Source organism: Megalops cyprinoides, chromosome 2, assembly GCF_013368585.1.
Source record: "Megalops cyprinoides isolate fMegCyp1 chromosome 2, fMegCyp1.pri, whole genome shotgun sequence".
In the NCBI taxonomy this organism is placed as follows: domain Eukaryota; kingdom Metazoa; phylum Chordata; class Actinopteri; order Elopiformes; family Megalopidae; genus Megalops; species Megalops cyprinoides.
The window spans coordinates 41640141-41762036 of NC_050584.1; the positions used below are offsets into that span (position 1 = coordinate 41640141).

General features: G+C 41.5%; 5 protein-coding genes and 1 long non-coding RNA gene across 9 annotated transcripts in view; 1 reads left to right on the forward strand and 5 right to left on the reverse strand.

Annotated features, from left to right (window-relative positions):
* Positions 1-1666, reverse strand: part of cilp2 (cartilage intermediate layer protein 2) — a 14512-nt gene extending 12846 nt beyond the window's left edge. The window contains exon 1 of the mRNA XM_036521629.1: positions 1443-1666. Within this exon, the coding sequence (XP_036377522.1) occupies positions 1443-1506 (64 nt within the window). The 5' untranslated portion in view covers positions 1507-1666. The remainder of the gene's footprint in view (positions 1-1442) is intronic.
* A 4412-nt stretch (positions 1667-6078) lies between these two features.
* Positions 6079-45570, reverse strand: yjefn3 (YjeF N-terminal domain containing 3). The gene is made up of 6 exons (XM_036521879.1): positions 45294-45570; positions 16482-16590; positions 11250-11360; positions 8766-8879; positions 8372-8522; positions 6079-7289 (listed from the first exon to the last, which is right to left on the reverse strand). Exons 1-6 carry the CDS (start codon positions 45350-45352, stop codon positions 7093-7095), a joined length of 741 nt encoding a protein of 246 aa, XP_036377772.1. The 5' UTR covers positions 45353-45570; the 3' UTR covers positions 6079-7092.
* A 13283-nt stretch (positions 45571-58853) lies between these two features.
* On the reverse strand, positions 58854-94733 carry gatad2ab (GATA zinc finger domain containing 2Ab). 3 transcript variants are annotated; one of them, XM_036521915.1, is made up of 11 exons: positions 94603-94733; positions 69407-69680; positions 65669-65798; positions 65087-65218; positions 64901-64981; positions 64557-64685; positions 63944-64123; positions 63428-63704; positions 62695-63131; positions 62388-62598; positions 58854-61428 (listed from the first exon to the last, which is right to left on the reverse strand). In XM_036521915.1, the coding sequence occupies exons 2-11, from the start codon at positions 69670-69672 to the stop codon at positions 61295-61297; spliced, it is 1977 nt and encodes a 658-aa protein (XP_036377808.1). In that variant the 5' UTR covers positions 69673-69680; positions 94603-94733; the 3' UTR covers positions 58854-61294. The 3 variants fall into 3 exon arrangements, with proteins under 3 accessions (XP_036377808.1, XP_036377810.1, XP_036377807.1); XM_036521917.1 differs by having other exon boundaries at positions 62478-62598; positions 63944-64144; XM_036521914.1 differs by having other exon boundaries at positions 63944-64144.
* A 4190-nt stretch (positions 94734-98923) lies between these two features.
* On the reverse strand, positions 98924-100697 carry LOC118768874. Its single transcript, XR_005004462.1, has 3 exons — positions 100388-100697; positions 99322-99409; positions 98924-98984 (listed from the first exon to the last, which is right to left on the reverse strand). It is a non-coding gene; the product is annotated as an uncharacterized LOC118768874 (long non-coding RNA).
* A 1888-nt stretch (positions 100698-102585) lies between these two features.
* On the reverse strand, positions 102586-111325 carry LOC118772772 (MAU2 chromatid cohesion factor homolog). Its single transcript, XM_036521371.1, has 19 exons — positions 111067-111325; positions 110503-110520; positions 110156-110221; positions 109675-109770; positions 109248-109342; positions 109027-109054; positions 108453-108608; positions 108161-108307; positions 107907-107997; positions 107685-107788; positions 107405-107482; positions 107149-107214; positions 106987-107070; positions 106626-106675; positions 105926-106003; positions 105278-105389; positions 104166-104256; positions 103624-103751; positions 102586-103369 (listed from the first exon to the last, which is right to left on the reverse strand). The coding sequence occupies exons 1-19, from the start codon at positions 111298-111300 to the stop codon at positions 103295-103297; spliced, it is 1797 nt and encodes a 598-aa protein (XP_036377264.1). The 5' UTR covers positions 111301-111325; the 3' UTR covers positions 102586-103294.
* Positions 111326-112064: 739 nt separating this feature from the next.
* On the forward strand, positions 112065-121085 carry LOC118772748 (mitochondrial coenzyme A transporter SLC25A42-like). 2 transcript variants are annotated; one of them, XM_036521327.1, is made up of 9 exons: positions 112065-112462; positions 115831-115903; positions 116119-116264; positions 116923-117040; positions 117775-117800; positions 117972-118138; positions 118879-118995; positions 119274-119425; positions 119576-121085. In XM_036521327.1, exons 3-9 carry the CDS (start codon positions 116184-116186, stop codon positions 119899-119901), a joined length of 987 nt encoding a protein of 328 aa, XP_036377220.1. In that variant the 5' UTR covers positions 112065-112462; positions 115831-115903; positions 116119-116183; the 3' UTR covers positions 119902-121085. The 2 variants fall into 2 exon arrangements, with proteins under 2 accessions (XP_036377220.1, XP_036377218.1); XM_036521325.1 differs by lacking the exon at positions 112065-112462 and adding an exon at positions 112977-113041 and having other exon boundaries at positions 119576-119901.
* The last annotated feature ends 811 nt before the right edge of the window (positions 121086-121896 follow it).

The following is a 121896-nucleotide window of genomic DNA, read 5'->3' on the forward strand; positions in this document are numbered from 1 at the left end:
GAGAAAGAGTGGTGGCATGTGCTTTGTCTTATTTCTGTCACTCTGTGGCATGTCCTCTTAAATTCTCGCCTCTGTACCTTCTGTTGACTTTAATAAGCCTCCATTAGAATAGCATTTTGGGTACAGAATGTTAACACACTTCCTCTCAGGCAGGCAACATAGCAAACAGTCTTTCAACAATGAATGACAGTTCAAATGTCATAGCTGTTGAGACATATCAATGTGAAGTCAGAGTGAACACTTAGATTGTTGCCTGCCTTTTCACTTGTTATGACTTCAGTTGGAGGATTTGAGAAAGAAAGGAACGGAAGGCTTTTAAAAACGAGGCATATAGCCCCCTATAGTGTACTGGTTTGTGGGATTTGTTCAGTGTTAATAACAAGCAGGGAAATATTTCATGAGTGGCATAATTCATTGCCTGTAAGACTTGGACAGACAGTCACAAATGGTAAAACAATAACTCAGTGGGAACCCTCCCACATAATTATAAGTAGACATTAGCACTTAAAGTAATAAAGCAGAGGACTGTCTGCTTAACCAAAATAATTCATCTGGTATCCGAGAATGCAGGAGTTGTCTTATACCATCCTTCTGCTCTCTCTCTCTCTCTCTCTCTCTCTCTCTCTCTCTCTTTCTCTTGCTCTCAACACACACACACACACACACACACACACACACACACACACACACACACACACACACAGGACTATAATGACTCTGGTGTGACAGTGAGCTGTGATGATAACTTGTCAACAGTGCTTAACACCACTCATGGAATCCCCTGTCAGCTGGATGTGCTCACTGATCTCACTGGCTGTCTGATGATTTACCTACTACTCCAACAGCGACTTGCTCTGAGACAAATATTCACTGTGGAGATGGCTCATTACATAACTGCATGTCACTGAGTCATAAAAACGTAACGATGTTGCATGTTATTTAATAATACTTTTTAGAGGAAATACAGATTTCATATGTGGATGCTAGAAATTCAAAATTTTGAGAACATAAAGATGCACATGCAAAAACAATAGCTTCAAGACTGGATGAGTTGTGACAGTGTAATGACAGCATGTGATTAAATAATAATTTCTTTGATCACATACCTGAGGAACAAGAATCTCGTATTGTGATGATACTTTTGAAATGACAGTCACATGAAATATATATATATTCACTATGATGAATACTTAATTAACCATTAAAAATTCTCTTAAGCTGGCAATGTCAATAGATATTGCTCCTCCAGGGCTTCAAGCTTGAGAAATAGTTCAATATTTCAAGATCTGTCTTCTATGTACTTTGAAACAGATAAAAAAAAAAAACAATTGGCAAATGTATATCAACGGGTAAAGTAAAGAATAAGTCTGCTACTAATTTTTTGACAAGGAGAAATATTTAAACTGTAAAATTTTTGATAGAAAAAAATTCACACAACATACCTTGTGCCAGTGCCGCTGCAAGCAGGATAGGCAGACAGAATGTCACCTTCTTTACGTCCCACATGGTGCCACTCTCAGTGTCTCCCTGCGGCAGTTTATTTGTGTGAATCTCTCTCTGAAGAAAGGTAAAAAAACACCCCTTTTCCAACTTTCTTTATATAAACATAAAAAACCTTGAGGGATATCAGCTATAGGACGTCAGTGTTGGCTGAACAGCTTGCCCTGTCCTTTAACACTGGGTAATGAGAACTGTGAGTTGCACTGAAGTCAGAGGTTTAAAAGAAGGGACATCATGAGCACAGTCCAATCCAGCCCCCCTCTGCTTGTCATTGGCCAGCGTGCAATAACATCTGTGTTCTACTGATCACTCCCCCAAAAAAAAGAAATGGAAAAAAGGAGTGAAAATAACTCCAAACAAAAAAGTGGGTGTCTCGGTTATTGATTGTGGGAGTCTTGTTTCCAAATGTTCAAGGTCGGGCTGTTCTTGTTATACCTTTTAAGCTTCCTTTAACCAACTTCTCCATCTGCTCTCAGGAGAGCATTTCTGCCAGGTATTTCCTAAACACATGTGCAAATAAGGAGAGGATTCCTTAAATTGATTTACAATCAAGAGGGAAAATTAATAACATCACACTGCCATATACAGTATGCTCAGTTCAATTATTTTGTCTTTCTTTTGTAAATACAGAAAAAGTGTAACTAATTACAGGTTTCATAAATAAACCCAGTAGTATATTTGACCTGCATGTCTGTGGATTTGTTATGACGTTGCCCTCTTAATGAGTCTCTTTTTTATGACATTTTTATGTCACTTTTCCTCCACATTTCAAAGGGACAAAAACTGAATGCTGGCTTTATGATGATTCAGATTTAGCACTAGTTATCATAAAGACATATACATATATTTAGATCACTATAGCTAATGTTTGATCATGCTCAAATCCTGTAGACTGCACCACAGTGGTGTTTTCATTTTGCTGACATGTAAGAACAGTTCTGTGCACTCCTCCGTCTATGACTTTGACTGAGAACAGACCCCTGTACCTTCTGTGTAGTGTCAGGCATCATGGCAATAGCAGATGGTCGACTTCTGCTAAGGCTTTGTAACTTTAACAACTGCTGATTGCGCTGTGCTCTGCTGCCCGGGGAGGAAGTGGCGTCATATGGCATGCCATTCAATAAACACTACAAAACATTGTTAGACATGCTTATGAAATGGAGTAAACGGATTAGCTAGAAAGACATCATTAGCAATTGTAATGAAGCTCAAGACAGTCTTTTGCACTTGTAGTTTAGTCTCAAACAAAATGACCTCCCTGTTTTTAAAATGTATTTGTTATTTTTAGGTGTATTTATTTTTAATGCACATTGATAAATTCAGAATTTTTGTAGTAGATACCTTTTTCATACTGTGCATTTCTCATTACATTGTACATATATACAGCTGGATATTTCAGATAGCTGAATTTGGGTTAAGCACCTTGCTCAAGGTTATATTGAAAGTGGTACACCTTGCAACTGTGGGAATCAAACCAACAACCTCCACAAAAGCCCAATCCAACTCTACAAGACCAACACTTTTGGTCACAGTAAACCACACTGAGGACTCGGATGGTAAAAGGATTTTTTAGGTAATGGTTAGTATGTCTGGCATGATGTTTGTGATGAATTTAAATAATCAAGATTTCAGAGATGTATGCCTTTTGTTAATCATGCAATTGGATCCTTATGATTGTGATTACTCTTGTATATAGTAATTTTACTTTGATCATCTTTTCATGCATTTCTCAGCTAATTACACAGATTACAGGGGGATTTTTTCTATTAAAACCACCACTGAACTTTAGGTTCTGAGAATAAAACATGGACGTTTCTTGGCATTAAATATGTGGAGGTACAAACTGTGCAATCCCTCAAAATATGGCTGCTTGCTGCACTACAATTAGCATGCATGGATTCACTGATGAGTGAAGATCAAAAAGCATCCCTCTTCCTGCTACATAAGCACTTTCATGAATATGCAGGCCTACTACGATTTTCTGCTTTTTCTCATCACCTGATCCCAGCACTGTGAAGACAAGACAAGAAATTAGTTCAGTTTCATGAGTTATCATTACTGTTTTCTTTGTTCACATCTACACTTCTCTGTAATGGCCCATGCTTTCATACCCTGAAGGGCTCTTGAAATCATATGGTAATTCCACTGCAAAATTTTGGCTTGCAGTTCCAAAGTATTCAAAGGAACTGTTTCAGTCTACCTCACTTGCCCTAGATACCCAGCCATTTGACAGCTGTAACACCAATGTACCCTAACGAATCAACATTCCATCACAATGACCTGGAATCCCACCCACAATGTTAGTCTTTAGCAGGCTCTCTCAGCCTTTCTCAGGCCTAAGCATACTACCTCATACATAATCTATACCATACTCTTCTCAAATGTATACATTTCGGCTTCTCTTCTCATGTTGTGACTATCACTGCAGTTATGACAAACATTGGTTTATCAAATAATTCCATTCCAGAAGGTCTTTGCACCTCAAAAAACATTTCTTAAAAGGCCTGTCTCCTTGTGTGTTGCAATTCACCCTAGTTCATCAATAATTTATGCATATGGAGGCTTTAAAAATGCTTCATTTTGGAAGTGTTATGGTATTTTTAATGACCACCTTTGTCCTTAACTTTCACTAATAAATTTCCGCAAGTATTATGTTTTCCATTCCTTAAGCTGCGGATACACACTCCCACTGCTTGGGTAAAAAACACTGGTGGCTGAACATCATCTGTGGTCACCGTGGTGTGTCTCAGATGTAGTCTGTACTCATCCTCCATTGATGGTGGTTATACCTGATTCAACATGTAGAATCAGTGTCAGCAACTGGCAAAATTATTTATCAAAGGCTGTCAGCAGGCCCTGACTGACTATACCATCAGAGCACCTCGACCAACCATCCCCAAATCTACACAACATTTTACATTAATCTCAGCATCTGCCAGTCTAAGTAAACACATTCACAAGAATTTTACAAAAGCAATCTGCATGATTTTTATGTCCATGCTTTGAAAGACAGAGCATTGTGCTTAGACTGAATCTTCTGTTCTCCATTGTAAAACAAATGCTGACATAGGCCCACAGCTTCAAAGGGAAAAAGAAATGTGATCCACCCATGTGGACACCTTGCCTGAGGCATCCACTGGCATTTCATATCAGCACCTCAAGATCACTTCTGTCTCCAGGTGCTCATGACACTCACAGTGACTTACAGGAGGTCAATCCAGAGAACAGACTTCCAAAGCAAACAATAAAGTTACATTTATTACCATGTTTCAGCAACCATATGCTTTCACCTTGACCTTGAGCCTTTCTCTTTTACGATAATGACGTAATGTGGAAGACCTATGGGGGGAATTTCCATCTACTGTAACTCCATATGCATGTAGCCACTCCTTGCTGTTTTGAGACAACAGTTGTGAATCCTTCATGTTTATTTTTAGTGAATACTTGATAGGACAGTTTTTTTAACCTGACCTTTTTTTATTTTAATGAAGATGTAATGGAAGTGATTTGGGAAACATGCTCCAATAATACATTATCATAATATCACTTCTTTTGTGGGTGACTCTCTAATACTGTTATTATTAATGTTATTATACAATACAACTATGAATAATGACTAACAATAACAATGATACAAAATATTGATGCGCAATGACTTGGGGCACAAAATGGCCACTCCTAGTGATGAATGGTGTCATAAATGTAATGAGTAAAACATGTTCTCCAAGTCTTCTGATCTGAATGTACAGGATATAGCTTACTGGACACAATATTATAGTAAATTATATAAAGAACAATATTCCATCTGTCTTGTGTGGCCAATAACAACAAATTGTGGAACAGTAAAACATCCCATAGACCTGTGTAAATGTGTCAAGGTTTATGACATTTTCACATTGTTTAATTGTACATCCACATTGAAGTCAATGCCTTATATTTATTGGCCCATGGTGGCCATTTTTTTGCATGCATCAACTTTCCCAAAATCATGTCTTTTTAAGTCAAATTTACGCAATTTTGCAAATTGATTGATGTATGACTTTCATGTCATTTGACTTTTCCTTCTTAATTGAGACAGGTATTGAAAGCAGCTACACACAAGGTCATGCATACCCAATTTCATGTCTGAGATATGCTTCATAAAAAGAAAACATTTACTTATTATTTAGCAGGATTAAACATGTTAAAACAAATTTTCAAGGTATTTCAGTTGAAATCACATGCAGGTTTTGTTCCTGTTTTGAATGTCAGTTTGGTGAACTGCATATGAAAATGCTGTCTTTGAAATATGAAATATGACTAATGAAATATGATTACCAATACCATGCATGATATCAAACACTGTGATTTTTCAGAACATTAACTAAATAGACAATGTCCACTGGCACTGCTCAGGCTCAGAGGAAGGAACAGAGAAGCACAAATATTTCTAGAGCATCTTCCTGTAGTTACAGCCAAAGACTGTTTGATAGAAAGATATTCTGTGTGTGTACATGTCAAGTTGTTGTTGTGACAGTAAGGTGACATTAGTAATATTGTACAAGGCATTTCCATTTTTGGGTAGTATTAACTGGTGTATCATATTGCAATTGTAAAAAAAGGACCATGCAATGTTTATTTTAATTGAATCAAGTAATGCCCCAGCACTGTAGGTCTGCAGTATTTTAACCTCTTGAAATAACAGTTGGTATGGTCAGTCCCTATTCCTAGCTTCCTACCTGGCCATCGGTAGGTAGGACTGTAGCTCATGTGGCATCCTCCAGAACCACTTTAGCCCTCCAGTGTCCTGAGATATCCTTACATCTTCTGTGTGCACTCTTTTTGTGTTCTCCCCACTCTGTCACATATTGATTCAAATGTGCTGTATGGTGTCAAGAAAAATTTAAGCGTTTGTGTTGTTTTATGGCTTTCATACAATACCCCCCAAAACCTCCCTCACTACGACTGTGATGCTCAGTGTCTCAAAATTCATCACTGTAATGTTGATAAATAACCTTTAAGCATTCACAAACACACAGAAAAAGTTTGATGACTTACTAAGACCTTTTAATTCAACTAAGAGTAAACCCTACAACTGCTTAAGACAAGAGTTTAGTGTTTGGATAGAGGAAATATAGTACTGGAGAACAGAGAATATAAATACAACCAGAGAAAGTCTTCTATGGCTGAGGACTAGAGCTGTTTTACAGGTGCTGTGGACATCAAAAACTTCAATCATAATAATAAATAAATAAAAATCAATGACTAACGGTGTAAAGTATCTATGCAGCAGAACATTGAAAACATTTCGCAGTTGAGAAAATGAACTTGTTTACTTGCAAAGGAAATTAAAAAAAGAAAATGCTGCAGTCAACATGAACAACCTTCAAACTATTTGCAAATTTACTTCATATAACTCAGACCACTCACAGATTCTAAATATAGTCTCTCTATTGTTTTTAGCATATAAAGCAAACTCTGGCCAGGCCACAATATGCTCCAGACTCATATGATAGAGCACAGTAACAATATAGCACGGTAACAAACTGTAGGATAAAAAAAGGTGTTTACATTTTAGCGTTACTTAAGGAGAGAACAGCTCAGGGGCGTTTGCTACAGTTCTATAAAACAGTCTGTGCTGGGAAATTCTGGCAGATTGAGCTCGTATTTCTTCTGGATGTCATAGGGCAGGAAGCGTCCGGCAAGGAAGTGCTTCCCCGGGAAACTCGCAGCACACTTCTTTGGTGCTGTGAGGGAGATGAGGACTTCTGGGTTTATTCCATCTGTGCTGGCCTCATCTGGATCCCAACCTTGATTCATCCGAGAAAGACAGTCATCTTAAACCATGGTCCGTGTACACTGACAAACCATGAAGATGATGTGTCAAAAAAGAATTTACACATTATTTGAAATGAAAAACAGTAATATGGTTAGTAATGAAGACAATGCAAAAATTTCTATGTAGTGAATTTTGCTTGTGGAAAAGAATGACTTTAACATCAAGGATACACAGTTTTGACAAATGTACAATTCGTTATCAAATTTAGTGCAAATGCATGCAGATTGACAGCAATGTTTACATCTTTTGACATGTCCTTTAGCAACAATGTAGCGATAAATTAAAATGGAAAAATATTGACTTTAGAAAATGAGTGCAGTAACATGCCTGCACTAGCATATAAAAAGTAAATATGCAAAGAAAAAAAAAAAAAGTTATTCAAAGCAGGACCACATGACATAAACAAAGGGGCAAATAAATGTCCTGGATACGGTTTAGTGAAAGCCCAGTGTTGTCAAATTTGTGGTTATATTTAATCATTGTCACTTGGTTTACAGTCTTTTTCTCATGAATTTATGACTGTGAGAAAACCTGCACATATGAACACACAGTTCTCTTCCCATTGGTATAAGTCGTAATGGACAAGTATTGTTTAGCCCTCTCATTTAGGTGAGACTGTGAAATATTGTTTCAAATTTATCTCGGAATTCATCCAAAAATACACCATTGCTGTTTTCTTTTGCATACGGTTTCTTGCCTAATTGTCCATGTTGATGACGTTCAGATATGAAGTAATTTACAGCCTAAACTGTGTTCTGAGACTGGAGTGCCTACTAGAACACCTGGAGGGTAACCATTGAAACGCAGGGTGAAAGTTCCACATGTCACATGGTGGAGTAAAACTCTGGGCCTTAATTACATGTTATATATCATAGCTACTCAATTGAACCCGAAGGGAGGGTTCTTAGTCTTTAGAGAGAGCTGAAACATGTGCTTAATTATGGCCCCTCAGAACTAGGGTTAAGTCTATACACCATGATATATAGGGGTGATCAGGGTCTGTGCCTTGATGTAGATGTCTTTGGAGAAATGATGATGGCTGATTAACTTTACCTGAGGGTACGTCCACGCTAACAATCGGGATTTTGACCTGCTTAAGGGTGACCAGGATGCCCGTGTAGGGCTCCCTCACGTCCGTGTGGTCCATCTCTGGGCCGAAGATGGCATCGATCACCAGGTTATAGGCGTCATTTATCAACTGCACCTGAATACACCACAAGTGCAAGTCACAACCTCATCAGCCTGAACATGCCATAGCAGAACAGACCACACCATAACAGATGACAAAAAATTACTTTTTATGGCTTTTATGCAGCATCTATAATAGAAATTATAGAATAATTAATGTATTTTTCATCGAAAATGAATGTGGCAAAAGAACCAATTTGTGTGATCGTTATGCTTTGACAGGAACATTATGAATGTGTCAGTACTGGCTGTCAGTCACCTCTGTTGGAAGGTAGGAGAGGAAGGGGATGTCCATCTTCTCACATTGTATTGTGAAGTCCTGATGCAGGCTGTGAGTGGAGCGCTTAGGGTAGAAGATGGTGGGCTCGTACTCCTAAGAGAGTGAACAAAATACAGAGAGAGAATAGTGTGACCTTTAAAAAAAACATTTGCTGGGACTGCACCAAGGTGGCCAAGGTGTTGAGATGATTTAAGAAAGGGTGTGAGTGTTTGTGTGTCCTCTAGATCTCTGTGATCTAAATCATGTGTGGAGAGTTCTCGCTGTCTGTGTCATGCTCCTGTGGCTCTCATGAGCCATGGGATTGGACTCATCCTCCTCAAGCAATGAAAGGTCAAAGTGAATGAAAAGATGAAATGATGAGACTTGTGCATGCCGATGGCTGGGGACTGTCTCCCACGATAATGACCATGGATCTATAGATAGACAATAAACATACATAGGCAGCGTCTGTTTTGGGTCTAGGCATGTTTTTGTTGTCACGCTAGGCAACAAGTAACAACCCGCCATGGTCCTTTTTTTTTTCTCTGCGGTTGAGTCCACGTAAGGCCGTGTCCCAGGAGAATGATTTCTCTTTCTGCAGGGCTGGCTCCTGGGGCTCTAAATCAGCGGGGCTTTAACACAAGCAGCTGTCGCCTGGGCATCCAACGCCGCGTCTGACCGGGATTTCTGCGCTCGCCAAAGAGCATGGCGGCAGCTGCCTGCGCTGAGCGTTAGGGACACCTCTGCACTCCTGCAGGGATCGTTCATGCCTCCGTCCGCCCCGGGATTACCACGGCCCCTCGGTTCAGCCTCAGGCACGGCACAGGAATAGATACGGCACCGCTGGGACGGTTTTGTTCCCGAAGAAAAGCAAAACAGGGTCACATCCTGTCGCTCGGGTCACAGGTTTGCTCTTGTTCTTCTCGGCTTCGGTACACCCTCACCTGAACTTCCTTTCCATCAAGGCAGGGTTCTTACAGGCAAACTTACACAGCGTGACTTCCTCCTGGTCACGGTATATGAGTAGGCACAGCAGTGGCTTTTGAGGTGAAACGCAGGCTACTTCCAGAGGGCAGAAGCAAGCATTTGATGGTTTTATCTAGTGAAGATTTTGATTCTTTACAGCAAGCAAACCAACCTGTTCCTTTATCCAAAACATTGACTTTTAAAATCATGTTACAGGCAAAGGCTCAAGTAATTTATATCTTCCCAGATATAACAGATGTGTACAGATATGAATATACACAATGCCATTGCATGCAATGCCTCTAGCCTTTAGCTTCGAGCAAAGATATTTACTCTAACAATACACAGTGTTTTGTTTGTTAAGTTAATAAAAGGATATTCAGTAACATTTAAAGAATACACTGTAACAGAGCATTGGACCATGTCATGCATGCATGTCGAGAACACAAAAGCAGATGCCGACACTGTAGCACAGATGAGTAAAACCAATGTTAACATCAGCCATTCTCAACTGCTGGAGGGCAGATGAGATCTACAGGCAATTCAATCTCAATTCCAGCCACTCCTCTGTTGCAATAACTCCCAGAATAACAGCTGAAGAGAGTGCTCTATTTATCTCCAGGACACAATCTGTGCAGATGTGCATTGCCATTTTAAGAACCAAGGGACAGGGATTTCAGCCCACAAGCGTCATGCATTGATCCTGGTTTTCATATCTCAGTAATGATCTTTTATTGGATCAAAATGTACGGAAAAGCTCTATGCATTCCAGCAGCTCTACAATGTCATAAATATCACACTATGACATCCCAGCCCAATACGTACAGTATTTCAACAATTGTACAGATCAAAACAACAATATTTCATCAATATTTTTTCAGCAGAAGATCTGAATGTTCCATGAATTCTGACATATGAAGTACATCCAGCGAACTACTGGATCCACTACTGCTGACAGTGTAGATCAGTGTAGATCAGTAGCTTCCACAGGCCCCTATTCATTCCTTACCCAGTAGGTGTTCAGAGTCGGCACAATGAACTACAACACACCCATTATTTTGGATGCCCTGTGATATGCTGTCGCAGCCCTCTCTATCCCCAGTGCTGCTCCTCAGAACACCCCTCTTATCGAGTCCATCTGCTCCCATGCAGGCTGTGTGGAGAATCTTCGGGAGGACCCGGGGAGAATCGGCTCGAATGCGCTTTTTTTGTGTCCTCGGTCAGACGAATCACAGACGCGGGTGGCGGCTCCACGTGCTGCCAAAAGCGCAGAGGATGCACATGCACAGATTTCTGTGCCTCATGACAGCACCTCTGAGGCTGATCGTACTCCGCCTCTGCCAGTGTCAGGGACTAGACGTACTTTTCGTCCAAGTTGATTAACTGAAGCCAGTATGGCAATGTGACTCATCAGTCCTAACAGAGCCTCACAGCATCTGCTTCAAGTTACGTGAGCTGTGCGCATGGATGTGTCCCTCAGCTGTGCCATGCTGTGGCCATTCTGTGGGAATTACTTACAAATATGCGCAGGTGTCTGGCACACACCAGGCCAATGGAGCCGTTCTGTTCAGGGCCGCAGACCACCAGCACTGTGGGCTGCTTCTTATTCAGAGAACTCAAGGGGAAAGCCTGTGAGGGTAGACAGACAGCAAGGGAGAGAATTTTGTCATGCTTAAAATAAAAAATAACACATTGCCTGCAAATGTAATGAATTCTACATGCAGTGAAAAATGAGCTGTTATACTAGGTGACGGAAACTCCCACTGACTGCAGGAGAGTCTGCCTGTTTGAAGGGCACTAACAGGCTACTTTTTACTACACTGGCACATAAGGCAGATGTGAAAATGTTAAGGACATTTGGGAACTATTAAAGAACTAATTAATTAACTGTTGTAAATGATTAGCACTTCAGCTTTAAGCATTTTTTTACTAGCATGTTATATCCCACAATAATTTATGTAATTTACAGCGAAAAAATAATGTGAATTAGTTTGGCAACACAATATTATGTTATACCAATGCAGCACCCTTGAAATGAATGGAATAAATAGAAAGAGAGAGAAGGATAGAGAAAGAAAGTTAGAGATGACCACTTGCCTTGCAGCCTTCTCCAGCTGCATGCAGGGACACAAAGCCTGTCAGAGAGCCTAGCTCTCCATCACTGTCAACTGCTCTATCCATAGCAGGCACATACTGCCAAAGGGGTTGGCATCCCTGTCTTTTTTTAAAAGCCCAAACTTATTAAAATAACCCTGACAGGATCGGAAAAATACCAGAGTATACGCCACAGGATGTTGACTTTAAATAATGCACTTTCCATGGCGCCCCTAAGCGGACCTGGCTGTGCAGCCCATCTAGCCCAGACTTCCCCAGCCAGGCCTGCAATCTCACAATCTCCGCTTCCCAGGGTTCACATGTACCACGCAACTCATTGACACTTTTCAGGTTTCATTCATTTCAATGTCTCACTATTTCACACACACACACAGACACACACAGTATGTGCCAAATGACTGTTGGATTCAAGGTTTTTCACTTTTTTTGTGCAGGTTTTAACTAAAGCAGCCAAGATGTCAGTCATGAAATATTGAACAGAAAAAAACCCTCAGTGAGGTCAATGGTTTCATTTTTTAGCATCTTACCTTGTGTTTAAGGACCTTGTCAGCAAAAAAGAATCGGTGACATAACACCTTGACTTTCATTGGACTTTGGGAACTATTTGGTTCCTTCCATAAGGGTCCTTTTTAAAAAAATTTTTTTTTTTCCTGAAAAATGTTAAATTAATATCAAGTTCTTAGAAAGATCTACTGCTAAACTTCATAAGGCTTCCACTGCCATGCTGAACTGCAGGATATGGTGGCTGACAAAGTGGCTGGCAAAATTATTTTAAAGACTTTACATATAATTGAACTGTGTCACATTTCAAGATATAGGCCTAGATTCAATTCCGTTCCGTTCCATTGCATTGTCTGATCTTGCCAGATCTTGTATCTTGTATTTTCTTTCCCTTTTTTTCCCTACACTATCAATTACTGATTTAACATCTCAAATCTCATATCATTGAAATACCTTTCTGCACAAGTAGATTTTTCTATTCTATTATTGTTTTTCTTCTTGGAGCCCTCTGTCTTCAGGAAGGAAGTAAAACAAACTGTTCCCCAAAAAATGAAAATCAAGTTCCAGTTATTTATGCATTAAATGCTAACTGTAAGGTACACGGCCAACAACACGCCTGAGACATAGGTCTTATTGCCTTTTGAGTGCTGTTTTTATGTATGGTGAGCATTACCACAGCAACTGCCTCAGCACAGAGAAGCAGCATCCGGTTTCTGTTTAAAGACAGCCCAGACGGGAACTGTATGTCATGAAAGGTATGAAACACTGGTATTTTAAGGCTCTCAGAGAGCTGAATTGACATACCCTTGGTAGCCCCCCCGGGTGGAAACAGCTCATGATAATGGGAACAGAGTGGCTCTAATTAACACATAGGTGCACAGAACGCCCATTCAGTGGAAAAGAACACCCAATTCTGGATTTCTCTCACATTAGAAAACAACAGTGGACAGATGCCTTTATTATGCAGTCTGAGCATGTTCTGCTGTGCGGGTTTACAAGCCGTCCGCTGCTCTGCGCCCCCAGTGATGGAATGCCGCTTCCTCGGCTCCTGCCAGCGCTCTCGGCGCACAGCTCTGGTCCTGTCCGGACACAGGAGAGTGATCGCTGTGTTTACTCAGGGTGACAACGGGCCACTAATAAGATCCCCGAAGACAGTCCTCCCTGGTGGCTCTGCTAATTAGCAATATATCTCCTGTTCCCATCCATCTGACACCTCCACACCCTCACCTGATTAATGTAGGAGCCTCAGGGCACATATACCATGCACACCCCTGCAGCCCGAGCCAAACACTACTGGATGAAGATAAATATGGGGATCCAGAGTCAAGCCCCAAATGCAGGAATCTCACAACAGGAAAAGACGAGTCTTAGTGACAGGAGTGGAGAGATCTTTTTTCAACCCAACTGTTGAAAGCCTTTGCCTATTCTCTAGAATTACAAATGATAACAGGCACCTGTCCAGCTTTGAATAAATCAGTGTGGTTGGGTTTTGGCATCTACCAATGAGGGACCTGAACCATTTGTAGGGCGCTGGTATTGCATTCCTCTGACTGGCAGTGATAATGTTTGTGTGACGTACAATATGGCTCCTGCATTGTGTATTAGGTACTTGGACATGAAGGCTATAATATAAAAAATAGCTGCAAGCAGAGATCAGATTGGCAAGCACAGGCAAATAAGTAAGTTTCAATAAAAACACTGTAGATTTACTGTATTTCATGGATAAAGTTTAAAGTTTGTCACACTTGAAGACATTCATATTCAAAAAGGTGACTGTTGAGATTACAAAGTTTCATCCACTGCAGGTGAACATGTGTTGAGGACATAATATCCAACCAAACTGACTATTTAGATAGAAACTGAGAACAAAGTATACAGTGATCTGCTTCTGCACATGCAATATCCGATACATGCGCATGATGTAATGATCAAATATCACTGATGGAGCCCATGTCCCCAGGAGCTAGTTGAACCTGTACCTTCGTGTTTGTGTGCCACTGTTTGAGCACACCAGAGAGAGAGGGAACTGTGGTCATCCAGCGCTAAAGAGGGCTGAGGGACTGATGACCAGACAGACCTTTCCCGTGTTTTCTTAGACTTAGAAACAACTGAACAGCATGTATAGGACTCCTGTATACATAATGCACTGAAAATTCACGGAAAGCCAAATAGGTCAAGTAAAAATGGGATGAGGTCAAATGCCGTATTAAATACTATTAGATAGTCATGCCTAGAGATCACTTTCTTTTGAACTGAAAAATACCAGCCGTATGAATGATTTTATGCTAGTTCACAGAAAATGCAAATTTATTTGTTTTATGACAGCCATATTGTTTCATGCCATCATAAACCTGTAGTTTTCCTTTTGATACTTAGATTGAGATTGGAACACAGATTAAAATGGTTTTACAGTGGACTGGGAGGCAAGTCTTACAAAATCCAAAGTGACCACCAAATCATGTTTCTCTGGTAAACATCACAAAATAACTTCATAAGTAATCACAAAGTAACTTGATATTAAAAGCATTATATATATATATAATATATATATATATTCTGGCAAGTGTATCAGTTTGATGACCATATCACTTACAAAAGCACAGTTATTTCAGAATAGGGAAATAAACCCATTACCGTGGCCACACCATGTGACCTATTATGGCCATTCTCATTTTATAGATGGTTTTCATATACCTACTCATGTCAGGCACATCACTGAATATGTCATTATAAAATTTTGTAATGGTGTTTGGATGTGTGGTGAAGTGCATATGTTCCAAATTTCACACCCATATGTCCAACCATTATCATATTTAGACCTCATCAGCATAAAGCCCCGTAATGATTGGCTTATGGCAGCCATTTCATTTGACACAGACAAATGGGTTAAAGTTGTTTATAATAAATCATCTCAGAGGAAATCCCATTTAGGAAATCCCATCCCAAACAATTTTGCAAAAAGTCCAAAATATGGAAAATCTAATTAGGGGAGCGTCATATGTGTCAATTGCAAAAAAAAGCTAAGCATAAGGAGATACAGATGTGAAGCAAGTTTCATGTGTCGTCTGTACACAGTATGTTTGTTGGAAATGCTTAGATATTGTATAAAAAACATCTGTTGTAGCACCATCATAAGCACAACTTGATGATATACTGGGTGTGTGTGCTACGAATTTTTGATAAACTGTCTGGATTTTATAGTCTTTTTTCAAAATTGGCATAAAAAAGAAACAGAAATTCATTGCCCTGGATTTATTGCCTCGCGGTGATTATTTTGTTTAACAAAGCAACTATATAAAATTATTGGAAATTACCGAATTATTTAATGACGTATGTAATGCGTGTCCTAAAGTGACACGTCATATCATCAGTGGCACACAAATGTTGTTGTTTTTTGGGTTATTTTTCTGTGGTAGCGTGAATTCCTTGTTGCATCTCCAAAAATCAGAAAATACATGTGTGATAACTGTGGTGTGCTCATGCAGTTAAATTACTCAACGTGTGGTGTAAGGAGGAAAAACAGAAAAGCAGGAAAGCATTTCAGAATGCCTGACTACAGCATTCATCATTATTCTGTGAAAGCCCATCAAGAAAGCTTTTAAGGTCAAACAAGCTTTCAGGTTAGCTAAATAATGGACTGTTATAAACTCTATACTCATCATCCTGGACTTAAAGTGCACCAGACAGCTTCGGTGACAGCATCGGTCTGGCTGGGCTGATTTCAGTGCTCTTGCTCCACGTGTTCAGGGTGATGTAAGGCTTTCATTTGCCAGACTGAATTCCACCAGTGAACCATTTCACTCTCTGAGCACTTTGCTGCTTTGCCACCAAATGTTGTTCAAATGTGCCACAGATTTTATGATCCATTCCCCAGAGCTGCTGGGACGGTCTTTTTAATGAGAGAAGAAGCACACTTGTGTCTTCATTCTGCCCCTGTTAAAGACATAACTCTTTCCCTCTTTGACAACTGGTTTAAAATACCATAATACAGACCATTAACAGAGTAGTCAAAATGCAATGGAGCATGGGAGGAAAAAGTCAGAGCACAGGAAGAAGCAGAACGAACTGAGGAAGAAGAGGGACATGATGAAGGAATAAAAGCTTTGGGGTTTTATATGAAGGGGACACACAGACCTTGGTGATGGCAACAGCACAGGCGTGGCCCCAGATCTCGATGAGCTGCTGCTGTCCGAACCGGTAGTCCTTCAGCAGCTCTGTCTCTATGGCTGCTGCCTCCCCTTTACTGCAGGAGAGATTAACAGTGCGCATGTTAAAGATGCATCCACCTGCCCATTTTTCGCTGGTACAATTGCAAAATGTGTTACACTCAATTCGTTGGCTGTAAATTAAGTTGTGACGCTGTGAAGGGCCACTTTTGTAACAACATTCTTTTGAGTGTGCCGGCGCCCCACTTCAGATTCTAGAATTGTTTTTCGTGACTGTCACTCCATGGTGCATAAGTTACATAGCGGCCAAGCACATGTATTTTGAGCACATTGTTTCAGAGCTAGTTTTCATTCTTCACGTGGTGGCAGGCTTACTCCTCTTGTCTTATTTGAGCTTGGCCTCTTTTTTTAGCTCCCTGAATCTCTTGGGCTAAGGGGGCAGAACTGTGTATGTGACAGAGACACAGCCTGAGAATTGGAACCTTTGATTCTCGTGCTCACACAGTGGGATGACTTTTGGTGAGTGATGACTTCGGAACGTAAAATAACAGGGGCACCTGCACAGCAATACCTAGGTGACTGATTATTTTACATCAGGTTTGAATTGGAATTGCAAGCAGTGGAAATGGAGGTGAACTGCAAGTGATGGAGAAGGAATTGTAAGTTTAAATTACTTCCAAGTGATGCTGCCAACAGCAGCATGTTTTGTAGCTTTGCTGCATCTCAGTACATATTTGATTCCCCTTCTCATAATTCCACTCATCAATTAGCGTCATAAAGTTTTGTATTTTAGGTAGAACGGGAGCAAGGTAGATTTTCTTGAGAGCATTTGGATTGAAAATACAGAATTGGATTTGGATTTGATGACAACTGAATTTGAAGGAACCGATCAAGTCCAGGAGCAATTGGACCGGAATATATGATGTCATTGAGTCAGTATCTTTCTTCTGAAACTTTTTGCAGAATCATAAGGCATGAAAAATGTCATGGCTAAAGGTAGCTGCTCCAAATGTATTCACTCAAAAAGAAGTCAAATCTCACAAAGTATCAGTAATTACACTAGGGACACCTTGTGGAATATTTATGCACTGCTACTTTCAGTCCTTAAAGCCCTCATTATTTTTCAGACATAAAATAAAGGAAAACCATACTGACATAGTTGTACTGATCAGAAGCAAATCAGCAAGTAATCAGAGCAATCAAACAGCTGATTATTTAATATATTTGATATATATCAAAATACAGGTTACACATTTCATTTGTAAACTAGAGAGCTAAAGAAGCCTGTCATTTGAGACAGCATGACAGTCATACATGGTATAATCTTAAAGAAAACAGGTGTTAGTCAAATGGCAGATTAAATCAACCATGATGGATGAGCACATTGATATCCACAACACTGTTTAACACACAGTGTCAGCTCTGTTGACCCTGAGCAAACATTTTAAACAGAACATTAAAGGGACATGCATTGGCTACATCCAGTAAACCAAAGGAAAAGTAATCTGTTCTAGTTGTATCAAAGATCTCTCTACAACACCAGCCCTACCTGTGTGTGTCTGAGAAATGTTAGCACTTCGTTTGATACCATTTGGATATTTATTCAAAGTGACATCTGGAGGTTTTTAGCTAGAAGGAAAAGCACTAGTGACAAAGCAACTGCATGACCTTTAGCTGTGGCATAACGCTCTTTAAGAGGTCAACGCATGCTGATTCCTCTGCTCTGCAGTGTACCGTCATCATTTCCATGCTATGTTGTCAAGACAACAAAGAAAATTCATTAAGGGTGAGTGGGTTAGTGTACTTCTCGGAGTGCTTAGTCCCTAACGCGCATTGGTCCAGGATAAACTTATACTCAGCCACAACACTTCGTGAAAGACACAAACAAATCCCCCTTCATTGCTCTGGGGCTCTGTCTATCTGCAATGACTGCACTTGGTGGTAGACAATTCTCACCAAAACAAACGTGGGAGATAACAGCTCCCTTATTGGGATGATTCAAAGCTTGTTGGTGGCACTCAAGTTGTCAAAGCAGCTTACAGGCTGAATAATGAGAGTTCATTCACACTGACAAGTGGTATTGTGGCTATTGCCTGGGAGGGTCTGATGGTGACAGCACAACAAAATAAAGTACTGTATCTATTTGCTTTTATTTTTATCATTACTACTATATAAGTTTTTACAGCCTATAGCTTTTACTAGCACTAAAATAGTTACCAATGCTGCTATTGGGCCACACTGCCTCTGCCTGAACAAGCAGTAATGGAAAGGTCATACCACCATTAGTATGATATACTAGCTCATTCCTGAATTGTGTGCATTTGGTCTTGAGGGGCATGGCTCACCATGCTCTAAAATTAGGGTAGATAGCTAACTTTAATGTATCAGCCTATATTATTGCATTCATCCTTGTAGCACATGGTTGAATAGAAAGTTATGCACCTAAAATAAATGATCATTGCTGATTCATGGGGGGGAGTATTGACGCATAAGCTTTAAATTTTATTGTGAACCTCACAAGTGTATTCACTGGCTGTAGCCTGTTAAACAACCAAGTTCAGGCAGTGAAAAATGAAGAGCCTCCTTCCAAAGTTGTCAGTGTGCTAATCACCATTTGGTATTGGGAGAGAACAATGACAAAGTACCTACTGTCACCCAAAGTCTATTACATACCAGATTTATTCCATTAGCTAATCCAGGGCACTTTGCATAATTTACGAATAATCCTTTGTAATGTTTTCTCCTGGGAAATATTTCACAGTTTAACAAAGGCTTTTAAGCAAAACAAGAATACTACAATACCATAACGTGATAAATGCCCTCTCCTCTTTGGATGGGGGGAGGGGACTTTAGTCACTCCAAGTGCTCCATTTCCTTGTGTGCATTCTATTGTGTAGTGTTAGAAATGGACTTGAGTCATTGCTTTGATTTCATTATACTGGTTTGCGCATATACGCCGCAAGCAGTCAGTGTGAGTAAATGTGCTAAAACGGGACCTGTCACAATGTAGTGTTCACATTATGCATTCACCAGCACGCAAGTGAAGGTTAACACAGCAGTCGCTTAAAGGAATTAAAAGTTGCTAAAATGTGCTTGAAAGTGTAGCTCCATTCTTTGTTATAGGTCAAGGTCTAGTAGTGCCCAAGTTGTAGTCATCCATCTTATGAAAAAAGGTTCTTTTAGCATGATCCCTTGTGGAAAGTACATGGCTTTGTTAATTTTACTAGCTTCCCACTGTCAGGTTGACACTATATATGCATAGAGTGGTGGGGGATGTATTGATGGCTTGTATATTATGTTGATGGTTTAAATTAATACATAGCATGAGTAGTCAAGAATTCAAAGAAGCGACTTTTATACCATTAACATTGTTCTAGGCATTTTGTTACCTACCTACTAAGGCTACAGATCATTTTTAGCAATATACAACATCTGGAAAGCTGACAACATTACTAGAATAGGCCAACATCTCGTTATGTAGCATAGAGTGAACTGAAATTTCCTAATGAAGAGTGAATATTAGTTATCAGATGTCAGGGATATTATGATTATTAATGTAGGAAAATAGTGAGACTGGCCCAACTCTCTGCTGTACAGGTATGAGGTTCAACCATCAAACCCATGACTTCATGTACAACATACTGTACCTCTGCTCACACAAGTTCAAACAGTTGTAGACATCATTAATATGATTAGGGATTCTTGGCATTGTCTTATGAGGCCTCCAAGCGTTTATTTAATGCTTATTACAAATAATAAGATCTCATTGGAGGTTCTCATCCCTCCAATGAGAGTGAGAGTGAAAGTCAACCACACACTGCTTTTCAGGTTAACATTCATAAACTAACATTTTGCACTACAGGTTAACACTCAGAAGCACACACACATTCTGGAATTCAGAAGAAGATTCTTTTCTTTTTGAGCTAACCTTAAGCACTCATGTTGTGGGAGCCCAAACAAGAATATATCTTAATCTCTTTCTTCACAGCAGACCAAAGCCACACAGTATTCATACCGCAGCATTCAGCATCATCTCTTTATGTCTTTGATCCTAGATTAAAAGTGCTGAGACAGATAAAACACAAAGAAGAAAGTGTGTTCCATATTTGACAGCTTTTGGGAATCAGATGATAAGGATTTATTCAAAATTGTTAACACAAACTTTATCCAGGTAAAATCAGATTTTTTGATTTCAAGATCCTCCTGTAATTTTATGTTTTATATCTTCATTGAATGAAAACGTAGCCTTTTTAAATGATGAAACCAGACTACTTTAGTTTAGCATCATGTCAATTTCCCATTTGGGAAACTTTGCCAAGTGCAAGACCACTAAATAGCAAACATTAAGAAAAAATATGCATTGCCATACTAAATATTTATAAAGCAACAAATCATCGCGTTTTAGCAAAATACTTTCACCTTAACCAGTTGAATAATAGCAGCTGTCTGAAATGTTCTCAGCTTTATGTTATTTTCAGGTCACTGTGCTTCACCACAGTATCAAGCAAGCCTTTTGGCATTTATCAGCAGGCAGAAGTGACTGTACAGCTTTCTCGCAGATGTTACAGAGGACAGTTACTATTACAGGATGATATTTGTAAAGCTCATCCTAGTTCACTGCTTTTCATTTCAAATTTTCCACTAATTTAGTCAAACAGTTATAGAAAATTATGCCTTGGGACATGTTCATACACTTAAAGTTAAGCATTGACATATCACAGACAGTCAAATTCCATGGTTTCAGATGGGCCCCAGCTTCACACCATCAGCACATTATGTAACATGAATTCAACTGATTGTTGCTTTTGTTTTATGTCCATTTCTGTCCATTGTCTTTCCATGGGTGAATAATACATTAATACATATTATGTGTAAGAACTGTGGTAGTGTAGTACTCTCACCACCAGGAAGCAGTATGGTGCTTACAAGCTGTCACATGGCATCTTGCCCAGGAGAGCTCAAACAATGCCAAATACACACCCGCGTTTAGATACAGGCCTTTATTGGGCCTACTGTGTAATTCAGAGGCAACATTCTTTCAGGTTCAGCTATGATGGACTGCAAGCATTCGTCTCTGTTGGAAAGAAGAAAGCTGAAAATGTACAAGACTCATGTGGACTGGGCACCATGCAGTAGAGGGAGGCCATGCAGATGAACCTTGAAATGTTGGAGAGACCCTTTCCTATCACCTGGAATTTTGCATTAATTTCCCCATAAGACTCCTTAGGTCCCAACAGACGCCACTCAGCGCTCTTAATGAGTATGTTTACCATGACAGCTCATTGCACATGGCTACACATCTGTTACCAAAGCCTAATGGGATCCCCATCAATCTCCCGTGTGACATTCACACAAACCACTCAATTCTCAAACATGACTTTCAAAGAGATGATTATGGAATGGAGAGTGGTGTACTGCATATCCATGTCAGGCAACCATACATTGAGCCCAGATTTTGGTACAATATTTAAGTACTTGAACAAGTATTTTCCTACAATGATTTCTGAATTAAAAGAAAATGTAAAAATTCACTTTTTTGCAACTGTTAATAAACTCCATAAAACAATGTCTCTAGGAGCTGACTGCCCTAATTTCAAGGAGTAAGGTAAAACAAAAACTGCTACATCAAATCCTCCCTCCCACAAGTGATATGTAATTAACTAAACAGCTGCTAAATTTGGATCATCATGGCAACCATTTTTCTTGTAAGTCCGCTGTAATTACTCAGCTCTCAAGACAGCTAAATAACTGCGTTTCCAGCACTTGTCCTTCTGCTGCTCATGCAAGCCTGGAGTCCAATACCCTGATGTGTCAAGCACCATTGCTGCCCCAGTAAAGTCAAGCACTGTCCAGTGTCACATACTTATTAAGTGTAGAAGAAAAAAGAGAGAAGGATGAGGGAGAAAGCTTGCTCTAAAGACAATGAGCTCTCAACCCAGCCCCCTACAATTCTCCCCTTCTTTTTCCCTGATTAAGCTCCAATCATAATAATTCTGTTTAATGAGCAAATCCCTCAAGAGAGCAGCCTTGAGATAATTCAATTGAGTTTATTTTATCTGACATTGGGTATTCTTTCTGCCATTTCCATTTTTAATCCGTTAGGTAGGGTAGTTTTTAATTAATTTTGACAGTGGGCTAAACAACAGGGAAACAGAGCTTGTTGCTGTGGGTTTTAATTAGCTGGTGCTTTGAGCGTTGTTTTTATTCAAAGGTCCTCCACAAAATTCAGCAGTGAGGACATTACAAATACAGATATATACCTTAACACAGGAGACTTAAGTATTGTCAGTCATAAGATTGTTTTATAGCCCTCAAATGACATACAGTACATAGCTTAACCACTTTTAAAATTGCACCAACTACATAGGGAGTTAATAAAATCAGTAAGCTCACATTAATGTACATTTGCCCTGGTCTGTAAGAGATATGCATGCAATATCGTCTTGGAACGCCCCAACAAGTTAAAGAGTGTCTGCATAGCTCCAATAGGTTGTACTCCCACGGGTTTCCACGTGCGAAGCAGTTCAGAATTGCAATGCAGAATGCCTCTAGAAAGCTGATGAGGAGAGGAGGGTTGGACTGTGGATGAGAACTGAGTACTTGTACACGCTGTACTTGCTAAGAGAGATGAGCGTGTGAAGCAGAACATTTCCTATCCAATCGCTTCTTCCTGGGTTTTCACTTTTTCATGTGTGGATAAAACGAGGGATTTCCCCACTCTGTAAATGTATGCCATTGCACAACGCTGCATTGTGGTCTCTTGGCGCCCATTCCACATGCAAATGCTACAGACACATTATGGCCAATGCACAAGTTTGTAAATATGCCCGTTTAAAGGTTAAGGGTCAACAGCAGTAGGGGCAAAGAGCTGAGTAAGAGGAGATCTGTAATCAGCAGTAATCAGGTCGATTGAGGACAGTGCTGGGAGATCGTTACTCTAGATAAGATGGAGGAACGAGGACGAACACCGCTTGCAGACATCAGAAACAGAGCACAGGAGAGCAGAAATATTAGTATCAGTTTCTATGTGAGCAGAGTGACAGAGACAGGCAATTGCCTATGAAGGCTGCTGTTGATTTAATGTATTAGGCCAGAGAGAAGCAATGAGCAGGCTGGCATGGACTGTGCAGGTGGAAATATTTCATGAGAACTGTGGCAGCACAGTGATTGCTTTGACCACAGTTGTGTAGTTTGTGAAGGATATCAGTTACTTTCAAACCTGCTCTTCCTTAACATCTCAGAGTAATATTAAAAGGAATAATTGCTATAAGATAAAAAATAGTAAGGGATTTAGATTAGATTAGATTGAAAGCTTTCTGTGCCACGTGCTACAAAGGACTTAAAACATTCATATTTTCTTTACTGTTTACTCCATTCACCATATGTACAGGTAACAACACTTTCAGAAAGTAATTTATGATTGAGAATTGGTCTTCATAACAGTGGCAACTATTCAATAGAAAAGTTTTGTATTCCTGTATCTCTAAATCATCACAAGGGTTGAATGTGATATCAGACCGGAAAGAAAACAAATCCACAGCAGCAAGCTATTAAAATCAAATGTTAATGAACCCACAAGTACAATATCACGGGAGACATTATTTCTATAACCACAACACCAAGCACACTGATGAAGACATAACAGAATTAATAATAGAATGCATAATAAACACTGAGATGGCATCTTAAATTTTCCCATCACCAGTGAAAATCCATACTCTGTTCCCTCTTCTTCTACCAAATGAGTTTATTCAAAGAAAGCAGTCCATCTTTAACTGACAGGTGGAGGAGATCTGCAGCAAGCTTATGGCCCTTTCCATTATTTTGGAGACAGTGATCTGATGAATAATGTTCACTCAGGTCCACCTTAGGCTCTGAGGTGGGGAGACATGTCCGCAGCAGGAAATTGCATTAAGGCCCTTACACAGCTGGCTAACTTTGTAAAACCTTCTCCGTCCCGCCATATGATGACTGCAAGATCACTGGCTGCAGTATCAACCACATTAATCTTTTTTTTTTCCTCTTTCTTCCCAAGGTGTTGCCAGTGCTTTGAGTAAAACCTCCATCAGGGCTATTTTTAAACTCTAAAAATGGAAATTGATAAATGGATTATAGATCTTGTCACTTTCACTCAAATATCCCTCAAACATCTTTATGTCACCAGTGAACAAGAGCGAGAGTAACCCAATTTGGTAAACCCGTTAGCCTGGTTTATTGAAAAATGATGACCCTTCTCCAGCTCTCCCTGACCTGAAACATAACAATAAAATGCCGCCTGTGTCTTTCAGAGAGAGGGGTAGCTCTTTGTGCTTGTGTGTTTGATTGCCCCTGACTGTGAGCGTGGCCCTGGGTGCTCAGCTCCAGAGCCAGTCCATGCCAGGCCATCTGCCCATCTCCACGGCGCTGTTGGCGAGGCATTCCAGAAGCACACAGAGCCTCATTGGCTTCAACACTTCATCCCAACCCACCCTGAGTCTGACCTCAGCCACGGGTCTGCCAAAAGAGCTTATTTCAAGAACTGACCCTGCTGGTTTACTGCAGCAAAGCACACCAATGCAGGCTTGCATGTCCTTGCTGTGGTAAAACAATGACTTTACATTTATCGTCAGCCCTGAGGGGTCCCATATCAATCTTTCTTGGACAGGCCTGTGAAAGGGCAACAAATGCAACCGTTCTGTGCCAAATGGTCACGCAGATAGAAAAGCAGAGCATTAGCGCAGTGGTCAGGAATGCTTGTGCTAATATCTCTTCAATAAAACAGAAAAAAAAAATACGCTGAAGTCAAGAAGGAACAGCAGGTGCTGGAAACCATGGAAACGGAGACGGTCCGTTCTAGGAGCTGCCTAAGCTTGCACATTTGAGGGAAGAAGGGGGAAAAAAAAGAAAAATTCCTTCAGGCCCAATTAAGACTGCTGCTTGGCTGAACTTGAGATTCTGAGACAAAAGAAATAAATCAGCTGAAAGATTATTCTCTCAGACACTTATTTTAAAACGTCTCAGCTGTTAACCAACTGTTTACAATTTGCATAAGTACAGTCTCCTAAATCACAAATGTAATGCACATATATATCTCCCCTTAAACAAGTGAAAAAAGACTACATTAATAATATTGCATACTTCTGCTATTGTCATTAAAGAGCCGCTATTGTGTCTAAGATGTGCACTGCAGCCCTCACTGTGGGGATTTCAGACTTGAATAGAAAATGTGAAATTGTTTGAAATTGGCTGAAATGTCTGGGCACTAACTGAGTATTCCTAAAGCAATCAAGCAGGGTTGTCACATGTGTGTCCTGCAGTCAAATCATGACCACCAGTTCATGCTGCCAGCCCACCTGTGGTTTTCCTCAGAGAAATTAACCTATATCTAATCAAATATTCTGAGAACCAGCAACAGAGGAGAGCAGTGAGAGAGTAACAAGAGTGGGAGTGAGAAAGAGGGTGAGAGAGAAAAAGAGAGCACAGCCAAATTAAGAATCAAGAAATGAAATCCAGGCGATTCCATGATAAGAAAGTACCTCATTTATTGTGGAACATAGGGGATTATGGCATTTTACTGTGAATTCTCCAGGGCACAGTAAATGCAGGAGCTATACAGTGAAAGTGGAAATATTGCATGTGGATAGCAATACTGTGAAGTGATTATTTGTTGTTAAATTTTGCAATAATAATGGAATTCATCCCAGTTGCATTTGCCAGCCTTGGGGTTTTCAAGAAGAGAATGATACAAAACAACACTTCAGGTGAACACTTGATTTGGTGGACGATCTATAGAATGGTCCCAAATGAGCAGGGAGGTCAGCAAGACTGAAAATCAAAACTGGGTTAGTGATCCTTCTCAGAAGGAACATCTGGCCAGCTCTGTGGCGTCAACAATCAATCCCTACGGGTACGTCATCTGACCATTGATGAATGAGCATCTTGAGAAAAATCATTTACTGATCATGCACCTGGGCTGGTTTGTGAGCACTTCGAGCCTCTACAGGGACACAATACATTATCTTCAAAGCTAATCAATTTTGTACATTTATTCTAAGTCTTCATTGATTATTGGAATAGATCAATAAAATGTGCATGGCTCATCCTGATTTATAGTTTACAGATGAACAAATTCACACCCTTCTTGGACACATTGTGTATTCAAATGGCAATCATTATTGTTACTGCAAATTCTTCTGCACCCTAAAACCAACAGATTCATAAATCCTATGATCAAGAACCATGTATCATGAGCTGTCTCCAAAAATGCCAAAAAAGAATATAAGATATAGAACTGCTTTCGTCTTTGAGGCTATGCACAGCATTTAAAGGTCAGCTGTAGATATGTCACCTCCCTAGACAGCTGGCCATATGCACAAGGCTACAGTCACATCTGACAAGCACGCTGCTTCTGTGAGACCCCTGTAATGTATTGAAGAGTTTCCATTGTGTTAGCACATGTCTTCCCAAGAAGACTGTGAATTTGTTCATATTTCAACATTTTCATTTTTATTTGTATGACATACAGATTGTTGTTTTATTCTGTGTAAAAATAACAGCAAATGTTTATTGATGTACCTTTACCTGCATATACTCAGAGTATTTTTCAACATATACAGGGAATATACTTTCCACCATCTGACAAAAAACTAAAAAAAAAATGGCTACAGGAACAAATTAACTTTCATTACTATAATATATTTTAATAAGGAATGTAGTATTAATGTGATAAAAATGGTATACTTGAGGAACAGGTAATTCACACAGCCAGCAACCTGAAATATTTCAGGGATGCTCTCCTGGCTTTACCAACATAAAATCCCAATTTCTAAAGTATCAGTTAGTGTGGTCAATTTATGTGAAAAAAGTGAGTACAGCCATTAGCTGGCAAGCTAGCAACTTATGGACAGCCTGGGGCAAGCTTAACCTGTTTTAGTTGCTTGTTTTGCTTCTTTCATGTTGTTTAGATTAACTGCTATATGATATACACAGTGATCTGCCAAATTATACCTAATGGCTTGACAGTAATGACTACATAATTGATTTGAGTTAGAGCAAGTGAATATTTGAGCCAGATATTAGCTACTGCAATAACACATATCTCCACTGCATCATTTAACAGGAACAAAACGCTTCATATATAACAAGTGGCTGTATAAGTGGATGAGTGTATTCCAAAGCTGTCTTTCACTGTAAATGTATTAGATCAGCTAAAGAAAACAGTGATACAGGGGCCCTAGGTAGCTTACTAGTACAGGACACACTAAGTAGTCAGCGATAACTTACTTTATGTTGCACCATTTAATTTCACTTCTACTTCATGTGGACCGAATGAAGATACTGTATTTTTCTTGAAAACTCAAAAAATAGAAAAATAGCAAAGCTGCCTTCAGGCTATGTATTTCCCATTAATGTACATTGCTGATCTGACAAAGCATGTCCAACATAGCAACAGTAACCATGGCAGGCATGACCCCACGGTTTGGTCAACTACATGCAGATGTGGGATCCTTGAGGGAGAGTACACTCACAGACATTGGTCTGCATTAGCATTATAAATAAACACAATAACAGCAAGGAATTGGGTGTCATATCAAAAATATCTGTTAATATATCTGTTGGTGAGCTACTGGGTTGTGTTCACACAAAGATGATGTTCTAGAATAATGTGTCACACATCATACCGCCTGCATTTGAATGGAACAACAGATGTAACATGTGCCATAGAACAGAATAAGCTTAGAATTTACAGTTTGGTGTTATTGCCTGCATCTGTGGACACGTGCTGATTTTCATGTGAGCACAGATACCCTCTGTGGCATAACATATTATTTCAGCCTACCTTATGTTTCAGGGCTACTGCATTGCTTAAACTCATGAATGCACAAGGGTTTTGCTCCTACCAGGTCTGTATGGACTGCATGACCTGCCTCAGTTTGCAAGTGACATATTATACACAGCAAAGTGAACTCGTACAGCAAACAGCACATTTGGATGTCTCCTGCACAGCCCTAATTCTCTGCTCTCTCTGGCATCCTCCTAGTTTTCTGCACCAGGGAATGAGGGGGTGTGTATCTGGTCTGACGCATCACAGTCCAGCGGTAGTCAGAGGCAACGAGCCCATGCTGCAGGGATATGAAATGTACTGACTTTTCCATGAGTGAAAGGCTTCTGCCAGCTGAGCACAGAAGAAAATATCACCGTGGCAGCCGCAGCAGGGGATTGGCGTGCTTTAATGGGAGGAGGGGACATGAGGGCCAGGTCTGTTGACATAATCGCCATTACAGCAGACACACCGTACGCCACTGACTTGATCTCTGTCGCTCAGGCATAAACTGTGACATTGTAGTCACCCCTGCTGGCTCCGTAAAGGAAACTACGATAACATTGGGTAATGTTATCGTAAAACCCTACTTAAAAAATAATTGTTGCCTGCTGAGGCTCGCTACCCTGTGAGGAAAGTGTATCTGTGTCTGTGTGTGTGTGGGTATGTGTGTGTGTGTGTGTGAGTGTGTCAGAGAGATGTAAAGTAAACCCTTGACTCTTACGGGAGTGCTGCAGGGTGTTTGACGCCAGTTATCTGCTATGCCATTTTCTCATACATATCCATAAAAAGAGACTACATGAGCTTGCCTTGCCAGGAGGCCCTAACAGCACAGAACCAGACTCAGACTATCCTTCAGGTGGAAAAACTTGAACAAACAAAGATCAGAGGCTTTAATGGTTTATTTGGTAATGAATTAAGGAGAAGGGTAATTAATGAAACCCCTCTAGGAAAGCACATGAAGCAAAAGTAGCAAGCTGGGAAGGACGATGAAGCATGCAGATTGACCAGCTGAACCCTGAGACAGGAGAATTAAAAACACATACCTTTAAATGACTAAACCCAAAGAAGTGCTTCAGTTGAAGGTTTACCAAACTAATTCCTTTTGACGAATTTGTGTCTAATGTGCTAATACCTTTGTGGCCTTCACATGAAAATTATACACTCCCTGCACCAGCCTCTACATGAAATGTCTTGCCCTAAGAAATGGCATTATATGATTGAGGGGTCAACCCATGGACTACGCCATATAGGGGATCTTGTTTGTGTTCCAATACCATGAAGAACATGAACTTATAGTCTAAATAGGGGTATAGTTCTTTTTCAAACACACATTAAACATGATGCAAAAGCAGACCCAAAACCTTTGGTATACAGTTATGGAAGAATAATCCTGTCCAAATTCAATAAATAAATAAAAAATTAGGGAAATGAACAAATATATAGATAACAGAACCACGAAATTCATATAGAAACAACAGCTTACATGAAAAAATATTTAAATGAACAGCCAACAACCAGACAGCATTCATCCCTACGAGTCTTTTTTTATGAAGTTGCTTTGACAAATTCAGGTATAAGTCAAGTTATTTAAACAATGTGTGAATTCTCGTCAGGTTTATTACATTTACTACGTATGTTTAAGATTAATATGATGAAGCTAAAACACACTTGGCTTGCCAAACGGACTATGCAGTGCACATGCAGGTCAATTGCTATCACTGGCTGAAAGTAAGGTTAAAGGGAAGAAAAGGAATTATACATTGACATCACCATAAAATCTGAGATCCAAGGGAGGATTTGATGCACATTTCATCATGCATGCAGGGGAGCAGACTATCAGGGGTTAGAGAACTACACATCAGAAATCACAAGAAAATGCATTATTGATTACTGTGGATAGTATTATCACAACAGAAAGTGACTTATCTTGGGCACCAAAGGAGAGGCATGTATCAATTGCAATACCGTAGACATTGTGGGTAATTATTACATAACCCTTTACTGATTTTAAAAACAATAAATGTTGGATTTTTTTATGTCCAATAATGTGTGTAGCACACTAATTAACAAGTTCAGTCAAAACAGTACGGACATCTCTAAATAATATCCCTTGTGTGACACCTTTTATTTGTTTTTTTCTTTCTTAAAAATATTTTCCACGTGAAGGTTCAGCAAGAGACAGCAGGACTGGCAAACTCAGAGATAAAAATGTAAAACATTAAGCTGCCCTATGGCAGAGGTTCGAGCCCAACTGTATCATCAACCAACACTAACCGGGAGCCTGCTGTGGCAGAATAAACTGACTTTGCTCCCTCAGGGGGGGTTTGATGGCAGGGTTTAGGTATTTCACCACCCTCAGGCACCCTACAACTAATCAGGTGCCCGTGAGCCACTGAGATGTCAGTGGATTATCCTCAAATCGATGTTCACTTTACTGAGGAAACTTTGGGACTCATAGTGTGAGGAGCACTAGCTGCCAGGATGTGAGTATCAAAGGATTGCATTCACCTGTGTCTCTCAATTGCTAGCACTCCTTCATGAGTGAGGAGGTCACTGCAGTCAGAGGAGCCTAATATGCAGCTAGCAATTCCAAAATGACGGTGTAAAAGGGGAGAGAAGTGGGAAAAAAAAGAAATTAAGTCAAGCTTTCAACACCTCTCAAGCTGGGGATGAAAAGCTGGAGATTCCAAGTTTTGACTTCCATTACACATAAAATCAGTGTGTATATATGTTTTGATAACAACATAATATGTCATATTTACAACAAACATAATTACAACAAAAAATCATTTTGCTACATTTTTATGGTCTTTGTCTGCATTGTACATGTGTCTGTTTATTATGTGTATCTGTTCAATGCATTTTAAGTAGCTGGGTGAACATAATTGGATGTATTGTCCAGTTTAGTGTGTCTCTTGAACAGTTTACCCAGTTATATTCTCTGCGATCAGTCTAGTCAAATGAGCACACCGGCCAGTAAGATAAACCTCAGTTTAGCTTACTTCCTGGTTGCTGGGCACCCACCCAGATAACTCAAATAACTCAGGTGTGCTCTGATCAAATGGCTACATGCAGAACTGAATATACTGTTCAGTGCATGGCTAACTCTGAGATGCTCATTACATTACAACAAATTAAATTACATAATTTCAGTGAGCCCCACTCTCTAAGCAAGCCTCACTCTATTTTTTGGCTGGCCTGCCTCCTTCAAGATTCATTTCTTTTTATTTCATTTGCCCATAATATTGTTTACACTCTTCTAAAAAGTTAGTTATTGTAGGGATAAGACATCAGTCTACAATTTTATTGGGTAAAGCTGACATCTTTCAAGGTAATGATTTCCCCAAGCATCAGACAGCCTTTCAGCCCTGAAATTAGAACACATATTACATGTTCTGTGATGGAAACTGATGGACATTATGAGTGGGCCATTGCAGAGCCAAGGGAGTTGGGGCTGACAGACCTCTGAAATCAGGGAATTGTAACACATGTCACCACTTCAGGACTTTGAAATGATTTCAGATCCACAGTGCTATGCTGGTCTCTAATGCTGCCCCATAAGCTTTTACAGAGCATTACTGTAACTCCAGCCAACACACAGTCACCAAATGTTTTCTTTTTTCTTTTTATCAGACTGCCCCGCTATTTATTCCCATTAATCATTGGTATGTTATTTGTAGTGGTAGCAGTTTGTGAACAGACAGCCCAAATAAACTGTCATGCCCTTGCCACAGTTCAATAAATGCCTCATCTTCCGGGTTGTTCCAGCATGTATTTTGGCTTGAAATTGCAAATTTTTTTTTTTGCAATTTCTGTTTTGTTTTAGTACAGTAGAATTGTATAGTTGACATTCATTTACAGTTTTGCTGTACTGATGACCTCACACTGAGCATACTTACGGTGATAAAATAAAAGTGCACAATATAACACATGCATAATGTAAGTAATATAAATAAAATTGTGTGGACAGTTATTGCTCCATTACAGACACAAATGTTCATGCATTTTCATGTAAATGTTCCTTCATCCCTATAATCAAAATTGCAATCCTCTTTTTCTCTTTTTCATGATTAAAATTATTTTTTATCATGAACACATACATGCTACATTGAGTACATATTTAATCCTCCACTCCTAAAGTGCTTTGTTTTAAAAAGAATATGGTGTAGTGCCTGGCAGAAAGAGGGTAAAGACAGGATCAGAGATATAAGAAGCCTAGCAGACAGCATTATCTTCTCCAGTGCTATGTGGAGAAAGGGGAAGAGAAGACTGGATGAGCCAGCGATCTGCTGCCAAAGAGAGGTTTGTACCTTTCTATTCATATGCACAGGCACAGTTTCAGTGAGATGTGTTATTGGACATCCAGCAGTTCCGGAGCCCATGCAGGGTGTCAGTTTTAATTTTGAAGCACAAAGAGAAAGTGGGAGGGGCGAGCCATTTTATTTTCACACCATGGGATCTCACTTAGAAAGCCACAGTGTAGACCTGTAATGCACAGACAGGAGCTAGGAGATGTCCTGCTTTTATTTCCCAGTAAAGCTGATACAGCTCTGCCTCTAAAACTGCATCAGAGTAATTGCAATAAATCTAATCTTCCTCTCTTAACAGCAAACAAAGCAAGCAAAATATGCTAAACCCAGAGTTTTTTTTTTTTTTTTTTTGCAGAATAGGCTGCCTTTTGGGCTATTATTCCTGGAATGTGATAAATTTATTTTACCACTCAGTTCATTCTTCATGGCACCATTTTGTAGAATTTACATATAAAAGGCCAAACAGATGGCCTGAAAAAGTACTGCACAGAACTCAAAGGGAGACATCAGAGACCACGGCTCCTGCAGTGGTTAATGTGCCCACAAGAAGCACAGTCAGATAGCAGGGCCTCACCCTACTCAGCAACCCTTGGCACCACACCATTATGTTTACACCCATGGATAAGTATACAATTGAATCCATTTTATTGCTTAGAAGAATTTAATAAATAGTACATGAATCCCAGCAGAATATGAAACCTAACAAATTATTTCACTCAATGAACTATAAGTAACATTATTCTGTTCTTCAACAATGTCGTATAGATAGGTTCTTTATATTGTCATGGGTCATTGTCTCTCCCTCTCCAAATAGCTTACATACTGACTCTCATCACTGTTTCCAATCGAGATTTTTTTCAGTGTCTTATTTTTAGTACTAGAAGGGGAGCCATTGTGGAAATAAAAATAAGAATATGCCACTTTTAGCATGTGAAAAATGGAAAACATAATATTATTTACATTTAACATGAAGGTTTTAGGATGTTCATGTCATGAAAAGTAATCAAGTTTTCCGATTGATTAAAAAAATTCTGGCAAGGAAACCCCGGCGCCCATGGGGCATTATACAGTCACAGGCCTATACTCCAGGAGGCGGCCCTGTCAGACAGGAGGCAAACACTACATTCCCAATGTCTGCTTTTCCAACTTACATTCTCCTTAATGAATGTGTCTTTCACTGGAGAATCCTTGAGGGATACTCCACATCGTGAAAATATCAATAGGACCGCAGTAGTAAGGGAATAGACAGGCCAGGTGTGGCACTGCCTCCAAGTTCCTCTGTAATTAATGAGGGCAGCTAGAGGAGTGCAGGCAGCATGGCATCCACAAGCACCCTGGGATTCAGAGCAGGCACCCTGCTGACATTTTACAGCTGCTGGTGGCTGGTAACGAGAGGCAGGGGGGCCCAATCAGTACAGAATGAAAGTACCAGTACAGAAGTGGTGGGGGTTCATTCTATTCAACACGTTTAAGATCTAATGAATTCCCCATTTGCTTCATCACATGTAAATACAACATAGCAAATCTAGTTAAACTTTATTTGAAGTAGGACCTTTTCTTTTCTCCTCTCTGTAATAATGAGTTTTGGGGATGGTAGTTATTGAAGGTTGTTCAGTGAGAGGCGGTGCTTCCAGGCCTGGCTCTGACATGCCAGACTGTTGATTACAGGCCTGCCTGTTCATTGCTGGCTCACACTACCAAGTTACACCACACAATACATTCTGAGTCATGACTGCTTCAACAGCAAGGAAGGAAAACAGCAGTCAATACCTTGCAAACAGATACCTTCCTCATGACACACAATGACAAACAAATGAGATCACAGAGGGACGTGAGGCCATCTGTAGAACAAGGCCCATTGGGGTGATGTGCAAATGCCCGACTACTGACGCCCCACTGAGTTGAGTCCCAGGTTACTTGTCTGAAGCTTTTTAGCTGACGGATGATGTACAATGTCAGAATGCTAAAACCCCATCAGGAAGGTACAATCTGTTACAGCACCTAGTACAATCAAGGGAGCAGGCTGTCAGGGGGTTGCACAATGGCAAAAAATCCATTGTGTTTTTCTACTGTGCAGGCCAACATTAATAAAAGGAGATAACATTCATACCAGGAAGGAGTATGGTCACTTATACTCAATGATAGACAGAGACATTAAGGCATGATACAGCTGAAGAACATACGTATGTTTTTGGAGAAACAGAACACATATGGGAATTCATATTGCCAGAAACTGTCTGAGAATTTATACTGGCCGGTGATGCCAGGGCGATGAATGCCAAAGAGGACAGCAACAAATCTGATGTAATTAACTGGGTGTGCCAGGGAGGACGGACAATGCTGAGGCCTTATTATGGTGCAAGGGGCTCTACATAAGCTGCCACAAAAGAGCTGTGAAGCTGCCAAAGTCGGCACTGAACCAACAGTGCCATGCCAGGTCAAGTTGCTTAGCTCTCAACATCAATCATGTGTAGAGCAGCCGACCAAGCAAAGATCCCCTGTGACTCTTCAACCAGTCCAAGATCTCAGCTCACTGCAGTACCTCACATCACTGTTCCTACTAAAAAACAGCAACATATACTTTTCCTCTTCAAATCTGATGTTTGAAGGGACAGCAACAATAGGTCATTTCCTATAACAATGATGCAGAAATAAAATTAGGGATAAAATGGAAAAGCCTTTGCTCTGGGAGTGAAAGTAGTGCATGGAAAGTGTGGTCATGGGATGCAAGTTTACACATTTTTACACAAAACATACTGATCAAGCACAAAAACTGTAGACATGTAGGTCAGACAATATTAATGTTGTGTGAGGTGCACAGTTGCAGTAAAGGAGGGGTGAAAGCTAAAATCGGCACCTAGCTGTGGCTCAAGTGCTGCTGGAAAAGCCTTGGGTGCACTTTGAAAGACAAATGGTGCACATTGAAACCATTCTTCAGCAAAATACCTTAGATTGTGCCACGTGTCTGGTGCCTCTGAGCCATAACTTCTGCTTCTGCAAATGCCTTATGTGCCCTTACAAGCTGTGAGTGGATTTTAAGCAGGATTTAAAATTTCACTGATACTTGTTAAGGGTCAGGTTTCACAAGCCATAAGGGAACCACAAATGAAAAATAACCATTCAACAGCATAATGTGCCAACAAGAAATGTGCCCTGAGATGGTGATACACAGTACAATTCTATGATTTCACAGCTCATGAGGAATGACAGCCATTTCCCCTAATTCTGCAGAATCCCTCATGTAATAAATACACGGTTCACTGACAATGCACCAGCCTGCAATTTTCAAGACCCATAAAATGGATTAGGAGTTCAACAGTCTTTAAAATTAATGAACTATGTTATGACAAAGAATACTGTAGCTACACTGCATCTGGGCTTGCAGTTGTAATTATATTTATCTTGCCTCCCTTCTTATCCTTGTTAAGATTATAATGTGAAGGACAGACTGGTATTGTTCCTGTTTGAGTCTCATCAGCATGATTGTATTCATTTGATTTGATAAAAACCCACACTAATTCGTGAGAAGACATTTCAGACATCAAGATCAGATTGTGCTTCAGGCTTGTCCTGAACAACATGCATTGTTCTGTCTCTTGCTGTTACATCAGCTGCCACCATCAAAATCAATGTACAGTTTAAATAGCCAGTGTGGATCCTTCATGTCAAAGCTACCTATTATAAATCTCCAGAAGCACTGTCATATGCTGCATGCTTTGCCCCCCCCCCCCCCCCCCCCCCACCCCTTGCAACAAAGACAACAAAAACATTTTAGGCACAATAATTTTAGAATCATAGCGAAATAACTTCCTGAGTGATGCTGATACACTGTAAATTCAAAACAGTCCAAATCAGTTCTGAAAAAGATGCAGATATAAGTAGATGTGTATTAACACAGTATGAACCCGAGTAGACCTTGCTATTTTGTGTCTCTAACAGTAGCTATTCTTACACACACAAGTCATTTGTGAAAAACAGGGTCAACAATTTACATAATCTGCATTCCCAGACAATATTTCTAGTGCTTTAACAGGAACAAAATGGCTGGACAATAAATGCCCAGCAGAGCGCAACAGTGGATCCAATTAGGGTTGAAATCCTCCTTTGCTGCCTCCATACACAAGAGAGCCAGTCAGGCTGTTGTGACTCAGGAAAGCTGAGTAGCATGTTATGTCCTTATGTTAATAGCGCTGAAGGGAGAGAGAGGTTTAGAAAATAATCTTTTCCTCGATGACAAGGTATTATTGAGAAAGTGCTGCATTCAGTCACGTTCCATTATAAAGTAATTGGAAACATTTTCAGTGAATTCTGAGCTCTAACTCTGATGTTGTTGAATGCCATATTTTTAGCATCTGAACCGCTTTGTCATCAGTCAATGTCACATACCACTTTGTGAATAAATTGTACATTTTTAAATTATTTGTTCATTTATAAAGCCTGAAGAACAAGTTTATCCTTACTCAAATAGTTTTTAAGGGCCATTTTTCAGAAATCTTCTCATGGGGTGGGCAACATAGATGAGCAAGACATATACATTCTCATTCAACATCGTCATTAGCATCCCACCACTCCTATCCACCGGGGAGGTTCACCAAAGATGACGAGCCAATAGAGAGGCAAAAGCCATGACCATATTTCCCAAAGTCCCAAAGGACGCTATAACCGGAGTAGGTTCAATAATAACACATGGGAAATGGAAGAGGGTCTCAGATATTGACTTCCACCATATAATTCACCTTGGACAGGACCAAAAGATGTGATCCAGTGAAGCTGCAGTTTTATCCCTGCATTGTTCTCAGCACTAATGTCCAACACTTTTATATATGAACATTTTGGCAGATACTACATCAGATTTAGAAAGGCCAGTATCACCATTCTCATTTTTCCACTCTCAATCTGTAAGTAAAGACAGATTCATTTACGTTACAAAAATCAGTGCGAAAGGAATGAGAAAAGGATTCAGATTCTATCCAGCTAAAAACAGTGAAAAATTAGTTTTAAGAAATATTTAATGGTCTATAAATGATTTATAACCAACAGAGGGATAGAAAGAGATTCTATCACAAAAATACCAATGAAGTGCCCTACACACATTTGAGCTCACTCCCACAGTACTCAGACAATCACTTTGTTGCATTGTTTTTTTTTAAAACCTTGTTCTTCTCTTATTCTCTTCTCTAAATTCATATTGTTATTTTTCAATCATCCTCAAGGACATAAATCGGCCTGAATTTCAAATTGCTTTTGGCATTATTCTATTCATTTTATCTAACCACCACATACACATATGCATACATACATTACCCTCCCCGATAGAATGTATTGCACTGGTTTCTATGGTGATTCTTCTGAACACAAGGCACATGAGTGACAAGTGTTAATAGCTGATAAAACAGCAACATCTGTGTATATGCCTAGAATCTTCTTTCACCTATCCCGATGGCAGCTGACAGGTTAACACATCCCCAATGCTCTCTCTTGTTCAAACATAATGATAAGTCTGTGAGAGCAATAAAAAGGGTGGCAGCCAGCTACACAGTGACTGAGGCTAGTGTGTAGCCATCACAAGACTTAATTCAGTGACTGTTTAAATTGACTATATCAATCACTGTTTATCTGTTTTTTTCTTCTGAAGCAGCGAAGAAAATAAATTTAACCTAGATTTAAACCCAGCTCTATTTTTGTTACTGACTGCTGATGTTAGCCAACCCAGCCTTCTCTTATTATAACTGCATCTTTACAATCATTTAACATATACTATAAATAGAATGTGTGTTACATTCAAAGAATCAGTATGTGGACCATGTAACATATCACAATATAATACGGAATTTAAAAAGAGATGACAAACGTGTACTATACATAGGCTTTAACAATCACTTGTCCCCATGTATCTACATCAGCCCTGCAGGAATTTGGCTTTTGTCCGTGTAGGGTTGGCTCAGAACTCCAGGTCCTGCTGTTGTCATGGAGATGGGAGAGTGCAGGAGGGCCAGCTTTTCAATAGCTCCCCACCAGATCCTCCCCATACCCCCCACGCACACACACTCCAACCCCGCCCACCATCACTCACACCCTCTTTGTCCTGTGTCTCCCTTACAGCCTCCAAGAGGCAATGCCTCTGTCAAAACAAGCAGCACAGCGGACCTCCACTGAAGGCCCTCATACCTAGCTTTATAGTTGTCATACACTCATTTAGCTACATAAAAATTGTTATGTATAGGTGATGTCTCCCTAAATTGTCTGGGTGGCAAATCAGCTGACTGTAAAGATCCCTGCTGATTCAGGCAGGGTAAAACAAAGACATGCATATTGCAGATTTCCCTTCCATTGATTCCCCTGATGGAAATTTAAGGCAAAGCAGGAGACACCTGGGGCAGAAACATGAAGCACCAATTCCCACAAACATGGAGCAGCTGGCAGGGGTCTTGCATGCTAGATGCTCCTGTCATCATCTGCCAAACTGTCCACCTCTTTCACTATGTGTCTATCGATTGCGTGCTAGCAGGGGTTCGTACTGTATACATCTCTCCCTTCAGCCACACAATGTAATGCTGCTGTTTGTTTAGGGACAGCCTGAAAAAAGTCTATCAATGATATATTTCCATGCTCTCTTCTGTTTCCAAGTACTGATTAGATCTCAAGGAAATGGTTTGAAAACATTCAAAAATCCCCACTACACCCTCCAGCACAGAAAATGTGCTTTTCAGAGAAGTAGGGTGGTGAAAGCTGTGGCTTTCTGTCTGCTTGTCTCTGTCTTTCTGTCTGCCTCTGTGTCTCCCCCTCTCACATCTCTTGTAAGTATATCAGTACATAAGTGTGATTTTTGTGACACTGAGGATGACATCTTCCACTTGATTGGTGTCTGCTTATGAATAGTAAATTTACTCTTTCTAAGTTTATAAGACCTAGTACTATCTTTATAAGTGGTTCTAGTTTTGAGTTTTGAAAATGTCGGTTTGCCCATTGATTCTTTTATTTTTTGAATTTTTTAAAATAAAAGCTAGAACAGCCTGTCATACATACATAATGTATATATATATATACATACACACACACACACACACATACTACATTTAGGAAACACCATAAAATCCTCAGCAGCACCATATCAGCCACTAAGTTTTTTTTATTATTATTTGGAGGTGAGTCTACTGAATTGAAAAGTATGAGTAGCTCTTTGCAAAAATAGAAAAGGGGAAACAACAATGGAGAGAAAGGGTAATAAGGCAAGGACATTTCCTGAAGGGCATTGCAATCACAGCCAATTTTCAGGTGCATGGAAAGCCTCTGCCTTTCCTAGCATGAGGCGTTACTTCTCTGAACAAACCCACCTCCAGCACAACCTCCCCCAACATCTCCTTCACAGTCACACTTCATCATCCAGCCTTCTGCCAGTGCTGAGGCTCATTAAAGAGATCTGAAGAAGCAGGGAAACTGTCCGTCTTACTTACCAACCCCTCGTACGCCCGCCCCCCCCCCCCCCCCCCACCTGCTTCCCCAGCAGCCATTGCCTGCTTTCGCTGCACAGCACAGACAAAAAAAAAATTCAGAGAAAAGCAGCGCTGAATTATGGATGGAGAGCGTAGCATTGCTTGGTTCTAATTCATGCTGCAAATGATCACCCACTGTATCTGTGAGAACAAAGCCAAGGGAAAGGACTCACGGAAGGAGCAGGCAGCTGGGAGCACAGGTCTGTCATGCAAACTGGCCAAACAGCAGAGACAGAGGAGAACAGGAGGATGACCTATTTTTGCATAACCGTCCTACATGTTCTTATGGATCTGATACACAGTACTAAGCTATCATTTGTGGGAATTTGATATGGGAGATTTAATTTTTACATTATTGAGGATGTAATGGTAATATTCACAGTTTAGATTCTGATTCTGGGGTCCAGCACAGCTTATTTTCCTGATTCCAAAGGGAGCCAGCTCAGTCTTTCAGCCAATCAACAACTCATTGAATAATCAACACATGAAAACATCCCTCTAGGATTATCTAAGGCATGTCATTGTAGTTATCATAGCTACTATTTGGAAGGGCAAAAAGGGTATTACCTTCTGAACCACAAAGGCTAAATCATTACTAATAAAGTAATTATTAATTATTAAAATCATTTATTTTAAAATGTCTTTTAAATTTAATATTATAATAAATAAATTATAATGTGGTTTCAATTATTCTTACTTATATTATTTTTAATATTAATATTTTCTCTCATCTAAAATGTCACAACCAACATTGATCAATGGGCACACAGAAAATTCCATCATTCTGTATTTTCCTGTTGAAAAGCCTGTCCTGCTGTTAACTGTTGACAGTGAGTACTGAGTGAGGGGATGAAAACTCCTTTTCTACAGTGAGCTGCTGAGGGTCAATACTGAGTGAGTGGATGGATGTAGAATTCCCAGCTCTCACGTACAGTCGACTCAGCAGAACTCAGCACAATAAAAAATGCACAAATAAAGAATTGATCATAGCTCAGCAAGCAGTTCATAGCTGCATGCTGCATTTTCCCAGGTGTTAATCCTCACCAGTTTGATCTGCTACCTGGATGCCTATCAAAGTGGTGTGAGGGTTAATCTCTGGATACTTTTAGAAGAGTCAGTGTATTTTAATAATCTGTCTCATTTGCTCTACTTTCTATGTAGAGTATTTTATAGGAACATTGGTGAGATTTTAAATCTACAACCCAATAAAACCTGTTAGATTTCAGACCTGGTTCAGTATTCTCCGTCACCTTATGGGAGAGTTTACTGCCAGAGATTCAACTTAACACCTCTATTTGTTAGGTGGTAGAAACAGCAGAGAAACAGCAAAGAGTGAAGGGTCACATGTGACAACTAATATTACACCAGACAACATGGAGAGAAAGGGTTTTTTCTCATATATCAGCTCTTACATGTGCACATGCTGACCAAGCATTTGTTAAGCATTTATGTGACCAGCTCTGAGCTCCAATTCAATGGATGGATACCAGATACATTTCAGTGGTAGGTGGAAATGGGCAGTTGTCATAAGCTTGTTTTTGTATGAACACTGTATGAATCACAAGTAATGCATGACCCCACCAGAAAGCATTCATCAGCTGACTTTTCCCATGCGCACAAACAGCAAATGCACCAAGCCTTCGCTGAGCACAAGAGTGGATACATAACAGCCTACCTAAAAAAAAAAAAAAAAAAAGAAGTTCAGCAAAAAATTCTCCTTGCATTTTTTTTCTTGAGCACATCAGTTTGCTTTCAAAGTTAGGAAAAAACTTATTTTTTAAAGATGGGAAAGGACCTTGGTGCATGCCTGTTGATGATGATCCTGGGGTTATTAATCCCAGCGTGATTGTATACAGCGGGTTGATAGTGTCTATACGTTTCTGCACCTGCTACCTGAATTACACAAAGCGCTGAGACTGTGCGCTGCACCAGGCTGTGATTATTAATCATAGCTGGACAGCTCTTCAGGGCTCCCCCTCTGGCAGCTCAAATGCCATTTCTATCTCCCTGCCCTAATACTTGTGCAAAGGTTCAATAAACAACAGCCAATATGAAGAAGGATCAGCAGGACGCCTTTTTATTTTTTATTCTCATGATTCAATTGATTGGGCATAGCCTTGTCCGCCCACATCCCCCAATCACACACCTCGCTCCAAACAGAGTAAATCGAGAGCTCTTAGGCCTAATTTGACGCTAATGGCTGCAGCCATTAGAGACCATACATTGCCTTATAACAAATCATCTCTCAGCCTTTTCCCCCTTCGCCTTTGCCATGATTATTACATTTGGAATCAGGGCCTATAAATAAACTCAAAGCAGACAGAAAGGAAATGGAGCTTATCTGAGCTACGAATGTGGGATCAGAGGGAAGGCCGCCGTAACGACAATCAAGTTTCCACGGCAGACGGCCACGGAGGTGTGACAGAAGGTCTCTGGGTGTAACAGGTGTGAGAGGTGTAAGATGTGCTATTAGGAGCGACACGATCCTGCTGCAGAGTCCAGGATGAATTGTACTATAAGTGGGTAATGTGCAGCTCGCCCCCTGTGGCAGTGTTGTGCGTGTTCATATTTCACTGTGCCTTGTAGAGTTTTCAGGGGAAGGAATAAAAGCCCTGACATCACTGTATCGTGTACAAAATGTTTACTTATGTAAGGAGGGAAAATCAGATCAGAGACAGCTGAGTGATACTTGGTGGGTATCACTGATAATTATGAGTTGTGTCCATCTGATTTTCACATTTTTAAACATATTTGTCAAGATGCCATTTTGACTGCCAATTTTCACACTGTTCCCCTTCTACCTCTGCACTGCAGTTGCTCTCCCAACCAAATGGCAATAATGCAGGTAAATATACATCTATTCAGAACTGAGCCTAGAACGTGACAGCTACAGTAATGATTTTGTTCTGTAATGGGCCTTTGGTCAGGTGAGTGACATCCTATTGGATCATGAAAGCCCCAAAGTAATCCCTTTGTGATCTGGTTTCATTCACAACTGCTCACTGCAGGATATGAAGCTAAGTCTTAATTAGCAGCAGGGTTTCAAAAGGCCATCCCACACACCCAGTATGGAGATTAGAAAGCCCAGAGCTCCTCTTCATGAGCCTGTGTCACTCCAAGATGTCTCTCATCTCAGGGAGCAATGGTAGGAGCTTAATTAACTCAAAACAACACAGATAGACTAACTAATGTCTACTGCTGGAGGGCATGAGTACAAGGGTAAAATGGTTTTCATTCATTCAAAAAAGAAAAAAGAATTAGTGAATATCAGTGAATATCAGTAAGACAGTCGGGTATAACACTGAGGTGACTGGCAGCCATTCATTGCTTTTGAAGGGACAGAATTACACAAACCCGGAAACAGGTGATACTGTGTGCACAAGCCAAGTGAACTGTAAGTAAAACAGGAAACATGAAAGCTAGGAAGCAGGAGAAAAGGAGGTGGATATTAAGGTACTGGCAGAAGACAAGCAAGGGATTTGATGGGAAGGGCGGAAATTTCCTTGACAGACTTACATTAAAGCTCTAATCCGTTCATTATGTTCTCTCATACCCTGTAAATTGCCTTGTCCGTCACAGACATGCCATGACAAACGCAAGCAGGTATACGTCAGTCATCAAAATGTCACTGCTTACACTGCTGTCATCTATTTGCACAGTCTGCGTCCCCAGTGTTTCTGTGACTGTGTTCGGAATTGCATTTTTTGGCTTGAGTTTGCATCATCGAGAAATTCTCTTCATGTGAACTCTTGTTTCAGCTGTGTTATTGTCACTGTGTAAATAAAGGCAAAATAAAATAACCACCTAAAGTAATTACTCTAAATGCCTCTCATCAGCAATTAAGTTTGATTAAGAAATTGAGTTTCTTTTCAGCCAGCAGTAAAGGTTCCATCAATTCCTCATACTACTACAGCGCTTAGTAAAAAGCAACTCAGTTTATTTCATCTACTTCATATTTCATTTAATTACTAGTTCCCTTATTCTTAGTGTAGACTTTTATGCATTCACTTTCTACATATTTTCTATTTGATAACAACAGAAAATAACCTACTTTTTCATTGACAGGGGTTTAACACTGCATGACACCTTCCTTGCAAGTAGTACGACCCAATGCTCACAATATCACTTGCATTTACATCAGCATGAATCACAAATGTTCACAGCTATAATGGTATATGAAACAACTTCAAGTGACAAGTTAACAGTATCCACAGAATCAATGCACAAGTGAACCCTACAGGTTGTCAAAAACAAAGAGAATAAATGGGGGAAAAAAGCCTAAAACATTTGGAATAAATTCAATCCCTCCAATTTCACAGTGTTTTTCACAATGTTGATGCTGCCTTCACAGTGAAACACCTTTCTAAAATCTATCAGTTGTCTCATCCCTATCCATTCAGTCAATCATCCTGACACAAACTCAAGTCACATCCAGCATAACTGAGCAGACACTTGCTCTTCCTCCTCCAGCTAACTGTGGCCTGAGTGAGACTGTCAGGTGAATGAGCCATATCTCTGTCACTCCCTGACAGCACACTCCAGTGTTTTCTGAGGGTATGAGTCTGTGTATGCAGACCGACACTGTCTCCTGAGCACTCTCAGCAGAGAAATATACATACACACATACACATACACACACACACACACACACACACGCACACACACAACACACACACACACACACACATACGTGCACAAGCACATTTGCTTGTGAGGTGGACACTACAGGTGGATGAGTCAGGGCCAGGAAGTGTTACCCACTCTCCAACAGGTTCTGGGTTTTTTTTTTGAGGGGGGGGGGGGGTGTCTCTGAGTGCCTACAAACAGTTTCTAGCATAGCACAGACTCTGCAAAAATTTGCATGCACCCCTCCCCACCCCTTACATACACCACTCTGAATGAAACCCCAGGGACACAGTCTGAAACTTTGTGCCCTCACACTTACATACAGGAGAGCAGTTTTGATACATTAGCATCATACATTTTGTTCAAGTATCCGATCAAATTCAAACAGCCAACCATCTTTTTCATGTGATAACCAGGATTCAAATGATTGGGATTTTCCAGACAACACGGAGAGAGAAAAAACAAGGCTGCTGGAAATCCCCAGTGATAAAGGATCCCCAAACATAAACGTACAGTCTTCCCCCTGCATGCATGCACTCCCTACTTACCTGAGGTACCGGATCGGCTCAATAGGCTCGGGGTCTGGTTCGGTGGAGCTGTGGTTCATGTTGTTGGACTGTGATGTGCAAATTCAGATGGCGGCTGAGGCTCTCAGGCGAGGGGAGGGGATAACAGCACTGGCTTCTTAGAGCACTGTCAACCTCCTCTTGTTCTTTCTGTGCCTGTTTCCCACTCAAAGGCTAGCCTCTTTCTCTTTCCTCTCTCCCTCTCTCCCTCTCTCTCTCTCTCTCTCTCTAATGCTCGCTGGCCCGCTGTCTGATAAAAGTAGCTCTGTGTGTTTATATCAGCTGCCCTAGCTGACAGAGTCAGCCAATTAACAGGCAAGGAGACCCTCTGGGAACAAAATGATTGGCCAAGGCTTCAGTGCGCGCAGCTCAGTCAACCATAAGCTACAGCCCTCAGAAGTAGCATCCAGTCGGCATCCAGACGCTGGCATGAGAGGGAAAGGGTCCAGAACACTGAAATCAACCTGAGAAAAACTGATCTGCATCTGCATAACTGCAGACCAATGCACTGATAATTTATTCAAATAAAAATAACCAGATTTGATATGATCAATAACAGATTAAAAGCAGACTAGGCAAATCAGCTCTTCAGTCAATCATTTAACACAATGAAAATATTTCACCTGTCTGACGGAGCTGAAACATTGCTGAACTGTTCCCATTGTTTCAAGCAGAGCATGCCATGTCAGGCTGAAAAGAGAGCTGAAAAAGAAAACCCTTTTCTCTCATTTATTTCAGTTTGAATGGGTAAAAGGAGCCCATACTTTCACTCACCTTCACTGGTCAAAGGGACTGAGAAGAGTTGGATGTAGCCTGCAAGGACTTAGACAATCCAACTGTCATGCTGGGGTCCACAAAATTGTGAGGTTCTTGATGGTAGGGGAGCTGGCATATGTGTCAAAAAGCCACCAAGGTCTGGCACTACCAACTGGAGAAGTCATAAAAGGGTACATTATTCCTAATTTCTGCTAGTGTCCAAATTTCTTGGATTTACAACATCTAGCATTGTAATGTAATGTAAATACTAACCACAGACAAGCAGAACAAAACTGCAATTTAAATGAACCAGAAACCAGAAGTGACTAAAAGTCTCTGACCGAAAAAACTGAATTGTCCTGATTGCTTGTGGGCTCATTGAAACTTGGATGACAGACATGCTATAGATAAATTTTATCTTCATACAGTAGAGCTGCCGGGTGTTGTCAATCACTGACCCCTTTGAAAGAAATTTGCCCTAAAGCTCACTGCCACCTTGAGGTCACCTCATGTCACTGCAACATGGTGGGAGTAATGGCTTGAAGATTTATTGTCTACAATTCCAAGATAAAGCAGTGATAATTCAAATGTAAAAGAGAGCACTGATAAATAAAACACCGGTCTTCACCAGTGATGAACACATCTGTTCATATTTACATGCCACATTATATTATGAAATAATTTGCCACAAGGGCAGAGCTTACATGACCTTCACAGAAATGTCACTGTAAAAGGACAAAGCCTGGGGTGTGTGCTTTTATTCTTCTATTTTAGAAGCTGTATAAAATCATGCCCCCAGAAAACAGACATTCTTTGGTCTTCAGGACTATTAGCAAGCATGTATTATGACATAGTATAACCACAAAAATATCTATATAAGTCTACCTGGACACATAGGCATGCATACGTGTACACATACACCTACATAGCATAAAAACCATAAATGCTTCACTCAAGAAGCCTGCTCTTACCTATGTAAAAATGTACTCCCAATAATGCCACAGCACCCCAATTGCAGCAGACAATTAGGCTGGGGGCTAACTGCAATTCCTTCAATTGTAACTGAAGTGAATTACAATTATTCTTGAGGAGAGAAAATGTGTTTCATGCCATACATTTACAATGTATGTTAATCACAGACTTCAGTTGTTTGTCTGGGGCCCCTCTGTCTACATACACCACTGTAAACCGGAGCTGTTGTGCTTCAGCTCCCCTTATGGTCGGAGGTTGAACAGTTCCTCCCAAAGTGGGGTCACCCAGCAGTCAGTTCTGTTAGTAGGATGCTGTCACCTCACCGCGAGACAGTGCAAACACAGGAATAGCACTTTCACAGAGACAGAACCAAACTGGCTCAATGAGTTCATGTTCAGTGTGGTGTTATATTCTTTTTTGTTATACTGACTAGTGTCAGCTCAGCCCTCTAGCATAATGGTGCTGGCCTACTTACAAGAGAGTTGTGGGCAAAGTTGTACAACCTCCCTGGCTCCATCTGTGGCTGAGCTAAAACTGAGGAAATAAAAACACAAGAGGGAACATGCAGCCATGACTGATCACGGCAAACAGCCAGAGGTATGGCAGACAGAAGTAATATTGATTCTAAAGTTTATGGGAGCACCTCAGCCTTGGATTTCAGATCAGCTTCAAGTAGTTGTCTCAATCTGAGCTACCACCAGCATTTAGTGTGATGTCAAGAGCTACACCTCTGGTTATTGTAGTACCTGTGACATATTTGCTAATTTGGATGACAGTACCCAATGTAGACACATATCCTGCATAATCAATGTATTTCCCTCATTAGTTGTTTTTACTTCCTTCATTTTTTTCACCTTTTTCACTCACCTTTAGCACTTGCCAGTTACGCATTTAAGCCGCTCACCAGCACAACAACAGTCACCAAACCCAGACAGGAGCGCTGGGCAAGGCAAGTGCAATCCTCTGATTCACATGTATGTCTGCCGTGTCTATTTTTCACATTACAAATCCCACATTGTGCAAGGAGGCAAGCTCTGTCCGAGGACAGGCACATCCTCCTGATACTATGTGAGTTACTCATAAGCACCCCCATGAGTTTACGGTCTGAGCCACTCGGGAGTCTTGCCTCATTAGTTTATGTGCAGTGGATCTAGAAAGTCTACACATCCTTTTAAAATTTCTTGTTTATATTGCCTTGAGGCCTGAAATGAAAACCCATTAAATCTGATTTTTTTCCGCTTTAATTTAGACATGGTAACCCACAACTTCAAAGTAAGTCAACACATTTATGAATATGAATTTATAAATAAAAAAACTAAAACATCTTGCCGCGTAAGTTTAGATTCCCTTTACAATGGGAGTTAATTGTGCCCAAGCCATTCACCATTCACCAAATTATGCCCAAAGCTAACTGACTTCACCTGTTATGAACTGAAGTGATTCTGATTAAGTTCGGGATAAAATCGGCTGCTCCTGTAGGTTTTATCAGCAGGTTTCATTGTTTCTTAGTGCAAGCCAATGTAACAAAACTATGGGTAACAAGGAACTACCAAAACATCTCTGGGATAGAATTGCTGAAAGGTACAGATCAGGAGAGGATTATAAAAAGATATCAAGATATTAAATATGTATGGAACACAGTAAAAATAATCAAGAAATGGATTAAATATAGCACCGCAAGGACCTTGCCTAGAGCAGGCCATCCCTCCAAGATGGATGACTGAGCAAGGAGGGAACTCATCAGGGAGGCCAACAAGAGGCCAACAGCAATAATAAAAGAGCTGCAAGACTTCACGGCAAGGAATGGCCACCATATGCACATAGCAAGTATTTCATGTGTTCTCCACAATTCTGAGCTGTAGGGTAGGGTGGCAAGACAGAGGCCTCTTCTCACAAAGAACATCCAGCCTCATCAGATTTATACAAAAAGGCACTCTGGAGCTCGCTGTTGTCCTTTGGAAAAAGGTCCCATGGACTCATGAGACTAAGGTAGAACTTTTTGGCCTTAAATTCCAAGCGATATATTTGGCACAAAGCCAACACAGCCCATCAGCCTAAGAACACAGGCCCTATTGTCAAGCATGGTGGGGGCAGCATCATGACTTATGCAACCAAGGTATTCAAAGCTTTTCATTCTGAATTCTTTTTTGAAGAACTGAAGCATTTGATATTCACGTAGATACTATTGGTTACAATGTGTAAACAAAGGAAAAATAAACTGAGTTCACTTGTCATGATTTCAGCCTTTAAGACACCAAAAGCAAGAAATCTTGAGAAGGTGTGTAAACTTTCTAGATCCACCGTACAATATCTCCCTATCTGGCTGTCACCAAAGGGTGTGTGTGTGTGTGTGTGTGTGCGTGTGTGTTTGTACCATGTGAAAATGCCTGACCATCTCACATCAATGAAGACTGTGTGGGAGGAATCAAACTTCTGCCTTTGATCTTTTCCTTAAAACCTCTGATTAACCTTTTCTCCTGCTGCCAGCACTGTCTCTGACAGCCCAAAAATATCACTGTCAGCCCAGAGAAGGTCTGCAAAACAGTGCTGCCTGTCCAAGTTCACGAAAGAAAGCTGCAAACAGTATCCTCTTCCAGATTCGCTCACGAAAGATATAGCTACTTTATCTAACAGACAGGCAGCTACAGTAGTAACAGGCAGTAACAGAGAGACTTATACACACTGCATAGATATAACTTATGGCTGAAATAATATGACAAATACAAAACTTATTATACCTGTTGAGCAGCACCTGTTCTGTAAATGTATTTGGAGTCTTTTGAAATATCCTACTTCATTTTCTTATATAAATAAAATATTTATAGAAATATGTATATATTTAAAATATCTTATATAAATAAAATATAAATAAAATTGACTATGCAATATTTCACCAACGATTTCCACTCTCACACATTTGTTTAATTTTGTTCCGATTTAAATAACCATGACGAAAGTATGTTGATGCAGTATATGATGTGTTAAAATGCACTTCCCTGTCAGACAGAGCCTGTGTGGTAAAAAGGAGCATGAGTGTGATGCTGCTGCTGCTGCCTGTCTCTCTGCTCTCACCCTCAGCTGCCATGCTTTCCAGTAACCGTCTATCAACACTTAACTGTGCGTAAGTGCACTTTTTAAAAATCAGCACCTGACAGCATAACTTTTTGCCATGCCTCTTACTGTACACTGACACATGCTGAGAATAAGATTGTGAATTCAATGATAAATTTGATCTTTCTGTGTTGTAAAAAATAGCCAGGTTTTATAGTAATATTGTGTTTTATTTCGATAAATGTGTTATTTGGATGTCATTATAGCAAAGGACAACAGGAAAAAAATGCATAATTGATCATGAAGAGTGTCATCTTACACATTACTTATACATATATATATATATATGTATTACATATATATATATGGTGGCCTCTGTCTGGAATATGTGTTGCAGTTGAATTGAAAAACGTTGAGTTGTGGGAGCTGGTTATTTATTAGCATATCATTATCACATCTTACCTAACATTAACATAAGCTATCATTCATTTTACATGCCAAAGAGCATTTTCTAATACCAGAGGACTCTGATACCAGAGGAGCTGACTGCAGTGGTAAAAACAGCCTCTCTAGTAATACCAAAAAAGCAGTGAAATATGCATCACTGTGGAGTGATAGCTAACACAACAAGTTAAACAATTTAAGTTGGGCATATTACTGGAGCACCATGGTAAATTTATCTCAGTGCTTTGCTTTTCTTTTGACAGTCAGGGAGGAGAATCTAATTCTCAAGGGTATCTGGTGCAGTCATATCCACTTGATCATCTGAGCACTGATGCATCTTTCACAGCTCATAAAATTAAAGCATACTTTTCTGGCATATTCATCAAAACTAACAAAACTCAAAATTGCTTTTTTTATCTTTGACTGCTCACATCTTTTTTGGAGGTTTACTTTTTTAAAGCTAACTCACAAAAGAAATAACTTGTCCTTGACATGCACCCATCAACAAGCATCTGCTAGCAGCTAAGAAACCCAGAATGGAAGAGATAGTGTTGATGGGCTTTCTCCCAGGTGAAGATAGCAGCTGCAGTTTAAACCACAGGCGGGGGGGGGGGGGGGGGACTTGACTCCTGTCACTCTCTGCCTGAAGTGGCCGGGGGAAAAGTGCTATCCAAGCCTCTGGCTCCTCAATCTACAGCAGTTCCATGCGGCACCCACACAGAGCTCAATGCCCCGGCTAGGGACAACAGCAAGTGCCTCTGTTGTTGGTGACACTCTGACTGCAGCACCAACAGCCACATTAGAAAAGTTACCAAATGACTGAATCATAACCCAGAGTAGAAACAATATTTACAATATGAATGTGGCTATACAAGATGGTACTCGTGACAGCACAGTTTATCCTAAGCACTAAAAGCACAATGATATACTTACTGGTCACCATTTTGAACATCCATCTTTCACAAGACTACAGTTGATGACACAGAACATCAATGTGCTTGTTTATACACTTAAACAGGAAAATCAATCTTATATTATCTTCACTGAAACATTACATAACATTCGACAGCCTAATTATGCAATTCTTTGTGTCCCTAAAATTTCCCTAAAAAGCTTTCTCCTCTTCCTCTCCCTGTTCTTTCTGCCTCTAGTATCCAAATAACTGGACCGCAATACCTTAACCAAACATAATATATCCGGAACAGATAGATAGATCCATAGATAGATAGACAGGGACAGGATATGGGTCATACATGACTATACATTTTGACAGTGTAACATCAAGAAACCTGCTGCCCACATCGTGTACTCAATTTCCTGCTTTACATCATAAATCTGTCAGATGGCTTTTAGTTGCATCCAGTTCAGTGCTGTGACCCCAGTCCACCATTGCCTTCAGTCTCAGTGGTCAGTACATGCCTCCTATCTCCCTCTGTCCCTGTTCTCGCTTTACAGTACCCATCCCCACATCCGCAGTATCATGTCAAAGGCAGTCATTCTCATCTTGAGTTCCTTGGTGGGATGAGATAAACCTCCCATTTCTATCATACTTCATCATTTTCTGCTGCCTCTTTAGACTGTACCTGGAAGCACCTGACTGTAATCGCTAATAGCTCACACATTCCGATAAGCACATCCTTATTCTCTGACTAGATACTTTTGCATCAGCTACTGTATATTTAAGGATATTTATTTCACTACCACCTTATTTCTCTTCCTTGTCAGCCAGGTATTTTGCCAGTTATTTGGACTTAATATTGTATTGTTCCCTGAACTTTTATCTTGTACTTGCCTCTTAGACATAGACAATGCAATGCATAGGTAACTAGGTAGCTGTAAAGCACAATTATTGCCAATTACAAAGAATCACACACATGAACATGCAAATGCTAATTAAGTCAAATTAACTGATTGAATCCAAAATTACTCCAGAAGTATATATGAACTGATTATCAATAAAATAATTTCATTAATTTCCCTTTCCATCTGGATGAACAATTAACCAAACTTAATTAAAGTCAATAACTTCCATATTGTTACCACACCATGTATGTTAAAATGGTTTTCAGACATGTAAACATGGACAGGATTTTTAGCTCCGTTTTTCATGTTTTTCTGAAGCTGTCACATTGGTACAAAAAGCTAGGGAAAACGAGCTGTAATTATGACTGAAATAAATGCCATGTGTGTCACAAGGTAGAAAGGGAAAGGCCATTGGGATGCTGAAGACAGGAATGTCAGCACCCAGGCTCACCAGACACTACTGCTCAAAAATATCATGTTCGCAAGCTGCTTTATATTCAAATGTGTTAAGCTCATGACTGACAAAGAAGCTCCCAAGTGACTCAGATGAAAAAACAGCCCACAGTAGTGAAAAAAAAGGCATTATTCTGTGGGTTGGGTAGGTCGGCCATGGTCATCCCACTGCTCACCAGTAATTCCTGCCAATCAATTGGGTGCCAGAGGTCTGCCTGTATAAAGCTGTGTGTAAACTGTCTTCCAAATTCTTTATTTATAAATAAAGAAATTATGAATGACAACAGCTAGGGGCATCTAGATGACCCCCGGGTGTCACTGTATCCTGATCAGCTCTAGTAAAGGAAGATGGTGGCTGGTATGAAGGCTTCAGAGCCTAAGGCAAACAGGGCATTTCCACATGACTGGACACATACATGTTTTAAAATAAACTAAAAATATATTCAGTGAGAAATCAGACTGTTCTGCCATGACAGCAGGCAGAAAATGCACTGCCCATGCCAGGACAAGTACCATCCACAATATATTACGTGCATGGACTGCTTCAGAGGTGATGGTGTGATTATAAGGTCAGCAATACAGTGTGGATGGAGATTACAGTTATTGTTTATTGATGGATCCTCCATGATAGCAAAACACTATGGAGACAATATTGTCCAAAACATGTACTCCTATCATTTGGCATGACACACTTCTTGTGGGGTTGCCTGGTTATTTGCCTTCATTGTTATGACCACTTGATGTTTGGTGAGACAGTGACTACATGTTTGTTAAGCATAGCATATCATGGTGACACACTCAAATGTGACTGGGCTGGTCTAGTAGTCTCAAGGTTTGCTTGTAATCCAAACAGGGATTATTCCATTCCATCGGAAAGTCATCCTTCCAGTATAATGGCTACATACCTTGGATCCAATGAGCGTCTTGAATTGATAAGACTTGACAACTAGGTATTACTAAATTTGTAATTATTATGATGCACTTATTTTCCCAATATCCCACCCCAGTTTGTCTGTGACGTTTAATTGGATCAATATTCTGACAACCAGCAATTTTAGTCATGTTACAAATTGATCTGTGATCAGGTTGAGTGATTAACCACAGCTGAAACACTCAACCACTGACTGCAACTCAGTAGAACCATGCTGCAAAAACACACCATTGATATTGATCATGAAAACTGCTTTTAGCCAGGAGTTGGAAACACAGCCTTAATCCACAGCCAGTCCAATAAAGTACAGCCTGCACTGATTGTAATGGCTATCTTATTATTACTATTACTATATTAGCTATCATCATAATAATGTCTATACTTTACTGTACATCACATTTTCTCTCAGTGAGAAAAAAATGGAAACGTGAAAGACTACGTGGAATTGTAAGCAGAGAATAATTTCTAATGGATTTTAAATGCCTGCAATAAAAATATTTGTATTTTTCATAAACAATATTTGTTTTTGTTTTTATCAACTCTCCAAGAAGGCCTTAGGACAATCAGATACATGTCAAAGTTGTGTACAAAACATTTTGTTCTATTTATTCCTTCACTATGTTTACAAAAATGAATGAAAAAATGTTTTTAAATAGCTCTTAACATGAATTTATTTTAGGGTGGATGTTTTGGTTTTCTTCTAGATTGAATTATTGTGAATAAACTCATGATGCTATTAGCTTCAAGGCAGCTGTAACATTATGTGATAATAACCCGAATAATAATTATACTATGTCAGACTTTTCCCAGTGCCAGCCAGTTTTCTCTTCTTGAACGCAACCTAACAAGCAGGGAGGACTTGATTTAGTGAATGATAGTGGGAATGACTGTGTAAATTTGAGGAATGTGTGTATTTTCTTGAACACAATAATAGTAACATTCACAATAAAACTGCAAATTTGATTTTGCAATTAGCATATAAGCATGCATTATTATTCATGAAATATTTTCTACAACGATCAAGTGCAATTAGACAGCAAATACACATATTATGCTTTACAAGAAAACAGTAAAGCATCTGTAAAGCGCCCCCTGCTTCATACATTAAAAACAGCTGAGGACGTTGGCTGAGTTGAATATCAAGGCACATCGCCACCTTGTGGATTTTGTATGAAACTGGGCTAACAGGAACAAATTAAAAATCTAAAATGAATTTAACTCACAGCATGATAGCATTTGGTGTAAGACCATTTAACTTATTTTCCAAAAGTGCTGTTTCATAACTACTGCATGGTAATTTACACTGATCTGCTGGTACATAGGGAACTATCTCTGAGGCTGTGGTTGATTTCTGTGTTGTTCACAAAAGCAGAGCATTTTTGCAGCAAGATATGCTCTTGTAAATGAAATGAAATATATAAAAATGTGTTTCTGTAATGAATATTAACACCAGTATCCCAGATAGCAAGGGTTGGGTGACTGCTCTTGCCCTTCGCTACAATTGGTGTCAGCGGTGGGATGGCTGGCTGCAAGGCCATCAGAGGTGTGCCCAGTGTGTGAACCCAGATGGCACAATCAACAAGGATAACAGACAGATCACTGGTGCTTCTTATGTCACAAAATTGAAAACAGAAAAACAATACTGCCTCTTTGCCTCACCAAGCCTATCCATTGTGCATTACATGGGTTCCATGTAAACTATTAAATCTTTGCAAATACATTTTCACCAAGTGGTATACCTTTGGTGTCATGTGGTCTTGACCTTCCAAATGTTTAGACAAATTCTTGATCTCATGATGAATTTCAAGAGCAGGTCACTAATTCTGGCAGTTTGCAGATATGACAGTTCCAAGTGCCAATAATGAATTTTCATCAACTGCTTCACAGGTGCCTTGCTGAGAAGACTCAGGCTGCATGGTGGAGCTCGAGGTGTCATCTTAGGCCACAAGCCACAGGTTTAAGCAAATGTCATTACTGAGTTCAGACCAGATCGAGTTCCCTAACCCCAAAATGGACTTTATTTTCCCTTATACACGATGTTACACAGTATAATGAAGAAAATAATAACTAATTTCTGGCAGATACATCTGTAATTGGAGATAGGCACATTGAAAAGTTAATGAAGGATGCAATACCAAAGGCTATGAAGGTTTTAGATATAAACTTCAGACTACAAAAATTAGCCTGTGGCTTTGAGTGGTCATGTATTTATGTGGTTAGGTATGATTGCCAGTGTTCCCTTTAACTTAAAATTGTCCCAGTGATATGTCATACATGAAATTTGAAGAAGGTGGACCTGAAGAGGAGTGTGAATGGGCTTAGCATTCACAGCAAATTATTCACAAAGTTCAAGGTCAAATCTAATAAAAAAAAAACACCACACATAACTAACACAGTTTAACAGGCCTATGTGGTCTAAACATGTGTTTTTAAAAGATTTCCACTCTTATTGGAAGGTGGGTCTATTTCAGGAATTCCCAGTATCCTGTACGTCTGTGAAGTCTCATAGAACACAACACACTCAGGAAGTAAGTTGTGCAATATGGGTTATTTCAAGCATACTCAACAAAATTTTGCATTTTCTTTATAATGTATTTTTTAAAAAGATGACTTTACCAAGACACTGACAGTGCACACTTACGGCTTGCCACTTCTATAAAAACTAGATCCATCCTATTGCACAATTTTTTCTGGAGTGATCTTATAATTCCAGGCTTGACCCATAAAATGGCATGGAGTGCTCCATTCTGAGTGTATCATTGACTTTCCTATTGAAGCACTCATGGCTGTCCTTGACAAAAGACTAGGACATTGTACATTATTACATTTACCGATTCATTCTAAGATGTGGATGCTTTGGCAGCTATTCCATTTCCAATGACCAGACAGGTCTGACACAAAGTTCTGAGAGGTTGTTAGGGAGAATTAAGAAATATGCTTTACTCAGAGATATCCTTTATTCAGAGAAGTGTAGGTTTTCTTTCTGTTTCCAAAGGGGAAAAACTGTGGTAAGATAACGAATACGAAGTGTTTCATTTCAGTATACATTACTGCTTTATAATGTTCTGAATTGTGTGGCCATAGTAACAGCAAAGGTCTGCGTTGTCCTCGCAACTATCTTTCATGTTTAATCTTTTATAGATAAATCATGCTAACCAAAGCGCGCTGCAAGCCTACACTTGTAAAGGACTAAGATGTAATAGCCATCATAGCGATATACTAGTTAAACTGTGCATATTTAAATAAGTAAAGGAAACAGCTAGCGACTTTAATATCGAGAGGCGCCGGGACACGGACATCGTCCTGTAGCGAGTACCAGTATGACAAACACAGACCGACGCCTGAGTTTCCAGGTAAGCCAGAAACTTGCACGACAAGCCAACCGGCGAGAGCAACTATTATGTGACCTGAACGTTCAAGCGATTGAGGCGGCCAGACACTCGGCTTTGGAGCTACATGACAAGACGAAAGGCGCCTACCTCTCCAAACTGGCGAAATACACCGTTGCGCTCTCTAAACCACTCGACGCAAAAAATGAGGAGTCTGCAGGAGATTCATCACAGCATAACGTGGAACACACCTGCAGGAAGATGTATGTTGATCCTGGCCAACAGTCTCCGCAACAGGACCAGAAGGGGCGGCGGTGGTCCACAATATTTTGAACTATCTAGCGTGAATAAAGAGGACACCCACTATAAAGATGTTCGTGTAAGAAAAAAAATCGTAAGCATCACCTGTGAACAATGAGCAATGGCTGTAAAATGAATATATGAGACGCAGCGACATGCAGTTTGTTTTTAACACCGATTGTTGCCTTGTGTGGAAATAACGTGCATTCCACATTTAAATGCAAGAGCTACTAACAACAAAACATTCAGAGATTAAAGACTTCTTGTTCCTTCAAGCTGTTGCAGTAGTTACCGAAAATAACGAGAGTTTGGCATGCTGGTCGCCAAGAAAAAAGCAGTACCGTGCGTCGCCAGCAGTCATCTCTAGGGTTTCACAAAACGCACAATGTCTCGCGCTATTTGGTCTCTTTACCTAAGGACCGTTTACACCGAAATGAACGAACCTGTTTTTTTAAGAGGTCACCATAATGAGCCAAGCTCTTGACTATTTTGGTATCATTACTAAGAAGGTTTCCATGCAGTACGTGCGATTAAATAAAAACATCAAGGGTTTCCCGTTATCACGCTGGATTTCTATTATTTACGCTTAAATGTGATGTGCAGGCTACTGCTGTCTTCAGTTTAAACGTGTTTGGTGGCATCGATCCTCTTGCAAACGGCACTGCAGGAGAGATTAATTTAGCACAGCAAACGTTAATCAGTGAAGTTTAATATTCACTTCGACGAAAGACAAGCTCTCTCTACAGTCAAATTCATGGCGCTTAAATGAAAAAAAAGTTTTCGAAGTTAAAATGCAGAATGTTTCTTGTCACTTTGACTGCAGAGTTCGAGGAAATGACAAAAAATAACGAAATGTATTGAAACAGACTCCGTGGATTATGAGAGTATTTAATAAACTAGCCTGGATTGTCCTCCAGATGCCGATTCAATAGGCCTATATTACATTTGCGATTTGAAGCCCTTGAAGGTTTCAAACCGTTGCACTGAACTGCTAGACCATAAAATGAATGTGTTCGGCAAGTCCGACCATAATGGTTACCTGTTGGCACAAGTGCTAGTTTCCATAACATCCTTCTAGTTACATTATATATAAACTGCTTTAAACTAAAGCGGCGTTACAGCATTCCGCTCAGTCTTTGCTTAGCAGCGGCCACTTACTTCATACTGTTCCAGAGGTTATTCTGGAGTCCAGGATGTGTTAAACGTTGTGGCTTTCACTTAATCGTTTGGAAAATTACGAACGCACGTTTCTGCAGAATCAGGACACCCTCGAAACGGTCCACAACCGGGGATGTGGTGCGGTGCCTCTTTAAACTTTACTGACAGTATAACAGGAAACCACGAAATTCTTTATAACCGCCTAACAAGAAAATCAGAAAAGGAATGACATTGTTTAAAATGACCACTCAGAAAGTATATTCAAATCCTTGTTTTAATAGTAATAGATGACAATCTAAGAGACTTCATTTAGACGGATTCACACAAAATGGTAAAGGGGTTAAAATTAGTTTTATTACTTGATAGAGCAGAAAAAAAAACCCAAAACAAATTGGAACATTACTTGTACAATTCATTAGAAGGGGCGCGACGCAGTAAACAGCGCTAGCACCCCAGGGAAACGGAATGGTGTTAGTTGTCAGACAGCAGCAGGCAGCAGTCAGGACAGCGAAGCGGCCGCCGCAGCAGCAGCCTGGAACGGAGGCCTATGATCTCCTCGACTCTCTACTAGTGGCTGCGTGAGCGGGGCTTAAATTACGGTGGTGACAAATCTTAAACGTCATCTCTGTGGTCTGAAGTAGTGGCAGCAACGGAAAATATGGGTGTCAACTGAATGATTAAAACAAGAAGTTATCTGTCATTTTCCATGCAACCTAAGAAAATGCATCCATCTACAACAGTAGAGAACAGAAGCATGACGGGAGAAGAGAGTGATCAGACATGTAAAAGTCAGCGTCTGCAGGACTGCACTGACCAGGGCCCCAAGGATCAGTCGTACACATTGGTCAACCCGGAGGGCTGGGACACAAAGCACACCATCATCCAACTCCATGTCAGGGAAAAAGGATATTTTTTCTCCCTTCTCAAAAGCAGGGTAAATAGGGGTTGTTTTTTAAAGATCACATTAACTCAGATCATGAAAACAAAAAAAAGAATGAAGTTGCATAAGACATGAAATTGCAACCTTAAAATTAAGCACTTTGTTTACATTTTCATTTAGTAGTATTCAATAAGCTGAAAGCAGGTAAAACCAAACCTAACATATGCAAGCTCCAGTGTAAAAAACCACATGGTGAAAAATGAGCTGTTCCTCATAGGCGATGTCCTTTATTTTCTCCTCTGGGGGAACTCCCCCCCACCCCCACCCCCCCAAGTATGGTTGGTATCACTGCTCCACGCGCTCTGTGGAAATGTCACCTTGTGTGACAACTGGTCGAAACTGCAATGGTCAGCATTATTCAGGTAAAAACCCACTAGGCTATTTCAGGAACATGATACATGTCTGGGTAGACTTCCCATTGTTGTAACGCTATCCAAATTCCTTTACTTGCTAGGGTTTATAAAACTACATTCTGAATGGTGTCCAGTCTTTTGATCAATCAGTGGGAGCACAGGAACCACTAGACATGTAACAGAACAAATCTAAATTGGAACTGGAACTCCATTAAAACTTAGGCCATGATAATACATGTATATACTTTTTTTTTTTACTACAGTGACCCATTAAATGCACCCAGAGAAAAATGCCTAAATAAGAAAAAAATGCACCATATAACCTATGACTAAAAGTACTTTTTAATGTTAATTTCCCCCCTCTGTTGAGCTTAATTATACTTTTCAGGGTTTAAAAAAATATCCATTCAAGCAACATCTCTTTAGAAGGTTATACCAGTTTTGGGATTAACGTCCCTCCCTGATGTAAACCAAGTTTCTATTTTATCAACTTGTGTTTTTCTTTGCAGGTTCTTTACAAGTTCTAAACAAAAACTGGAGTTAAATCCAACACCAAACCTGCACTTGAAAAACCACCTCAATGTTGACATGACTTTTAAACCCAACCATAAAGAAAGTCTAGTTCCAAGAGCAGAGGGGAAAATATCCATCAACAAGGTGTATGACTAATGTTACAGAGAGAGAAAGAGAGAGAAAAAAGGAGAAAGGAAAAAAAAAACAAAAAAAACAAGAACATTCAGCCATACAAAATAATCTCTGAAAACACAAACCTGCTCCCCTGTTTTGCACCGCTGTTTCACCACAGGAAGCAGTATGTTTGTGCATATACATATTTTTTTTGTCTTTTTCATTTTTTTTTTTTGCAAAGCTGAAGCAATCTAGTATTCCGTCAAGACAGTCCACTAACCTCAACCACAATCCCTGCCATTTTTGTCTGCGGTCCCGCCTGACCCTTCCAGTGAGGCCAGAGACCCAGCAGTGTCTTGGGTTTGTCCGATTGAAGGATTGGTGTAGTAAGGCGCATCGTTCACGTTGTGTGACATCACTGTCCTGTCAGCTGGCAAGCCTCTCAAAGCTGTGGACACCAGTGGACTATGGGAGGAGTGACAATGCCCCGAGGACACTGTCACAGCACGAATGTATGAAGATCACTGCTGAAGAACGGGTGATGGGAAGGGCGAAAAAAGAGCTTCATGAGGTCTTTTCTTTTTATTACCCCAGTTCATTTCTGTCCATATCCCCCCCCCCCCCCCCTCAGTGAATCCCACTGTCCAGGCAAAATGTTGAAATACTCCCTCAAGGAGACAGAAGGCTTGGAAAGGAGAGAGAGAGAAAAAGGGAGAGGGAGAAAGACTGGTTGGGGAGTTATTTCTCCCCCCCCATTTATTGGTCGGTAGTTGGTTGTCCCAGGTTTGTTTCCAGGAGCTGTCGATTATTATGGTGATAATGATGATTATTACTATTATTTTCATTAATAATACGTAGTATTAGCATTATTTCCACGTGTTTGCTGTCTGGGAGATGGAGCGGGAAGGGATCATGTCCAGGAGATACTCGCGCTGACGGTCCACAGCGGAGGAGGTCTTGTGCACAGAGAGGCTGGGGTTCACATAAGCCATGGTGACTCCTGAAGGAGGAGGACACACACAGGTGTTAGTGCCTCTCCTGAGCACATACATACAAACACACAACATGACACACTTGACTGAGAGCACAATCACAGCATTACAAATACAGATGGCCAATCAGCCAGGTTGAACAGACAAATGTGAACCCATTCCCTTGCCTTTCAAACAGGCAAGTTACTGCATACTGGTATTCAATTACTGTTGAACATAAAATTGTACTTCCGTTTACAGCTGTAACAAATGTAATAGCTCGTATTGTCAGCATCTTTATAGCTCTTCATATATGGCTGCATTTTGATCAGTGGTCTCAGTACAACATTTCTCCTCACACAAGATTTGATATGTTGGGCGGGAAAAAGACTGCCAGCATTATCTACAAGTTCATAACTATGATATGAAAACAATGATTCTGAAGCCTAAATGTGAAGACTGCAGCAACAAACAACAGAACCAAGCCCACCACCAGGAAAGCAAAGCAGAATAAGAATGAAGTGCCAAGACAGGAAATCAAAGTAGCGTTTGATCATGGTATAAGATTTCACATAGTTTAGACAGCAGTGAAACAACAAACTAGGAAAGAGCAGATATGTGTTACACTGTTAATGAATGTGGCCATATTAGATTTTCATAAGCTGATGTGACTTAATCAGACCTCTCGCACTGAGCAGTTTCAGGTCAAAGCTTCTCACATCCACAAAGCATAAAAACATCACTTTAGTGAAAATGGAAAAACTTTTTTTCTTCCTTTTGCCTGAACCCTCACAAACACGTCACGCATGAAAAAAGCTGCATTATAGAGAAGGCAACAAGCTCGGCCTCCTTCTGTGGGGCCAGCCGAGCTGGGAAGAAAAGAAGAAGGATAAACATGTGGAGAGTGGAGGGAGAGAGCGACAGAGGAGACAGAGGAGACAGTGTGGCAGGTAGGGGCAGGGTCTACCGATTGGTGGACGGAATCTACCTGTAGTCACGGTGTTCTGCTTCCTCCAGGCACCGGCGGCGGGGTTACTGCTGCTGTTGACCTTTCCCCCTGCACGCATGGCATGCTTACCTGGCCTGCTGACCAGCGCCGCGGCGGTGACGGCGTTCTGGAGCTGCGAGGACGGCGAGAATGTGTGGGGGACCCCCCGCACCCCGACAGACTGGACACTCCGGGAAAGCTGGCCAGGGCTCTGGACACAGAGGGAGGGAGGGAGAAGAGCCGTCAGGTCACAGCTTTACGCTTGTCGTAGGACAGGCTCGTGCCGTTTCCTGAGAGAAGCGCGGACCTGTTTTATGGTGGAGTGGTGGCGGCCGATGGCTGCCCCCCGGCTGTGCTGCTGTTGTTGCTGCTGCTGCAGAGAGGACGCCCGGGCCTGCTTCAGCTGCTGCGACACCAGGACCTGCTGCTCGACCTTCACCACCGAGGACGAGGACGACAACGAGGAGGGGGTCTTGGACACAGGAGAGGCCGTCTGCTGCTGGAGGATTCTCTGCTCGATCTCCTGCTCCTGCTGCAGGGCCTTGACGAAGGCCGCCTTCAGCCGGTTGGTGTGCTCCGCCTTCAGGGACTTCTTCTGGTTAGAGGTCATGCATTGCTCGCACATGATGGTGCCGCTCTTCTCCTGCCTCCAGCGGGAGGTGAAGTCAGTCTTGCACTGGGCACAGGTGTACGGGTCCTTAGGGACAGGGGCCACACCCGCCACAGCCGTTACTTGTTGCTTCCCTGTAAAAATGGACAGAGCAGGAAACACATCATCCACAGCCTGGTTAATTGCTGCTGCCAACCACAAAAAAAAAAAAAAATTCAAATATTTCAGTATGACTGTGTATCTGCTCATGCAAACAAGTATAGTCATACAGTATGGCTATATGACTGTACTTGTTTGCATGAACAGATGGAACCATCCAGTTTGTGTGCTCTCATGCATCTCTAACTCTGTAAAGCAAGCCAGCTACCTGTCCTGTGTGTCTACACTGCTGATATGGCAGCACGCTGTCTGCGTGTGAATTCCTACCCACCCTTGCCTAGCGTGTCCAGCAGGTTCTGCACCACCTCCTCCAGCCCGACCAGGTAGATGAACTCATTGTTGGCGGCCGAGGGCAGGAAGTTGAGCTCGGGCGCCGGGGGCTTGGGCGGCGGGATCTCCAGCAGGGTCTTCTCCAGCTGTTTGCGCAGGGCCAGCTTAGCGGCAGCCTGGCGGCTGGCAGGAGAGTCGTTGGCGTTGACCGTGGACACACTGCTGGCCAGACCAGCCTGCGATGTCACGGAGGAGCCCTTCAGGTTGGTCGGAGAGGCCTGGGATCAGCAGCACACGCACACATGAACACACAACTTAAGCACAGGAAGTCCTAAGGGCTCCTCATCAAGTGGTTCACCAGTAAAAGGTAACAGCATCAAAGTCCCTTCTAATGCGGTCCTACTTTCACTTAATCAACCCAAAAGTACAGAGCGCACGTACAAAGCCATAGTGAATGGGGCACAAATGTTACCTAGCACTACAGAATGCGTGAGAGAGTACTGGGCGGCGCCCTGACCTGCGGGATGTTGACCAGCACGCTGGTGTTGGGCACGTTGGCCACGCGGATCAGGCCCTGCTGGATGATCCTCTGGCCCTGCACCTGCACGTTGGGCACGGTGGCGCGGGGGGCCAGCAGCAGCGGGGGCGGCCCCGAGCCCGAGTGCTGCTGCTGCTGCTGCCGCAGGCTGTGGATTTGCTGAGGAGACACAGAGATAGGCTGAGGAGACCGAACACACACCAGGCCGGGAGGAGGGAGGCGCCCCACCGAGCACAGGCAGGAAGGACCGCACAGTGGCAGAGAGAGAGAGACAGAGAGAGAGAACAAGGATAGATTAATCTCTGTATTCATTGTATTTTTGTGTCTTGTGTGAAAAATAAATACCCCAAATTAGGAACACACAGTTTAATGATTTTGTTCAAATACAAGTTAATGTAGAAGACAAAGAAGAAGAGAAAACACAGGAATATTTGAAAGCATATGGCCCATGAAATGGCAGTGCTTGCATCAAAAAACAAATATTTATGAGCATGTCTTCACATAAATCTTGTGTCTTGTATCTTGTATCTCTCCCTGGCAAAGAGTGAGTGATGTGAGCAGATATGAAAGGAGTCTGCGTGGCTATGCTCACCTGTGCTCCTCTCACCAATGGCGGCATAACAATCTGTGCGTTCTGTGAGCCCAGCTTAGAAGGCACCTGCTGCCCGCCCCGCACCAGAGGAGGGGGGATGACGGTGCCTGAACTCCGACCTGACGACACCTGTCCAGCACAGTTCAACATTAACACAACCACACGGAGCACTCCTAAAGAACACGGACTCAAACAGGACCGTCATTTCAGATACACTCAGTGAAAAATTAAGGTCCTGTTTGCCTCTGAAGCTTCAACACTAAAGCCAAAATGCTGAACTGTGTTAAATTCTTCATGCAGACATGCTGTTCGGTCGTACTGACGCTGTGCTGGGGTGCACGAACCTGCAGGGGCCCTTTGCTGGTCGAGATGCTGCCTCTGACCAGAGGAGGCGGGGTGGCCACAGAACTAGACGATCCAGCGGGCTGTGTGACAGAGAGAGAGCAAGGGAGGGGGGTGAGTGAGAGGGAAAGCAGGGGCATCCCCGCAGAGCTGCACACCCCCACGCCCACAGCAGGCCTTGGCTCTACCTTCTGGACCGAGGTCTCCTTCTGGATCTGGCTCTGTCTCAGCTTCTTCAGCAGCACCAGCTTGGCCTCCTCCAGGCGCAGCTCCTCCTTTAGCTGCTTGATGATGCGCTCCCTCTCATCCGGGCTGCTCTTCTGCTCACAAAGGACACCGCCATGAAGCCAGCCGCCGCAATGACACTCACAGCCAGCAAGCACAGTCACTCATACAGGGAACGAGTGCGTAGACACTCATATAACATGTGCACTATCATCCTTTTACACAACCATCGCAGTAATATCCTCTTACACATCCAGCTAGTGTATTGATATCCTCTTACACATCCAGCTAGTGCACTGACATCCTCTTACACATCCAGCTAGTACACTTATATCCTCAAACATCCAGCACACAGATATCCAGTTATAAAACCAGCCAGTACACCGATATCCTCTTACACAGCCATTGCACTGGCACTCATACAGCATATAATATACTGGTGAAAGTGAAAGGGACAAACAGGGATCCAGGGTCAGCAATCAACTGAGAGGCAGAGCTGCTTCCCCCAGCACAGGGCAGTGCAGTGATGCGAGGGTCTGCTTTACCATGAGCATCTCTGTGTCCGTCTCCTTGGAGCAGTGGCTCAGCCCGTTCATGCGTGGACTGGAGGGCTCATTGTCCGACAGCACAATGACATCATCTGGCGAGGGTACGTGCCTCTCTTTCTTCAAGTCACTGAAAGAGGGGGGGGAAAATGGTGTAAACTGAGTCCGGGTTTTTATTAAGTGTTTTAAAGAAAGTGTGAGGTAAAACTTTACGGAAGATCTAACAATGTTTGACAAGTTCGGGCACCCAAAGATCTCCTCAAAACTAAGCGAAGGATAGACAGGAAAAGCAAAAATGCTAAAGCTACAAACAGGCGAATATACTCCAGAGATCATCCTACTCGTCTTGGCCACAATGTGACACCCTGGCCACAATGAGGTCACTTCCTTGGAATGTGTTTGTTTTCTTTGTTCCAGAGAATATGCTCCTGCAAAGCGCAAGACTTGCAAATACAACAGCACACATGGCCCACCAGAGGGCAGTGTTTGTCCATTTTCTTTGTCTTCCATGTTTAAATGGTCAGCAAAGTAGCAACAGGGTAGTGGAAGTTGACCTTCGATCAATAAGTCCTATCTGGTGCAAAGGAAGGAGGCACTGTTCATTTGCAATGCCTTATATGAACAAAGGGCTGCTTCATTAGACACTCACTGTCACCACAGAAAGTGTTCTTAGGTCTTATCAGGGGATACGGACCCATGTAACAATGATAACGTATGAAAAAAAGGCCTGCACTCATTATCAAGCATTCTATTGCACTGCTGCATGGGCCATTTGCTCAGTCCAGAAACATCTGATCTCAGGGCCCTGAGAGCATGGAGGCTGAAGGCCAAGGAGGACAAGGAAGACAACAAGAATAGGTTTTATTGTGCTGCTGCTGAGACCCAAAGGCTTGGAGAGACAATCTGCTCCGAAAAACAAACTCCCACCTTGCTCCTTCCCAATGTGTGTGTGTGTGTGTGTGTGTGTGTGTGTGTGTGTTGGGGGGTTGACTGCCAGGACAGCAATTCCTTGCCCAGCATTGTGCACTGGCCCCTCCCAGCTGCAGATACAGAGTCCGAGATCTATTGGGGGGGGGGGGGGGGGGGGGGATGGGAATGGCCAGCAGCCAGCTCATTGTACACACTCCCTGCCTCTGGCCTAAGCAGTGGGCAGGACACACACATGCATCAACAAGGACATCCTCCCTGCTACACCAGAGCCACGCCATCACACAGCCCTGTGGATGAGGAGGAGAAGTACAGTAGAGAACAGTCAGAGTATGGGTCCACACGGGGAAGAACCAGTGCCAAAACTATGGATTAGCATACACAGCTACTGGGAGAACAGCCTGAAAACAGTAATGGCTGGTTTGTTTACATCAAAACTATTTGCCAACCAGAGGCAACGAGGCTCTGTGACACTATTAAAACTATCACAAAAAGTATATAAATAAACCTGTGAACATGGTCCAGCTTTCAGAACATTTCAAGATGGTATTTCCTCACACACACCTTTGTTGACAGAAACCACAGAATCCAATTTGATAGACAAGTCAGCAGTGCAGGCACGTGGCTTAAGAATGAGTGTGCATATTTCTCTGGGAGCAGTGTACTTGAGGGGACATGCCATATCAGAAGTCTATTCTCCAAAACAGCTCAAGAGCTTTAAACAAAACAGCATAGCTTTTCTAGTCCCAGCCAATAAAATTACTGAGCTGTGATGTAAGAAACAGCATCAGCCTTCTTCAGCACTTCAGAAGAGTTGGCTGGACGATCAGGATTCCCTCTTTGCTATAAAACACTTAGACTAAAGTTCAATATAAACTACCTTAATCAGAGCCAAATAAAAGTCTGGGGTGGAGCACAGGGGAAAGGTAATGAGGTGTCATTTAGGGCAAAACTGGGGGGTTTAAACTTTGATAGCCACCTTCAAAAAAAGGAGGGGGCAGGTGGTGGGGGGGGGGCAACTTTCTTTTGGACGGAATCGTCAGAGAATACTGAAATCACTTCCTGTGTATTAATCACTCTACCAAGGAGGTCACATGACCCAGGCATTTCCCTCCATGGTCATGTGACACACACGCACGCACGCACACACACACACACACACACCCCCCCCTCCCCTTCTTTAACTGTTCCTTCCAATGTGGAAACCATGGCAACGGCCGGCTGGAACCGGTTTGTGACACATAGCCTTCATTTTGTGAAGTGAGGCAGAGTTCAGGTACTGAAGAAAATGGAGCTGCTGCTGCCTCAAACTTTCAAAAGGGGGCAAGCCACACGAGCAGGCGAGGCTCAACTTCCTGCGCACAGTCAAGAGCCCACTCAGGCTGCACGAGTTTCACACACCAACGGGACAGACCTGCACTGCATCCGCACCGCACAAAGAGTAAAACTTGTGCTCCAAAGTGGCCTATACACCCCCCCCCCACCACCACCACCACCCCTGTCCAATACAGCACATCTCCACCCCCAAAGCGCATCTGAACTCATTATCCTCAGCCATACAAATGCAAAGAGCACTCTGTCGTCCAAACTGCTAAATGCAACACATTCCTTTCGAACTTTCACCACTTACAAGTATTAGCATAACCCAACTTATGCTACAAATGACTTCCTGTTTAAACAAGTCAAACCCATTCAAGCATGTCCATTTTTCATTGAACTGAAAAATGAAGCACACAATCTGAACTGGCATTACTGAAGACATAAAATCTTTTTAAACAGTTCACAGTATCACACTCATATTAAACTAATACTACTCTGGAAACATATTTTGACATCTGCTGCAGACAATAATAACAGATTTAACCATTTAACCTTTGAAACATCTGAATAGATCCAATGTTATCTGCATGTGTAAGGGGGGAGTGTTTCATATTGAATATTTGTCAGCCAAAGATGATGCTCTTTCCACAATGCTATATTTACATGAAAACATTTACAGAACTCTGCACAGCATCGCTGGTTACAATAATTAGTTCAATGCTGTAAATATAAATCATATGGAGCAAGACAGCATCTTCACAGTTACAAATAAACCTCTGGCTCCCTGCTGAGCATAACTCGAAGCCCAAATATGCCTCTGGACCTCCAGGTTCTACCACAGCCTGTTTTCCAGGAAAGCCATTAAACACAGAGCCAGCACAGTGCAAGGAGTGCAGTCTGAGGGAAAAGGGCCGCCACTCAGAGACACTGTTACATTTTCACTCATCTGAATGATTACTATAATGGGGATAATGGTGTGGATCAAACTTCCCATAACATGCATTTTAAATCAGCCCACTAGAACAAAGCTACACCTTTCATACAGACAGATCAGTACAAATGTCATGAACTGTATAACTAACAAAAACACTAGTTTAAAAAATACAACATTTAAATTTTGTATTTATTGAGGAAGTAATCAGAAAGTAGAAGGGAAAGCAATGAAAAGCAAAACAACAACCACCCTTAATCAGTTTAAAAAAAAAAGGAGAACGCCTGTTTGTCAGGTCCACACAATCTTCTACACATGCGCACACACACACACATACACACACACACACGCGCGCGCGCGCACGCACACACACGCGCGCGCGCACACACACGCGCGCACACACGCACACACACAGAGTGCATTCCAGTAAATAACATAAATGCACAGACATTTTTTGTAGCAACAAACACACACCCTAATGAGCTAGCTCCTCAAAGAGAACTCACGGAAGTGAATCCGTGAAGCCCACACAGCTGGTCTACGTGGAGGCGTGCACTCACCTTTTGGACGTGCTCATGTCAACCGGCTCGTCGGTCTGAAGCTCCACTTTGATGGTGGCCTTGACCTCGCCGGCCTTCAGTATGCTGGACACCTTGGCCACCGGCTCCGTCTTCACCTTGACCCCGTCGGCGGCTCCGCCGGGCTCGCCCTTCGCCAGCTCGCCCCTCTCCAGCTTCACCTTCTTGCTGTCCACATCCCCGGGCAGGCTGTCGCGCTCCAGCGCCCTCTTCTGGCTGCGGGTCTGGCGCACCGCCTCCTCCGACATCTCAGCACCTGCAGCAGACACACAGCTTCAGAACCTCACCCCTTGCAGCGCCCGAGCCCAGCGGGCAGTTTACCATCACCCTCACGACAGGAGGCTGGACAGGACACTCGGAGATGGCTTAAGCCATTCATTTTGAGCCAGTGGAGGTCACAACTGGGTATCTAACTTGGTGAAGAAACTAAATCAATTTTAAAAAAATCTACGCAAGTTTGCACCTCAGCACCAGCACATATCAAACAATGCAAGTCAGCTCCATGACTGAAAGCTGGTGCTTGCTGATTGCTAGTCTGACTGATAGGGGGCACTGCATGCATGTGCTGTAGTCTGTGAGGATGCACATTTACATCGAATGTGAATGAAATAGGGTCAAACAATGCTCATTTTATAGCAGGTTCAATGTATCTAAGGTCCATAGACTTGAAGGCATTTAGGTTCGACATTAATGAACTCCCACAGGGAAAATTTTGGCATTAAAATCATCCAAACACCTGGCACCTACCCATTTTATCCCCGTTTCAGCAAGTCACTTTCTCCCTTTTATCTATTACCTAATTAAAAAACATTTTTCTTTGCGTTTAATCTCTGTCGATTTAATTGCCCTCTTAACGGCGAAGGTTTTGCTTTACTGTTTTATAAATTGTGTTGCATGTTTAAGGAAAACAAGTCCCCTAAAGCTATTTTGTTTCTTGGAGCCGGTTCATTTAAAAGTTCTTATACTTTGAAAACCTAACATCACTGCTGTGAGAAATAACAGGGTCTACTCGTGGTTGCACAGTACCTTTCTGTTCCAACTTTTGCAAAGGAATTACTTGAAAGAAGTACAAGGAACCACAGGGGCTATCTTAGGGTAATGACACTTCAAGGTTACCCAGGGACCTGGCATTTTTTAATGGACGAGAAGTACTTTCTTTTCAATTCCAGCTTTGCATTGGCTACATACAATAAAGCTACAGGAGGACCATTTATTCTGCACTGACCACAAAGTATGAACTGATATGGTGACCTTAAGAGAAAGACAGTTATGCTAACAAAAGTCCATTTGAGAGGACGGGAATTCATCAAAGTGCCACAGGTGTGAAGGTTCCAAAATTACATCCTAAAAAAAAAAAAAAAAAAGCACAACTAAGGTCAATCAGAAATTCCAAGCACACGCAGCCATTCCCAGGTGGGGGAATTCAGGCCGACCTCAGAAACACCACAGGTGATGAGCGGAGCAGGTGTGCACCGCCTCTGCTGATCCAGCTGCAGCAGGGAGACCTGTAGGAGTGGAGGGCCGCCGTGCTGGCCAAACCGCCTGGGGGCTCCCGCTGGAGCACAGTTGCATTACCTTCGTGCCAGCGCCCCAGATGTTGACCCTAATCCCCCACTGTGATGACAGCAGGGATCATGGCAGCGTGTTCTGAAATCGGGTGCATCAGTATCAACCCCTAACACGTGGGCCCCCCCCTCCCCTCACAGTAATTTCACAGTGCAAACTTTGGTGCACCACATCAGACAGCCGCAGGGCAGACAGGGAGCCTGGGATTTCTATCCCCTGTCACAGTGCACAGGGTTGTTAAAGCTTCCATGCTGCTGGGTATTCATATCTCCTTTCAAGCCAACACTGGAATTAAATACACACACACACACACACACAACATCAAGGCTCCTTGTCAGCTCAGTGATGCATTACAGGAAGCACCCCGCTCTTAAAAACAACATTAACCCCTATCGTGATACAACTTTTTTTTTTTTAGGTTCTCTTTACGGGTGCTTTCCTCTTCACGTTTCTGGGCAGCTTACAGCTCGGGGCCTCAGCATGCCCTCACAGTATACCTGTAATGCACACATCTCTCATCTGATAAAGAAAGCTGACTCAAGGTCTTTCTCATCCCCTGTGACATCACCAGGGCTCCACATGACCCTTCCCAGGATTCCACGGGAGACACAAAGCACTTTCCTGAGAACTGGTCTGAACCGGCTGGCGGGTGAGAGAGAGAGAGCGAGGCTGAAGCAGGTTTTAACCCCCGGAGAGACGGACCGGCAGCGCGAGTGGCCACAAACGGCCGTCCCTGCAAGGGAGTCGCCACTGGCATTCCAAAACACAAGTCTGCCGGAGGGAGGGAGAGGGAGACAGACAGCGCTACTGATGCAGTTGACGCTACTTTTAAAGGGACAGACCGTGGCCAGGAGAACTCCCAGGGCCCGCTGCTTTCATGCATACCAACAAATTCAGCAACACTGCCATGTCCCATAAACCAGGATCAACTGTTCAACCAAAGCATAAAAAGTTGAATAAAAATTCAGAAAAGTGCATGCAAGTACCAAAAACACCAAACCCTTACTGATATTTACAAATATTAAATACACAGTTCTCCCACCTTAATACCCTGTTGTGTCTTACTGGTGGAAGTTTACAACACAACTGGAATTTTGATTTCTGTGCAAAACAAAGGAGAGATTAAAGGACGAGTCAGCACTGGCACGCGTTACACATTGCAGTCTAGCCTTCGTAACATTGAGGTGGTTTGTATTGTCTTAGATGTTACTGACTGACCCTGAGAAAGACATCATGTACCCACTGTACAATGTAAACTTTACACAAGCCTCTGCGGCTGGGGTTGACCTTATCCTTACAGATCCACATTAAAGATTAACCTCCTTCAGTGTCAGAAGACAGCGGAACAAAGCAAGTCAGCCTCTCTTCAATTAACGTTTTGACGACCTGTCAATCAGCTTAAGGGTGCATCAAGGTTCACATCTCCAACCAAATCAGAACCACAAGCAGATCAAAGCAAAATAGAGCAGGAAGGAAAATGACAACCTACCACCAGCAACTGCTTTTTTACCCTTCCAAGCTAAAAAGAATGAAACATTTCGATGGTGAGTATTTCCTTTACTAATCATAAGCAACTGCTCTCCTTACAGATACCTGACAGACCTGTGCAATTTCCATTTTACGGTTCAACTTTTACAGTTCAAAGACACACAAGTGTGGAAGGCATAAAGCAGTCAAAAATGCCCTGCGTGTCTAAACACATGAAAACGTCTAAATGTCGAAACAAATGAAACTGTTTCTCAACACTCAGTGAAATACTCGGCCTCACAATTAATCACAATTTTCAACACCAATTCTGTTGAAAGTGAACAGTAATATTGCGGAACAGGAAAACATTTGGTGGCCATTTAATTATAGCAATAAATACTAAATACTACCCCAATTGCCATGTCAGGTTAGATGAAACAACTTTAATGATCTGAAGTGCATCGTTCTGTCTGGTGCTCAGCTCTTGAATTGCCCCTATGTCAGCAGTTTCACCACTTCACAAGAGTCCACTGAGTACACAAGTGGATACTGCTGACATTCAGAGAGTACCTCTTTAGACAAGGCTACGGGTGACTATCAGAAGCAAAACCACCTAATCATTATGCTGGGTTTAAGCGCCCTCGTCTCCCTCCGAGAGCAGGGTGAGACAACCTGATCGATGGACAAACTGCACGCGTAAAATGGCCGCTCGTTGTCTGTAGGCGCGCTGTTCAGCCAAGTCCCCTATGTAGAAACAGGCTGTTGGAAGAGGGCGGCTCAAAGGCTTTTTCCCTGGGGTGGAGAGTCAGCCACTCCTCCCAGCAGCGCGGCCTGGATAAACAGCCTCCCGAAAGGCAGCGACAGGACTGACGCTCCGCAGGCGCTCCCTGCTGCAGCCCCACCGCCCCGCAGCGAGGGGCCCGCTCACACAGCGCGGAGCCGACAACACAGCCGCTCAGGTGAGACCAGCGCAACGGGGCAGGCTGCACACTCGCGCGTGGGAAGATCTGAGGGAGAGAATCTCTGTTCATAAAGTCAGGCCTCATTTCCAGGATGGCTTTGATGAAACGAGCTCCTCCGTAGAATCACTCTGTCTGTTGAGTCCAAACATCCTGAAACATGTACACACACACACACACACACACACACACACGGCCCTATGGTTCTTCCACTGTAAAAATCCGCTTCCCACTGCACACGTCGCTGTGGTACGACTCAGCGGAGTTACGCCAGGACCAATGCGTCTCTTCCCAAGGGGATGTGCGTGCACACAGCTCCTCATTAGGCTTCGGTGTGACAGAGGGACGGACAGCTTCCAAGCGTGCCCTCTTTCTGCAGAGGCGTCAGGGACTTGGGGGGGGCAGCAGGGCCACGCAAGAGCCTGATCAACTGTACTTGGCGCACATGTGAACCACAAGACGACGGAATGGCCGCTGTGCCCCGCCCTCCGCACATTTCCCTATACAACAGCGAATCACTTTGTGCCACACTCTGGAATGATGACGAATTCATGGCCATCCGCCAAAACACCACAATACATCAGCCCTACAGACAGTTATACGTTCACCAGTGGTTATCTTAAGTGAGCTGCTCCCGTTTAAAAAAGGAGAAAAAGGCATAGATGTAAATGTCTCTCTATAAGACGCTACAGCTCTGACTTAAGAGGAGATGGATGGCATCATGAAGATACAACATTCATGGCTCTGTATGTCCCCGCTGCTAAGCAACCCAGGGAAGAAAGGGAACAGACAGTGACCTAAGCGTGTGAGCATACATATACACATTAAACACACAGACACACGCACACAAGCGCCTGTCGGTTTGGGGCAGCAAGTTAAGGATTATATTGTTTCTGTGAAAATGCATGTGTTCTACACAAGTATGCAAACAAGCTCCCAGGTGGCTTTGCTTCCACTTCCTTTGTGTGTTTAAGTGACGGAGAACCTAGAAGGACATGACAAATATTTGCATGATATATACTGTAGATGCCAGGCATGGAGGGAAAGGCAGTCTGAATAAGAATGCAGGTAAAACTGGAAAAGCTGCTTTAAAGGCAAAAAAAAAAAGAATCCATGCACTTACCAGCACACTTTTAGAAGAACAATGTTACCCCAGGCTAACTCTAAAACCACCAAATAAAATTTAAACATGTCACTACTGAATGCATCTCCCTTGTATTTTACTAGTTACTAGCAACAACCTCTCAGCTTTCAGACAGGATCCAGTGTACCATATGGTACCAGGGCAACACACCTGAATCAGTTCAGAGTAAATGTGCTGTTGGATTCCAGTTTACAGCACTCTGATAAACTCAAAGTTTCATTTTAAAGAGGTAAAAAGCACAGCAGAGAAGGTCGTCAATACCAAGCAACACATAAAGGTAGAGATTTGCAGAGCGCCGACTCTCAAACAGAGCTTTGCACTTCAAAGCAATGGACCAGAAAAGGTCTCGTTACAGATGCAGTCTTGGGAAAACCCATGGTGTAACCAGAGAGGCAATTTCCTGCGACTGATTAGGCACAAAATGCACTGAGACATAAACTAGATGGCCAAAAGTATGAGACATACACTATATGGCCCCTCCTAATTATTGGGTTCAGGTGTTTCAGCCACAACGATTGTTAACAGGTGCATAAAATCAAGCACATAGCCATGCGATCTCCATAGACAAACCTTGGAAGTAGAATGGGTCGCACTGGAGAGCTCAGTGACTTCAAACGTGGCACTGTCACAGGATGCCATCTTTGCCACAAGTCAGGTCGCAAAATTTCTGCCCTGCTAGATCTGCCCCAGTCAACTGTAAGTGCTATTACTGTCAAGTGGAAGCGTCTAGGAGCAACAACAGCTCAGCCACGAAGCGGTAGACCACACAAACTTACAGAGCGGGGCCGCCGAGTGCTGAAGCGCGTAACACGTAAAAACCGCCTATCCTCTGTTGAATCACTCACTACAGAGTTCCAAACTGTCTCTGGCTGCAACATCAGCACAAGAACTGTGCGTCGGGAGCTTCATGAAAGGGTTTCCATGGCCGAGCAGCTGCACACAAGCCCAACATCACTATGCAAAGCACGCCGCCACTGGACTCTGGAAATGCGTTCGCTGGAGTGATGAATCGCGCTTCGTTATCTGGCAGACTGATGGACGAATCTGGGTTTGGCGGATGCCAGGAGAGCGCTACCTACCGGAATGCACAGTGCCTACTGTAAAGTTTGATGGAGGAGGGACAGTGGTCTGGGTTTTTCAGGGTTTGGGCTAGGCCCCTTAGTTCCAGTGAAGGGTAACATTAATGCTACAGCATACAAACACATTTTAGACAATTGTATGCTTCCAACTTTGTGGCAACAGTTTGGGGAAGGCCCTTTCCTGTTTCAGCATGACTGTGCCCCTGTGCACAAAGCAATGTCCATAAAGACATGGTTTGACGAGTTTGGTGTGAAGGAACTCCAGTGGCCTGCACAGAACCCTGACATCATCAGTGCCTGACCTTACAAATGCTCTTTTGGCTGAATAGGCACAAATTCCCACAGACACACTCCAAAATCTCGTGAAAAGCCTTCCCAGAAGAGTGGAGGCTGTTATAGCTGCAAGGGGGGGGGGGGCAACTCCTTATTAATGCCCGTGGTTTGGGATGCCCAGCAAGTTCATATAGGTGCAGGGCTCCAGACCGCGACCATTTAGTCGCATTTTGCGACCATTTTTGGAGACAGTGCGACTAAATATACATAACTAGTTGCACCAGTGTGACTTGCAAATATGCCCGCATATGCGATTTTTTGAGAGTGTGCAAGTTAAAATTCCACGTAGTCACATTCGTGCGGGTGCATGATGATCATTAGGCTGTTTTGGTCCCCCTTCGACATGGTTACTGCATTAGCCATTGCGGTAGAAAGTAGTACTTTTTCTTCTTCACTGACTCAGTCGGTCTCTCCGTGCCTGCACAAGCACACTGATGATGAAACGTGCGAAACAATCCATTTAGCTGTTACCATGTTCCAAAGATGAAGCGGTCTATAGCTGATTATTTTAACTCTTTCGCACGTAACGTATTTTATGCTATGTAGCGCGCGTTACGTTACATGGTTCGTTATGTCTTCATTAGCGTTAAGCTTCTCATAGTTTTCACCGCCGCATTTGCAATAATTTTTTTATGTTGAATCGCTGTTTCCTCAAAGCTAGAATTAGCTAGAATTTTTCCAATCTCGTGCGCTAATCGCACTGGTTTTAGCAAACGCACTAAACGGCTAATCACACCGGTGTGACCGTATACGTGAAAGGGTTAATGTTCAGATTAAAATATTTTGCAAATATCAAGTCTCGAGTCACTGTCAATCTTTACATCAATACAAAACTAGGGTATGCAAATTAAGACAACTATTCATCAGCGTGCAAGGTCATTGATTAATACCATGCTGTACCCAAAAAAAAAGGGTGTGACCAAATCATGTGCTGCTGCGACCAACTGAGAAAGTTGGTAGCACCAGTGTTACCAGTGAAAAAGTTAGTCTGGAGTCTTGTGTTTACATTTGTGAATTTATCATTTGGTGTTTACGTTTAAAAAAGCACCATTTAACAAAGATTTTTTCTCTTAACGTCACTTTGTGACTTTTTCCTTTAAAATAAAACAGCACATTGTTATTTCTGTAAATTGCGTATTTATTACCAAAGCATTTATCAGTAATACAGTTAAGATGGAAAAAATATGAATGTGTTGCATTGCATGTCGATTTAAGAGGTGCGTCTAAATTTTGTGCTGGTGCTCCTAAAATTTTCAGTAAGGAGCACCAGTGCTACTAGTGGAAAAAGTTAGCCTGGAGCCCTGAGGTGTGATGGTCAAATGTCCACATGCTTTTGGCCATATAGTGTACATCTGAACGGGCGCTCTTCAGTCACAATCTGGGACTTGGGCAGTCTGGCAGATCCAGACACTCACGGTCATGGAGCACACACAGCAGAATTCTCCACTGCTCTGTCATACACTGTACCAAAATCCCTAACCCCAAACCCACAACTGCCAGGTCCCTTTATCTCATCCACCACAACATAAAAAGATGGGTCAGTGTTTTGGATATGTTCGGTGCCGCCTTTGTTTGCAACACACAGACAGTATCCCACGCTTCACTGTCTGACACTGAATTAAGGACACTGCGCCTGTCTCTGTCTTGTCTTTGCAGGAGTGTCCTGAGAGAAATACTTTCACGCCAGTGTGTGAGACCGACACGACTGTGACATTTTAATAAACGGAAATAAACTGAAAAACGCACTCATCAATTTGTACAGTGCCACACGAGCCCTGCCGTTATTTCTTGTTTCGGCTCAAAACGGAAGAACAGCCAATTGCATTTCTAAAAAGGCTTTCACAATTGGGCTACAGCATCGTGCCATCATTGCTGTACTGTCTGAAGGTCGTTTTACCTCGATGCTACAAGCCAGAGGGTTCAGCAAAGGTGGTAAAGCCCACCTGACTCAATTTCACCCACTCTAAATCGGGTGTATCTGATGGGTAGGGGTGTACATTACTCATTGGTTCACCCACATGCTCAGGATCATTCCCTGCAGATTTATGTTCACAAATGTATTACCAGGTCCTAAGCTTTGTGTAACATATTGGCTAACAATTTTATTTTGCACTGCAGCTGTGGGAACAACCTCACAGAATGTAATCACTCATTTAAATGAGTTTACACCTCAATATATCACATTCACACACATGTACACTAAGGCTGATAACAATCAATAACTTTTCACAGACCACTTGAAAGGAGCTAGTGTTGACCCCCCCAGTTAAAACCTACTAATTTAGTTAACCAAAGTAGATTTAGCTGGTAAACAACCAAAGAACATCTTGCTTTGTGCCTCCAAGAGACGTCGGGTCAGCATAAAGGTTTTCAGCATGTCCCAAACACTCAATTAAAAACTAATGACAACTTTGCTTTTTCTGTGCAGGCCCCCAGACGCCTTGGCAGAGCACATAATGGCCTCCTACAGTCATTAGTTTTAAAGACAGTTTAAAGACCTTTAAAAGATCTTTTTACACTTGCTTTTAACTCTTTGTAAGTTTATTTCTCCTTTCACTTGTTTTATACTTAAATGCCTTTACAATTTACTTTTATATTTTCAACCCATTTCCAATTATCTTGCTGAAAAGCGCTTTGAGTGTCTCGTTTGAGAAGCGCACAATCATTGACGCTTTTTTATTGTTACTTGCTAAATTACCTATTGTACCTAATAAAATGCACACACAGTTTGCTTGGGAAATTATTACCCACTCTAGAGAATGTTGTGTTTGAACAGAATGCTGGATGAAGTGGCACAGAGGCTCCATGGTTCCCAATGCCCTTCTCCAACAGCCCTAAACTCCACAGCAGTCTGCTGAGCACAGAACTGCTGAATACTGCATAAGCAAACTAAAAATACCACTCTTAGGATGACCGATTCATTGACATTATTTGGAAAGGTGCAATGGACAGCTATGCTTTAAAAATGTTACTGCCATAATTTTCCTTGTTGTTTCTCTTGATTTTTTATTAAAACAGGCCACCTAGACTTTGCTACAGACCGAACTGTAAGAAACACATAGACTGCGCATACATACATTATGCTTACGTAAGGGACTGCTTGTTATGCGTTTGCTTTTAATAAGAAACTGCATTTTCAAGACACAATTTAACTGATTGAAAAAAAGTACAGACAAGTCATCCCAGTGCAAGTTCTCCCTCGTCTGTATAAGCATTTACAGTGGCTACGGGCCCTCGTGGAGATTTGAACAGTGTAGTGGGAAGGGGAGTTCCGCGTACGCCTGCTTTCATTTGCATGCGGTGCTGCTGTATTACAGAGGAACACGCAGGGTAGCTGGTCTGAATACCCTGGAGACGGCAGTGAGGACTCAATGTTCACTCTCTCACAAAAGAGCTTCAAATGAGTCTTATGGGGGACAACAGTTCTCAGCCTGGGTGATGGAGGAGGAGGGGGGGAGGGGAGAGGGGGAGATCGGCTCCTGTCTCAAACGTCTGCAAGAGCCATCCCTTTCAGATCCAAGGAGACGCAGACGCAGAGGGTGTAAGGTGGGACATCAAGCACATTAACCTTCATGTAATATTGCATTCACAGCTGAGGAGAAATGGCCTGAGAGCAAGGCACCCAAACCCCTTTAAGAAGGCTCACAAAGAGGATGGCTGGGCATGGCCGCTCAGTTTAGGGGTGCTGCCGTAGGCGCTGTTTGCAGCTAACAGCATGCTGCTGACAAAATCTCAGCTGTTTACACCCCCTGAACAGTCCTGTGTGCACTGCTCTGTCATACCTCACAGGGGTGCAAACGTGGCCTCACTGGCCCCCTTATCAACAGTACCTAGTTCAAACTGGCTCAGCTCAGAGCCACTGATTTTGAATGCATGCCATTCACAGGTGTCCATGAGGAAGCTTGCTTAAAAACTAAGGAAACATGGACACTAGAGGTGACAAAGTGATTATGTTACTGCTAATGTATATCCCTTTACAAACACTGATGAGTAGCTTGTCTTTGATTACTGTCGCCATAATCCAATTCTAGGGAATACTAGTCAAGCGAGCAGCAGTAAAATTAGGCTAATTAGCTAATTTAAGCGTAGACTGACAAGCAGTTCAGTTAAAGCATGCTCACACAATGCTGCACAAGTGCATCAACAGTTTTATAAGTGGCTACATGCACATTTAACTGAATGTGTTGCTGAGCACAGTGTTCACCTGCACCCTGCCTGTCTGCCTCAGCTCCGACTGCAGACCCCACAGCAGCCGCCCAGAGAACAGCCTCTCAAACAGGCTCCACCACCTCTGCCAATTCGGCTCATTGTTAAGGAGCTCTGTGCATTCCGGAGCAGTCAGGACACCCTCACCCATCACAATGTGACTTTAGAATGAGGGGGGGAAAGCAATTACAAAAAGAAATTTCGCATACCTTCCCTGCCATAACGCAATATAACAAGATGCAAAATTATTAGAACCGTGTGCCACGGTGCAGAAACAAAGACATTTCGATTCCTCATTCCTCATGCCACAATAAGCATGCCGAGTTGCACGCAGCCCGCTTGCTGCCATGCCAAATGTATCAGTGTGAGCGGAGACAGATGACTACAAAGTGAGTTGAGGGTACTAAGAGGCCCTCAGAGTAAGAACTGCATCGTCCTGATTGGTGCTGTACATGTTAATGTGTACATCAGTTGATTTAAATTCTGTGGCAGAAAGCTCGACAAATACATTAATTTATCAATAACACAGAGGAATAAATAAATTAATCATGGAGGAGGACTTGTAACCGAAAGGTTGCCGGTTCGCTTCCACACTGGGGCACTGCTGTAGTATCCTCTGGCAAGGTACTCAACCCACAATTGTCTCAGTAAATATTCAGCTGTATAAATGGGTAAAATTGCAAGCTATGCAAGTTATTCTGGATAAGGTCATCTGCTAATGTAAATGTAATTAGATAAATCCAATGCCTGTCCAAGTCTGCTCTCGTACACGGTCGTCATCAGAGCGAGTTGGCTGAAGATTTGATCAAGGATCACAGCATTCATGATGTACCTAATCACGTGAGTGTGTCTGAGCTTCACCAGGAGCTGTTTTGTTTTACAGCTTATAAGGTAAAGTAAGAATCTGATTATTAAGTTTATCCTGAACCAGTGCTGAGGGCACCCTCTTTCTCTAGAGCGACTGGCATGCTCCACTCTTATGCAATTCAATGTAATGTCTCTTTTGGCCAGGAATGGCACCCAGCCCAGTCAATAGTACACTATGGCAAACTTCACATTCAAGATTAACTCCGGTCACAATTACAGTATTTGAGCACTGGAAAAAATCAACATAGGAGGGAAGTGGCAGTGCCAAGAGGCTGCAAGAATCATGCAGCTGATGTAACAACATCCCTTAAGGTTTTGAAGTCAGCAAGTCAACAGAATAATGTGTTCAAACATGTATGAGTACCTGTGTGCTGACATGTGGATGAGACAGTCCAGCCCTCCAGATATATAAACCAGCTTGCAATTCATGACCTCTTTCACCTCCATTTTCTAAAACAGAACCCCAACCTCTGAGCTGGACTGAAATGAAATGCTTAAAGTGGGAGATTAACATGAACAGCTAATGTGGTTACTCTGCATCTAAGCACAATCATACAAATTTCAACTTCAAGTATTACATCTTGAAACCTATGAATCCCAATTCCAACAAACTCATACAGAGGACCCCTGCCCCTTACAAATAATAATGTTCATAGCCATTTTTCCACTTTGTATATGTATAAGCAACAATTAACTCCAGATATTTTTTGCATTTTTAACACTAACACTCATTGGGAGATGGTTGGCAAGATTTGCAGCTACTCACATTTGCATTTCACTTAAAGATTGTTTTAAATGCATTTAAAATCTGTAAAACCTTAAGATCATTTAAGCAATTTCAGGAGAATAACATTACACTTGCTTAAGAGAGAAATGTTTGCAGTGATGAATCATGTTTGCTGGTAATTCGGTAAAATCTGAAATTTTAAATCCTGGTGTAGTGTTAGGATGGATGTCCTCATTGATGACATGACATTTTCTATCTCAGAATGTGACAAGGTCAGCGTTTCAGCTGACCAGTTGTCTAACTTACAGCTACAACATTTCTGGTAACCTCCGCTTTCTGCACGACTGAATCTGACATCACACGTGGGTATGGGAACAGCTGAGGATCTGCAACTGGTCTCCAACTTTGACCTGACCATTTTTTCATTCCAACGTCTTCAGTCAGCACATAACCATGGAAGCTTCTTGTCTAAATATAATATTTTTGTTAGGTTCCTGCTTTTAATTTGGGGATATGGACTGACTAGCTTATCTATATTCACTGTAATGCCACAACCCAAACAATGCAAAACAAACAAAACTAAAATGAATGTATGTATAGTAATACCCTATGCAAGTTTATCAACATTCTGAATAGAATGGCTCCAATCACTATTTGAAGAAAGCAGCCACAACAGCTCATTCTCAGGCCAATTCTCTAGTTTATCAGACTTGAAACCTGTAAGACTTTGCTTATAGAAAAGCAACTTCACATGACCACGTCTTTTTTTCCATGTCACCCCAATTCCTTCTTGCAAATCTGGTGTAGTAAGAACGCCCAGATCTGCCTTGAGCTGGCACTGCGTCCAGAGGCTGAACCCAGCATGAACAGGTTGCGTGAACAGCGCTCTCCGGGTGGGGCGAGGGAGGGCAGTGTGGCCTGGTGATAGATCAGCTGGACTGAGCACACCGCACACTGGCCACTGCTCCTCCTCTTCCCTGTCCCTGATCTCCGCTGCAGACTCGCGCTCACAGGCTGGTTGCAGTCTGGCGCCTCAAGGGTTAAGCCCTGCCATTTTAGCGCCACTGACAGATCAGGCCATTAGGGCGTTACCTAACAAAATGGAAGTCCTTAACCCTGCATCTGCCACAAACTCCACCTGGATTCCCCCTAGCAACATGACGACAACAAGCATGAGCCCAGGAAGTACAGCCAGCCACCCCCCCCCCCCTCCTCCTCCCCGCACGTGGGCACAAAGGAATGTTCACACACAGGAACAGAAACACTGGCTCACGCACACACACACATGATCTCTGTATCTCAGTGGGACACTGCAAATAACTTGTGCTTTACAGGCACATGTGCTCAGCAATGTGTGTGCGTGTGTGTGTGTCGCAATACGCACACCATACTAAATTAAGGGCAACTTTTCTGTCATGCCTGCACTGGAATAAAGCAGAGATACAACAGTCTGAATCACAGACGGACCAAATGCAGCAAGAGATATTGGGGGGGGGTCTTTTCTCTTTTTTCTTTACATTCCTTGATGCAGGAAGGATGAACTAGAACACGTACCTAATAATCCTGTCTGTGAACTATATAAACTAATCGGCTGACGGCTTCATTCAGTTTTAAGCAATTAGTCTGAGTGGCAGATCTTCTGGAGCTAATCTCTCTGTGCCTGTTGGGTCAGAACCCAGATTCTCAACAACTGGCTGTGACAGGCAAACCGTTCACTGCGTTTGAACCAAAGCATCGGGAGACGTCAAGAAAGTCACTGCGCCGGGTTAATTTAGAGATGGTTGCAGGGAAGACTAAAGATAGCAATCCAATCTGGTTTGTTTGGACTGCTGAGGCGAAGGGCCACATAATCCCTGAAATATTTCAAGGAGCTGCTTAACTGATCAAATTTGAGAAGCGTTAAGCTAATGACATGAGGAGTCCAAACGAAGTACACAGCTCAGGTTCAATGTGAACCTACTCACATACATACCAGTGTCTTGACTGCACAACATCATTAGCATAATAAACACGTTAAAACCCATGAGGTTTCATGGATTTCAGTGTGTTTATTATACTAGGTCTACACATGATGCTCCATAAGGACTTGCTGAATACATGAAGATGGCAGGAGAGGAGTTTTCAAATTCTCATTCATTTAAGTGGAGAATCTGACAGCCATTGTAAAGAAAATGAAGGAGAGGGAGTGAAATGTTTCCACCTTGATGTATAAAGACAAAGATAAAAATAACACTCCATGTCAATGGCATGTAAAACGTGGTCCCCTCTCCTCACTTGGACAGGCCATTATCTCACATTAGTGACCTCATGATCCATAGATAATTGCTTTCGCAGTATCAAATATTTACTAGAGTGTACAAAAAGGCAGATGTCCTTAGATCCCTAGTGTTCCATATTCCCCCCTCCTCTCTCTATGAGATGGAGTATTCCCTTGCGAATTGCATAATGTAAGACAACAGCTTCCCGGACACTCTCACCCTCCCATATACGCACAGCCATAACCTTCTCAAGTGACTCAAGACAGGGAGGTGTCCAAGCATTTGCAATTAACTAGTCTCAGGTGGTTCACAAGTGTCAAGCAAGCTGAAAGGCTTAAGATTCAATTGCATTTCACAACTAAGGATCTGGACAGACAAAAGTTAATTAACAGGGAGATTAAATAAACTGAACTGCTGAAACCCTGGTATACTAATACACAGCAGTCCTTTTTAAAACCATTAAGACAGAAAACCATTAATTACTTCAAAACCTTCATATTAGTAAAAATCTTATAGCTGAAGAAATTTCAAGTTGATATCTTAAGCTTTAAATTGTCTCAGTTCATTTGATGGAATATCATAAAGCCACACAATTGGAAGCACACACAGACAGACAGACAGACACACACACACACACACACACACACAGATATACAAAAGTCAGATTACAGTATCAGATTACCGTTCATGGAATTACCCTGAGGCAGGAAGTGATCATAAGAAGCCAGAACTGAGAAAAGTATCTACGCTGGGCCTTCAGTGCAGTTTTACACAAAGAACGAAGGGATCCAACAGAACAAAGAGCACCACACTCACACCGCCCCACATCTGCAACAACCCACAAAACCAGCATCTGATCATCGGCTCCTAAAGAGGCCCTACCTGGTGGCCTGCTACTGAATGGGCGTTGTTGTGGACAGCTGTGAGCTGATCTCCAACGGTAAAACTCCTCCCACACGCAGCAATACACGAGATGTGGCCCGGCTCTCCTCCTACACAAGCGTGACGTCACCGTCTAGATAGCTGCGCCGGTTGCGACACAGGTCAGCCATTTGGTTCCCCTCCTGGACGAGTGCCTTACTGCCGTGTGTGTCAGTGTGGCTGTGCACTGAGAGTTCCAGAGTTGCCATGTCAGCACTGGCCAGTTAAAACAGACAGTGGAAGCTATTGTCAGAGGAAACTGGAAAAATGTAGCCTCAATGCAGCTTCTTCCTCAGCTGCTGATCAACCATGAAGTCCCAATTGCCGAGCCCACAGACAAGCCGGGCCAGACTTCCCTCAAAGCTTCTCAAGCAGAGGACCGAAAACGCCTTGCCATCACTAAAAAGGGGGACATTTCTCTCGGAGGCTTTCGGTGCACTGCAAAGTAGATGCATTTGGACCAGGTCCTGAGTAGGATGTGGTATTACAATTACATTAAAGTAGCACATCCACATTCTGTATAAAAGTACAACAAAATGTGAAATGTGTCTCCAGTATTCCACACTTACATTAAACACAGACAGCTCATCAAATTGTAAAGATAATCAAAATACAAAATATGCAGGTAGACGACAGTTGATAATTGCTAAAACAGCTTTCTAAAACAGTCTGAAAGATGAGGTTCCACTGGAGTTTCAGTAGATGTTTTTAGGCCTGCTTCAGCTTTAAATGCATGGAGTTCAACCAAGATTCCATATTTTGTTGTAAAAGCACATCAATTTGACAGAAGAAATTTAAGCCTGGTTAACCCAACACAACTGAAGTACTCATTTTATAATATTAGAATTTTAGTTTTTTCATGTTGTTACTAGAGATGTAACCAATCTGTCAATTAATGATTAGCTCTGTTGGCAAAAATATAACCAGGTTAATGCTGACTCCACAGCTAGGTTAGCTTAATCAAATTTTCTATAAAGAAATATCTTATCCTTTTCACAGAACAGCTTTTTCTCCAGCATCCAAATCACGTTCAGCAAGTCAGCTACAAGTATCTGTAGCGTACAGTTGAATTAGGATCTAGCTCACTTGGCAGCCAGCAGACATTAATGTTAGTGGAGTGTTATGAAGCTAACGCAGCAAAATGCACATCATGTTAATTCTGTTAATTAGACTTTTATACAGAATAACCCCAGCTTTTAAACAGACCTACTCATCATTATGTGGCAACGCCTTATTTCGTTAGATTACAGTGGTTGCGTTGGAGTGTACTTGCAAAAGTAAGCAACCTACCAATCAAAACCACCCCATAAAACAAAAAATCATGTCAAATCCTGTCAATCACATATGTAAAAACCATTTTACAGACCTGAACCCATAGGAAGCACTGTTAATGTGTGATTACAAATCTAACATGTTTCTACAACATGAGAATCGTATGTTTTAAATGAGAGACTGGTCTAATAGTAAAGCTTAAGCTAAGGAAAACCTTTGTTACATTAAATCTCAATCAATGATGATGTGAACTACACATCTACAGCAGTTTAAATTTCTTACTATTACTAATGTATTTGCACCTTATTTACCCAACCACCCCCAACCACAGGAAATGCATTTGCATCATGTTTAGTAGTATGTAGTTCATGTATTTTTGTTATATAGCCATATGGCCGACACGGTCAACAGGTGGTCTTTCCCCTGAGAAACAACTCCACCAACCCCCAACAGAGTACCTGCCCAGGTCCTCACCAGCTGTCCTGAAGAGAACCACAGACAATACAAAGGTGCCACTGCATATGCCTATTCATAACTTGCCATGCTAGGGGATATACCCTCCTCTGAGGAACCATGTTGCTTTACATAAATACACTACAACTCTGGCACAGTGACTAAAGTCAATATGAAGTCCACCAGGGTAAATGTAAAGAGTTCAGGCATGTGTTTCACCCTCCCCCCTCTGGGAAGGGCCCAGAGGGTCGACTCAGCCAGCGTCTGCATAGTCCTAGTCCTGTGATCAACACCTCACTCTGATGTTTGCTCGCTAGAAGCCTTTCTGCCTGATAAAAACACATATATCAAAGAGAAGTCACCTAAACCCTGGAGTTCTCATACAGTCTGTTGTCGTCCCTTGAAAGAAAACAGTGACTGTCTGTTGTCAAGACAGTGCAGGCAGAGTATAAACTGAGAAAGCAAGACTTACATGAGAACACACAGAGAAGAAAATTATGCAGCCATTAACAACACAGCCATATATATTTAATTTTTATTGGGAGCAAGGGGGTAGCCATGAAAGAAAGATATGGCCCTCTCCTAAGGATTCACAGGCAACAATATTTTCGTAATGGGAATTTTAATAGAATTTTACAGTTATAATAAGTCAACACTGCAATCTATGGTTGGCAGACCAGGATGTTCAATATTACCTATACAAGCCATGGGCTGCATTCAATACTCATGCAGGTCTCTGAGGCTGAAAGACTTCAGAGTTGAGGGAGTCTGACAACCTGAGTGCATTGTAACAAGAATCCACCCATGCAATTTGATCTTATTCTAGCAGTCTTATTTGACAGGGAAAACATTTGTTCGTATTAAGACCAAACGTATGTCACATCAGCGAGGTCTGCTCACTCTTCGAATTGCCTCAGCTCTGGATCCATTCAGTGCTTTGGAAACACAGGAGACTATGTAAGGAACAATTTACTTCCCTGGGAGTTTCACTGATCTACCAACTTTTCAACTAAAAGGTAATGAAAGGGACGAACAAGATATTTATTTTCCGATTTCTTCCAAGATTTTCTTTTTGTACCACAGAGAACATTATGTTAGTGGGACCACTACCACCATCATGACATTTCAATTACAAAGAGCAAGTTTCCACTTGAGCGATCTATGTTTAGGGGATAATAATGACAGGGCAGCTCTGGGCGAGGGTGGGCTCAGAACCTGTGGTAAGAGCCTGACCAGGGCAGAGCTGGGGCCTGTCGCAACAGCATGACTGCACACAACGCTGACGCTCCAATTAGCCTCAGCTGCCTGCCTTCCACTCTGCTTCGCTTCTGTGTCAGGAAGTCGGGCCGCCCAGGTTGGGCAGGCGAACTGAAATCTCTGACTGGCTCCTCGGCAGAAACGCGTCACCCTCCTGAGCTTCCTGTTTACCACTCCGCGCCATCGTGCAGGTCCCAGGGCAGCGCTCTGCGCGGAGGAGGACACCAGCTATCGCTTCATCGGCCTGGCCGTTAACGGCCCCTTCCCCCTTCTCCTCCCCAATTTCACATCAGTTTGCGTCCTCTCCGTCAATTTTGCCCAAAGCTTTAACTTGTAAAACAAATGTATTCAACTAACACAATATATGGAGTCACTAGTGTGTGTGGCACTGTTGTGGCTGCCATGAAATGCTGTTATTCAGAAGAGAGAGCCATTGCAATTATACACAGTGACAAATAATGACAGATGGTTAACTAATGAGACTTAAAACGTTAAGACTGGACTTTCAGTGAGACAGCAATGACAGTGTGTCATTTTCAGCACTATCATGTAGGTGCACCTTTTCTGTACATCTGCCATTAATCAGCTGGAGAAGTGCCACACTGTTCTATGCGGCAGAGTTTAAGCTGTCTACTTACCGCACATCCTTCACGCCATAGGCTCATCCAACTCTAAAAGAAAGCCTGCACAGACCAGCCATGCCTCTCTCACCACAACATCACACGACCCACTAGACACTCAATCATTTGACCAGTAAATGCTCATTCAGTAAACCAAGGCAGACTTTGCTTCTTCCCTGAAACCAAAGCAAACCAGGCAGGTTCAACCTGTTGGCTGGCAGGGGATAAAAAAAACCACTACCAACTCATCATAAAACCATTTCACTACTGGAATTTAAATTACAAATATAAAACCTCAAACTGAGGACAGCTCATAGTTTTATAATTCCAGTAAAACTTCTGATAGGGTGTGACTTCTGACCAACCATAAAAATGGAAGTAAAAAGCCAGTAAAAGAGGTATCTGGCATTGCCCCCAAAATTCACTCCATTACTGTTAACAGCGAGCTGCATGAATGAAAATCTCGTGCTGGGATTCTACTGACCCCATTTCTTGCTAACTTGGATTTGCATTTTTTCAAAGTTAGAAAAACCAGGGCAAACACAAACCCCCCCTAAACTCTGACACTCATCCAGCCAGGTGTATTCCAAGTCAATAATTACTCATCACAAACCACAGAAGGATTTTCAAGTATTGTGAGGTTGTATATAGCCCACAGAAATGTAACAGATGAAGGTGACATGAAATGGATTTATATGAACACACAGACACACATAACCAAATCTATCAAGTCCATACATCACACACACAAATCATGCCAAGTCTACTAAACAGCCGACAAACTTAACTGGCGTTCTGCTTTTTAACCAGCTGCACCCTCTGGATTTCTGACCCTTTTAGAGCAGCAGAGTGGATCTTGAGTCATGCCTGCCTGGATGCATTACTCTTGAAAGGGTTTTTTTTTCCCCATCAGTACCACCGTTCTTCAGGCAGCTCCACGGTCCATCACGAGATGCGAAGCGACACGTGTTCTCCGCTGCTCGCTGAGAGATGCCCAGTCTCTACGCAGTGTGCCTGGCTAGAGCAGACATCTGCTCAGCCGCAGCACCTACAGGGTCACAGCGCTGCCCTCACACATCTCAAAGGGCCCTTTCAACAGGTCCAGGAAAACCGTGAGCAACAGGTCCTGCTCTATCCTCCTGAGAGCAAATCCTAAAATGCCCACTGCCTCTCTTTCTGGGGAATATATACAGAGAAATGACAGCTGGTTGAAACACATTACTGTGGAGTATTGTATTTTTACATTTCCACAATATTCAGCGTCTTTCATCAAAAACTCCTCTCACTTCTAAAAACTCTCAGACCTCTATGGTAAATGACAACATGAGCCACACATTGAATATGGAGACATTGTTGATTGTAATTTTAAAAACTCTTTCATCACATTTTTTTTTTTTACACAAATGACTTACTGAAGGATCTTAAATACATGCTACACACTGGAGTATGGACTTTAGTACTGCCTGCCCACAATGCATTTATTACAGTATTTGCCAATCCAAGTCTCCAAGACGTGGCTAAAATTCAAATTCCCACAATTTGCTGTGCTCACTTTAGCTATTCTGATTGCAGAGGGATGGCCATTGGAGTTGTGATTGCATGTGAAAGCACTCCTGAGCTAGTCAATTTGGGTGCGCTTGGATTTCAAGAGGAAGATCAGAAACCCTTTGCTCTTACACTGTTTTAAGCATGTTTGTACATGCATCACACATGGCATTTCCAACAGGAGCTCCATACTTTAGTGTAATGACAAGGCAATACACACCATTCAGCAACAAATTTATGAAATCAGAGGACCAAACCCCAAAGAAAAGCTTTTGTATCAGGAGCAAAATCCACCCGTTTATACCAGGACAAAAGACGCATCAAAACAAACTACTCAAAATCCAGCTATAAACCCACTGTATACATGCAGAGGATTCCTAGGAAAGTTCTAAGGATAAGTAACAACACAGTTGTAGGAAAATGTCACAATGACCCTATTACTTTCCAAGACCTATGAATCATTATCATCACGACTTTGACGTTTGAAAGCTTCTTCTAGCTTCTTCAAGAGTTGATATCAAACTTTTGCGGCACATACACACGACAATCTTACATTTGAATACGCAACACAGACTCCTTTCCCCCAAATGTCAAATATTAGGTTGAGCAATTTTCTCCATGACTAACCTCTGTAAATATGCATTAATGGCTTTGTAATCTGCAGAGCCACTCACTTTCTGACAGTTAAAACTACCTTTGACCTTACTGGAACACAAAAAAAAACTGAAATATAAAGTGGCATAAGCAGATGTTGCAAAATTTAAGTTTTGCAAATTGCAGCCAAACGACAGATATACAGAGGAGAGTCCAGACAATGTGAATTCTCCTTGCATTTTCATAGGACTTCTGGCAACCAATCTCACATCCACCGTTGCAGGGGGCAACAGTGCTCTAAAGCTCCCCTTACCAGCCACAGAAAACATTCAGCACCAAGAAAGCATGTTTCCAAAAACAGCCTTCCTCACCTGTGGAATGATGCTAGGTGCACCTCTCAGTTTTGACAGGCTCTTCACAGACATGCAACTGGGCATCAGAGGATATTACTGTGGTGGCTTAGCAAGCAGCCATGTGACATTTCATGCCACAAAGAAACTCCATGCCATTATTCACAGGAACAATTGGTTGTCCATTCCAGAACAGCATATGTTAAGACTAGAAAGTAGAATTTTCTCCATAGATTTTACTAATTTCCTTCCTCTGGTTACAGTGTAAATACAACTACCCTATATCCAGAAAGACACACCTCAAATTGAGCGATTCACTGGACTTCACGTTGTACAGGTAAGATTTTATTTATGTGGTGAGCTTTTCCAGCATTTTCTGACCTGCTGAAACACATGCACAGATGCTCACTGGGTGACAAAACCGAGGGAAAATGTGTTTTTCAATAACAGACTGGATGCGGACACTAAAGGCTCTGGAAATAACGTGAACTGTAGATTCTTATTCCATTAGTTCAGCACTACACAGTTCTTCTGTTTTTCACCTCTTGGTTTGATTTATTGTGCTCTTCAGATCAGAAGTACAGAAGAGTGCTTAAACCATACATCTAACAATCCTAGTGTGGTTAAAGCTCTGGACTTCCTAAGTAAAGGTTATAAGTTCAAATGCAAAGGAACCAAGTGTACCCTTCAGCAAGATAATTTAAACAATCCACATAACTGCAAATAACTCAAACTGACTGCAGAGGTGTAGAGTAGTGGGTGTTGAGGGGTGTGTATTTAAATCCTGCCTTGGCACTGCCATCATACCCTTGAACTAGCTCCATAATAAGAGAGATTAAAGAATGTGTCACATGCATAATTCTGAGCACTGTAATTAACTCATGATACAGGCATCTGCTAAACAAATTACTTCAACATAAAGATGGGGGTGCACCCTTTCATTCCTCCGATGCCAGAAATTATCCTACGTTGTAAGTCTATCAACTTCCTTATCCCAAAAAAAAGGAAGCTTGCACACAAACTCTCCAGATCCCCCCCTCCTCTAACAGACGAAGCACCTGGACCATACATCACCATGTTAGCCCCAACTGCCAACTTGTATGTTTTTGAGACAATTATTAAATCCAAAATTCAACAGATTTTGTCACAATTCCATGTGTCAGGGACTATGAGCCAAGTTTCCGATAAGGGCTGCCGACAGCCAAAAACAAATAATAATTTGCTTCCGAGGAACTAATATAAAAATATTTGCTTACCACAGTTCCTGCTGTAGACTGACCACCCCTTCTCCTTCTCGCCAGTCATGTGCCCACACTTAGTCTCATAGCATTTCATTTACTTTCATCTTGTTTCACCTACAACAGAGAGTCTTCTCTAAATGCCACTGTAAATCTGTGTAAAAACGTTACCCCAAATCTAACATGATGTTCCTATGAGGTATCTTATGGGACAAACTGAAACCATAAGCTCAAGAAATCATACTTGCTTTGTAGTTGTGGCTCCCTAGCCTGTACCAAAGAAACTGGAGATCCAGAAAGGATTCCAGCAGATGATCGAGTCAATAAGCCCAGGAAACTTCTGCTTTTCAGACAGCCATTGCACACAAAAGAGAAAGCACCCACCTATACCTCCTACAAACAGCAGAGCTGCATGTGGATCCCACACTTGACCACTAAAGGTCTGATATCAAGAGAGAAATTTAACTAGGAAACTTCAACATTAATTCAGAAGATGAACGTTTAAGGAGAAAGCAAGTCACACAGGCAGTCACACACCAGTTCACTAGTCATATGTTACTTTGTAATATAACACAAAGATTCATTTAGATGTTAAGACATAAAAGCTGAGGAAAAAGTTTTAAAAGTCTGATCAAGCCAACAGGTGTTTGAATTACTGTTTATAGCCTGAGTCTTGAGTTTGACTAACACCTACAACCATTACAGCGTGTTTTGGAATGTTTTGAGCAAATTATCAACACTGACTGACTGACATTCTTTATGAGTGCACCTCAGCAGTTCTCAAAACACCTGCTCTCTACTTTTAATGGTGAGGCTACCTTAAGTCAAGCAACAAAACTCAAGAGCACTCTTTACACTAGGGAGAGGTACACTTGACATCATATCCAAATGTGTATTCACACTTGTAAAACATTTTTACACTGCCAACCAAGCACATTATCAAATTTCACTTGATGCAAAAGCTCAGTTAAAAATGAATAAACGTGCATTGGGCCACGCAATGCAATGCATAAACAGTTTAGACAGACGAAGAAGCTTCATTTAATTTAAGACAAACAAAATATCAGTAAGATGGCCAAGGGCGCTGACATAATTTAGAGAGTCAACAAGCATCTGAACAGATTACAATACTTCTCAGTACCCTTTATGCTGGCACATTTAAACTGGAAATTCACCCATTTAACAGATCTAGAGAGTGGCGTGCCATGACGTCTCCGCAAATGTGTGTACACCTTTAAGATGAGGAGGAAGAGAGCGCCTGCCTGCCGAATTCGGAGCCAAGCAAGTAGGAAGAGTATGGGGACTTTTATTCTGACACAGACATATACTGGCTGCCAGTCGGGTTAAGTGCCACGACTGGGGGCTCAAACCAAGGCACTCAAATATCGTCCACCATTACGCCACCATCGAACCCCCTTTTCCAGCTACCAAATTCCAACGACCACACAACCCCCCTTCTTCAAAATAAAAACAATCTCCAAGACAAACAATAGTCAGGATACCGGCAAAGTGGCCATCGATGTCTGACTCCTTTAAGAATTTTACATATGTACCAAGCAAGCCAACTAAATATTTTAATTTATCAAGACTAAAAAAAAAACAACTTTTCTATTTTGAAACAACAACCTGGCAGCCTGACTAATGAGACTGATGGTCGTTCGTTGGACGTCGGTAGCTAGCTAGCTAACTACCTACCTTGCGCTGAAAACAAATCAGCGGAAATTTCTAACTAGCTGGATAACTTTCACATAAACCAGTACTCATAATACTTGACAAACAGTTACATATGGCGAATTCGGTGCACTCTTTGAGGTTCTTGACTAGCTACCTGGGTTGACCTAAAACGGACAACGAACAAGCTCTTGCCGAGTCCTCGCCTAGCCAGCTAGCTAACTCCCACGGACACTCACACTGCTAACGTTAGCTCGCTATCTATACACACACACTGGGGTTTACCATTTAGTCACCCGCAATTAAGAAATGCGTTCATAAAACATCAAAATAGTTTAAAGAGTCCTAAAATGCATCCGGCTGTGAAGCCACCAAACGAGTTACGTTCAGTGACTTTAAAAGCATCCACCAGCCCAAGTTTAAATGGATTGTGCCGACTTTTCCGGCCGTTTGTTTTCGGCATTCGGGAGAGGTGTATTATCTAGCTAATTAGCAAGCCTGCAAGCGAGCTACACAAACCATTACCTTACACTCACCACAGATAGCTAGCGAGTGGCTAGCAAGGAGGAAAAAACTTCCCCTCGGTTTAATTTAGCTCATTCGGACTTATATAGGTTTTACTCCTAAAACTTTAGGCACATCTTAACTTACGGAGTAGAGGTGGCGCGGCACCGTATTTCTTGGCGTCTTCCTGGCGGTTAGGGTAACTATTTACCCCGTAATTCGGCGTACAAATCCTGGGGATACCCTTTTACTAGCCCTCCCCGTTGCTCCTCCGGTTGCCAAATAATGCGCTTCTCACACATGGAGCTGCGGCGTCACACCATCGGGCATGCGCACATTGGCAAACCAGGGGGGAGCGAGTACACACAACTAGCTAGCTACTGACCATCGCCAAGAAGCGAAAAACCCACACGTTGCAGCATCTCTTTTCATCCCGACAATTCACATTGGTTGCTGCTAGGCCCCCAATTCAGACCCACAGTCCGGCCAAAGAGAGGGGGAGGGTCAGAGAAACAACTGTCACTCAACCCGCCCTGACCTCATCATTCTTCAGTAGCGACAACGGACAAAGCAACATCACTTTCACATTGTCCTTGCTGAATGGATATGATGACACAGAAACAGTTACTAGACAGAAATTATAAAATATACAACCTGATACTAGTTGCGTACTTAAACATAGTAACGAATTGATCTATGCACTGAAAATTCCGATATTAAAAGGTAACAGTGTTTAATGAACTTAATTTGAAATGTCTATTAACTGTGAAGACAAACCTACAGGAATATACACATTACTTCCTCAAAACCCCTAAATCTACCTGGTTAGGTAGAAAACAAATTACTCTTATTCAGCTCATGAGGCTGAAGTACAGCTCTTTTGACAGTGAAATATAGGAGGTAGAAGTGATACATAATGCAGCACTGAACAGCAGTAAATTACTTTGAAGAAGGTGCCCACAACACACATGTCCCTTTTATCAGCCCAAAAACAGACAGGGGGCAGTGCAACAATTAACCTGGGGTCAACCTAATCTAATTAGCTCTAAAATCAAACCTGAGGGCAACCTTTCCCTGATTGTATTAAATGGGCTCCAACAGGCAAGGGATGACTCCTTTCTTGCTGATACACAAGACCACTGAGGATACGAACACTGCCTTTTCATGTGTAAAATAAAAATGCTTCACATATCGTAGAGTGCACAGAAAGGAATTAATTTCACTCCCAAATGAGTCAGAAGCCGCCTTCTTTTCATTTAATAAAAGAAGATGCTACAGGCTAATGTCCATTCCATTGGCATGAGCACAGAATTGGCCACTGCACAATCTTAAACTAATAAGACTGCAGCAGGGCTGTGTAGTAGTAAAGCCCACAACTTGAAATCCAAGGTTTTCGGTTCAATTCCCAGGTGGCCAACTGTGTTTGTACCCTTGGACAACACAGTTAACCTAAACTGCCTCAGCAAATATCCAGCTGTACAAATGAATAACTGTAAAAATAGTAAATTCTGAATAAGAGCATCTGCTAAGGGAACACAACATAAAATCCATTGCTTCTAATATTTTCCAAGATAAGCAAGGGATCAGAGTTTACAAACAATATGATTTGCATCAGTTCAGACACTGAGACTATCTACCTTCACCAGCCTATTCAGAAGCCACACTCCCCTCATCTTACCTGAAAGACAAAGGCCGACCAAAAGCCCAGTGAAACCCACCAGAAAGCGGGTGGCCCCTGGGTAGAACAGGGATCAGGTTTACTGTGGCATGTTTAACCCTTTACTTTACAGGCCAGGGCAGGGCAAGGGCTTCAACGCCTCATCGAAAGTAAGTACCACTGTCATATTCCTTATCACCCCAGAGATCACAGATTTACAAAAAAAAAACATCTTTCTAGGTACAAGTAGGTTAATAAGTTTGAATGAAAAGTCTGAGATGTCGGTGAATCAAGCAGGTAAAATCACAAAGCTTGCAAGTTTCAGACAACCCAGTCAGTTAAATAAAAAAGGAAAAAACTAAAACAACAACAACAATAATAATAACAATAATAATCTAGAGCTCAATGTGTTTCCCCCATAAATTGAGAAAGATCCTAATTTTAACCCCTGGTTTGCCAGGATATTATAATAGACACACTCTCTGTCATATCTACATGAGACAATTGCCAGCACAAATAATGTAACAACCTCAACTTAATCCCCATTTAAGTACAGTAACAATGCAGGAAGTACCCCTCCCTGTCACAATCAGCTGGGCTCACTATTTGGCAGGAAGTGTCTCCTTTCACCACTGCTTCAGTGCTGACACCTCTTACCTAATAAGCATCACTATCTAGCACAACAGTACTCAGCTGCCTTTGGGTACCTATCCTCACCCGACCCCTCTTCACAAATCCCTGCTTGGCTTATATATTTAGATTTATCGAACATATTTGCATTTTGCTTTTCAATAACCCTTACTGCTAACTCTCAAGATTGTATGTCTTATCAGAGGAATGTCACAGCTACTGCACAGCAGGCTGGAAATACAGACAGTCATGTGATCATGCCTGCAAGACTAACCTCCGTGTTGGCAGTCATCCCTGCTGTAATTCACTATCAAACATGACTCCAACACAATCTGGATCAGTACCCAGTTTTTACTTAATGCTGAAAATAAAAATAAGGGCACAAGAAAGTGTTCACCTTTAATTTCATACAGTCCATGCAGCAATGATCCATAGAGGATTATTAAAAGACAAATTAAAACAAAATATGCAGGAATTTTCAGCATGTTTTCTGTGTACAGTTAAATGTGAATGCCCATCTACATTCTTTTTCAACAAATGAGTCATTCTGAATTTCATGTAGCACCCAATACAATGGGATCATCCTCACAGGGATCTATAAAAGTGTGAAGCACAACTTTGAAAATGGCTTTTAATCTTTTAAACCATGTTTCTTCTGACCTCTCTCAGCTATACCTGAACCCTATTAGTGTGCCAGCTAGATGCAGATAAAGTTACTGTTTCAGTTGACTTCAGCCACTTTCACACTTGATCTAGTACAAGGTGGCAACCACAAATGCACAACAATCTAACCGAGATTCTGCCTTTCCCTTCTGTTTCACACTGCTCTTTATTGCAAAGAAGGAAGCCATCCTCTTGTCACTCTTGAGGATACCACCTTTGCGTAGAAAAAAAAAAAACATCATTGCTAATACTGTAGGTAACTGAAGTCTTTCCACCCGTCTTCAGAATTGCTTGCTGGCCTTGATCTTAAAGATGCCAGCTGACAGGTCCACAATTCTTTGAGAAACACCAATCTGAGAGTAGCTAGCTGACAAACATACTTTCCAAATCAATAAAAAAACAAATATATGAAGTAAAATTTAACATCAGTTTACAATACGTGATTTGCAGATTCACATTCATCATGCACCAGTCAATCATCTAGAGCTAGCTATCAACTTTGCTTAACTTGATTTACATAGCCTTTTTTTGGCCTATCTAGTTATGTTTTTCAGCCTCATAACATACATTTTACAGTTGTTTGTCTCACATTTGCAAGCTAGCTACCTGTCACTACCAGCTGTGTTAGGAAACATGAAATCTGATGAGTGAAACCAGAAAATACAATCAATTAAAACAAATTAAACACTGCAAGCTACATAAAGGTCTCCACACTTTCTCATCTCTACATTTATTAATGTGCTCCTGCTCTAACAAGTTGCTAGGTCACAAGCAAGATTTAATTAGTGGCAAGTTACATACTGCATTTTGCTCAGGATATCTGTCTGTCTGTCCACATTCACAGGACCATAATAATGTATTAATAGTTAATAATATGTTAATAATGTGAGTTGGATTCAAATTTATCTGTAATTTCTTATCTTATCTGTAAAATCTTAAAATGAAACACAATAATGCATCAAGAAGGCTTATACATATCACAACACAGATTTTATAGCTAACCTACTAAACAGTGTATCTGCTAAATCAATGAATGGCAATGCAAGTCAGACTTTCTTATCCAGAGTGACTTATATCACATTTTCATGTTATCCATTTATACAGTGGGATATATTTCCATGAAGCACCTTGTCCAAGGCTACAACAGCAGTGGTCTACTTGAGAATCACACCAGCAACTTTTGAGTTGCAAGCCCTGATTACAAGACTTGTAAGCATGGCAAACTGTGTACTTTAAATGGAACTCATTCAAAAACAAAGATATAGGCCTAAAGATATTCTGTACTACAGAGGAAAACGAGAATTATCTTCTCTGAACTCTCTGTGGAGTTGTAGTTAAATCCAGCTGGGGCCCACTATGAAACACAATTCACTCTGTCATCAAGAGATGCCAACAACAGACTGTGGCCATCTGCAATGCTTACATGTACAACAAAGAGCCAAATAACAAATAAAGTGTTTGCCTACATCTTCTGGTTCCTTAAAAATGTATTGTGAGACTCACAATGAAGGAACCGCCTTTCTTTACAGGTAAAGGGTCAGGCTGAATAAACGTGGTCACTTGCTTCTCCTCTGACAACCTTCAAAAAATGATTTAGAAACATGTGTCAGGGATGGTGTGTTGGGGAACACTGCACATAAAATGACAATATATAATCATAAACTACTTTCTTTACCTATAACTTTAACTATCTTATCCACTCATACAAGTTACAATTGACACTCAAGTTAAAAATAAATATATAAACATACCTGCTACTACTGCCCAATAACACTTAAAGTAGGCTTTAAGTAGCACTTTAAAACCCCTTTTAACTGAGCTCTGGGATACAATAGCTCTACAGAGTCACCCAACCCCAGCATTGATTTACCCCCACCAAGTTCTGGACTGTTAGCAGATTCTTGCACAATACGCACCTCACAGTCCTATACACCATGCATGAACGTCATACTCTGTTACCGACAGCAGACCATGGCATCACTGGATACCAAATCTTCCAATGTCCTGACAAAAAATCACTGTGAGCCTGACTCAGTAGCATTCAAGGCAAAGCATAACTTTGGCTGATGGTTTTCTTTGATATTAAATGAAACAACACAGAAAGATGAAGCCAAACAACGGAATGAAAAAGTAAATTTGTTGCAATGGCGACCCGTGGCCACTAACTGTAGATAGTCATGCAGGCCAATTAATATTAAGAATCCTACCTAAGAGGTTTAGATGGTTTACGCCGTATAGTACTAGAAAGGCTTGATAATATTTGTCACTGTTGTGATGTGGAAGGATGCATCATTTGTTATTCAGTGACAATTTTGTTATGCATAGGGACTAATATCAACTTTGCTTAAGTAATTCAGTAATCGACGGTCTCGTGATAGACTGGAAAATACGGACAACTACGGCAACATTGGGCTGCATAACGTTCATATCTGTCTAATTCATGGATGTTTCACTGACGCGAGCTCAACTGCCATTTGACACATATGATTCCGTGAGTTTAATACGCTGAAGTCATGCAAACTCGATCGTATTTATAACGATAGCACTTATAACTTATTGATACAGTATGCGAGATCGGGGACACAAGAAGGTCACACGCATGCCATATGGTTAGCTAGCCAGCCACCCAGCTATTAGGCCGTCCGTCTATCCTTTCTACTATCAAACTAGCGACCAAAAGATAATCACATAGCTAACTAGCCAACTCATAGCAAGCTAGCTCGGCATATAGCTAACATTTGTTATTTGGGTATGCAAATAACTCCCTGACAAGTTATCTTGTCTAGCTAGATAGTATCACTACTTTGCTTCAACAGTTGCTAAACCAAGCTAAGTTAACCTGCTAGTCAAGCACCTCTGAAAAACAGCATTTCAGCTAGAGGTACATAAAAGGTAACTACCTTGCTAACATTCTCTAACAACTAGACAAGATAACTTTTACGATGTTAGCTAACTAATTCTATACACTGTAAAAGTCCGTACCTTCCGTGAGTTTATAATGTTTTCTGTACTGACAGCGTAAAAGCCGATGTATTCTGACTTGGCGATGTTTTGTTCTTTTTCGGCGTAGCTACGGATGTGTCGTGGTTGTGCCAATTGCAATGGACTGCCTGGGGTCAGGAGCTCACTCAGAGTTTCGGGTATCCCGTAGATTCATTTAAGAGTCTTGAAATGGTCAAGAATGTCTAGTATATTAAATTCTGTCACGTTTTCAAGCAAGGATGTCTTCACTGAAACTCAACTATACAACTGAAAAAAAATATTTGAGAGACTGAGAGCGGTGTTTTAAATAATCCCGGCATTCCGGTTGCTAGGCAGATTTTATTCATGCATGAGTTTCCGGGTACCGACAGAAGACCGACACCGCTAAGAACCAAAGAATGAGTGAATGAGTGGAAATTTATAGCCAATCACGCCGAAGTAAGAGACGATAACGTCACTATATTAAAATGACAGTTCAGTATTGTACACCAGTTAATGTAGTTCCCGATTAAGTAAAACAACCACAGACGTTAAAGTTGTCTGGGCCCATTTGTGTGATCCAGATACTGTCTGGACACAACAATAATTTGACACAACAATAATTGAGAGACCGACAACTGGCCTGGAACATCAAGGTAACCAGTAATGAAGGTAATTAATTAATGAGCTACCCAAATCTTTATAAAATGAGTGGCCCGGATTGCGATGACATTGCGACTTTCTTTCTACTAGGGAGGGCGCAAGAAAGAGACGATATCGGGAAAAGTGGAGTAAATTACACCCTTCGTTGCTGCGGCAGTGAATTAAATTTGGACAGCGTCCAAGACTGTACATGATTTATCTTGGTTGACTCGACTGAAATAAACATTCCAAAGCACTTCTTCCTCTGACTTAGTAGTCACCGTTCAACCTACCAAACTAACCTGTGCTCTAAAGTGTTGCCTGTTAGGTTGTTTCATAATTATTACAGTAATTAAGGTGCTGTGATCCGGAAAGTCTGTCATACAGTTTATTATACTTAATGCCCCTTATCTATATGACTGGGAAGTCACAAATTGGCTTACTCAGACATTCAAATCTCTAGCACACTTAAACTGCAGGCACAGTACAAATGTTTTTCAGTTTTATTTGAAAATTAGCATATTTGGAAAATACCAGCATTCAAAAACAGTTATATCAACGTGGATAACCCAAGGTTTTGTATGCCCATTTTAGAATAGACAAATATAAGCATCAATGTGACTCTAATGCTGTTGCTTACAGAGGGAGAGTTAAAAATACATTTCACACCCAACATTTGTTTAAAGATTATTTATCATATCAAACGTTACTATACAGCAAAAGCTAAGTGATGACAAAAACCAAGATGGTACACAATGCTGAACTTGCAGTATTTACACAAACTAAACATTCAGTATGCAAACAAAATGATTAAAATAATGTTAACTGTGGTATACAAATATTAAAACTTTACAAAATTTAAAATTTAAGATGAAGAATTGAGAAAAATGTGTAAATCTCCAGGAAAAAGCTGTTTTAACTTCAACATCTGTACAGCTAACAGGAACCTGCATTGACACGCAATACAAAAAATACAATCTTTCAGACATAAGTATGAGAGAAAAGGAGATAGTTATATTCTTGAAAAGTTTATTACATACCGAAATTCATAGCAACAGTTAAAAAAACGTTACTTTGAACATTATATAAAAAAACGACGATTACAAGCAATTTCTCAAATTCTGCTGAACAGGGACATCTGCTGGCAGGTTAAGGGACCGCACTTATTGAACGTTCACTTGTTACACGCATCTGTGCAGCACATCAAACTTTTTAAAAATAAAATATGACCACTTTAACATTAACATTTACCTGAACTTTAATGTTTTATCTATGGTTTTATACATGAGCAGGACTTCTAAGATCCCTTATAAATTCAATCCAAACAGTGACAGCCAAGCCAATTTTTTTAATCAACCTAGAACAAGTTGTGCTAAAACAGCCAGAAATCAACCAGTAATATGTTTACAATATTGTGAGCTCAGAAAAGGAAAGCTTTAAATTAATATCTTTTCCATGCATCTGCAAAAAATATTTGCAGTCACACTAAGTAAACCAAACTAAAAATAGTTTATTTTCCATAGTTAAAAAAGTAAATAAATTATTTTTTGCTAATATTTGTAAAACCACCCCCTAAATTAGCATGGTCAGGTTCAAATATCCACCACAATTGTAGCTGCATATAAGTAAGTAAAAACAATAGGCATATTACTGTGTGAAAGTCCTTTGTCGGTTTGAGTGGTATTCATCCTCACGACCCCTGAAAGCCAGAGAACAGTGCCAAGAGGTTCAACTTGTGTTTTGACAGCAAGTAGATGCTGTCCCCAGTTCCCATTTAGTTTCCATTTGTGGGCCTCCTTTTGCAAACACTTCCAAATCAGTTTTGGGAACCTGAGGTAATGCTGGAAAACTCACCCTTGGCAAGCCTTGTTTTCCCATGTTTGAGAGCCTTTCATTGATAATATTGTCTTCATATGCCTGGAAGTGTTTGGTCTGGCCTTGATGCTATTGCCACCTCCCCATGTGCAAGTCTGGTCCATATCATGCAGTGTCAGTGGCTGTCATCTTGAGGTAGGGGGGAGTCAAGCTCTCCATCTCCACCATCGCCTTGTCTGTGACGTGCCTCTCCTCCACCTTTGCCCCAGTCTCTCTCTGTATCCCAGCTGAAAGATGCTCAGTATCCCAGATAAAATCTGTAATGAGAAATTCCCCTTCCCTTCCTTGACCCCTCTCCATTCTCCATTATATTCATACCATGGAAAGAACCATAAGTTAATATTGAAACAATTGTAGATAAAATTCAGGCAAGAGCCAGCAGAGTTCTTTTGTATGTTGTCCCAGCTGGACTCATAGCAGGCTGGCCAGGCTGGTGGTAGGGCCATTCTGGGCTTGAAACTGCACCGGGGGAGGGCCATCAGTCCACTGCCACAAGACAGGAAAAGCAAAATATCAGCTACTTCCATCTTACATTTATATGTACATACTTAGGTGTTGTATCGAAAGTTTATCAATTAGGCCATGTGAACATTAATTGGCTATAAGATCACAGAAATAATACACTGAATCTAGCCATAACTGTCATAGGTGCTGCTAGAAAAGGAAATGACAAGCCTACGCAAGCAACAGACAAAAGCATATTTTGTTTCACATGACATCTTTCAGACACTGCTGCTTACACTAATGAGGTTGTGCTCTGGGAGGCTGCAGGCAGCAATGTGGTCCTGCAGAAGCTGCTGGGAGAAGTTTTGGTGCATTTGAGCCGCCTCATGTGCATCAATCGTGTTCCCACAGGCCTTGTTCAAGTCTACAACAGCAAAACACAATCATGTTAATGTATTTGGATTATCAGTAGGATTGATCAACAGAATATTCAACTCTACCCATTGTACTGCCAGCGCAGAGAGCTACAGTTTACTCTTGGAAGCATGTAAATCTATTCTAATAGTCTGACAGGTAGACACTAAAATTAAACTGTTAAGTTCCCCTTTTCAAATGCAATGGGCTCCATAACTCTAGCAGTGCTTTAAGACATCCATTGTCATCAGTTCCTTAATTTAAATATTAGTCGAAGCAACCCGAATGTTCAGTGTATAGCTCATTCTATGCGCTTTCAATGGACTCAAAGGAAAATCTTGACTCAAAGTATATGTATTATCCTCATATTCAGAATAATGAAATGGTGATGCTGTCATTCAGGAGAGGTGCCCTTCAGATTTACCCTTCAACAGAGCTGAAGACCACAGCTGGACAGACATGTCAGGGATCTTGCTGGCAAGCTGCATGGCTGGGACCACCATGTTGTTGCTCTCCTAGAGAAAAAAGAACAACTTGAGAACTGGAGGCAGACAATATGGGTAACTTTGTGTTTCTTTTTCCATGATAAACAAGACAATTCTGAGGTTGGAGCAGAGAGTTACTATTTTAAGATGTTGCCAACTCACAGCCCACCTTAGGTATTGTAACAGTCTTATGTAAATTGAGATGACATCTTATTGCAAGTTTAGTGTTTGTTTTGATATATAAGAAACATTCCTTGGTGGCTGCAATGGTGTAAAAGGAATTCAGTGAGTGTAATGTAAATGCGCACACAATAGGAATTTAACTCAAGAACTGTACAATCGCCTGTTTAGACTGAACACAACAGCAATAACAACATAAATAATAAAGGCTCCATGGGTCATGGAAATTTGTAAAGGACTTAACAGAGTAGAATCTCCCAAAACTAGAGCTGGGAAGCTACTGCATATGCTTTCTCTAATTCCAGCTGACCTCAATTAATCAGGTTTGAGTGAGCTGTTGAATACTTGAATACTGATGCGGATTTCACACGTGTTTACAGTATTCTGCCCAAAGACCTTGTAAAAAAACATGTTAAGTGGATGGTGTGAATGCAGTCATTACAAAGCAAAAGTTTGAATTATTTTTTTATCACATGTACCTCAAACAAATTAGCAGTACATGATACATTCAAAGCAATTGATTAATTTTAATCAGTATTTGAATTCATTGTCAAAGGCCTTGGACTATTAAACAACCAATAAAACTTTATCAACTGAGAGAACTGCTGTAAATTTAAGGGGCAGACATAAATGGGGAAAAAAGCATAGAATTAACTGTTACATTAATGTTATTAGTGGCAGAAACATTTCCAACACATTTATTTTACAAAGGTCTTCTACAAAGATGTCAAATCATGATCAGTAGTTACTTAGCCTGAGTTACTTACTAGTCTGACATAGCCTGAGTGGTTGAGCTCGGCTGGAATGAAAAGCTGCAGTCACTGGACCGCCTCAGCACAGGCCTGCCCATGACAAACACCTATGTTCTTACCCTGTGGTTGCCCAGCACATAGAATATATGGCCCAGCAAAACGAGAGAACAGGCTGTCAGTCGATTCAGGTCTTCAGCATTGGACATCTTCAGTGTTTCTCGCAAGAACCGCCTGAAAAAGGAAGGGGTAGAAGGTGACTGGGAGGAAGGGTGACTGGGAGGCATGTCACTGTACTAATGATGAAGCTATTGCGAGCCTTGTCCACAAAGGGATGGAAGAGACTGTAACAGGTTTACAGATAACTTGCAAATGCACCCATTAGTTTGGTGGCCTTGTAATTAGTCTCCCTGCATCACAGAAGTATGCACTCTTATTTAGTTTTACACAGCACTGAGTTTAGTGCTGGCTTGCGATCTGTCTTCCTGTAAACCAGGAATCTGCGCTAACAAGTGTGGATTTATTTAAGGTGGAGCTTATGTCCAACACACGGTATGTTTCTGGGGACATGCATGGCAAAACAAACACCCCAAAGGCCAAAGGATGTTGTACACGTTGTTTTTACATTTGAAAATTGGCTCTGGGAAGCGACTTATTTAGTCATGCTGAAGAACAAAAAACTCAAAGCCACTATCCAAAGGTATGTGTTCTCTGCATTGCAATACAGTGTCATCTTTCTGGCTGTGAAGTACACTGGAAAAAGAACTCACTTTGCCTCATTGTACCGCCCTTGGAAGAAAGACAGGAGTCCCCGAATGTAGAAGGCTGCCGCCCGCAGACAGTGTGAGCTGGGAAAGACGGTAGAGACATGCACTCAGAGCATGAACAGAAATGCACGGTGACTGCTTCCATTGGGAGTCAGCAGTCTGAACAAATTAAGTACAGTGGATATGTTATGTTTACAAATGCTTCAGATTGTCATGTCTTGTCAACACTGATGTCAAACTCTTTGGAACACAAACTGGCCAAAAGAAGAGTTATTACAGTTAGCTGAAATTCAAAATACAGGAATATTTCAGTCAGCAAAGCCTCTACAAACAAAGTGCCTTGATGATGAAGTTAACATTACTCTGCAATTAATAAATTATTTACCTGATATAAAAATATTCAAAATAACAGTAAGTCATTTCAAAAAGTGTGAACAGCCTTGCCTTTTAAGCAGAACGACAACTATGGTATTTCACAACAGTATGTCATAGGCTGTGGCGACCCTCCCTAACTGCAATAAGCTGCTGTCCCAAAAAGAGAGATGGTATGTACTTGCACATTTGAGTTTTTATAAGGCTGTACAAAGAGCTATCATTTAGATGACTTTTTTCGCCCATTTTAGTAAACATCAAATACCAGTAAGTATATCCCCTCTAAGGTTAATGATATGCAAGAAAACAAAGAAAATAAATTTTTCATTACCTTACAGGGAAATTGTGATCTGGATTTATCCTCTCCAAAAGACTGTACAGCTATAAAAATGCATATGTGAAATCACATTTGAAAATCAGATGAAATTCAAAATTTACAAATATTAACTCCTCAAAATATACTGCATTAAATGTTTCTTGAATGAAGCTGAATCAACGCTTAACAATTCCACAGCTAAATGCATGGAGTTACTGTAACGGGTTATATTGGTTGTTGTCTCAGTCTAAGGTCAGTTATGATGCTGTACTGGAGAATGGAAGATGATCTGGATGCTTTAATAGATATTGGAATATCTGGATCCACTCGAGTGGCTATGACAAGGCCGTTTGGATTTGAATTAGGGTGAGCTGACCTCCTGGTGTCTGTTTCCCTCCCTGATGTAAACGCTGGCCAGGTTTGTCACGATGAATGTCCACAGCTCCTGGTGTGTGGTCAGCTGCACAGAAAACATACTGTTAATCACCCTCTGTGACTCTCCACAGCACAATTTCTAACCGTCATGTGTCTGACTCACCCGCAATGCTGTGGTGAACTGGGCTTCTGCATTGTCCATGCAGTTCACAGAGATACAATACAGACCCTGAAAAACACAATACAGCCAGAACCTTGTTTCAAGAATATTCCCGACAATGACACTGAACACCTCATTGTAATATAATTACATAAAGCACATGTTTAATCTGGACTGTACAGGTATTACATGGGGCACATCTTTCTTTCTTCACTGAAAACACTCCTTCAGGGTCACTTCAGAACTTGTGATTACTCACTAGTAAAGTGTGAAGCTGAGCAGCATGGTTGGAGAATAACCTGGGCGACTGTTGGCACAGCTGACAAACCTGGGAGATCTGAAGCAAAAGGAAAGAAAAAATCTCACACTTCACATGGAAACTAGCAAATTAGCATTACACCTATCTCATCTGCAGTTTTAATCAACACAAAACAGACTATTTACTCAACAATAATGGAGCTTGTGCAAATGTTCCTTCACAACCCTAGTGCTGGCATGAAAGCTAGATAACATTTAACAAAAGAATATTCTCTACAAACCTCTTGTAATGCTGTTGCTTTGTGGCCAGTGACTAGTCGACACATGATGATGTGTTCTAGTAGTATCACTTGGAATGAGGAGAGAATGGGACTGCAGTCCAGCACTGAAAACAAGGCAAGTGACATGAGGACAAACAGCGTCTGCCACTTTGCACCATTTTTGCACAGCTTGTGTATTTCCAGATTCCAAGATTACCATGGATATACCAATACCATACTTACTTTTTAGTTTTTCTAATTGCATGAGTGCTTTGTCTGTATACTTCTGTGCCTTTTCCAAATACCCTGCTTGCATGGAGTGCATGACTGTGACCTGCAACACACAAAAGGGGGCTCTTAAATGTCATAACGTAAACTGGTATACTGAGTGTAAGCCTGGGAAAAGACTCAGCTGAAAGAGCAAACTGTAGCTGTGCCTGTCATTGGACTGTAGCCTGCAGAGGCTATGGGCATCATTAAGGGCTGGCAGTGCTCACCAGGTAGACAAGCACACACATGTGCTCCTTAGGTAGCCAGTGGAACAGGTCAGCAGGATTGCTTGGCAGTATCTCATCATCATGGAGTGTGGAGATGGTCTGAATGCACTGTTGTAGCTGCTTCAAGCATGGCTTCACACTCTTCACCTGTCCCACACAGAAGCAAAGGCACCACTACTCAGTCAAACTCATTTAGCAGGTGAATCATGGCCCGCACTTGGGAAAATGCAAGGATGCATAGTAGTTGTAAGGGTCCTATGCCTCATCCAAATCTTGATCAAGGGATCATTACCTGTCCAGCATCCAGATAGTGTGTGACCTGCAACACTAAGAAGAACACCCTCAGAGACTCCTTTTGAATGGGGTTCCCCTGCCAGTTCTCCACGATCTGGCCGCAGAGTGTGAGCAGGGGGTGCACCTCCTGCAGTTTCCGCTCCATCAACAGCAGCTAAGGCAAAGAACATCCACACAGAAACACATTACACATCGGCTGGGGTGAAAGGAGATGCTCGCAGTCTTAAGGTGCACACACTTTCTACATCAAGAGCGAAACTGAATATCATACTGACAAGCACAGACAGAAAGGGAGATTTGCAAGATCATAATGCTAACCACAAGTAAAAGCGTGGTTATCATCATGGTCCCCATGAAGCAGCACAGGGGTTTTAGGAGCACTATTTCAATTCAGGTGAAGTTTAGTCTCCTTTGTTACAAATCCACAAACTGCATACTGACATGTTTTGTCTGAACACCTCTGTTTTCCAAAATGTAACACCTTCTTATACTCACAGGCTTGTAAGTACCAAATAAGTGTGTCACAGTGAATTCTTTTCTGAGTTTCATGTTAAGTTGATGAGTAGACTTACCATTCCTTTACTCAAGAGAAACAGTGCTCTGTAACAAAAGAAAACACAATCAGCATAACCATCTGGTAAAAAAATAACACATTGTCTAACAAATAGAATAGCCATTTAATATCACGGCAGGACAACTTTAAAGTCCACTGTTATGGTTTACATAATAATAACGCCATACTAGCTTTATTGCAGTGCACTGCCCTCTACAGAAAAAACTGTGACTGCAGTACCTGGTGTATTCAGAACCCACGACTCTTGCATATTCTGCTCCTACGCCTAGAAGGTCACAGGCAGACACCAGATCCTTCTCAAGGGTGTGCAGTTGCTGGAATAAAAAAAAAAAAACAGCAACACATGAAGTGCCATATACATCTATATATATATGTATATATATATACATATATATATACACACACACACACATTTTTTTACACATTTTGATAAACTGTGCTATCATAATTCAAAATTAACCAATGCCTCCTTTCATAAGTTTAAAAAAAGAGACTTTAAAGCTAAGTAACAAGACAAATAATTAGACATACTTAAACTCAATAGTGGTTATGCAAACACCATCTTTCTTTACAACTGCATTTCGGGCTATTTTTCCTCGTGAAAAATGCTAGATTTTGTTGAGTTAACTGTCAGGGTTTGACTTACCGCAAGCTGAAACAGCAATCGGCAGTGCCAGTAGGGAGTTTGCTGCGAGATCTGAATTGCCTTTCGCAGTAAAGGCTTTGCAGAATCCACCAAATTCTAAAACCAGACACAGAATACAGAACTTCACCAAGGAAATCATTTATAGTTAACTAGATAAGTATTTTTCCATTTGCGCTCCTGTAAATTTAAGCATTTAAACAACACAAAATGCAAGTGATTTATTTTCTCTTGCTTTCTATCAATGTACTAGTGCTCTTCTCTCATTGTTTCTATGTAGTTCTCCATGAAAGACTCAGTGGCAATGCCTTTGTTTGTAGTGCTACATAAAATAAATATTATTTATTGCAATGAATACTCAGAAAATTTCAAGTAATAATATGCCAATACATGAGCTGGAAAAGTTCAAAAATAAATGATTGCCGTAGAGTACATTTTAACATACAAGTAGCTAAGCACACAGTAGTGAGTAAAAGGTACTTACCTGTTGGCAGTACAGTTCTGAAAGAAGACTTGCCGCTTCAAATTTAACATCTTCAAACTGTGGGACCTAAAATACTTTGTCAAGGAAGTAATTCAACATATGAAATTCAAAATCTCTAGCATTAGGGACACCATGTACAACTGCAAATCTGCCACGTTGTTTTGAGTCTATGACACTACTACCACCAGTAATGTGGCTAACACAATTGCAATGACATGCCCTCGGTTAGATATTTAGCAATATGGAGGAGGAAATGTATAAGGAACAAACAGAGCATACAAAAAACAGTCCAACCAAGTACTGCTGACATTTCTTTTGACGTTCATAAGGTAAGCGAAAAAGGATACTTGTTGCGATATGAACCACTGAAAAAGAAGCAGAAAAACGGGTTAAGTAAAAAAACACCAATTAAGATGGATTTTATACAAATAATGGTCCAAGCTTTACAGAAAATAAAAAGGCTCATCAGCTAACGCTGCGTGCTGTCTAGGGACAACATTAAATAAAATTGCCTTATTACAGAGCAAGGACTTAGAGCAAGGAAAATGTACGGGAATAATTATTCACAACCAAATATCGACAAATACATGTAGCACTGAATGTAATTATCTAGCGAGTTAAAAAGACACAGCTACTAATTAAATGTTAAAAATGCAGTAGCCGTTTCTACTGAAACTGACAAGTCTTAGCAAATTAGCTAGCTAACTAGTACACTTGTAGAAAAACAGACAAAACGAAAAGTAAGCCTGTGAATGACATGTCGGTTTTACTTGTTTAATGTTTAACAGAACAGTTTGTGTATGATTCCACCAATTTCCGCACTCTTCCTTTTCTTTGTACATCACCGACGTGGCCTTTTCGTTTCCCCGCCTCTGATTCACATCCCCGGTCTTTCCCCAACTATCCCTCACCGCTTTCTCCAAGTGGTTCCGGGCGAGTTCGCTGTTCTTGGTGTGATGATAAAGGACTGAGCCGAGCTGAAGGTGAGTTCGGGCTTCGACCCTTTGCGGAGGCTTGAACTGAAAAACTGCCTGAAGACAGTGGACGCAAAGACGAATTTTAGGGGGGCTAGAGGTGCGGAAGTGCTCTGCAAACCCAAGCAAGGCTAGGTACCATGATTCCGGGGCCTCACCGCCAGACGCCATTTTGCCGACAACAACAACAACAAGCACAGGCCCCTATCCGCCCCCGCGTGATTTCAACGAATACCACGAGAACACAGCAGAGACTTGGACCGAATTGGCTGTCGGGACGTGTATTTTAGGACAGAACCGTATAACGTCATCTGTGAAGCAAAATTAGAACGACGCTGACCTGAATTCGCACGTAACTACACCTTACATGTTGATGCGTTTAATGTGATATCCAATGCGCAGAGAAGAACGATATATTAAGAAGCAGCTTTGAAAGAATTCAATTTAAAATTACTGTTCTTAACAGGATGGAGTATGTTCTGTAGTATTTCCTTGTAAAAAGTATTTGCACTTTACAGCATTTAAAGCTAGTATTATGTAGGCCTACATGTATGTTGTATTGTGTGGACATGTTAAATTGTGGATGTCTATGCAGAGTAGAAAAATATATTTTACAAAATGCTGAACAATCTTACATCAAAGCTGAATCATAAACCTGATTTTTATTATCATGGTGATTATACATCCGTTCCGCTACTGGTGATAAGCGATCTGTTGTTTAAGGCCGAGGATTAACCCCTTTCCACACCAGCCTTCTGTTTTGCTGTTGTCTTGAATCAATGTCATGTAAGTACGCGTCAGGCGTAGTACAAAAAGCAATTTGCCCCGCCTTTTCAAATGAGTTGTGAAAGGACGAATCAGGAACATTCAGATCGAAGCCACTCCCAATATTCTATGGTCCAGTATTCAACAACTCAAAGTTTGGAAAGGTTATGGTTCTTCCGGCAAGCTGTGCATCTGTTGTGGATGAGTGTTTGTTAACTAGTTAACTATGTCCAGTTGTCGTTGAAGATACTGCGTCGGCGATGGAAAGTTGGGAATATTTTGTAGCAACTATAGCTAGCTAGCTGAAGCATTGAAGCAATGTAGTGAACGTTACCTAAGGCCTTGGGGTGCAACGTAGAAGGCTCTTAGCTAACGTTAGTTGTCTATTTCTAAATGTCATGGTCGAGTCGCAATCAAAAGTGTGATGCCGTCGATTTCATATCGACCGTTAGCTAGCTGTTTTATGTCCGATTCAGTACCCTTCGGATATCTGTCATCGATTCATAGAATAAGATGAAACAAATATAGGTAGCTAGTTGCAGCAAGCAGAAGTCCTGGGGGTCCACAGGTGAGGTGGTGTCTGGTGTCACAATATCTGCACGGAAAGTCACAACATGGAAGCTTTGACACCTGGGTAGTTAGCTAACTAGACGTCTCGTAAGGACTGCGCAGTTGGTTGCACTGCTTGTTAGCGAGCTACGTAATTTGCAACAGCGCATTCCCAGATAACGATATTAAGGACTAGACTTCATAACTAACTCGGTTAACAAGATAGTGTCACTAGATTTGCATGTTAGCTTGCGGTCTTACCACTTCTGCTTTTCTTTTTCCTTATTTATTTTGTTAGCCCATCCTAGCTACTTGGCTCGGAACCTCGTAATGAGTTGTATCTTGATAAACAAGTAAAGATCTGCGTGTACATCTGTGCATTATTATGTAGACAGCTATCAAGCTATACGAACGTTCTTTTTCGATAACGTTAATTATTTTGGTAATCTAGTTTTTGCACGGATATTACAGATGGAACGTCAACTAGTTATTGGTCATCCCTAACATTAGTTAGCAAGGATAGCATGGTATTAGCTGACGTAACTTTACTGTTTACCCCGTGATGGAAAACGAGCCTCTATAAACAACAGGATTAAGAGTTAAGTATCTTAACGTGACATAACTCTGACAATGTCAACTCGGTCTAGTTTACTAACTTATCCTAAAAACAGGGTGCAAGCTGGTTAACTAGGTTAACTGTCTTCCCACAATGGGTTCATCTGGGAGCAGCTGGGCGTTTTCACATACTGTAGTGTATATATGTTCATTTCATTCATACATTTGTTTGTACTTTAGCTTACGTCTGTGATCTTTTCACGTTCGTGATGTACATCTATTCGCTAAATATTTTCTAATCGGTTAGTCGTCCTTTTTGGTTGCGATTTACCGAGCTAGCTTTCTTGTTAGTCTAGATCAGCGTTTCCCAAACCTCTCCTGGAGGACCACTTGTCCTGCATGTTTCAGATCTCTCCCTGCTCCAGCACAGCTGATTCAAATGATCAACTCGTTATGAACTCCTGAAGCTGCTCAATGGCAAACTGACCGTTTAAATCAGCTGTGTTGGAGCAGGGAGAGATCTGAAACATGCAGGACAAGTGGTCCTTCAGGAGAGGTTTGGGATATTTTTATACCGTGTCTAGCCACGTTAGGTAACCAGCAAGCTACGTTAGCATTTCCATACACGCCAGGTAAACAGGGTTAAGATAGGCAATGTTAGTTGACCTAAATTGTTTGCCCGCAAGATCTCGATTTCAGCTGCATCTTGCAGCAGGGAAACATATTGTAGCTTACTTCCACCGCACTAGTAGCTTGTTTCCTAAATGGTCATTTGCCTGCTCTATTGTAGCGACGTGAGTGGAAACTGTAGCACTACGTTCACGTTAGTTGCTTCGATACCAGAGGAGAATAATCGCAGGCCAGGGTTGCCAGTTGCACCCTCAAATTATAATTTTCGCTGAAATGGGAAACGTATGAAAATTAAAATTGGAATTGGTTTTAAACATACTTACATACTTTACATCTTGCACAAACATTCCTGTTCTTAATATGAACCAATTTAGAAGACATGTTTTCCTCTCAACGGCTAATTCTAAATCCTTGTTCTTAATATATTTAATAGTGATGATTATTTTCCAGCTTTTCGGCGATGCAACTCAGCAATTGTGGGTCGCGTCCAGAAATGTTAGTCCCCTGATTAGTGCCTAATCAATTGCGAACAGAAATCAGATCCGCTAGCAACATTGTGAACTGCAGTCATTGCTATTGCTTCTGATGGATTTTCACTTGTAGTATAGGTTTTTTTTTTTGAATCTTCAGGTTTGTTTCTTTTTCTGGAAGATAGTTATTCATGTTGTGTCACACAGTTCTGTGAGGAAAACGTAGCATTGTGCATAACGATTTTGCTTTCATAATCCATCCCACAAGAGGGTGTTAATGAGATGCTTTTAAATTTGGATTTTACATTGGAAGTAATCCATTTTGGCTGCAAAAAGTACTCATGCTCAGTGACATTGACTCTCTTGAGCTGAATTTTTGATACATACAAAAATAAAAGCGCATTGGTTTCCATTATATAAATGACAAGCCACTGACAAACCACCACTGCTTCTCCATTTTAACATAAAACTCAGCTAGAACCATGTTTATTAGCCAACTCCAGTGGTGATGTTTTCTGGAGTGCATAAAACAGCTTGGGATTGTAGAAAACAATTTAAAAGCTCTACCGTCATCTTTATTTATGTGCCTAAAATATTTTGTCAGCCTAAGTTTTAACATTATGGGTTGATTTGTTGTGGAGATTGAGAAGGATCTGCCCGAACGGCAGACCTGAAACTTTCATCTCAGTCCATAGTGCACAAAGCTCATATAAACATCATTGTGTTTCCAGTCAATTTTAAGACTCTTAACCATAACCTTGGTTCGGAATTAACTTGGTTTGACCCCTTTCCATAAGGGAGAGACTTTGTGGACTCCTCTGATGAGATCACTTGGGTGGATGGAGGAGGATTTACACACATTTACATTTACATTTATTCATTTGGCAGAGGCTTTTATCAAAAGATAAAAGCCATATAAGGAGTCAACAGTATTAGAAGCGCTGCATGAAGTTTCAATAGTTGGCCAGGCGAGATACAAGCTGGCTGGGAGAGATACGAGTGCATGAAACCATATATTTGAATTTCTTTTAGATTAAGATATAAGAAATTGCTTTAGGTGGTAGTGTTTCAGATGTCGCGGAAGAGCAGTTGTATCTTGAGAACATCTTCTTGAAACAAACTATGCTTGCTATTTAGATAGGACTAAGAAGCTACAATAACAAACACTACAGATAGAAGTGGTTAGGTAGTGTTCCTCTTGTCAAGTTTTTTGTGACAACAGGTTTCTGCCTAATGTCTCTCTTTGTGTGGTGGTGTTGTCTGAACACTGATGATGTTTACAGTGCAGCTGTGTAATTTAACTATTTCCTGTAACCTATGCTTGAAATAAAAGAGCCAAATCCATATCTATATCTGAAGCATGATTCCGTATTATATATGGTTATGTGGCTGCTGAGGGCGATGGCCAATTTCAATGGAATGGGTACAACACAAATGAACTCTTTCAGAGTAAACACAATGACTATAGTTGAACAATCACATACTCTTTCCTGCATGCTGACATTTACTAGTCAAACTCCATCAACTTATTCAGCATGTTCCTCAACTCTACCAACAAAAACAGTCCAACACAGGCAATCTTTATTAAGTCACTCAAGGTTAATTCAATGTTACTGACTTTTCTGGGGGGATGTCATATATTTAGATCATAGCTTTGATCCATCTTTTCTAAATGGTTAAACCTAACAGAAAAAAGGATGACACTTTTATTTCCTGTCGTATGTTTCACTAGGTACTATTAGGACTCCACTCCATGTACCTTCAGTCACACGGGAGTTGTGGAACCTGCTATCTTAGTTCAAGGGGTAAGTATTGGAGACAAGCATTTCACATGGGGGCTGAACTGCAATTTAAAAATGCCTAGCATATGCAACCTCTGGAGATGCAAATATAATCATAATCATGAGTAGAACTGTATAAAGAACAGGTTTTGTGGTGTTGAACTATGTAAACAAAATGCAAAAATAGCCAAAAATGACCACTTTGAACAGCATACAGTGTATGTATTGTTTCTCTGCAGTGTGCACTACCTGTTGTGAGCAGGCTGTCCCAGAGTGCTGGCCTGAATGAGTGCAAGGGGTAGGGATGGAGAATGGAGTGCAAGAACACCAGGGCGCAATATCACATGGTGATGTACTTTCACACCCCTCTGCCGGCCAAACTGAGGTGAGTCGCTTTGTCCCCAGTAATACTCTCTATTATTTCAGTTTGATAAGGCTCTAAATTTTTGGATTTAGCATTTTTGGTGAAAAGAATTGTCTCCTTTAGCTGGTCTCGTAATGTCTGTCTTTTCCCAGTGCACATTTTATGATAAGCAAGACATTTGTCTGATGATATGTTTAGGTTGTGGTTTACAGCAAGTACTCAGCTGACTATATTCACTTCCCCTTACTGTAGTGCAAGACGTTGATCACACCAAATGCCTCAGCAGCCTGGGAGAACAGACATTGGTGCAGAACAGAGCCACTCATAACAGAGCTTGTTTCCCACTGCTGAAGGAACTTGCCCCTTTTAAGGCATCCTGTCCCTGTATCACCAAGGGACTTCTTGATATTTTTAAGTGAACCCCCAAACCACTATCTGCACTTGCTTTCCAGGTGCATCTTATTGTTGACTTATAAGGGCCTACTGCCTTTTCACTGCACACCTTGGATGTAGTTCGGGCAGTTCCATTTACCGTTAAGGGACCTTTGTCCTGTACTTCCACCCGTGAGTAGTACGTGTAGGAAAAGGGGCATTTATCCCGCTGTTTCCTTTCTAAAACCACCTCAATGCTCATGCTCTTGGTTAAGAAAGTGGTGTATGTGCATGTGTCTGTCTGCAGGGCCTAAAGCAAGATGCTGGTCATGCTGTGCTCAATTCCCTATTGTCGGGGGCCTTGGCTGGAGCTGTGGCCAAAACATCTGTGGCTCCACTGGACAGAACCAAGATCATCTTTCAAGGCAGGAAGGCTGGTCACTTTGGTGACAGCATAATATTCACATAGTTAATTATTTTGTTTAGATCAGTACTTCCCAACCTGAGGTCCACGGATCCATAGGGGTTTGTGATGGCTTTGCAGGTTCTCTGAGAAACCAGGGAACCAGCCATGACTGGACACTGATATACATAGTTTTCATGTTTTGCATATGCAAAGGACAACAAAAAATAACAGTGTTTTATATTGTTATATTTAGTCTGTATCTTTATAAAGTACAGCATGTTCAGGTATTCCGTCTATCATGATTGATATAAAATATATTAATTAATTAGAAAATTCTGGGTGAGCAGAAGATAATTACCCTATAACATTTTTCCATGAATAATCCAGTGACTGAACAAAAAAGTTTTTTTTATTTTTTTTTAGTTTTTTTAAAAGTATTTATTTACTTACTTTTTTGTGGGGGGTGCAAGTTACATTGCTTTACTGTGGTGTAGTGTTGCCTGGTGGTAAGGAGCAGTGCTCATAAATTAAAAGTTGGTGGTTTGATTCCGTGCTGAGATACTGCTGTTGAACCCTTGGGCAAGGTACTTAAGTCACAATTTCCTCAGTAAATATCCAGCTGTAGTAATGGATAAAAATTGTAACTGATCATCTGCTAAATGACAATAATGTAATGTAATGCTTTAAATATCTTTTGAATTCTAAAATGATGTCAACATGCCTGAAATCCACATACTTTTTTCTCCTCTGCAGTGTCTTCAAGCAGATTTTCAGCCAAGGTGAGTGTATACAGTAGCTATAATCACAAATGATCTTCCACATCAGGCCATTCCATTGGTATTCTCTTTTCAAACATCGTTTAGAACACAGAAACTTCAAAGCTGAGTCAGGTAAAAGAGATGGTGGATTCTGGGTGTCAGTGTTGAGTGAGCTGTCGGGTTTGTCCGCAGGAAGCATACAGGCTCATCTACCGCACCTACCTGCAGGAGGGTTTCCTCGGCCTGTGGAGGGGGAACTCTGCCACCATGGTGCGCGTCGTTCCCTACGCAGCTATCCAGTTCTGTGCGCACGAGCAGTACAAGAAGCTGCTGGGAGGCTACTACAGCTTCCAGGGGAAGTAAGGCCCTTCAGTTGCTCCTCCTGTTTAGAACAGATATATACCCTTTCTGCACACATCCAGCATTACGCTCTAGCCGTCCATGGCTCCTGACTAACTGTATGCGATATTACTGGATCATCTCCACTTTGAAATGAGGTCTGTTCAAAGCTCACATTCTTAGGACTGATTTCTCCAAACTTGCAAATTTTCCCATTCCTGTGAGAGGGGACCTGTTTCCATTATTTATATCATGTATTTCAGACTACACCATACGCCATTACGCATTGTTTTGAAAGTCAGGCTGATAAACTTGTATCTGATCCCAGGGCCTCCCAGTGATACTGTTTTCCGACTGCAGGGATGCATGATGAGATGGCAGACTTGAGCAGTGGTGGAAAAAATGTACATCTGAAAATCCAACCCTTTTACAATTATTCCAGTGCTATTTGTGCCAAGAGTATCAAGAGTATTTCCTGTACATTTATAAGCAGCACAGTATTACAGTTTTATTTAATGGAAAAACAGTAGAATGAGAACTGAATTTGCTACTTTTCCCAAGATGATTTAAGTCGGTGAAAGATAGTAATGTAGAAAACCAGGCTTAAGTGAACAGAGTTAACACTGAAATATGCAGATCAGTCAGTTGAACCCACTATTTGATTGGCCGCTTAGCTTTGGTCATCAGGACTGCTGCATCTCCACAGTTAGTGATTGGGTTTTAAAGTCATCCATGCTGTATTGATGTGCCTGTCTTCCAGAGCGCTGCCTCCATTCCCTCGCTTCCTGGCGGGATCGCTGGCCGGGACGACAGCTGCCATGCTGACATACCCGCTGGACATGGTCCGTGCCAGAATGGCGGTCACCCCCAAAGAAATGTGAGTGCTGCAGTAGTTACACAAAGCATTCATTACAAAAGTGATTTGGACTAATCAAAACTCCAGACTAACTGTGGCAAGGGAGCTCTATTAGTCTGGAGCAGCTGTGAAAATCTGATCGTAAAGGACGCTATATCAAATGAAATGAAGACAGTGCTGTCTTGATGAGCAATGACCTTAGCATCCTGTTGTACTTATCAGTGCTCATGCTCCTCAGAAGACTGCAGTGAAGAGACTTTCTCAGGAGTCACGTCCCACACCGTGTTCTCTCCCCACAGGTACAGCAACATCCTGCACGTGTTCGCACGGATCTCGCAGGAGGAGGGCATGAAGACCCTGTATCGAGGCTTCACCCCCACCATCCTGGGAGTGGTCCCGTACGCAGGACTCAGCTTCTTCACATACGAGACGCTAAAGAAGCTGCACGCAGGTACCATCCCTCTGGAAAAACCCACTCTCTCTGGGTCAGCGCATTATGTGTATATGTATACTATGTATGTGTTTAAGCAGCGTTTTAAAGCAGAGTGTCCTCACACGCAGCTGTCTTCGTTGCATGCCCATCTGTGTGTCCCTTTTGCAGAGAAAAGTGGACGGGTGCAGCCGCACTCCTACGAGAGGCTGGCGTTCGGGGCGTGTGCGGGGCTGATCGGCCAGTCAGCGTCATACCCACTGGACGTGGTGCGCCGGCGCATGCAGACCGCGGGGGTGACGGGCCACACGTACAGCAGCATCATGGGTACCATGAGGGAGATTTTGGCAAAGGAGGGGCTGGTGCGTGGGCTCTACAAAGGCCTCAGTATGAACTGGATCAAGGGCCCCATCACTGTGGGTGTCAGCTTCACTACTTTTGACCTCACTCAGATCCTCTTACGCAGATTGCAACAGCAAGGGTACTTTCCCCAATGACCAGCAGATTGTGACGTTGTCACAATATAGCGCAGTGGCACAATACAAAGGGATTTCTGCATTTGCAAGTCTGCGTGAATGCCATTATGCACAAGGGCAGAAAGTAGCGTGAGCAGAGGAGCTAGTGCCCCAGGTAGCAATGAACATGTATTGCATGAGTTTTTATGTGCTTGCTCACATGGGAACACACACATAAGCACCCAGAACCTGGGCATTAGTTCTGTCAGATTGAAGAAATCGGGATTACAGCACAAAATCAGACATCATGGACAGCAAGTGTCCGGAGTGTGTTGCCTGGATGTGCTTACATACCGCATGATGTGTTTGGCCTGCAGTACAAGTACAGTTGGATACAGCAGCTCCATAGGTGTGCTGCTGGCAGCAGGCACGTTAACGAAGCATTCCCTAAACTGCAGGTGAGAGATTCGTGAAGGGTCCCCCATAATCATTCATAAACACAGTTATTATCCAAGTGTACCTGTTTCAAAGATTTCAGATTTCCTCTACAAACTGTTCTCTGAAATATAAACACAAACTGAAGAACATAAATATATATGCTCCAAAACATTAACCATTAGCTTTCAAAAACAGAACCCTATGAAAAGTGTTGCATCTTTTTTATCAAAATGCTGTATGAAAACGTGCTGTTCTGTGCTTGTGCATCCCTGCATTATGAGATGTGTCAGACACACTGTCACAAATGGTCCACATTGCTTACTAAAGTGTATCGTATGTAGTGTAGTATGTTGATTTTACATCAATATTATCAGATGAGAGGCCTGATTGAAACTGGTTATTGGTTTATTTTTGTATAATGTAGTACCATATCAGGTAGCATGATAGAGTGCAGATAACATGGAATGAATACAATTGATTTGTAAATGTCATTTATTCTTTCCTTGCTAAGTAAAAGGGTAACTTTTTACTTTTTCTAAGTCAAATGTTTTTTGGCAGTTTAGCAGTGGTTTTGGAGGTACAACGTGTTGATGGATGCTCCTCACAGAGCCTCACAGACCTGAATGAAGGAGATGTGGCACTAAACTGTGGTAGGATGTAGCCACTCTTTGCTTCTAAAGTGCCTGATGGAAATGTATTTGTAAATGAGTCTGAAAACTCATATGAATGTTTGAATATGTCTTTGGTCAACACCCATTTCCCATTTACGTGCTATGTGATTCCATATTTCTGAAAGGAAATTGGATGTATAATATCAGTTGGGTATGTTATCATCATGAACAGATTTAATATAGCTACAATATATAGTATAAAAGCAAGATATATTAATAGCATTTTCAGTAACTAAAACTGAAAATGTATAGTGTACAGTATTGTTTGCTTAACACAAAGCACAACAGCTAATCATACCCAGAGAAGTGTCGTCCAGTTAAAGAAATTATGTGAAATATGTAAATATTTAAATGTATGTATATTTACCTACAGATGGAAAACTAAGTCTGTAGTATGAACTGAACAATGCAATGTATTACACCTTATTACTGTACTTGTGAGTAAACATAGTAACAACCTAGATATGCAAGATATGCAAATGCACCTTTCTTGTGATTTTTTAATGATTACTGGTGTCCATTAATAATTCATAATCTCCAAATGATGTACAGGTTGTATAAATCCACACAATAACAGTATAAACAACAAATGTTCTCATCACAACTACATGCTGTGTGTCCTACATTAACTGGAAGCTTTTCTTGTTAAATGAATATTTTACTCTATTTGGGCTGTGTCCCATTTTACTTACTAAGCTCTCAGTTAAATTCTCTGTGTGGATGTTATGCCTAGTGATATGCATTAAATGCGCAACCACTAAATATTAGAGGTCATTACTGTGAATCTGCATTTTGTCCTTAATTTTAGTTTAATGATGTGTGCAAAAACCTGATCGTTTTTTAGACATGGGCTTATGGCATCCCATGATTTTTCTTAGCATCAGAAGAGTGATGTTCACTTACAGTTGAAAGTCCTGTAATGTCGAGA

Bases quoted from the DNA above. Each gene is read 5' to 3' on its own strand.
- yjefn3 (XM_036521879.1), bottom strand. From the start codon at position 45,352: ATGAACCACAGCTCCACCGAACCAGACCCCGAGCCTATTGAGCCGATC. The intron at 11,361-16,481 runs GTCTGTGTGTCC...CTACCCTCACAG, and splicing joins GTGCTGTTGCCATCACCAAG to GCTTTCCCCTTGAGTTCTCT. The intron at 8,880-11,249 runs GTAAGTAATTCC...TCACTCTCTTAG, and splicing joins CCAGACACCTGCGCATATTT to GAGTACGAGCCCACCATCTT.
- gatad2ab (XM_036521914.1), bottom strand. From the start codon at position 69,672: ATGTCGGAGGAGGCGGTGCGCCAGACCCGCAGCCAGAAGAGGGCGCTG. The intron at 64,145-64,556 runs GTGAGCATAGCC...CGGTCTCCTCAG, and splicing joins CATTGGTGAGAGGAGCACAG to CCTATCTCTGTGTCTCCTCA. The intron at 62,599-62,694 runs GTCCGCGCTTCT...CTCTGTGTCCAG, and splicing joins ACCACTCCACCATAAAACAG to AGCCCTGGCCAGCTTTCCCG.
- LOC118772772 (XM_036521371.1), bottom strand. From the start codon at position 111,300: ATGGCGTCTGGCGGTGAGGCCCCGGAATCATGGTACCTAGCCTTGCTT. The intron at 106,004-106,625 runs GTAATGAAAAAT...CGTCTTTCCCAG, and splicing joins GATCACAATTTCCCTGTAAG to CTCACACTGTCTGCGGGCGG. The intron at 104,257-105,277 runs GTAAGAACATAG...TTTTTTCTCTAG, and splicing joins ATGTGCTGGGCAACCACAGG to GAGAGCAACAACATGGTGGT.
- LOC118772748 (XM_036521327.1), top strand. From the start codon at position 116,184: ATGGAGAATGGAGTGCAAGAACACCAGGGCGCAATATCACATGGTGAT. The intron at 117,041-117,774 runs GCAGGAAGGCTG...TCTCCTCTGCAG, and splicing joins AACCAAGATCATCTTTCAAG to TGTCTTCAAGCAGATTTTCA. The intron at 119,426-119,575 runs GTACCATCCCTC...TCCCTTTTGCAG, and splicing joins GCTAAAGAAGCTGCACGCAG to AGAAAAGTGGACGGGTGCAG.